This window comes from Podarcis cretensis (assembly GCF_951804945.1).
Source record: "Podarcis cretensis genome assembly, chromosome: 7".
NCBI lineage: Eukaryota > Metazoa > Chordata > Lepidosauria > Squamata > Lacertidae > Podarcis > Podarcis cretensis.
This window is the reverse complement of record NC_137176.1, coordinates 47,230,151-47,374,329: the sequence shown is the minus strand read 5'-3', so window position 1 is coordinate 47,374,329 and position 144,179 is coordinate 47,230,151. Positions and strand designations below refer to the sequence as shown.

The window sequence follows — 144,179 nt, the reverse complement described above, 5'->3', positions numbered from 1 at the left end:
CCCTTTTTCCTTCACACGGTCCAAGCCTACCTTTCCTCCGATTGCTGCAACTGAATCCCACTGGTTTTGACTCACGTGACTTCTTTAATATGATTAATGCCATAGCAGCCCCATGGACATTCCTCACTTTTAGAGCCCTTGAAACAACAGTGGAGACAAAGAACAGGTTAAGTCCTAACAGATCTCTCATTTGCAAGGAATTACCTAAGAATGCTTCTAGAGCTATTGCTTGCGTTCTCATTTATTATGCAGTCTTTCCCCCTATTATCATTACCAACCGGGTGCTTTGATGTTTCATTCTATCGCTGTGAGAAATGTACCTTGTAAGTGATCTCAAAATAATGCATATAGCTGGTGGTGTCATGGAGCAGAAACACAGGGAGAGCGCCACTTCTGGTCTTTTTTCTGGAGCTTGAGTGATGCTGTCATTTGCTGGGGCAGCATCTTCCAGGGTTTTAAGTTTGGAAGTTTAGAGGACAGATCTGGCCTCATTATCTCTTTGTTAGGCATGGTAGACAGTGATGGGCCCAAGGTGAGCTTTATGGCTAAATCTCAGGGGTGTGGATTCAAGTGTACCCACTCAAAGTCTGACCCTTGCACTCTCCATTGCCTGCCACTGTTCCATGATTGCCAATTGATACTAATAAAGTGGGTATTATGTGATGTACTCCTGCTCTTTGGGATATGGATCAACACAGCTGCCTTCATTTTGGGGCTCTCATTGAGAGCATGGCTGTGGGGTCTTTTTGGAGGCAGGGCTATGGGAACTGTCACAATGAGCTCCTGCACATCAAAATTTGCTGCTACATTGCTGTAGGAAGTGCATGCATAGCTGCCATATAGAGAGTACAAAAACACACAGGGCACAATTCTCTGGCAAGCTCCATAAAAGGAGTACCTGTTCCTCTGAATATGCAGGTAAAAAAAATGGCTCCAAATTGCATCCTTCTGCCTCAATAGACCCTTAACCTCATCAGCAGAGGGAAAAAGTGAAATTTGTAAGTAATGATATACAGTATGCTGTGTGGACATGATAGTTAACTTGTAATGATGGATTGGATTCAGACTAAGGTGGTAACAGTTCTCATTGAAATCAGTGGGACTTAAATCTTCATTCATTTGTCTCATGAATTTCCATGAAACCAATGTTCAACTAATACACAATGCAATCCTGTGTGTGTCTACTTAGAAGGCTCATTGAGTTCCCAGGTAAGTATGCATAGAATTACACCTTTAATCTAGATCCAATCACATTTTTTACAAAATGTTCAGTGTAAAACAGATCAACAGCTGTAACACAAAAACAGGGAAGGGGGAATCCATGGCTTTCCAGATGTTGTAGACTATAGGGCCCATTATCCCTAAACTCAGCTAGCAGAGCCAAGCTTGGTGATCTAATGCCAGTGCAAGCCCTGAAAAAGGGGTGATCCATAGGCATGGTGGGGTTGGACCAGAGAGGGGAGGCATAGGCTGGATCCTAAGAATGTTCATTTCAGGACTTGGCTACACTGGCAAAGAAAAAGCATTTTATATGTGTTGTACATGCATTATAACACTGTGACACCAGATGGCGCTGTAGAGTTCCGTTTTTGACAATCCGATTTCTCATACAAAATTTACAATGCGTTTAACTGAAAGGCTTCTTGGATGTATCTAGATCCAGCTTCAGTCACATAGCTTGGCAGCCCAGCATTAAGCTGGCAAAATGGGTGGTATACTTCAAACAAAATTGTAAAGCCTTTTTTTCTTTCTGCCAGGCTTGTGCTGGCTCAGCAAACAGCAGCCCTGCTGCTGAATAGAATTTGGATCTGGCATAACTTTACATCAGCTTGCTTTATGCCTGCTTCTTGTGTATAGGATTGCTCCCCTAGAAACATGCATGCATTCCAATCAATAGCATATCATATCAGCTAGTGTGTCAGTGCAAACATGCAGAAATTTGCTTCTCATTGTGGATGCAAATGAGTGTGCCTGTGTAGTTGCCCAGAATCAGGAAAGAAAATAATAGGAGTAAGTTTTTTTTTAGAGGATTACCAAGTACAGTATTATTATTATTATTATTATTATTATTAATAATAATAATAATAATAGTAATAATGATAAATTAACTAATTAGATTTATATACCACCCATCCAAAGATCTCAGGGCAGTTTACAAGCTAAAAATACAGGATAAAAGCACAAAATAAATAGTTAAAACAAAAACAAAACAAAAAAAGCACCCTTCTCCCACATATATTGCCTCCTTTCAGCTTCAATTTGATAACATTAAAAGATCAGAGTAAAGTGCACCTGCAAGTTCTCCACAAGTTTCCAAAATCTGAGCTGTGCTATTCAGTTTAAGAATTCTGGGCATGCACGGTATTGGATTAATCATATATAGCATAAAATCCATCTAGCAAGATCTGTCTCTGTATACTCCCATGTTGCATCAGTCACTTATATCTAAAGAATTCCCAAAACAAATATATAGAAATAAACACAAGAAAACCCCCGCTTGATTATGAGATGATTCTGTGTTTCCTCTTACACATTGACAATCTTTTGACTATGGCCTGCTTCTCATATTACATCTCATATGTGTCCTCTGGAGTCAGCTGCACATTTATTCATGTAGGAGAGAAGATGAGTAGACTCCAAGGCCCTTTGCACTACATGCATGTGCCGTACCAACAGCACAGGCTGTCAGGAGTGCCTACCTATTTTTCTGATGCAACAAGACTAATGGTGTAATTACATAATAAATATTGTGTGACTCAGCTGAGTGTTGGTTCCATATTCTGGTCCATAGAAATAACATTGCCTGAAATCTGCTTGCACTGTTTCCCTGCCCATCATATGCAGATGCCACCATGCCACAAGTCAAGTCCTTTTTGTATACCGCCACATCCCTGCTAAATATGGGCTTATTAACTTCCTTGCTAAAACCACCATCCATTTGTGGCGTATGCTGTTTGTATCACTGGCTTGCTATGGGCAAGAAGGCAAAATAAGCAGTGATTTCACACATATTTCCAGTAGATAATAAAGCGATACTAAGAAAACAAAAACAAAAAACCCCTGCTGATATGCTACATCGTTCCTTGAAGCACTTTCACATGCCGGAAATCAGCCCAGATCACCCTAATGAAAGTGGTATCGTAAAATATCATTTCATGTAACTCAGCAACAGCAAACATATGGCATGGGATATGGATGGACCTAAATGATGATCCTAGATTTGTGCATCATAAATGGACTTGACCGAATCCTGGACCATGCTGGATGGTTTGAAAGTACCCTTGGTGCAAATCGTACAGTTCCTACTGAGACCAGACATGATAGAAGTTTATAAAATGATGTGTGGCATAGAGAAAGTGGATAGAGAAAAGTTTTTCTCTCTCTCTCATAACACCAGAATGCATGGACCTCCAATGAAGCTGAAGTTTGGAAGATGCAAGGCAGGTAAAAGGAAGTAATTCTTCACACAGCACAGAAGACAGTGCTGGCCACAAACCTGGATGGCTTTTTAAGAAGAGCCTGCTGGATTAGGCCTTAACCAATGAGGAAAAAACAATTAATAGAGTAGAGGATTGATTCCTAATGCCTTCCATGATAGATAATCTTCCATGTGTCACAAATTTAGAAATGTAGTTATTGACAGAGCTCACCAAAAAGTGTTTGACTTCACCCAGGAAAACAGACTCCGAAATGTCTAGGTCAGATTAAATATCATTTAATTGCTTTAGAGTAGCCAGTCGTTTTAATGATTGTTTTGATTTGCTTTGAAATGTTTTTATGTAGTTGTACACTGACCTGAAGTTTTGCAAGTGGGCAGTATATAAATGCTTTCATAAATATAAATTTTAAAATACATTAAACATTTTCTTTGTTGATAGAATTTTATTACTCCCTTCTGTCTTTTCCTCCTACACTAAGGCTGCACTGTTATGCACATTACATAGCCTTGTTGAATACAATGGGACTAAATATGCTATCAGATTGCAATGCAGAACTCACAAAGTAGGAAACTTTGTTCTGTGTGATAATCCTGCCTTGACTCACTGGGATTCTGCTACTGCAGAAATTAAGCAAGAGAATACAAATGTGCTTCTATGTTTGAAAAGACAAGGTAGCTCCAAACATTATTCGCTAGAGTAAGTCACAAATCATGCTTTGTTCATGCTTCTATGGAATACTGTACCGGTTTACCATAGCATTATCCATTCTATCTGTTGACTCTTCTCCACTCATTCTAGAATATCAGCAGTCGTTTTTAAAATGTAAATGTTTGATTTACTGTTTGATTTTTTATAGATTTTTTTCCAAGAAAGTATATAGGATTAGTGCTCAAATGCTCAGAGTAATAGTATCATTACAAAATGTTCTTACTCTGGAAGCAAAGCATTATTTTGAGTTAAATGCAATGTTTTCCCTTCAATTTCTTAGTGTTGCCATTTTTCCTCCGACTATAAACTTGCAGCTGTTTCTCTATTGTCAGTTGCTTTTATTAGTGCCCATCTCAGTCCCACCCTTCCTCTCAGGAGCTCTTAGCAGCCTCTTTGCTTTATGGAGAAGTGGGGGCTTGAACCTGGCATACCACAAAACCCAAGACTCTAGCCATTGGCACCATGCTGGCTTTGCTGTGAACAGCCCTAGTAGATAATAAATTCTGGCAGAACTTATGGCAAATCAAGTTGATGGACTATGCCAAAATGGCAAAACAAACTGGGAAGTTCAGGAATCAAGAAGACAAGAAATTTAATATATATATATATAATGTATATACAGAATCATTGTAAACTGATCAAAACATTAGCAGGATTTTCAATATACTTGTAATGCAACAGAATGTATAGATAACTTAGGAACGTATAGATAACTTAGGAAGATGAAAAATTGGAGAAGTATTGAAAATAGAATCAAAAGGACCCAATGAAGGGATGGGGGGAAGTCAGGAGATTCAGAGTAATCTTGATATTTGGATTTTGTACTGTTTTATCTTTTTGAAAATCAAATAAAAAAAATTATAAAAAAGTTCTGCCATGCATATGAGCTCACTTTCTTTCTTTTTTTTTTTTTGACATGTGGTCCTAGCATTGTGTTGAAATGTGACTCTGAAACTTAACCTTGGAGTTAGCCCAAAGAAACAGCATTGGCTTTCAGATGAACTTCCCATGCCAGAATGGATACACCATGGAAGACAACCTCAGCTTCCACCATCTCCATCAGGCCCCCAGAGCATTTGCTGATCTTGTGGTCTCAAATTTCCGTGGTGCCCTTTGCGATACCAACATTCTGCAGCCCTCTGCCTCTCACGCTCCATTGTAAATCATAATTATAGTGTCCCTGGCAGCACTCCTGAGGCTGCATGCCCAGTGTGATCAAATCAGTTACGCTCCCCTAAATCCACCTCTGTCCAAAGTTCCCCTCCATTTGGTCTGGTGCACACATGTGGCATGGCTGGAGGCTGGGCCTTGCTGTGGCGAGAGTCCTCAGCAAGAACACCTTGTGGACACCTTAAACTGTTGAGACGACAGTTTAAACCAGCAAAGCTGAGCTGGTTAAACCAACAGAGGCTATTAGTGGCTGCACATTTCTGGGCAATACCCACAGGAGTTGTCCATAGCACCATTAATCCGGCATATGTATGAGCCGTCTCCCACTCGCCTCCTTAGATGTCATTAATACAAAGCACTAACTGGACTCCTTAATCAGAGCAAGGCAAAGTTGGGGAGCTGCAAGCAAATGCCCGTTTTGGCTGTCACAGTAATAACGGCAGAATAAAAATGAGTCATGGTGGTGTGGGGCTCTGTATCTCATTTCCAGGGCCTGCCAGTTTCCCCCTTTCCTTCTCACTGTCCCTAGGGATGAGCGTGCAGTGAGGCTAGGCAAAGAGAGCGCTGTGGTTGACGGCATAGCCAGCAGTGTTGTCTGCTGGGGCTCAGAGAGTGAGGCCGCTCGGCTCCTTGGCGATGTTTGTTGTTGTTCGTATGGTGCAGGAACTTGGCAGGAGCGGAGCAGCCAGTTTCCCACTTTCAGTCCCACAGTCAGGAAAGTCTCACAGCCTGTGGAGGAGACAGGCTGACTGAAAGAGCCAGCCAGCTCCACTGTAGATAAGTTAATGTACACAGAGTGGACGTAAATTACCACGACCCTCAGCAGCAGGACATTGGCCAGGGCCTGTCAGAGAGAGGACAAACGTCGGCAAGCTGTGCGTCTCCCTGACATTTACCTCTAGATAGAGCAGCCTGCTGCCCTACAAGGAAGGACCTCTTGGAGCCAGAGTTTCCTTGAAAACAGCTGCGTGTCCCTGACACCTACAAGCTAATGCAGTTTTAATCAGGGGAATTAGCTGAGGGCGGCTGACTGTTTTCCCAAGCTATTTACATGGAGGCAGCATGTATGTTCTCCCTACTTTGTGACTTTATTGACAATTCCATTATGTTTCTTTATCTGTGTGACATTTTCCCTCCTCCTCTCCAGAGAGCAACATTTCTTTTCATCTCCACCCACAAACCCTACGCCATGCTCTTTGTTTACACAGTGACATCAGAAATGAGGTCTCCTCAAGACCTAGAAATTAATGAAATTATAAATAAAATCAGAGAATGATCTTGGCGCATGCCTAGTTAATGGTTTCCTGTGTGTTCTGAAGCGTATTTCTTGATTAAGAGCCACAGAGACAATGTATAATGCTGTGTTTGCTCCAATGAATCCGCCTAGATTTTTATTTTATGTTGTAGCCAGTACATCCAGTTGAGATGTATTTATTTCAGATAGGATATTAAAGGGAAAGAATATTTGACTGAGAAATAGTATAAATCATGGTTTGTACTTGATGTGTTGGATTGCTCAGCACTACTGATACTTTTTGGACCGTCAACACAACTGTAAAGCAACTCACAAACATCTGTGACCCTAAAAGCAGAATGCTTTATCCTAAAAAAAATTACTTGAAAATAAGTTCTATTAACTATAGTGAACCTTCCACTAATCCTGAAAGTGCTGCACTGGCTGCTAGTGAACTACCAAGCTGGATTCAAGTACCAGCATACAAAGCCCTAAATGGCTTTGGACCAAACAACCTAAAGGAACACCCCCCTCCATCTTGATGGGCAGGGGAAGCTCTGTTGGTGCTGCTGCTTCTGGTTGATGCCCAGTTGGCATTAACCCATGACAGGAACATCTAGGTCAGCGGTTCTCAACCTGTGGGTCCCCAGATGTTGTCGGACTACAACTCCCATCATCCCTGAGCTCTGGCCTAGAGACCCACAGGTTGAGAACTGCTGATCTAGTTGGTTCTTCTCTGTTTGTGGAATGCCCTCCCTAGTGAGGTGGTGCACATGTTTCCCTCACCATTGTATATCAGCATACTATTAAAAACATCCCCATTTACCCAGGCATTTGATGGCTGGTAGATACTGGCCATCAAATGGTGACTATGAAATTATTCACTGAGGGAATGTGAATGCTTTTGAATGTTTTTAGATGTTTCAATTGTTCTTAAAATGGTTTTTAAATGTTTAAATGAATTTGTATTGTATTTTAAACTGTACTCCTTTAACACTTTGATGTTTGCCTCCCAGAGCTCCGGTTGAAGAAAGGGCAGGATGCAAATTTCACACATAATGTAAGTAACAAAATAAGCAAATCAAATGTTCTTCGGGCCCCTGATGTACACTCAGAACTTACTGTAGGGGTGGGGCATCTGTTGTTGGACTACAACTCTCATCATCCCTGGCCATTGCCCATGCTGGGTGGGACAGATGGGAGTTGAAGTCCAAAAAAGAGCCACCCTCACTTACTGATTGCTGTGTTTCCATTTTGGTTGAGTGGAAGCACCTTAGTAAGAACATGACACCATGGACTCCACATGCTCTAGAGGTGTCTATGTAACAGCGACTAACAGTTCTATCCCTTGAGAAATGAGATTCATAGGGGGCAGGCGGTTGTGAACATAACTATTACAATCTGATTCCTAGTGACAAGTTGGTTTCAAAAACCTTTTATAAAATTAATGTCCCAGTGGTCTGTGTTTGAACAGGTTTTCTCCCCGAGTTAATCATTAGCCCATTGCAAAGTTATTATTATCAAATACATCACTGAAGGTCACAGAAAGAATAAAACTCATATCTGAAACGTAATAAATAACACAACCATAACTTAGCTGAACGAGACTGTTACACCCTGACACCTTTTCAAGATTTCTTTGCTTTCTGGCAATGTAAGCAAATGGTGCAAAGCTCTGCTTTCGGAGGCATGTGGTGAAATGCAAGAAAGAAAGTGAACCAGAAATGACCCATTGTGTTGCTTATGCACTCTGACTGCATTAGGAAAGCCTTTTGTTCTGATGTTTGGACTATGACCGGAAACAAACAGAAAAGCTTATCATACAGAAGAACAAATCCACACTTTGGCAAAACTGGGTGGACTTTTTAGTCACTGGAATTTTTTCTTCATGGAATAGTTTATGAACAAGATAGTTCCTGAATCTAAATGTAACTAATTATTATTATTTTAATGGCAGTGTGTGGGAACTTTGTCTCCCCAGGTCCCATGCATATGCCTATAGATTCCTGCGAATAAACACATACCAGAGCTTAGTTTAAGTGGACTGCAACAGGGCTTGCTTTCAGTGCCAAGGCTGATGAATAAAGTATGTAAGAGGACCCGCAACAGAGTGTTGCAGTTTGGGAGTGCTTCTGTTTGGGATTCCAGCCAGCCATGTACGTTTCTGGGACACTCCGTCAGAAAACATAAGCTAGTTCAATGAAGTCCTGACAAACACCACAATGTGCATAGATCCTCACCAGCTGATCAGATAAATAAGCCTGGTTTTATATACAGATTTCCTTAGCTAAATTGGGACAAGGAAGCAGTTTGGATAATTTTTTTTATGTTGTTCCTATGGTATTTGCAGACACTTAAGGTTTTCTAGGAACTTGGAGCCATCACTAATCCACCTAGATAAACAATAACTCCAAAGCTTCTGTTGCAGCAGAATCACAGCTTCTTAGCATGCAGATCAGGAAATTGCTAGTGCAATTATAGGGTGGCCTCATAGGATGCAGGCATTCACCAAAGGCTGCTACTGCAAGGCCAAACAACAGACCCCACCAACTTATTAACTTTGTATCTTCTAAAATTCCGAATGAGCATATAATAATTTTCTCTTTGCCTTCTAAGCAGTCGCTTTGGTTTTTCCTATAAAAGCTAATTGTCTATTTAGCTGTAGCTCATAATAAAACAGAGCGTTGAAATATATAGGTAGGTATAGAAGGCTCAAATCCAGAAACAATTGAGAGTAGTTTATTTTATTTTATTTTTTTAAAAAGTTAATTCATGGGAAATTGGGTAACACAGAGGACTTCTAGATGACCTGTTTATTGTGCATTTATATTTGCTTGTAGGCAGTGCTTTTTTTTCTTAAAAAATGTTTAGGGGTAGTCTCATTTTGACTCAAGAAAATCACCATTTTACAGTTCAAATAGGGAAAAATAAATACAATAAATGGACAAAAGTACAAAGAACATGCATTACTTCATATTACTTCATATTATCACACATCCACATTCCACACTGCTTCACACATTAAACGCTTGCTTCCGTCTGAGACTCAGGAAACACCGTGACAGGAAATGAGGCCACCATCGGGGGTAGCAATGGAACTGATGATTCACCGTGCTAGAGAAGAAACTTTTTTAAAAAAAATAGTTTCTTCACCTGTTAGATTCACAAAATGTTTAGGGGTATGCATACCTCTGCGCCCCCCCCCCAAGCACTGCTTGTAGGGAAATTAGATGGCAATGTCCATTTAATGAGCAATGCACCAAAGAATCTTGGGAAGTGAACTTTGCTAAAGGCGCTGAGAGTTAAACCACTCTAAAAATTGTAGCTTTGGGGATCTCTTAACAATGCTCAGCACCCTTAACAAAGTACATTTTCCAGGACTCATTGGGGGAAGCCATTACTGTTTACAGTAGTATGATACTGCTTTCAGTGTATAGTGCAGATGGAGCCTGAATTTGCTGGTATGTGGCTGAATCTAGTCCCCAAATAGTGGCAATCTTGAAGTGCCTTAGGAATCCAAAAAGAGGTTCTAGTAATGCAACATCAGTTGCATTAGTTTATGGGGAAAGCCTTCAGGATTGGGGAAAGGAGGATCACCCAATCCTGGAAGATGCCATACCAGTCATAGAAGCTATAATAGGCAGGATTTTTGAAACGCCTATCCGGGAAGGTTATTCAAAGACAAAGTTTCTGCCCTACAAGTTAATGTAAGCTGATTCAAATTAAGCACTATAAACCACAAGTAGTAAGCCACAGAACAGAGCTTGGGTGCAGCTTGTGGTTTGTCTAGCATGTGATAAAACACAAGCATGGTTTTGAATGTAACATGAAGCCTAATTATAGTTGATCTGAAAGCAGTGCAAAGGCACCAGTATGACCCGAAGAGGAGCAAGCCAGCCACGACCTTTGCACGCTAAAGCTCGGGTTTGGCTTAGCGTTTTGTTGGAACTGGGTCATTCTAAAGTGTGGTGAAAGAGTTTTGGACACACATTCACTGCAGTCTGAAGCATTTGTTTTCAGAACAGCAAAACATAGACATTCTTTGAAATTTGCACTTCTCCGAATTTTGCCATGCAAAATTGCATACAAAACTGTAGAAATTCACATTAAAATGCTGAGGAAATTTTACGGGGACTTTTTTATTATTATTGCCAGCTGATGTGGAGATGCGGTGAACTGAATATAGGGACGTAAAAATGAAAGACAGAGAGAAGCCAAAACTGATAGTTTTGATTATCCCTAGTTGTAAGCTACCCTGACTATGGAAGCGCGGGATATAATAAAATTTCTTAATGAATCATTCCTGTTTTTTTAAAACCCTCTGTACATATTCATGAGCTGTTTGTTTGTTTGCTGTTTCATTTCTTTTCTGTCCCATGAAACATCCCAAAGCAATTAATAAAAAACATAAAAACCCCTACAATCTACAATGCACAGGAAACTGTTAACTCTTCTTGCTCAGTTCCTGTGTGCAATGGGCTTGGCATCTCCTACACTAAACATGCCCCTTCAGACATGCCCACATTTTATCATATGCCAGGATTAGACACTCAGCCTCCCTTCCCTTCTGAACAGAGGAAAAGTGCTAGGGGCTCTTCATTGTGAGGAAGTTGTCATGGTAACTGATGTAGCTGTTTTCTTTCCTATTGATGGGAGTGGGGAAATTGATAGGAAGCTTTTTGTGGCCCTCTCTCTTTTTCTTCTCTCTCAGATACAGCAGCCATTTTGTGTTATGCCATTGCCCCTCTCCCCATGGCAGCCATTTATTTTTTTTACTGTTGCTGTGACACCCTGCCCACTGCCCCCAAATGGTTGATGACTCCTGGTTAAACTGATCAGTTAGATGATACTGTCTATAGTGGTAAGTCTGGACATGCTTAAATAAAAGTACTTTCCCAGGTTTTTAGGAAATACTTTGCTACATTACTTACTACTGAAATATCAGTTGTTTACTTTGCTTGTATGTGTCCAGCACCCTTAGACACCATTACAGAAAATGTAAATTTTGTAACGCCAAAGTATAATGTTCCCATCTGGTGATTGTAAGGGTACAGTGATAAAGCTGCATTCCTTGACAATGGGAGTGGTTTGGGAAGGGTGAGACAGTGAATATGTTTTACAGAGACAAATAATGCTACGATACAGTAATTGACTCTCATGGTTTGAAAAATGACATTTTGGATGTGATCCCACCTTCTGACTTTATGCTTGTCAGGAATAGGATCTATTAGTTCTTAACAGAAATAATAATAATAGCAAGCAGCCAAGGACAGCCGTGTGAATTGGCTTTAAATCAATGTTTCATGTCCCCCTCCTCCTTTGTGGGCTGTTCTTAATTCTCTGAAGTTAAGAGATGAGATTTTACAACCTCCAGCCCTTTTTGTCTTTTCTTTTTTTAAATATAGTGAGGTTACTAACCTCTTGCGGATTTTGTTTTCATTCTTTGATAGTGGTCTGAGTCCCCAAAACCAAGATCTCCTTTATTGCTCTTAGGTTAAAGAGAAATTAAACAAAAGAAGGAAAGAAACACTGGAAATGTTTTACATTTTGTCTCTCTTCAACAGTGTCATGTATGCTCTTTAAGCTGCTATAGGAAATTCTGCTTTCAGTTTATATCATTTATATTTTAGGTTATATTATTGCATATACTTTCCTGTTCCATTCAAACAAACACAGCAGTGACCAATAGGTGTTAATCCTTCACTGGTTTAAATGGCACTCACTATGAACAGTTATTACAGGAACCTCCCTGGATGAGAGCTCAGTGATCTTGGTATTAGCTAACGTTTTGTTCTCTTTGCTATAGTAATTTGGACTGCAATATTTATTTTGGCGTTCCGCTCTCCAGTGACTCGGCCTCAGAAAATGCTTTGATGATATTTACAAAAGGAAGATGAAACACAGGAGACAATTTCTTGCTTATTAGTATAACCTTACTTATGACATAATATTTATTAGCATACAACCTTACGGTTTCTATACAAGAAACTATATATTTAGTCTAATCAAAATTATTTTCTAGATTGGTGGAAATATTCCAGACTAGGGATGACCAAATTTCAGAAGTATATAGTTTGTGAATTGTGAATACACATGCTGGACCAGAAGAACATTTGGCCTAATTTGGTAATCATCATCTTCTTTGCAAAATTCTGAACCAGAGACTTCCTAGTTCACATTCACAACCAGTACATTAATCCAAGTCTTCACAGCCTGGTCTGATGACCACAGATTAACTCATTTTATTTGTTTCCCTGAAGCCCACTGGAGCTGCCACTATTGTTGCTTGCAGAATTATTAAGGTTGCTTCAAGCTCAAGATGACCATTTTTCTGTATAATCCCCACCAATTATGTCGCTGCTTTCTGCTGGTTGTTTGCCACATGCAATCCAAATGGAGTGTGTCTGTGTCCTTCTCTCTATGCTATATGGAAAGAGCATAGCTTGGTGCTAGAACATCTGCTTCGCATGCACTTCCAGGTAGTTCTGGGAATGTCCACCATCTGAAACTGGTGCTGCCAGTCAGTGTACAGAATATGGAACTAGGTGGACCAATGGTTTGACTGGGTATGAGGCAGCTTGTTCCTAAGATCACTGCTGATCCAAATGGATTGACAATACCAGCATGAGTTGTACAGTAACAGCAAGGATTGCACCAGTCCCTCCTCCCTGTAAAAGGTGGTACATTTTCTCCTTGTGGGGTGCTATCTGAAAGTAGCCTAAATGTACTGAGGAATTTATCTTAGAAACATTTTGAACTCCGTGATACACAAGTTAATGGTAAGGATAGTCAACATATGGTGAATACCCGGGCATAATGTGAACATTTAGGGGCTGTACTCTTCTAAGTAGCATATTTCTCAAGTTATCTTCAGTAAGTAAATAAAGTAAATAAAGTAAGTAAGTAAGTAAAGACATAGAATCAAACCCTTTTTAAAAAAGAGTTCAAATTGCAATTGTTTTTCAAATCTATTGATTGTGACACTAGTGTACTCTTCGTCTGATTTTTTGCAGAGTATAATTTATGCCTCCTCTTTTGGAGTGCTGTTTCATTTGGCCCATATTTGAATATACTGTCAAAAGAAAAGAATGCCCTTCTTGAAAACAGTATCAAATATTTTATACGCAGCGCGTTTTAAAGAGTCCCTGTGGCAAAGGCCTGTATTAAATTTCATGTTCACAGTTGTACTAAAGCAAGATCTTACCCTATCTTTTATATTCCTTTTGTACATATCATCAAAGCATTTCACTTCGGCCAAGGCACTGAAGAGCGGAAAGCCAAAATAAATATTGCTGTTTAAATTACTAGGGCAAAGGGACCACAATTTTATCCAACACCAAAATCATGAATCTCTGATCTAGGGAGGTAACTGTAGCAAGGTTTCTACATTTTATAGATTTGGCTAACATATCAGTTTTGATTATGCTGGTTATTTTTTCCTGATTACTAAAGACATTCTTCCATCTAAACAGTAATTTATCCTGACAGACTTTTGGACTGGGAACATTTATAGTAACTTAAAATTGCAGTTGCCCGTCAAATGAAGGTCCTTGTTCTTACATTCTTTAAATTTGCAACTAGGTCTCTTAAAGATAATGCATTTGAAGTCGTCTATTTCTTCTGGATCCTTGCTAGATATGGAGAACATAGGAAGTTTCTTGTTGTACCACATCTAGCTCAGGCCTGTCTGCACCACTGGTCTTCTGCTGTGGGTCAGGATCCAGTACTCTGTACCAACCCGATCTAAAGTATGTCATAACAGCACTGCCACCATCATACAAAAGCATGGTGAAAAATTAATGTGAGCCCACAAATGCATGTCTGGGCTAAAGGTGACATTTAGAATGTCTTAATAGGAAGAAGTCATGAGATCACACAGCACTGTGAGAACTGGTTGCAATGGAAATGCTAATCTGTTGTCGAGATCACATTTACACACATTCACGCAGCAATAACAATTGAGAAAATTACACTTCTCTGCAATCAAAATTCTAGACCACCAATAAAAGACATCTAGATCCATCCTCAATGGCTATGATAATTTAGAGATTATGGTCTGGATCCTACTACAGCTGCTGCATTAGGACCACACTGGGCCACAGCTCAGTGGCAAAGCATCTGCCTTGCATGCAGAAGACTTCAGGTTGTGTGAACAGCAATGTGGGATGTACATAACTTAAATGAATAAATAAGAACAGTCTAATTTACATTTGATTCCTGACCCTGGAATGGAAAAGAATTCACAAGGTGAAGTCTGGTACTCTATATACATCTCCCTTGCTGGATTGCGTTTTAAGGCTGTGTGATACATATCCCAGATACACTGTCCATATTTGTGAATTCTCCTCTTTCTGGCTTAAAATGGATCACGCTGTCTCGTTTTGTGACGAAAAGCACATGAAACCAAAAGGATTAATGCAATTTGTCCTAACCAAGACATTAGGGTTGTGTGCCCAGCCCAATAAAAGGAAATACATTGTTCATGATTTCATTTGCAGTGACAGAACAAGAGAAGGAAAGAGAGAGACAGAGAGTGAAAAAACAACAATACAATATACAGGAGCCTAAGCTGAAACCTCATTTGTCACGGGAAGGGGCTTTGGCACAATCCAGCCTGTTTGTAATGTAGTGTCTCCAGTCGGCTTGAGTAAAAGTTGGCTGCAGTTTCTTAGAACCTGCCTTTTGAGACTCAGTGGCTGCTTTTCTTCCCACAGATTTGATTACACTAATTGCACATTTTTTACAATTATAAAATCAAGGTCATGGGACAACATAAAATGCTAGAAATTGATGGCTTTTGTTTTTATGCTGCTTTTAGTGAGGTGTTTGTCCTTTCCCCCAGCTGCATTTTTAACTAGCCTATAAACATTGTAGGGACACGGGTGGCGCTGTGGGTAAAACCTCAGTGCCTAGGACTTGCTGATCACAAGGTCGGCGGTTCGAATCCCCGCGGTGGGGTGAGCTCCCATCGTTCGGTCCCAGCTCCTGCCCACCTAGCAGTTCGAAAGCACCCCTAAGTGCAAGTAGATAAATAGGTACCGCTTTATAGCGGGAAGGTAAACGGCGTTTCCGTGTGCAGTGCTGGTGCTGGCTCGCCAGATGCCGCTTAGTCACGCTGGCCACGTGACCCGGAAGTGTCTCCGGACAGCGCTGGCTCCCGGCCTCTTGAGCGAGATGAGCGCGCAACCCTAGAGTCGGACACGACTGGCCTGTATGGGCAGGGGTACCTTTACCTTTACCTTAAACATTGTAGATCTGTTGGACATAATATTTTATGGATTTCAGCTTCTTTTTAAAGGAAAAACATGTAGGAACAATGTGATATGACAGAAGGAATCTCTGTCAAAATCCTTCTGTGTGTTTTTTTAAGCTGTAGTCCTATAACAGTAAATCCTATACTTCTGAATAGACATGCATAGGATCGCACTGTCAGGGCTCACCCAACACTTTCGCTTGACCCATATTTTGATCGTATTGTGTGCCAGTTAATTTCCCCAGGTCTGAGAGCTTTTGCGGGCCCAGGCGCAGTGGAGCTAAGGGCAGAAGGGGTCTGAATACAACACAGGTGGCAATAAAACACGTGACAACCATATGGGATTAAACAGGCCACAACTTCTCTGAAAGGTAACTGAGGCCAAGGCACGGGTGTGGCTAGTTTATATTTCCTGAGAGGGGCCCAGAAGGATGACTGCGAGATGAAGTCTCCCCTCTGGTCTGTTCCCCAAGCCATGTCCATGAACTCCCCTGAGATTGGTTGCACTGTCCATGAGAGATTCTCTAGCAACCAGTGTGGTCCATAGGAGCCAACTCCTAGGAGATTGCGAAAACCCAATCTTATTTGCCGAATCAGATTTTATCAGATGCATGGGAAATCTGAAGAGAAATTTTGCTTAACTAAGCTTCAATTTGGTGAGTAAGATTGGATTTTTGCAAGGCTCAGCCACAGAACAATGAGAAAGCTCTCGGACCCGGGGTTCCATGCTGCTTCCACATCAGTCTGGTTTTTTATTTAATCCACATTCCAGTTTGAATTCAAAGTACCTATTTAAATGCATAATCTTAAATGCACTTTTAGACATATTTTTTCTCAAAACACACACACACACACATTGTATATTTTATATTTTTTAAAAAAATGTAATTAAAAAACTTATCCTAAAATATCCCAATTTAAAACGTAATTTTGAGATGAGAATGTCATTGCAAAATGTGGAGAAGTGTGACATCTGAAGAATGGCCGTGTTCTGACCTGCACATTAGTCTAGCAGTCTGGAAAGTTCAGATTTGGGCAACTCATATCAGGGTTTAAAAATAATGAATTCTCCAAGCAGCCATAACATCGAGTTTGGGCCCGCTCTCCAGCTGCTAATGCACATGTAACCATATTCCTGTTGGCCCTGTCAAAGGCTTGATGTCCAGTTTTATAGACCACCATAACCCCGTTAAATTGCCTCAGTCTGCTTTGCAGATGGGGGGGGGGAGGGAAATAAGGAGAGGCCTGCATTTCTACATTTCTACATTTGTGAGAAAAGTGCATAAAAGACAAGGAATGAATCAACCAACCCAGAAAGCGGAGGTGGACGAGGACTGTGGTTTAAGTGGGGATTTCCATCGAACCAACAGTAGGTGACAACTCATGTGGAATGAATACATACCAGACAAGGCATGCAATCCCTAATATTGACCTAAGAGCCCAAAGAACTGGGTGTGAAGGTTGGGAGGAAAGCAGTGGCAGATGTGTTTCTTACGCAATGTAAGTAATTGTCAAAATGGACGGCACAGAGAAAGGGTTTTCATTTATTATTTCAGTATGTATAGCCCAATTTTCCACCATGAAGGATCTGCAAAAGCCCGGAATTATTTGGGTGGGTGGTGAAATATGCTTCAGATGTGCTTTAAAGGTATAGCACAGGGGTCAGAAACCTTTTTCAGCTGTGGGCCAGTCCACCATCCCTCAGACCATGTGGTGGGCTGGACTATATTTTGAAAAAAAATATATGAATGAATTCCTGAGCCCCACAAATAACCCAGAGGTGCATTTTAAATAAAAGGACACATTCTACTCATGTAAAAACACACTGATTCCCGGACCGTCCACGGACTGGATTGAGAAGGTGATTGGGCCGCATCCAGTCCACGGGCCTTAGGTTGCCTACCCCTGGTATAGCAGGTACTGAGCTTAATGCTCCTTTAAGAATTGGGTTGGAAAGACAAAGGAGTGTGTGTGTGTGTGTGTGTGTGTGTGTGTGTGGCCAGAGCAGAAAGAGAAGCAGCAGAAGCCGGAAGGCTGATCACGGTGAAGGTCTTTTATGTTAAAACTACATATTTGTCGTTCATTTCTAGCTTTCTTCATTAATAGAAGGAACAACACAAAGCCCACTTTGTCACCTGCATGAAATGAAATCTTATTCAGCAAGTATGTAAAGGAAACAATTGCACAGAAGGAATAGCACCGAGAGGCAACAATTACAGTGATAATTAAATCTTACTGTTCTTAATTCTCCCCCAGTTCCCCTTTCCCTTGCCTCTCTCTGTGAAATTTCGAAATTAAAAATTAATTAAAAAGAACAAGCTTAAATGTATGTTAAATAGACACACCTCTGATTTGTAATTGCAGCAATTATTATATTAACACCCAGAGAGGTAGGGAACAATTAACAAGAAGAAACAACCATGTATAGTACCTGAGGGTGTCCTGTTCCAGGTGACTCTACCTTCAGAAAGTAGGTGAGGGGAATTGGTGGCAGGGCCTTATTGGTTGTGGTGACTTATCTAAGGAATGTCTTCCTCAGATGCATTTAGCCGCCCCCCGCATTACTGTATTTAAGATGCGTGTTGCTTTTAGTGACCCCTGATTTTGGATCTGCATGTTCTTTATGCCCCATCTTCTGATATTGTTCTTAGATTGGCTTAATTGCTGGGTTAGTTGCTTTTAGTTAATCATTTTTAAATTGTTAATTTGTTTGAGTTTGAGTTATTCTTTTATAAACTCCCTGTGGCCTTGTGCAGAAAGGCAGGAGAGAATTTATTTAAATACACATTCATGCCACATGTTGATAATATTAATATGGGATAGGACACAGAAGACAAAAGCAATGCACATTTGACAGTATCACACTCTGATTACAGATTGATTTCCATTTACCATTACTAAATAATATTGTATGCTTTCTGGATTAGGCAAGTGAGCCATCTTCTTCTACCCAGAAGGTTTTATGGACATTATTACAGGTGAAGATGCCTCGCTTATAAACACAGGTACAGAATTCGCTGAAGCAGTAGTCACTTCATCCAAGATTTGATTGCCATAAAACGATCTTGTGGACATGCTGTTAGACTACTTCTTTGACATCACAATAATTGTTGGTGTGCCAAAGGCTACTGGAGACCCCAATAACTGGATCTTTGGTGGCTGTACCTAATCAATGGGGTGGTGGGGGTGGCTGCTTTTCCATTTGGCGTTTGTGTAATTTAAGTTGCATTTCCCTCCAACATATGAGGAAAATTTATTATGATGCTTGTGATATTTCTTAATGTAACATTAGATATCCTACACTGGGAGGGCTGAATTTGTAAAGTCTGTAAAAAAACAAACAAAAAACCCCACAAAAAATCATACTGATATGAGTCCTTCATCACCCTTAGAGTATCACAGTGTTGTGGTGGTGCCGAGACTTTGCTTCTGTAATACTTCAGCAAACAGAATCCTTGGGCTATTTCTCTTCATTAGCCTCACGCAGCAGTAAAAATGTGTGCCAACGTTGGCCTCATGCAGAGGAACAATCAGAGGAAGTAGTTCAAAGAGGTCATTCCTCCCCTTTCCCAGTGACCTGTGCTTCCCTCCTCCCTTAAATCAGCAGCGGCAAAGATCAAGAAGCGTCAAAAGATTAAGATTTTCCACTTCGGAGCATTGTGTGCACATTAGCAGCATTACACTACATTGCCCATGATTCGTTTTTAATTTCAAGATAGATAGATATGACAGGCAGAGGAAGAACCGCAGAATGGGATGTAGGAGAGAAACCGTGGGAGAGGAAGGGTGTTGGTTAAAAAGCTGTGGGAGATTAAGGCAAATACCGCTTTTCAAATAGATCTTTGTATTTTGCACAAGTTCCTTATGTGGAGAGAGAACAAAAATGATAATAAAAAAAAATCAAGCTCCACGTGTCTTTGAAACTCCTGTGTTTCCTAAAAGGGCTTGCAGTTATGGTTGCCAGCTGTTTATTATTTTACTTGTCCATCCACATAAACTCATAAACCTGGCAGGTGGCCAGGACTGAAGACTGAAAAGCCCGTGAACTTCGGAGTCAAACTAGCTCTTAAAAAATAAAATAAGATCATGTTGGCCCTATTTTTCTGCTTTGTCTTCACAGTTGCTTTCCAGATACTGCTTTTAACCATTATAGTTCTGACACCCCAGCCCTGCCCAGCAAGGTGATGGGAACTGCTTCTGTATCTCCTTGGATTGCACTTATGTTTATATAGGGAACAAATCGAGAAAGAAATGTTGTGGTTATGAATAGGATGTATCAGAATCATGTGGGTGTTGCTTGGGGAAAAAATCCATCCAGACATCCTTTTTGTAGTGCCTTTATGATGAGCTGTGTCTGAAAAAGTTTTGGGAAGGCCACACTTCTTCATTTCCAATTGGTACATATCCTATAATGTCCTGCTGAAACCCCATAAGATTTAATACTACAAATGTTCTGGGTTATTTTTGTCTCTCCTTGGTTGTACAAGTGCCTAAAGCCCTTTAAATACTACAGCTGCTGTGTAGAATGGCAAACAAGTGAGTTCTTTTTGGTGGTGTGGCCATGTTGGGATCCTCACATTTGAAGAGGTCTTTTAAGAGTAAAGGTAAAGGTAAAGGGACCCCTGACCATTAGGTCCAGTCGTGACCGACTCTGGGGTTGCAGCGCTCATCTCACTTTATTGGCTGAGGGAGCCGGCATACAGCTTCCGGGTCATGTGGCCAGCATGACCCGAAGGTAAACGCCGTTTACCTTCCCGCTGAAGCGGTACCTATTTATCTACTTGCACTTTGACGTGCTTTCGAACTGCTAGGTTGGCAGGAGCAGGGACCGAGCAACGGGAGCTCACCCCGTCGTGGGGATTCAAACTGCCGACCTTCTGATCGCCAAGTCCTGGGGTCAGTGGTTTAACCCACAGCGCCACCCGCATCCCATCCTTTTAAGAGTATTTCTACTTATAACTATTGGGGTCATATTCTCAGCAGGGGTAATAAAACTGGCCTTGGTGAAACCAACCAACCAATGAGGAAGTATCTGATGCTTGGACTTTAAACTGTGACAGCGGCTTATGAAGAAACACTGATTGTGACAATATGCCTGAGAAAGATTGTCTTTAAAAGTTCACAGGAAGCCTTTTCACCAGTGGGGTACAGATGTAAGAGATGGATTCATGGAGTCATTGTAAGAACATTAAAACATGCACCTGTGTGCACGTCCTTTCCTTTTTGAAACCCAATCTTGCCTGGATTTATAGCAATGGGGTTGAACAGAACAAGAAAATCAAAACAATCAGAGAATTCAGCCCTGTGCGGCATTGCATCCTAAGAATGAGAAATGAAGTCCTTTCTCCCTTTCCATTACAGAGTCTGTGTGTATTGTTCAGCCTTTAACAGTCTTTTAAAGAACTCTCTGTTTGGAGTTGGATCAGCAGACTATCATTAATTTTCATAGTTCTCCTTGGTATAATGTTGTTTCCTTATCTGTCCTCTCGTTTTTCCTTTGACTCAGCCTTTGAACGTTAATCTGCTCTTCAGTGATGACTGCATCCACCCTCATATCGGATCTATTTGTTTGCATTGCTTGAGCCTAAACTGGATTGCAAATTTCTTCTAAGAGGTGGTGATTTTGATAACCAGAACAACAAAAACAAAAAGCTTCACAGTGTTTCAAGAATGCTCAGATCTGGGACCCTTAAGTAAAACCAGGGAGCTGTGATCTGGGTTTGAATTTCTCCAGATTCAGTGTGTTCATGTGCAGAAATCTACACAGAGGGCATGATTCAGAGCCCTGCATGCAGTGGGGAAAAGGGGGGAAGCAGATTTAAGAGTTCATAGGAACGCATAACACTTATTTCAACATACAGGATCACCTATGGTGGTCTACTTATCCGGTGGATAAGACAATCTGGCACAAGTGGGGTGTGAAGACACTAGAACAAAGCAGATTATTTTCCCCAGTCTCTGCTTTAAACAGAAACACTCACATATGCTCTTCTCAAGTTCTGTGTTTAAGGCATGTCATGTGATGGGAGGTTTTGTTTTTTTTATCTCGGTGCTCCATCCTCCTCATTCCTCTGTGTGTTCTGGGAGACCAGGGGGAGTGGAGCTGGTCTCAGAAGGAGGGGGAGACTCCCTGGACTCTTCAGCAGACTGCTGATCGCTGCCTCTTGGTCCTCCCCTTCTCTCCATCCTCCGCTTCAGCCTTTGATTCTGAACTGCCTTCTGCCACAGCGTCTTCCTGCTCACTAAACCCTGTTGCTTCTTCAGCTTCTGACACCTCCAGTCTACTCCCTCTGACCTCTCACTGTCATCCCACCACCAATCCCCTGGCTCTGAGTCTTCTTCTCCTGGGGCTTTCCTTGGGGTTTCCCCAGCTGGTGCCTCCCACCACTCCTCTGCATCCAATCAGTCCATCACACACACACACACACACACCAGGATAATGGGAATTACTGTTTTGTTTTTGAAAGAACCCAGTTATTGTCTTATATTCTCCTTATAACAGGCAAACATTTCAAGGGACCCATGCAGCTTACCCTGGCCTACATTGTTAAGCTGCTAGTGACATGTCCTGGCTCATGATATCAGTATGGCAGAATCTTCTTCATGCGGTATCAATGACAGTAGCCCAAGCTCTGCAGTCAAACTGTCAAGCGCAGCCTTAGATGGTGCGAAATACTCTCACACTCCTCCTTGCTGTATTGTGACAGGACAATGTGTGATTGCACTAATAATGTGCAACGTCAACGTTATCTGTACAGGAAATAGTTGCCTGGCTGATGGTAGTGACAGCCTCTAGCTCAAAACCCAGAAGATTAAACCCAGCTGGTTGAGGGCGATCCCAGTCTAGTAAATTTCTCCATGTCATTGACTTGTATGGAACTAGGGGAAGCAGCTGCCTAGGAATTACAAAGCAGAACAAATAGGCCCCCATTGTGAGGTTTCCCCTTTTGCTTCATGCAGTCATCAAGTTACCCATACTAGATTGGGGCTAGTTTATGCCACAGTAGTGGCAAGGGGGAAACTGCTCCACAAAAATAACTTCCTGTATACAGAACGGTGTACATATCAGCCACTCTGTCAAGCCTGTCTTTACTCTCTGTGTGAGAATGTTGTTGTTGTTGTTGTTGTTGTTGTTGTTGTTGTTGTTGTTGTTGTATCCCACCCATCTGGCCCCAGCCACTCTGGGCAGCTTCCAACCCATATAAAACATAATCAAGCACTAAACATTAAAAAATCCTGATACAGGGCTCCTTCATTTTTTCTAAATAAATACTTTAGCAAGAAATCCTCCAGTATCAATGATCAATGGACCTTCTAATATATCGCGGAGGGAAATGTATAATAGTTGCTCAAGACTAGTAGTTCATTCTGAGTCAGACCTTTGGTCCATCAAGCCTTGAAGAGTCTACACTGACTGGTGGTGCTTTCTCCAGGGGTTCAGACAGGAGTCTTTCCCAGCCCTATCTGGAGAAGTCGGGGATTGAACCAGAGACATTTTCTGTGAAGCCAAATGCTCTACTGTTGAGTTAAATCCCTTCTTCCATCTTTTCCTCTCCATCCCATCAACTTCATGCTCAGCTCCTGGGTAAACCCAAGTTTCCTGATTATCTGGTTGTGTCTTGTCATTGCTGAAAAGTATATATTTTTCAGCGTTTAGAGGAGATTGTTCCTACTAGCAAAGCTGTAGAAGGAAATCACATCACCGGTGAAGGGACTGCTAGCCCCCTTGGCACTTCTTTTCTCATCCTGTTTTCGGAGCCCAGCGTCTGTCATCCATTCAATAAACAAGCAGCTTATCACACCATAAACATTTATTTAACCCCCCTCTTCACCTGGATCCTTACCAGCCAAGCAAAGGGCTTGATGGGGGTATTCCCTTCCTGTCTAATTACCACGGCAGAGAAAGACACACACACAAACTTTATTCTACTCTGCTCTGTTCTTCTGATACATCTGGAGAAGTTTGGAAGGAGACACTTCATTTCACATAGCTGATAAGTACCTTGTTTCACTGCCTTCCTCATAGCTCTTAGGGCACAGCCACCCTGCTTCCCTGAAGACATATCACTTATTCCATCCAACTGGAGTTAGCTCTAAATTCTGGAGATGGCAAGCACAGTTGTTTGCATTTCTCCTTTTAACAACTGACTGTGGTGGACCCAGATTGCAATTCCAAAGTGTGTCTGTGAGAGAGAGAGATATTTTATTATATATATCTCACCAGATATTCTTTGACTCTGACATCATCAGAAAATGGAATTGGTTAAGCATGTCCATTTCCTTAGCTCCCACAATATCCATTTTTCTCTCTGTGGACTTATTTTGTTTTTCTTTCATGGTGTTGCTCCCACACAATGGGGCCAATTTTTGCTCAAGACAAAGAAAACATAAACAGACATGTATTTGGAGTTAGCACAACGTCTAAGCTCAGATGACTCTCCCCCTCCTTGCCTGCCTTTCCTCCCCCCTTTTTCCCTTCCCTTTTTTTCCATTTTGCAGCATAGAAGAGACGCATTGGTCACTGCATGTTTTAACCATTAAACATCTGATTTACAGTAAGTGGGAACTGTGTGCCTCTTTTTGAGAGCTGCAGTCCTAATGTACATCAATCTAGGGAAAGTTAGCTAGATCAATGGAACTTAAACATTACTCATTTTATCTGGATCAGGGAAAGGTATTTATGATCAGGCTGTAAGGGTTGCAAAAACAGGAGCAGCAACTTCCAATTCCAGCAAGTGTTTTGTGCTGTAGAGTTAGAAGAAGCATTATACTCATCCCTCCGCTTGCTGCAGGTTAACGAACCTCAGTTTGGAAAATTGCCTGCACATTATGCTTCATAACTTTCTTTTTAGAAGGCCTAGACTTTTTTTAAAAAAAAATGAAATGAAAGCTCAGACATTGATGGCCCTGCTGTAAGTATTCCACTTGTACCATTATAAATCCAGTTATCTTAGGATGCCATGAATTTCTGTTGCTTGGTGTCTAAGCAATTCCCTTGTCAATTGCAGCTCTGCCTTCACTCATTAGCTAAAATAATGGGCAAATGGCAGCTGCAGCCAGGATAGTTCATTTAATAGAAATAGCTTAGAAATTGCACATGGTGCTTTAACTCTCTTTGTAGAAGGGCTAGAAGCATGCTTTTTATTTTATTTAAATGAAGTCTCAGAGTCTGGTGCACCTGTTTGGGGGTGCCAATGAAGAATTTCATGGGTGCTGGGTTGGCGAACCCCGCCCAAATGGGCTGGGCCTCCTTTAGCTTTAATTGGAGGCACAACACACTAAAATACTAGAATTCAACAGGGACACTTCATTGTAGTCATGTTTTCAAGTTATCGTCTCAGTTAACAGTGTTTACTTGGCCTACCAGCCGCAGGATACCCTAATTCTGCACATATTGTGCATACCTATAAACCTGTCGTTGATTATGGCACTCCTCAAATGCCTGAAGGGTGGTTGCCACAATGAAGAGGACAAAGGACATGTTCTCCACTGGCCCAGATGGCACAACTAGAGCTAATTGGTTTAAATTAGAAGACTGTAAATTTTGTCTGAAGCTTCTTAATAGCAGGAATAGATCAACAATGAAGTAAGTTACCTAGAAGTTGTGATGGGGAAGAAATTCAGTTCAGATTGCATTTAAAGCTGAATTTATCAAATTTGCACTTTCTGAAACAGCATAAGAACCGAAACACAGGCATTCTTGAAAATTGTCACTTATCTGAATTTTGTGATACAGCCAAACAATGTTTCAAAAATGCATATATTGGGGTGGTGGTATAAAAACGAACATATCTGTGAAGATAAGATACAATGCAGCATTATATTAAACAGAAGTTGCTTGCAAAAATGTGTACATTAGTGCAAACTGCAGACAAAAGTGTGTGTATACAGAGAAATTTGCACTATAATGCTGGAGAATTTTCATGAGTTTTTTTTTAATGCAAATCTCTGCAGAAATGTGGATAACTGAATTTAAAACTGGAACAATGAGAGAGAGAGACAGAGACAGAGACAGAGACAGAGACAGAGAGAGAGAGAGAGAGAGAGAGAGAGAGAATTGAAATTGACAGATCCTTTCACCCCTACCTAGAGGAGGGATAGTGGGCTCTCCTTTGTTGGAGGTCTTCAAGCAAGGGGTGGAGAGCCAGCTGGTGGAGATTCTTTGCTCTGGATTTTCTGCAGAGGGTTGGACGAGAAGACCTACAGATCCCCTTCCAACTCTGTGATTCTAGGTTTGGGTGGTTTGGGGCAGTGCTTTTATTAAAGTTCATGCTAATATAGAGGGTGAAAAGAAATGAGACAAAGAAACTGAAAGCTGCAGAATATGAAATAAACTTGTGAGTGTGTATGGAAGTAACCAGCACAATGCTAGTTTCTGAATACATTGGTTGAAGATTAGGAACAACTCCAGGAATTCACAACTCTTAAATCACGGGGGGAAGGATCCAGGTAATTAGAGTTCTGGAAACATCCCTAAGAGCTGATCGAATAGGCAAACAAGCATGAAAAGCAGTGCCAGTTTGAGGTGCTTATAAATATCCCACTGTAGACGCACACAGCAAAATGAAAGTGCCCATTAGCATCCAGTATACAGTTTTATCCCAGCAAGGGAATCCTCACACTGTAGCAGTCCCACTGGGAGAAGCAGTCGAAGGGCACAGCGTCCTGCTTATAAGGGCTGCCTGCCAACCTTTTGCAAGAATGTGTGTCTCCCTATTTTCCTCTACAATAAAATAATAATTTGGCAGAGCCGGGGAAGGAGATAGTAAATCAATACCAGATTGCAGATCTCGCTGGGAAACTCAGCCTATTTGTCAAAGCGTGTCAGCTTGCTATGTGAACTGAACCCGGTTCGAAGCTTCTGTACTTGCTATATGCTTGGCTTTAGGAAATGGAGAAAAAGCTCAGCTCCGTGTGGTGCTCACAACAGGGTTAGCAATCATGGTAATGTGCTTTTGAAAAGTATGGTAAATGCTGGTTGGGGTGCAGAGTTTGTTATCAAGATTTCAGCACATGGGTAGGGGAGACTTAGGGCTCCCTTCATTGATAGCAGTCTCTGTGAACTCCTCAACTCCTCCTTATTCCCTGTCCATGAGACAATTGGCATTAGGAGAAAGTTCCCATTGGCAGTAATCACAGAGATTGCATACATTGCCAACTTGATGGCAGTCCCCTTGCCTCATGCCATGTATTTAATGGATTAATTGCTAATCACACTCTTAATGGCACATGTAGTCAGGCTCCAAATTCATGGTGTTGAAGGAGGAACAACGTCATTATTTGTCCAAACGGGTGCCATCCCACTAGTCTTACACTCAGGAAGCAATGTGTGGTAGGAAGGAATCAGTGGCAAGTAGAGTAGAACCTGGGAAAGACTGGGTGAGTAAGCAGCCACAATGGTTATATGAGACTGTGGGGCATTGAGGCCCTTGCAGGTGGTGTTTCCCTGCCAGCAGGAAAAGGAGGAAGAGGAACAAATTGTTGACTCAGCAAAATAGAGTGGAATACTAAAGAAATGACTGGGTTCTATTTTCAGCCCTTATGTGATGAGCAGTTGATCATGTTACTTGTATGATGCCATGAACTTTTTTCTTCTTCCAAAAAATCCAAATCATTCAGAATGTCTCAGGAAACGCCTTTCTAGAAGTTTATCCATGAACACCCCATACAAATATGATCTAGCTGCAATCATGACTATAACCCCCTGATGATGCCACAATCTACTTAACAAAGTTTTTCCAGTTTGTCCCCACCCAGAGATACTTCAAACTGAAGCAATATGTGGTTTGTTTTGTTGAGAGTTTGTTTGGTCTTTGCTTTGTCTCATTTGTGGAGGTTGGGCCAGTTTTATTTCCCCAAACCAGCAACTAGGCTCACTGTGAGGAGGTTTGAGAACCCTGAGCATTAGAGAATGTTTTCAAACTCAGTTCCTCCAAGATGAAAAATGTAGGCTGTACAGGGCGACTGCGACAGACACATGCACTCTCAATCTCGCTTTTTCCCTCACAGCATTAAATTTCTCCTTATCTAAATGTTTTATAGCAAACATTACAAATACTACTTTACTTCCATTTTGCCCTGATGCCGTTTGGCTGCTCTTAGTGGAGTTGTTCGGCATTTGCCTCCTGGCGTCCAAGATCAGAAGCAGGGCTTGAGTCTGTTATTTATTGCCTGGCTTTTGCTTTCGATAAGAAATATTCTTTCACATGCCACTTTCCTTTTACAGAAGCGCCCTGTGTCTGGTGTTCAAATTATGCTTTCCAAGTTCAACTGTGCGTCTAATTGTTTCTGGCTTCTTGAAAAGTACTCTGGGGTAGTAGACAAGCCGTCAGCATGTGGGGAAAATGACCAGTGACTTAATATAAACCTCCTGCCTTTTATCAGCTAATGTCCTAACTTGGGTTCTGGCACAGACCTTTACCTTAAAGCCATCTAAATCTTGATGGAAAATAAAATAGAACTCCGCATACCTGTCCTGTGGATTGCCCTTATCAGAAAGGGTTAATTGGTTCAATTAGCCCCCTCCCCACGCTGTCTAGCTTTCAGCACTTTATGATGAAACAAGACATATTGACATTTTTCTTAAATGAAAGTATCTTGCAACTTTGGATATGAACTATCCCACTTGTTACACTTCTTCATATTTCCTTGGATCTCTTTCTTACCCTGGAAAGATAATGTTCCCTTGACAGAGCTAAAGGATGCTGTAGCAAAGACTCCGCTCAGAATTTCCATTCAGGACAGCCTTTGTGTCCAATACAAGTACCAATAAATTTACAGTTACAAATCTGTTCAGAGCAGGTCAACCCCGTGGGCACATAGGTGCTTCTGCATGCACCTATATGGATAAGTTTTGGGAAGGGAAAAGCTACTGAACTGTCAAGTCAAGATGGACCAGATCGAGCCTAAACTGTTTATTGCCTTTATCTGCATTGACAATATATGCTTTATTATTAAATCACTTTGGGTTGTTTTATGGGAAACAATTTCATAACTAAAGTAACAAAGTAAATAGAATATTGTTTTTCATTTCTCGTTTTTTGTTTTTTCCCCCCTGATTATTGCTCCAACTGTTTTACCATTTGGTTGTTTTACTGTTTTGTGCTTGTTTTATTGGCCTGTCAATGGCTGGCTGCTATTAGTGGTCACTTTGGGAGAGTTTAACAACAACAATTATAGTTGTTAACCACCCTGAGTGTCCTCATTTAGGGACGGGGAATGCAGGTTGTGAATATTTTAAATAAACAAATAAAACATGCCCTGTGTGTGGGTGGTGTAGCCTTTCTTTGTATTGGCTAATATAATTAGGGGGTGGACAACATCACAACACATAGATTTTTGTAGCCTATGTAGTTGATTCCAAATAGAGGCTTAATATGGCACAAAGATCTTGCAAATGGGGCCCTGGCAACAGGTTGCTGTTTTCTAGTTTATAGGACCCGCCCCCCCGAAAGGGTAAATCCAGATTAAATGGGGCAGGTGTATACAGGCTGCCATTTTGATGCCAATGACACCTATTCCACAACAGACACCCAGCTGGCCACACCCATATTGACAACTCTCATAGATAGCTTTGAATTCCATTGATTTCTCCTCATGCTCATGGGAATTATTATGTCTTGTGGGGAAGTATCTAGCTTCCACAGAGAAAATGGATGTTTTTGTTTTGTTTTTTGGGTTAATCACCATGTATAACTGCATGATAAAATTCAAAGTAAAAAACAAGACACAATTCTCCCTTCCCCAAAGATTTGGGAAGGTTGGCAGAAGAAGTACAATCTCAGAACGGACTGTTCTCTGGAATCTGGTCAGAGGAGCCACATGGCAGGTTTCCTTTGAAGGACAACAAAAGAGTTGTTGTTGTTGTTGTTGTTTTAAAAATCAGCTGAGAAACTCTTCTGCCCATGCTCAGCAAATGTCAATGGACGAACCGTTAAAGTTTATTGGAAGTTCCATTAAAAGAGGTTTGTTTTTGCTTTTCCATCTGAAAGTGACATCAAATAAACCAATATATACAAAGGTTGAAGTGTGGAAATGATGTGGAGATGTGGCATGTGAAATGTTGAAAACCATTATAAGATCATTATCTATCATCTATCTATCATCTATCTATCTATCTATCTATCTATCATCTATCTATCTATCTATCATCTATCATCTATCTATCTAATCTATCTATCTATCTATCATCTATCATCCATTTTTAATGAAATAAAAACTGTAAGGCTAGAATAAACCATTGAGACAATTCTCTTCATGCATACATGCCTAACCTATTACTGCAATATACTACAATATACGGACAGCATAATTACATCAGCCAAACGAGGGACAACATTTTAGCCATGTTTTTAGCCAGTGTCTATTCAATGTGTTAGTAAACAACTAACTGCAATGTAAGCAAGTTGACCTGAAGTGTGCTTTCAGACCACATTACCTCACTACCGAGCCATTGGACTGAAGCACGTTGGTTTATGTCCGGAATCAACAGACCCACCTCATTTTTTAAATGTCTGAAGTTCTTTATTCCCCAGGACAATTCTGAGAAGATAACACTCCAGAATTTTATTCCCCCAACTATTACCATGGTTAGCAAGCATGACCAGGCTTGATATGGCGCTGTGTGTGTGTGTGTGTGTGTGAGAGAGAGAGAGAGAGAGAGAGAGAGAGACATGAACAAATATTTTATTCCATCGTATTTTATCCTCTCAACTTGTTATTTTTATGACCACATGTTCATGGCCTATGTAGTACCTAAAGTATCCTGTTAACTCTAGGCATACAGGTTGTGAATGACTTCAGATAACCTGTGCTCCCTCTGCTGGTCCTAGAAATGTAGGAAATAAGCACACACACACTTTGAACAGAGAATATCAGTTATATCAGAAAATGCAACAGCAACACTTTTGATTTCAGGCAAGATATGTGGATATATTTGTGAAGTGGAATTTGTAGGAGCCAACCAATGTTGACTTTCAATCAATTTTTATGACTGCTGAATCTACCATAAAGGTCAGTCTCTCTCTTCCTTTCTCTCTCTTTCTCTCTCTGTTTTTTGCTGTAGTATAACAATTTGTAGCCTACTAAACCAGGTTGCGCAGGCGCACACACTCACACATCTATATGCAAACACATGACGGCACTACTTAATCTCTATTTTTTCAAGCCTCCACACATATGAAGCACATTGGAAAGAAATGGCTCTACATCCTGAAATACCCCACATGGATCTCAGTTGAGTATTTCCTTTTTATCTCCAGCCCTTGAAATAGTTATGACTGTGTGACAGTGCCAAAAACCCTATCTATACCTCTAACCCTGTAGCCTGACAGAGACCAGCCCACGTTTATATTTGGGTGCGCACGCGCTAGATTGCTAGCTGTAGCTTGCTTTCCCTCCTCTATCACACTCATAAGCTGATTTTGTGTGTGTGTGTGTGTGTGTGGTTTTTTTAATGAGTGTGATGACATAAGCGCTGTGACTTCCAGTGATGCTGTGTACCAACAATTCTGGCAGGAGTCAAGCATTCTTAGAAAACCAGGCCATTTTTATGTATGAGGTGCTTAAATGCAGTCCTGGGTGAAGTCAGTCAGCTTAAACACTTCAGCCAAACATCCCCCCACTCCCCAAGCATCTAAACTATTTCCACTTTCAAGTGGGCCACTTTCTCCTCGACACTTGAATCTTTTGGCAAAGAGCACCAGTGGCAAGAAAGTACATCTTCTCCAATCGGCTCCAAAAAAAAAAAAAAAAAAAAAAAAAAAGCCCAAAAGAGGTGGGTCAGCCTTCCCTTCCCCTTCCCCCTCTCTTCCAAGTATGCAGTGGGTGGGTGTTTTCAAGGAGTGTGTGTTTTGGATGAGGGAGAGCATCAGCTGCCTGGTATCAGTCCTCTGGCTCCGGCTGGGCGGGACGGAGTCTGAGCAGAGCCAGGCGCGGGAGGGTCAAGTACAGGTTGCTGAGCAGGAAAGAGGCAGGGGGAAGGGAGGCTTGGGTCACTCCTTTCTGTCTTTCATTTTTTCCCCCCTTCCCGTCTTGCACAGTGAAGGGAATGTTGGGTCTATTCCATCAGTGTGGTATGTCTGTATAAACATCATTAGCCCGTACCGAACTGACATGCTGTAGATTTTCATTTCTCCTTACAAATTGCTCCTCTCCACAATAAAAATACCAGTCGTATTAGATGGAATATGTTGAGGCAGGGAGGGGAGAAAAGAGATGGAGATGTTTATTCTTGCTCCCTTTGATCTGGTGGAGAGCCGGGAGCAGGCTGCAGGCACGAGAGGCGACGGAGACAAAGGCAAAGACGTCACCCAAAGAGAGTTGGGTTCTTTTTCACGTTGGCGCACCAAACAGTGGGCCCTGTTTTGAAAACAGGTAGGAGGCTGGGAGGCTTGATTCATGGCAGGGCCCTTGGAATGATGTCATACATTCTTCAAGGGAACACTCCATGGCAGCAGAAAGCAGAGTTGGCCCCAATTTTGCCTTGTTTCATCCTCCCCCAGATCCTTCTTCAGGCAAGAAATTTAACTGATGGGTCCAACTTCTTCAGCAATTATATTCAGTGGGGATGGGTGACTCTGCTCATTGCAGTTTTTCTCGGTTTCTCTTTTTTCCCTGTCTTAAGTTCAGTATTCCACATTTCCAGTCCAGTTTGCAATTTATTTATTTTATTAAAAAGTCCTTATGAAAATTCACTAGCATTTTAGCATGAATTTCTCATAAGAATGTAAGAAAAGATGTCTGGACAGGCCAGCGGTCCATCTTGACCACCATTCTGTTCTCACAATGGCCAGCTAGATGCCTGGGAGAAACCAGCAAGCAGGATCCAAGCTCAAGAGCACTCTTCCCTCCTGCAGTTTCCTGCAACTGGTATTCAGAAGCTTCACTGCCTCTGACCGGTGCAGACAGAGAATAGCCATCCTGGCTAGTAGCCATTGATAAGCTTATCCTCCATGAATTTCTCCAACTCTCTTTTAAAGCCATCTAAGTTGGTGGCCGTCACTCAGTGGCGTAGCGTGGGTTGTCAGCACCCGGGGCAAGGCAAGTAATTTGTGCCCCCTAACCCGGGGCAAGGCAAGTAATTTGCGCCCCCTAACCCATGGATTTGCGCCCCCTAACCTTAACCCCCAGATGTTGCGCCCGGTGCGGCTGGCCCCCCCTGCACCCCCCACGCTACGCCACTGCTGTCACTGCCTCCTGTGGGGAGTGAGTTCCATAGTTTAACTACTTGCTGTGTGAAGAAATACTTCTCCTAATACATGTTTGTATGCACTGTTGTCAAATGTACACATTTCTGCTAAACTATTCCATCGAAGTAATGCACTTTTATACGTCCATCTTCACTGAAACATTACTTTTTAATGGACACTTCACCCCAGTATATGTGTTTCTGTACACATTACATGACTGGAGAACTTAATTGCAAAATTTGGAGAAATGTGAATTTTGAAAGATGGCTTTGTTTCAGTCAGAATTTGGTTTTAAAAATGCCTTTAAACGTGAATGAAACTGAATTTTTCACCAGCCCTACTTTTCAGGCCTGAGTTTGGAATGGCTTTTGGGCCCAAGGGCAGAGGTTTTGACATTAGACATTTTCAAAATATTTTTGACAAATGTGGCTATGGGCTCATCTGGTTCTCTTGAACCCACAAACCCTGGCACCCACAAACTCATAACAGTATTAATAATTGTAGCAACCATGCAAGGGGGGAAATGACTGGTAGTCTGAAGGATCAGTAACAAAGTCCTATCAAAGCGTAGTCTTCCACCTGTTTTTATCAACAATTCCTATTTAGAAACTTATCAGCTTTTAAAAACCAAAACCAAAACCCTTAATTAAAATTTCCAGAGAAAAATAGCTTGGAGAAACACACCCACCAGTCTTCTTTCAGGAAGCCTGGAACACTGGTTGACCAGCTGAGTAGCAGCATCAGTCCTCCTACACATTATGGCTACTTATCACTGCAGGCACTCTCCTGAGATCTTTACTCAATGTCTGAAATGCCAGCGCTAGGATTACAGAATGAAAGGAAAGCGGAAGCTGCCTTTTTACACAGTCCTTTTTGATAGATTAGCAAAATGCTCTCTGTGACATCAGTAGGTCCGTGTGGAAGCAACTTGAGGAGCACTCTGCATGTGATGTTTTTCCTACATGGAAAGCATTAAATGTCTGAAATAGCATGCTGTCAAATGTCACATGTAACAATTTCAAACACCTGTATTTTTCTCTATGCGCAAAAGCAATTAGACCATCATTGACTACTGCTCCCCAGCATGTTTGTCAATGAGCAACATAAATGTACATCACATCTGAAGATCTGCACCCAGGTTTCACAGGACTGTATCCAGCATTAGTCATTTCAAGATGACCCCTTGAAATAATTGGGCATGACTAATACAGGACTATTCATTTTATTTTTCTTTTGAAAAAATTAAATACCATTAAAAAAGATATATGAATAAATATATTGTACAGGTTTCTCACTATTCATCTCTCCCACCTGCCTTTCCTTGACTTTGGAATGGCTTTGCCCTGCCAGATCTGCAAATTTATTATGAGGCAGCCTGTTTGTGCTGGTTAAGAGAATGGATTACATTGGATAATGCAGACATCCTGGACATAGAGGGTCACGATTTAAAATTCAGCTGGCATGCATGTCTTTGGTATGGGAAGGCGAAAATTTATAAAAGTTTTATGAACTATATTTTAAGGAAGAATTTGTATAGAGTTTGGGAGAAATATAAAAATTTGTTGGAAAGGAAAACACCTCTATGTCTATCTCCCATTGAGGCTATTACAATAAAGTGAGTTAATATGGATAGACAATGGGCAACTTATAGGGAATAGCCTCACTTTAGGGGGAACCTTAATTGAAATCAATAGAAAATGTAAGGAGCCATGTTACAGACTGGCTACAATATCATCAGTTATATGAGATGTTTAAAATAGACAGGAAAAATGGTTTTCTGGACTAAAGCTCACGATTTGAAAAAGAACTCTTACAAAACAAAGAAAAACTATGATCTAAAATGTACAATTCTGTTGTTAGATTGGGAAACGAACTTGTTAAAGTTTCTATGACACACTGGATACACTTTTCCATTTAGAGATATCCAGTGCTTTTTTTCGGGGGGGGGGGGCGCAGGAGTACGCCTACCCCTAAACATTTTGTAAATCTTTGTACATTTGTAAATTTACTGCAGGGGTCAGCAAACTTTTTTAGCAGGGGGCCGGTCCACTGTCCCTCAGACCTTGTGGGGGGCTAGACTATATTTTTTGGCGGGAAATGAATGAATTCCTATGCCCCACAAATAACCCAGAGAGTGCATTTTAAATAAAAGCACACATTCTACTTATGTAAAAACACCAGGCAGGCCCCACAAATAACCCAGAGATGCATTTTAAATAAAAGGGCACATTATACTCATGTAAAAACATGCTGATTCCTGGACCACCCATGGGCCGGATTTAGAAGGCGATTGGGCCTGATCCAGCCCCAGGCCTTAGTTTGCCTACCCATGATTTACTGTATTTATTTCCCCTGATTTGAACAATAAAATTGTGATTTTCTTGAGTCAAAATGAGAGTACCCCTTAAAAAAGAAAAAAGAAAAAAAGCACTGGAGATATCAACAATTAACATCAACAGTCCCTAATGGCTTGGGGCCAGTTTACGTCTTACAAGATTGCCTTTACATGTGCCCACTTGATCACTTCAGTCTGTGGAACTGGAACTGTTACAGGTGCCACATAATTCTCATTCCACAGTTGTGATAAACTGGTCTTTTAGTGTGGCAGCACCACACTGCCTATTGGAGTTAGGCAGACAGCTCTGCTGTACCCTTTTTGTCGCCCGTTTAAAACATTTTTGTTTGGGCAAGCGGCAAGCCTATCCAGATGCATAGATACTGATGTCTTTTAATCTTTTTTACTGTGGACTTTAATTATTTTAACATGATTTTTATTGTTTGTAACTGTTTCTATTGGCAATGTTAATATTGCTTGCAAACTGCTTAGAGGCTTTACTGAAAATCAGTGTTGTTGGGCAGGTCTGGAGTCCCTTCCATTGCTGGCACCACCTACGTCTGTTTTTATCTGTTTTCAAATGGGGTAATGCAGAATCACTCTGCAATGAGAGTTTAATTTTGGAATGAAACCAGCTTCTCAAGAAGTGCTTTCCAGGGTAAAAAATATTCCATATATCTAGACTGGCTGTAGACTACGTAAAAAAACAAGTACTTAGTCTCTATTGGTTCTGGAATAAAATGTCATGTTTACACCCCCTCATCCCCCCCCCCAAACTTATCATTCCGTCTGCCTTTTCTCACTCTAATTAAATTTGTCAACTTGGCCATACAGGTAATTTCCTACTCCTTAGAAAGCCAAGTGACTAGAGTAGGTGGTTTGGGATTTTCCTGGTTTTGGCAAATGGAGGTTTTTGCTGCCTTTAATAAGTTTTACTCAGAGTAGACCCATTGAAATTAATGGCCTCTCATTACATAGGACCATCAAGCTCAATGGGTCCAGTCTGAGTGGAACTTAGTTGGATGCAACCCATAATATTTCCATGCAGGGAAGCTGGTCTGAGAGGAATGTTAGTGGGAAACCAGGTCCACACCAAAGGATTCTCAATCTGGAGGTGCAATCTATCAATCATAGCAACACACTTCCCAATAAAGTAAAAGGCTCAGTGGCTTTTCCTGCTAGCGTCACTTGATGAAATGTTTAGCTTTGTAAAGCCTGTGAAACGTTATCTGCACTGTATTGCTTGCACCTAGTTAAACTTTGTATCTCCAGTTTTCTTTTCTACACACATGGGTTTGTAATTCTTGTGCAATCATCTGAAGTTATCTTTATGGTTTTCAATTTATAAATGTATTTTGCTCAGTCTTTCCCCAGGATGCATTGGTCTGGAGAATGCAAGGGAAACTAGTCAGGCAGCTGTTAACATGATTAGCAATGTGAGCTCTCCCCACCACCCTAAAAGCAAATAGGAGGGCCAAGGTGGGTGAACTGGATCAAGACTACAGTAAGGGGGGTGGAGAGAAAATTCCCCTCAATGCCTCCTGGACCCCATTCCAAAATATCCCCTACAGTTTCCTTGTAAAAAGCCATTGATGCCATTGCTAATGGCATCCTAGTCTTGAGTCATATGAACTAGGCTCTGAATGGGTACAGCCATTGCTTCTCAGTTTCAGGTCACAATTGCTTCCTCTGAACTAACTTATAGTTCCTATGAAATCCAGGTTCATATGAAACATTCTCTGAATGAACATATGCTTTGGGAAAGTTGAAGGGTGTCATATGTCAAAGCTGGCAGGGCTGTCTTAAGCATATGTGGCGCTGGGGTACAAATATCTGCCCAGAGGGCCCCCCCCCCGGTTGCCAGGTACGCAGGAGGGCAGAGCCAGCCGGCTGCCTCAGTGTTTCGCTGGCTCGGTCACACCTGGACTTGCTGTGCAGAGCCACCCGCCCCAGAAGAGCCCGCCGCGGCGCTCCGACCGACGGGCAGGCTCTTCCCCACACTCAACTCTCGGGCACTGGACTCTCGGCTTGGCGCCCCTGAGAGCCCAGTGCCCGGGTGCCCCACACCCCTAGTGCCTATGGGTAAGACGGCCCTGATAGTTGGAATGCCTGGCTCCTCCTCTTCTGCCCTTGTTGTCAAAGGGAATAGCCAAGCACAAAACCCAGAACACCTTGAGGCAGACTTGGCGATATGTGGCTCTCCAGGTGTCAGTGAAGCACAACTCCATCACCCGTTCATGTTGGCTGGGGCTGATGGGAACTGGAAGACAGCAACATCTGGAGAACCACAACTATGCCATTCCTGCCCTGTGGGGGGGGGAGTGAGTAAGGGACATGGAGACAGACAATGCACCACTCGAGGGCCATTAGTGTTGGAGGAGGCAGAAGCAGCCCCAATGTTATTGTGCTGTGTTGTATTTTTGTGTAAGCTGCATTGTGGTCCCTTCAGAATAGACAGGCAGGATAGAAATTAGGGTTACCATATGTCCGGAATTTTCCAGACATATCAGGAATACTGCAGTTGTCAGCAGCATCCGGGCAGAATGTTTGGCAAAAGCCAGGTGTATGGCAGCCCATGTTGGCAGTGCCAATTTTGCCGATTTCCCCTTAAAATAGCTCCCTATGGAAACCAATCCATCAAATAAACGAAGTAGAAACAAAGTTAACTCCCCCCTAAAGATTTTTTTTTTAAGAGTTTAAAAAGTATGTCTAGTTATAAAACAAAATCTAAATAGATATATTTTGGATCTTGAATATTGTTGTTGTTGTTGCTGCTGCTTCATATACATTATAGAGCACATATTATGGGGAAAGAGCCTTGCAAGGCTGTACTTCTACATATGCTTACTTGGGGGAAAGCCTCAGAGAACATTGTGGGACTTAAGATTGTGCATATGATTGCACAATAAATTGGCCACCCGCAGTCCAGTCAGATGAGAAAGCACTAGCCACTCACTGGAGCAGTACTCCGCTCAAGCAGCTCCCCCCTTTAATAAGCTACTATAGCTGACAGTGATGATCATTTTGATGGGGCAGCAAGAGTGGGGGAGGCTGCAGTTATGCAGCAGAGTGGTTGCTGCTGAGGTACAATTCAGTGGTTTTTTGGGGGTGGCAGCATTGTTTTCCTTCTATGTTCTGCTGAGTTTTATTTGCGATGCAGTTAGACTACAATGATAAGCCCAAAATTACGGTAAAAAGGAAACTTAAAAGTTCACTATATATTTTTCCTTCTCAAACTCAATTCTGTAGAGGTGATAAAATGCAAGCTCCATGTGAAAATAGAGGAGGGTCTTATTCTAAGCTCTTTCCTGGTCTGTCTTCATTTATGTCTTAACCTTTTCACACCATGAAGGAGCAGTAGTGAGAAGTTAAAGAACCAATTTGTGTAAATGGAAGCTTCGCTTCCCATGCAAACTGCAGGTGTGGGTACCCATTTCCCATTATGACTACAGTAGGGGGCAAAGAGTTAAAGCCCCCTAGCCCTTCCACCAGGGTCCCAATCCAGATCTCCCCTGCTCACATGCCTACTATTTACATTTTTTAAATTTCCATATTTACTAATTGTGTGTATGGTATGGCATCCCTCACACATATGTGTGTATGGTATGGCATCCCTCACACTTTTGATTGTTCTGGCCTAACATGTACAAGGGAATGTAACACTCCCACTGTGTGAGTTTTTCTTGCATGTCTCTGAAAGGGACATGTGTGCATTTCCTCTGTGCGCATTACAATGGAAGCGCAAGAAACAGACGCATGATTCACTCGTGCTTCCTCTTCCCATTTCCTTAATGTGCAAAGCCATCATTAGCCTTGACTTTCCCTTCCACTTTCTCTTACTTCAGAAGCTCAGTTATAACATAATTTGTTGACATTATGTATTTGCCAAGTTTGGGCTGTTCAGTGTCCATAGAATTTCATTCAGTCCTCCCCCCCTGTTCTTTATGCCTTTTATCTTTGCTCTTATTAATGTGGTTATCCGTTGACAGTGTTTGCTGGAACAAGTACAGGAACGCTGGAACAAGCAACACTTTCCTGTTGTTGCAAAGTGCTTGTTTCGAAATGAGCACAGTTCAGCAGGATATATCATGTTACATATTGGAGGGGGTGGGGGTGTATCTGTGTGTAGATATGTATTAAGTATATGTGTGAAGTATGACACAATGCAAGTTAATTGTGCTGATCACTACAGATGAATATATTTAGGTCTTCAGGAGGGAAAGAAAGTGGAGCATCTCCAGAAATCCTTTTTATTGCACATTCATCAGTGGTGACCGATGCCGTTTTGACTAGGTAGGGCTGCAGTTTTTCACCTTGCAGTTTCCCTCACAATAAGACTCATACAGCAATTGTTTAGAAAAGTGAGCCATTACATATGTGCAGAGTGAAATTGTCTCCCCATTGAAAAATATAAATTATACTCTGCGCATCTATGGGAAAGAGCTTCCATGTAAGAGTCTCCAAGTATGATTTTCAGACAAGATTGTTGTTGTTGTTGTTGTTGTTGTTGTTGTTGTTATGAGTTTGGGTTGGCCTGTATGGTGCCTGAGTCCCTTCTAATTCCTGGAGTCCTGTATCCAGCAAGGGTTAACATCTAATGGAGGATTCTGATGCTAAAGTAGCCAGGCCAGCTTCTTGGTAATGGGCCTAAGCATTGTCCATAGTCTGACCAAGGAGGTTGCTCTGACCCAGAGGCCAAATGTGTGGGCCCCCTCCCTCACTTGGTTGGTAGTGAGAAGAACAATACAGTGGTACCTCTGGTTACAGACACTTCAGGTTACAGACACTTCAGGATACAGACTTCGCTAACCCAGAAATAGTACCTTGGGTTAAGAACTTTGCTTCAGGATGAGAACAGGAATCGCGCAGTGGTGGCAGTGAGAGGCACCATTAGCTAAAGTGGTGTCTCAGGTTAAGAACAGTTTCAGGTTAAGAACGGACTTCCAGAACGAATTAAGTTCTTAACTCAAGGTACCACTGTAGCTAGTATGAGAGAGAGCTGGGCTAAAAGCAGGCAGAAGCCAAAGTGTGAGAGCCATGCTTAATTTCTGCTTGAATCCAAGACTGTGGCTATGGGAGAAGAAAGGCCTCTTGGGGTGTTAATGCTGTGAGCCCCTCCATCATAGGATCAGGTTGTATATATGTTGTAATAATAATAATAATAATAATAATAATAATAATAAAAAATGCTGCCCATCTGACTGGGTTTCCCCACCCACTCTGGGCAGCTTCCTACAAATTATAACACCACAGTAAAACATCAAACAAAACTTCCCCATACAGGGCTGCCTTCAGATGTCTTCTAAAAGTCAGATTGTTGTTTATTTCCTTGACATCTGGTGGGAGGGCATTCCACAGGGTGGGCGCCACTACTGAGAAGGCTCTCTGCCTGGTTCCCTGTAACCTCACTTCTTGCAATGAGAGAACCACCAGAAGGCCTTTAGAGCTGGACCTCAGTGTCCAGGCTGAATGATGGGGGCGGAGAGGTTCTCCCAGGTAAACAGAGCTGAAGCCATTTAGGGCTTTAAAGGTCAACGCCAATTATGCTTGGAAACATACCACAGAGAACCACAGTCTCTGCTGTCCCTTGTTCCAGAGACTGGGGTGCCATGCAACATTATTATTAATGACTCACCCTTCACTCCAAGGTCCCAAGACTGACTCAACATCTCTTAGAAAATAAGCCATGACACTTGACAGAAATGTGTGAAATCATTAATTGTTTACAGGATCACATAGTTATTCAAAAGTTTTAAAATGTGGGGAACAGTTGCTTCTAGTTGCATGCAGCTTTCCTTCCCCACAAAATCAATTTGACTTTTCAATATCCAAAACTTTTATTTCTCTAAATTAAAAGATAAAATATTCCAACCAATAAACAAAACATCATTTGTGCACATTGTGCACACTGTTCAGGGCGTCATACCCTGCTAGCAAAACCTTGAGCCAGGCCACATCAAAACAAATTTGCAGTGCATAACTCAGTCCTGAATATGTGAAATAATAATATCTTCTGTGCAGAGTACATCACACCAATTAGTAATCATAATCAGCATGCTATTTATGAGATTAGGGAAAGTATCTTCCAAGTCTGAAGAAGGATGAGGAGTTAGTCAATGTGATATCCAGACAGGCTTAGCACTTTTCATTTTCGAAATTCACTGACAAACTCACCAAAAATTTACTAAGTCATAGTCAGAAACAAATGGATTTAATTGTCCTCTGCCTCACAATAATGATATTATTCTAAAATACTCTAAGTCAGTACAAACTGTTATCTCCCTACGCAAAACACTCAGACTCATTTAAATGACATAGTCCAACTAAAGGCATGAGCCTTTGTTTTGAAGAGTTTTTGTCTTTGGCAAAGTTCCCAACTTGGCAATTGTCCTGTTTTTAGCCGTGTAGGACCATTCTGTCATCCGCCAGCCTTGCCAATTCCTCCCTTCAGTCAAGCCATTTAGAAACAATAGCAGCAAACCTTTCAAAATTCAAAATGTTCTCAACTCAAGCTAGGAGACGGGGCGGGGGCGGGGGGCGGGGCGGGTGTGTTCCAACTTTGGAAGGCTAATCAGTCCCTGTATTTACCATACTTATCTACACAATCAGTGTTGTGTTGTACCTAACAAGACTCCCAAAGTGACACTGGTGGGTGATTGCAGAGGCCTGGGTCAGACTGGTTCTGCCATGACCAAAAACATAAGAAGATCAAGCCAATCACCCATCTAGTCTGCCATCCTCTTCACTCAGTGACCAACCAGATGCCAGCAAGACCTGAGCACATGAGGACTCTCCCCTCCTGTGGTTTCCAGAAACTGGTATTCAGAATCATTGCTAGTACCTATTGATAATCCTTACCATGCATGAATTTTCTAATCCTCTTTTGAAGCCATCCTGATTGGTGGCCATCACTGGCTCCTGGGGGAGCGGATTCCATAGTTTAACTACGCTCTGTGTTTCCTTTTATATGTCCTGAACAGCAGGATGGAGAGCACGGCCTTTGCTTAAGATACTTGGCTGTTGAGGAGTACACCTATTAATAATGGAGACAAAGGAACTTAATTAGTGGGCCATCTGGCTCCCAGAACTGTTTGACTGGCCAGTTACATAAATTGGGCAGAGTTTCACAGAAATCAAACATGGAGTCTGCAGGTGTGAGCCTTGGCCCTGGAAAGTAAGGGGCTTTATTTTAAAAGGGACTATTTTGGATGCTGGGAACAAAAAGCAGATGGAGAACTGTAAGCTTGCTGGAAACTAGAGATCTGTAATGATTCTGCCTAGAGGTAGTGCACTGCTCTCTCTCTCTCTCTCTCTCTCTCTCTCTCTCTCTCTGTCTCTTCTCAAGCAAAGATATGAATGAATAAATTTCCCTAGACATCATATTACTCCAATGCTTTTTTCCTGGTGGAAAGTGAACTGGAAAGATTTCTTTGAACTGTTTACCCGCAAAGAGGGGTCAAAACAAAGGCATAATATTCATTTTACCTGCCCTATTGGCAATCACCTATAAATACTGAGTTAGTATCCAACATGCTAACATAAATTAGACATTTGTATGCACTTTAAACATAAGCTATGCATGCACTCAAATGTGTCAGCCTATGCCTTTGTCGTATTTCAAATGTTACAAAAATTTATGATATTCTGAACTTGTGGAGAAATCCCCTCTGCTTCAAGAATATCTATCCCCAGCTTTGCACTCTGGTGAGTGCATTCTGGTACAGAACTTTGGGGAAATTAATCATTACCGTGTGAATACTCACAGTACACATTAATCAGTAGTGCCTGTAGTTTATATATGTATTGAGTTTCAGTGGCTTGATTTAAACAGATCCTCCGCAACTTAGAACATAAATATATCTGACATGCTGACTCAGGCTATTCCCTTTTCCATGAGCTGGTTTCCTTTCCAAACTCATTTCCTTCATCTTAGGCCTCTCTGCAAACCTGGGCTGCAGTCCGAAGCACACTTACTAAAAAGTAAGTGCCATCAAGTTCTATGGGAGTTGCTTCTGTGTAAACATGCATAGCATTTTGATAGAAGACAGCAACATTGTGAAATAGGTCCACCACCACAGTGCCTAGAATGCAACATTTTTAAGATTAGCTATGGTCATATTAGATATTCTCAGTTTAAGTTCCTGAATTGCAAACAAGAGTAATAGTAGACATTGACAAAGCTACTTTATTCGGAGGTAGATCATTGGTCAATCTAGTACAGTGTTATCTACTCCAGGGGTAGACAACATGGTGCCTTTGAGATGTGGTTGGAGAACTCCCATCATCCCTGACATTAGCCATGTTGGCTGGGCTGATAGAAATTGTGCATCTGGAGGACACCAGATGTGGGCCCTGGCTTACTCTGACTGACAGTGGATTTCCCAAAGACTCATGCTGAAGCCTTTCACATCTCTATTATCTATTTAACTGGAGATGCCACAAACTGAACCTAAGAAAGGAGTGTAGTTCCTTGGTAGATCATCTCCTTTGCATGCAAAAGATGCAGGCCCAATCCCTTGCATCTTTAGATAGGGCTGGGAATGTCCCCTGCCTAAAACCCTGGACAGCCACTGCAAGTCAATGTAGACAATGCAGTACTGAGCTAGGTAGACCAATGGTCTGACTCCTAAGTTCCTTAGGTGGCTTCCTAAATTCCTATGACTTTATGTATGCAAAGCCAATGCTCTACCACTGAGCTATGGCTCCTATCTATTTTTTTAAAAGACTCCACGGCACATTTCCCAGCCCTTTAATCTGTACTTGTCCCTAAGAATCTTGCTAAAATTTTGCCTAACTCATGTTATGAGGAATGCTCCTTTGATAAACCAGCATTGTAATCGTTTTCAGGCAGCGATTTCACTAAGCCTGCAGCTTTTAAAGTAAAGTTTCTTGTAGCTGAAAAGAGAAGACAGCCAATTCTGGTGCTACATTTAATAATTCATAAATCAAATGAAGTTCATGAGGGTTCAGAGTTTAAAAGTTTAAAAGTTTTGCTTAAGCTGCCAAAGTTTTTAAACAACAACAGAAAAAAAAACACACCCAACAAAACTTTTCCGTCCTGGAGTGCTACACTCAAATACATTCATTTTTATTTACTTAGAAGTTCCACGGACTTACTTACAGGTAAGTGAGGGGGGGGGGGACTAGGCTTCCAATACATGTAAAATACCTACCTCTATTTTTATCTTTTTAAAAAATCTTCCATGAATGTCCAGGTGACATGATTTCCTTCTGTAAATGGTACCTAAATAAGATCACAGCTAGCATGAATGATACATCAGTTGCTGCTGGTATGGTTTTCCCTGCGATTACTGAAATTCTGTTTTTAATTGGTCTTAATATTACTGTTTTTATGTTGGTCTCTCCTATTTCTCCTATCCTACTTTATTGCTTTTATGTTAGATTTTCATATACCACTTAGAGATTTTAAACTATTAAGCCATTTAGAAACCTTTGTAAATAAATAATAAAGTCAATCAATTGTAATAATAATAATAATAATAATAATAATAATAATAATTTATTTATACGCCACCCATCTGGCTAGGTATGCAACACAGCCTCCAATTGCACATTGTTCATAGTTGCAAGGGGGGAGAGGCTACCCCCTTAAATCAAATAAATAAATAAATAAATAAATAAATAAATAAATATACATATATAACTAACTGACTGACCAATTGCATCACAGATAGCTCAGTTCTCTCCCCCCTAACATTAAGCCAGTAAGCTACTGAAATCTCACTTGCAGGAGTATTGTGGAGGAGTGGCTGACATCCATTTCAAGCATGCATAAGTGATTCTGCGAAAAGGCCCTTATAAATCACTGTCATTTAAATTCAACACAGGAATGTGGAGAATTAGGATTATTTGGAACAAGTGGATATGCGGGGGGGGGGGGGGAAATACTTCTCCACAATTTGGACCTAAGTGCACAGTCATATAATAATAATAATAATAATAAATTTTATTTAAATCCCGCCCTCCCCAGCTGAAGCCGGGCTCAGGGCGGCTAACAATAATCAAATAATCAAACAATCAAATAATCACACATTCTAAAAATATTTCATTATAAAAATTAATTAAAATCAAATTAATGGCAACCGATTAAGCAAAATTCTGTGCAGGTTGCCAGAGGAGGGAGTCAGGCTGCGCCCTGACCAAAGGCCTGGTGGAACAACTCTGTCTTGCAGGCCCTGCGGAAAGATGTCAGGTCCCGCAGGGCCCTAGTCTCTTGTGACAGAGCGTTCCACCAGATTGGAGCCGCAGCCGACAAGGCCCTGGCTCTAGTTGAGGCCAGCCTAACCTCTCTGAGGCCTGGGACCTTGAGGATGTTATTATTTGCAGACCGTAGGTTTCTCTGTGGGGCATACCAGGAGAGGCGGTCCCGTAGGTACGAGGGTCCTAGGCCATATAGGGCTTTAAAGGTTAAAACCAGCACCTTAAACCTGATCCTGTACTCCACCGGGAGCCAGTGCAGCTGGTATAGTACCGGATGAATGTGATCTCTAAGCGAAGACCCCATAAGGAGTCTTGCCGCGGCATTCTGCACCCACTGGAGTTTCTGGGTCAGTCTCAAGGGCAGCCCCACGTAGAGCGAGTTACAATAATCCAGTCTGGAGGTGACCGCCGCATGGATCACAGTGGCTAGGTCAGGGCGGGAGAGATAAGGGGCCAACTGCTTAGCTTGGCAGAGATGAAAAAATGCCGCCTTTGTTATAGCTGTAATCTGCGCCTCCATAGAAAGGGAGGTATCGAAGATTGCACCCAAACTCTTAACGGACGGTGCTGGCACTAAATGCACCCCCGCAAGAGATGGGAGTTGCCCCCTCAATCCCATATCGTCCCGCCCCAGCCAGAGGACCTCTGTCTTCGAAGGATTTAACTTCAACCGGCTCCCGCGTAACCATCCAGCCACAGCTTCCAGACATCTCGCCAGTGTGTCTGGGGCCGAGTCAGGATGGCCATCCATCAACAGATAGAGTTGGGTGTCATCAGCATACTGATGGCAACCCAGCCCAAAACTCCGGACAAGCTGGGCGAGGGGGCGCATAAAGATGTTAAAAAGCATCGGGGAGAGAATCGCACCCTGAGGCACTCCACACACCAAGGAGTGGCGCGATGACAATTCCCCCCCAAGCGCCACCCTCTGTCCCCGACCAGAGAGAAACGAGCGCAGCCATTGAAGGACTGTGCTTGCCTTAACTTTCTGATTCGCTATGGTGGAGTCCAATGTTTTACAAGTGTTTCCATTGCTTTGCCACTCCAGAGCAGAAGGGAATGAAGTAGTAGTCCTGTTGGACAAAGGGAGTCCATTCCATTCCTACATAGATATCACTGGACACAGCCCCTTGTGTCTGTGAGTCAGATAATCTTCCCTGTTTTGTGGAATCGCACAAAAAAGATGGGTCACTCTGACTGTACTTTGAAGCTTGTGGGTGGAATTCGTACTTCTTCTGACTACCCACAATCAAAATGTTGTCCTTGATTCTTCTTTTGCCTAAGTAATATTTATTGTAACTTCCTATGAAAAACTAGACTTGCACACAGCCATCCATGCATCTGTCTCCATCTCTCTCTCTCCCCCCCATTTGCAATAGCATGGTAAACATAAATCTATAAAACTGTTCTTTGATTTAAAACGGTTTGGCCCTGCTCTCAGTCCATTCACTGTTGTTAAGCAGTAATTCTGGATAAATTCTATGTCATATCGGTGGGTTTAAGTGCATCTAATTGTATTGTATTGTTTCCGCTAGGTTTGTGGAATTCCAAATTTCAGCCAGCACAGCCAGCAAAGAGATTTCATAGGTCCATCTCTTGAATATATTCAAGATTAAACCACCAGAAAGCATGGGAAGCGAGAGCACTTGTTAAGGTTACTTTTTAAAATGGCCCTTCCAATAACTAAAGCAGCGTTATCAGCTCAGGTCAAACAATCCCCCCCTTACTTTGAACAAACAGATTTGGAACTTTGGCATGTATGTCTCATATATAGGTCCATTTAATGGATCATTTAATAATCAGCAAGAGTTTGGAATCAATAAGTTGGCAAAATATCAAGGTGTTGCTCCATAATAATTACATGTGATCTAACATCCTGGAGGAGGGAAATTTCCCTAAATGGTGCCCAGTATCCCAGTACAAAGAACATTTTTGACTTTATACTTCCATAGGAAAGGCATGATCCAGCAATAATGCTAGGCTTCTGTTTCATATTTGGATATGTGCTAGAAATGTAAAAGAGCTAGGTTAGCAATTTTCATAGGTGGTGGACTTGCTCAATGGCAAATACATTTTTGGATAAGATTAAAGAGGCCATTGAGAGAATAAAGCTGCAACAACTAATTACCATTCAGTTTAGAGTAACTTCTGAGCAAACATGCTTTAAGTTTGCAAGGTAATTTGTTAAAGCTTTGCTTGGCAGATCCACTGTTTTACCAGTTAATTGTACACATGATATTCTAACTTGTCATTGTGAACTAATCACTTTCATGACATTAACTCCCAGGATAAGTATGCAAAACACTGTAGAGTCATGTCCATTCCACCAGCTGTAGAACAGGAACTGCTATAAACTATATTAAGGTGAAAGTAGTTAGAAACTCACACCTCCTATTTACTCCTGGCAAAATAAGACACATGTGTTGACAAGCCTGATTTAATTTACTGCAGTGCCGCTCATTTATATGCACACTATAAAGTATTCAAGATCTGTATGTTTTATATAAAAATAATAACAATAAAAGGAGAAATAAGTTTAAATGAAAAATCATTCTGAATTTGGGTACTAGAACTAGGGCCTGAAATTATTTTCTCCTCCTCTCTCCCAAGCCCTTTTCTTTTGTGCCATGCCTTTTGGAGATTGTAAGGGCAGGTGTGAAGTGAAGTGAAAGCTGAACCATAAAGAAGGCTGATCGCCAAAGAATTGATGCTTTTGAATTATGGTGCTGGAGGAGACTCCTGAGAGTCCCATGGACTGCAAGAAGATCAAACCTATCCATTCTTAAGGAAATCAGCCCTGAGTGCTCACTGGAAGGACAGATCGTGAAGCTGAGGCTCCAATACTTTGGCCACCTCATGAGAAGAGAAGACTCCCTGGAAAAGACCCTGATGTTGGGAAAGATGGGGGGCACAAGGAGAAGGGGACGACAGAGGATGAGATGGTTGGATAGTGTTTTCGAAGCTACCAGCATGTGTTTGACCAAACTGCGGGAGGCAGTGGAAGACAGAAGTGCCTGGCGTGCTCTGGTCCATGGGGTCACGAAGAGTCGGACACGACTAAATGACTAAACAACAACAACAACAAAGGGCAGGTGTGAGGAATGTTTGGCTCAAATGTTGCTGAACTACAACTCCCAACAGCTCCAGCAAGCATGTCCATTGCTAAAGACCCAAGTCTGATCTTATCACTGGCATTTGGAAGCCAAAGCATTTTTTTAAAAAAATTATTTAATAATAATAATAATAATAATAATAATAATAATAATAATTTATTTGTACCCCGCCCATCTGGCTGGGTCTCCCCAGCCACTCTGGGCGGCTTCCATAAAAACCAAAAATACACTAAAATATCACAGATTAAAAACTTCCCTGAACAGGGCTGCCTTAAGATGTCTTCTGAATGTCAGGTAGTTATTTATTGCTTTGACATCTGCTGGAAGGGCATTCCACAGGGCGGGCGCCACTACCGAGAAGGCCCTCTGCCTGGTTCCCTGTAGCTTTGCTTCTCGCAATGAAGGAACCGCCAGAAGGCCCTCGGTGCTGGACCTCAGCGTCCGGGCAGAACGATGGGGGTGGAGACGCTCCTTCAGGTATACTGGACCGAGGCCGTTTAGGGCTTTAAAGGTCAGCACCAACACTTTGAATTGTGCTCGGAAACGTACTGGGAGCCAATGTAGGTCTTTCAAGACCGGTGTTATGTGGTCTCGGCGGCCGCCCCCAGTCACCAGTCTAGCTGCCGCATTCTGGATTAGTTGTAGTTTCCGAGTCACCTTCAAAGGTAGCCCCACGTAGAGCGCATTGCAGTAGTCCAAGCGGGAGATAACCAGAGCATGCACCACTCTGGCGAGACAGTCCGCAGGCAGGTAGGGTCTCAGCCTGCGTACCAGGTGGAGTTGGTAGACAGCTGCCCTGGATACAGAATTGACCTGCGCCTCCATGGACAGCTGTGAGTCCAAAATGACTCCCAGGCTGCACACTTGGTCCTTCAGGGGCACAGTTACCCCATTCAGGACCAGGGAGTCCTCCACACCTGCCCGCCCCCTGTCCCCCAAAAACAGTACTTCTGTCTTGTCAGGATTCAACCTCAATCCATTAGCCGCCATCCATCCTCCAACCACCTCCAGGCACTCACACAGGACCTTCACCGCCTTCACTGGTTCTGATTTAATCATTTTTTCAATACAAACAACAACCACAAAAAACACATTCAACAAAAACCACACTAACACTAATAACACAATTTAACAAAACAGATTTGAGTACTGATATACCTATGACTACACCTTTTTAGCAATATTTCCCCACCTTTCATCCCCCTACTTCCCACCACTTTCCCCCTTATCGCTTAAATATTCCCTCCAGATTTCTTCATATTTATCCATTCTTAAATTGAGTCAACATGGCAATTCGTTCGTATGTGGCTAGTCTGTCCATATTGTCAATCCATGCGCTCAATGGAATCTTTTTGCGGCTCTTCCAATTCATCAGAACAAGTTTTTTTTTGCTTCTAATATGGCACGCATGTTTACACTGGCGGAGGAAGGGGGTGCGGGGGTGTGGTCCACGCAGGGAGTCATCCCTGGGGTGTGTGTGACATTGCTGCCCCGCCCCCTGGGACATTTGCCGCAGGCACCGCCCCTGTGGGAAGCTCGCCGTGGCTGGCGCCGCCCCCGTGCTCACTGTGCTGCCCCCAAGGGACGCTCGTCGCGCCCGTTCTGTGGGCAGCTCACCCCACCCCCATGTGCAGCTTGCTCCGCCCCCGGATGCACAGCCTGTGCGCTGCTCTGGGTGCTGGAGCAGTTAGCTCCGTCTCTGCATGTTTACCCAGAAGTTACTATAAATTCAAGAAAAGACTAGTGACTCTATAAAGCAAAGGTTTGAACATTTTTTTTTTGCTGAAGAGCAGGATAAAAGGTTAAATAAGTAAAAGAAGAAGCAGCTAAAGTTCCATGGGGTCAAGAGCAGTAATCCATTTAATAAATGACAAAAAAAGGCCCTTGTGATGAATGGGGAGCTGAGATGGCAAGGAATATTGCTCAAGGAGTTTGAATAAATGTTCTTTTAGTTGTTGTACTAGTAGCATTTGGCCTTAATAATAATAATAATAATAATAATAATAATAATAATAAATTATTTATACCCTGCCCATCTGGCTGGGTTTCCCCAGCCACTCTGGGCGGCTTCCAACAGAACACTAAAATACAGTAACCTATTAAACATTAAAAGCTTCCCTAAACAGGGCTGTCTTCAGATGTCTTCTAAAAGTTTGGTAGTTATTTTTCTCTTTGACATCTGGTGGGAGGGCGTTCCGCAGGGCGGGTGCTGCTACCGAGAAGGCCCTCTGCCTGGTTCCCTGTAACTTGGCTTCTCGCAGCGAGGGAACCGCCAGAAGGCCCTCAGCGCTGGACCTCAGTGTCTGGGCAGAACGATGGAGGTAGAGACGCTCCTTCAGGTATACTGGACCGGGGCCGTTTAACTAGATCCTGGATCTAGTTCCTCTTGGCTGATTTGAAATGAGAGTTCTAGCAGCCTTGTGGCACATCTTATTTATTTCTATAGGGTTCATTCATCATCAATAGTTATAGAATTCCTTAGTGACAGCGTCCTTTTGCCTATCAGCCTAATTTTCATCCTGAACATCAGACACTAGTGGCTGAGCATTATTCCATCAAGTATTTCTGATGTGATTGTGAGCCTTCTGCACTGAAAAGTTATTTGCGTTGTGGTGCATGCCCACAGCTTCACAAACCTTGAAGATGTGTGGCTGTAAAACTAGTGTCCAGCTGTGTTAGCGCCAAATCAGTAAGCATTTAGCCACCAGGTGGAGCTCTAGTTAGCTAATACAGTATGAGCACACTCCAGCTGAAGTTGGTCACAGCCCATTGATATTGATGGCAGATTTAAGCAATCACTTTACTTTGTCTCGTTCAAATCAACAAGGCCTAAAAGTGGTTAACTCAGCTGGGTCACACCCTGTATGTTTTACCACAGACTTGGCTGCTCTCAGTTAATTGAAGTCATTCCTGATAGAGGCAATAACCAACTGTGGGTTTGGGAGGGATTTTATTTGTGGGGGTTTTCTGCAGATCTCTGGAACTTAGGAAGCTGCTAAGTCAGACCATTGGTCCATCTATCTCAATAATGTCTACACTGAGTGGCAGCTGCTCTCCAGGATTTCACACAGGGGACATTTCCAGCTCTGCTTGGACATGCCAGGGACTGAATATGGGACCTTCTGCCTGCAAAACAGGTATGATGTCCGTTCATGATGTCCCTAGCTGCTTTCTGTGCAGGTCATTCTGTAGCTGCCACCAATCCCATTGGCTCTAGAAAGTCTCCTTCCAACCCATTTTAGCACCCATGGACATTCAATCAGCTGTGCCAAATATTCAACCCATCCTCCAGGTACTTAACTGTCAAGGAACTTTCAGTACTGAATTCAGCACAATTTTATTTTATTTCATTTTCAAATAAACAGAAACAACAAAGATTAAGTGAGATATTGTAACATGCAAAGGAATTAGGGGTGGCTGGCTGGGAGAGAAGATATGGAGGGGGGAAGGGAGGGGTATAGCAAGGCCCCAGTACAATATTCACTTGTTTTTCAACTTCAGCACAAATTTTTGACCTGGTTGTGGAACCAGGTAGAACAAGAGTAATATGTCTGATCTATGTTGCTCTAGTTTATATCACTACACGGCATGCAAGAAAGTCTGAAATCAGGATCACAGTCATTTGTTACTAGAAATAAATGCCAGGCTTGTATTTGATACGGAAGGAAGGGGGGGCACCTTTCCTCACCTCCTCCTCTTTGAAAGGGGGCCCGAGGCGATGACCTCGACGACGCCCAGCTCCTGAAACCTCACACTGCTGCACAAGCACCACACTATACCCCTTAACTTTATAAAATTATATTCTTCCCTCCGGACTCCATGATGCTACCCTCAGCGCCATAATCCTCGAACCGACAGGTCACGTACACAGGAAAATCTTAATCCTGTCAGATGGTCCAGTCAAGCCCTTCCTCCGGGCAATGCTAAGTAACGGGCGATGCATATCTGTGCCATTGTCTTGCCATCACCTGTACTCGGGAAACGTTTATGCATATCTCTTTACTCTATGCAACCCCTACCTTACTGAAGTGCTGATCTATACAACCCCTACCTTACCTACCTTACTGAAGTGCTGATCTATACAACCCCTACCTTACCTACCTTACTGAAGTGCTGATCTGAGCGACCCCTATCTTACTGAAGTGATGATCTGTGTAAACCCCCACCCACTTTCCTGAAGTGCTGATCTGTGTAATCCCACCTCTTGTGGTGTATTCGTGACGTTTTCTGCACTGTATTCTGGGACTTGGAGGGAACTTTTAAAAGTTTATGTCGCCCCATTCTCACTGTTCAATCTCGCCTTGAACCTGTTGTGCAATAAACTTGGATCTTCTGCTGTTTGCTCCTGTCTCCGGCTGAGCTCATTTTCCTCTGCAGGGACCCACAGACTTAGTCCGATGAGCTGGGTGGCAGAGCAGCCTCGCACCCAGATTTTGCCGTAACAATTGAAAAAAACATTCCATGGACTATATTAGACAATGCTGTACTGCTTTTTTCCCCAGAGCACTATAGTAACCTAGCCGTCTGTAGCCACAAGTGCCTTTAAGATGAATCATGCATGAAAGCATCACATGGTTTGCTCTGAAACTGCCTGTAAAATGCTGTGAATCAGGGAAGGAACTGTCTCCTTTCATTCAAATCCAGTGCATTTCATTATATCATAGAGTTGGAAAGGGCCCCCAGGATCATCTAGTCCAACCCACTGCAAAGCAGGAATCAAAATTAAAGCATCCATAACAGATGGCCGTCCAACCTCTCCTTTAAAATATCCAAGGAAGGAGAGTCTGCAGCCTCCCAAGGAAGAGTGCTCCACTGTCAAACAGCTCACCGCCAGATGTTTCGTCGGAATCTCCTTCCTTGTAACTTGAAGCCATTGGTATTAGTCCTACCCTCCAGAGCAGGAGAAAACAAGCTTGCTCCCTCTTTCATGTGACAGACCGCATTTGAAGATGGCTATCATAGCTCAGTGTGTTGCCACTGTCACATGCTGACAACTTCTAGGAGCCACAGGTGAGAGCTGAGTGCAGGGTGAAGCTGAGAGCTGAGCCACAGGTGAGAGCTGAGTGCACCAAAGGTGAAGAAGAGGAGTTTGGATTTGATATCCCGCTTTATCACTACCCGAAGGAGTCTCAAAGTGGCTAACATTCTCCTTTCCCTTCCCCTACAACAAACACTCTGTGAGGTGAGAGGCTGAGAGACTTCAAAGAAGAGTGACTAGCCCAAGGTCACCCAGCAGCTGCATGTGGAGGAGCGGAGACGCGAACCCGGTTCACCAGATTACGAGTCCACCGCTCTTAACCACTACACCACACTGGCTGGACAAACTACCCCCATAAGGAGCACAAGGTGTTCCCCACCAGAGCTACTACCCCTCCAGGGGACACGAATGGCGCTGTGGTCTAAACCACTGAGCCTGTTGGGCTTGCTTATTGTAAGGTCGGCAGTTTGAATCCGTGCAACAGAGGGAGCTCCCGTTGCTTTGTCCCAGCTCCTGCCAACGTAGCAGTTCAAAAGCATACCAACGGAAGTAAACAGGTAGCACTGTGGTGGGAAGGTAAACGGCATCTGTGTGTGCTCTGGCACTCATCACGGTGTTCCATGTACCAAAAGCGGTTTAGTCATGCTAGCTGCATGACCTGGAAAAGCTGTCTGTGGACAAATGTCGGCTCTCTCGACCTGAAAGCGGAGATTTGTGCCACACCCCATAGTCGAATTTGACTGGACTTAACTGTCCAGTGGTTCTTTACCGTCACCATATTTTTTTTAGCTTACTACCCCTCCCCTAACACCCCATGTTTTGCATGTATGCTGAATATATAAGGTAGCAATAGACAATGCAAGAGGATAGTGTTAGCATGTCACTTCAGTAATATTCCAAAGGCGTCATAAGAAGACACACTGACCCACATTGTGAACACACGGACATTGTGACTGAGTGCAAATATTGCGTCAGACATTGCATTTTCACAGTCTCCCCTTTGTTTGTTTGTTTGCTTGTTTCTGTTGTTGTTGTCACACTTAACAAGCAGACACAAGGAAGGAAATGCTTAGGATCAGGGTACCAGTCAAACTGAGGACCTTTGGAACTCATTTGGAAAACTAATGGTAGACATGTAACTTTAAAATATGGCTTAAACAACACTTTCAATGTTGCAATAACATGATTAAAGGGATAAACGGGAGTGTTAAGCAGGAGGTGGAACGATGTGCACACCAGAAAATGAGAACACCGTAATAAATTAAGGGATTTTAATCTCCTAATAAATATTTTATCTCTGTTTCCTTTCACTATGACAGCTATATTAAAGAACCTCGCCCTTTTAAAGGACTAACATAGTTTTTTAAAAGACGCAATTTAAAAGACGCTACCAGAATTCAATCATTTCTGGTTGCGGAGGGCAGGAGCTCAGCACAGTGCATTTATACTACTTAGTTGCTACACCAGTCTAGATAAGGCTGTATTCTTATTCTGAATTTCTCCCACATTACCACTGCAAGAAGTTTTAGCTAGGAAAACAAAATTTAACCTCTCATCCCTTTGCTGAGGCAAATGCTTTCGTCGTGATCCTTGTGGTTGCATGATTGTCACTAGCATTTATTGGACAGCACTGTAACATCACTAGGAACAAATGGCATAATTCCTTCCATTAGACGCCTCTGCTTTTCTGTACTTTGTTCATTATTGTTATATATTTACTTTTAATTAGAGACTGCCATGGTTGGCCTCCACCCTGAACATCATAGGTTGATTGTTCCTTTGTGTGCAGAGCCTACATGTAAACTAAGTTGTACATGCACAAACTTTATGCACAAAGGAACCATCAGTGTGTGAAAGGCAGGGCCTGCCCCAGCAACCCTGATCCTATCAGACTGAGGTGGTCAACCACAAGAACATTAGCACAGCCCTGTTGGATCAGGCCAAAGGTCCATCACTGTCCAGCATCAAGTTCTTATCATGATGTCGATGACAATCTGCAAGAAGGAACTAGGTGCAATAGCGGTCCCCCTCCAGTTGTGATCCCCAGCTACTGGAATTCAGAGGGATGCAGCCATTTTTGCATTAGACTGATGCAAGCGGGAAGTTGTAGAAAAAAGTTGTGCTTTATGCTCAGACATATGGTCTTGTATATGCTTCCAAATATTTTGCTAGAATGGGATCGTTTACTCATCACTGAGGAAACATGCTCCAACTAGTTCATAATGTTGCCACTTGTCTCCTGATGGATATCAGGAGACAGGGAGACATTCAGTCAATTCTGCGATGGCTTTGTTGGCTGTCAGTCAGTTTCAAGGCCCAACCTGAGGTGCTGATGCTTACCTTTCAAGCTCTCCTGGGAACCACATGCCTCAGAACCTGCCTGTCCCTCTATCAATCCCACCTCTTTACATTCTCCAGGTTGGGTCCTGTTCTGCGTACCTCCACAGCTGCGGGGCCTTTCATTTCCCCTGAGAGCCTATCCCTGAGGTGGAGAGATGGCCCCTCTGATGTGGCTTGGAGACACCCTTCCCATTTGACCTCTCAAAATGGTCTGAACCTCAAGTAGCAAAAGGGATCCAACAGTTATAAAAAACATAGCAAAAAATACAGTACATTCTGAGATAGATGTTAAGATTATCTTTAAATGCCCTACAGTGTTCAAGCATTCATCTTTCTCTGTTTGAATCAGTGACTAGTTCTGTTACTTGCTTGAGCAGCTGAACTGCTTCAATCTGGTAGGAATTTGAATATATATATATATATATATATATATATGGGGTTTGCCGAAAATTGTTCACCCACCTGACCTATGATGCCACTCACACGTGTCGCAACATCAACCTATCATCTGTCCCCTCACCCAAAACGCACGCCCAATTCCCGCAGCAACAGCCAATCAATGACTGCCTTTGCCGCAGCCATCAATAACACATCCAATAGCCACTGACAATCTCTGGCTCGCGGCAGCAACCAATCCCATGTCCCCCCAATGCACTATCCGTGTATATGACGAGCCCACACTTTTAAACATAATTTTATAATAAAAAACCTCGTCTTATACACGGAAAAGTACGGTATATATCCAGAACATTTTTATCCTGCTCTTCAGCAGAAAAAGGCTCCCAGGGCATCTTGTACTAATCAGTGATAAACCCCTATCTTAAAATCTAAAAGATATAGCACAAAAGGAAAACTGACTGGGTGGGAGGAAGGGAAGAAAAGCAAACTTGGGCACTAGTTCTTAGAGTTCTTATAATGACCAGTTTGAATGGAAAGATTTCTAGGAGAGGAGTGAATTTTTTCTGGCAACAGAAAAGCTTTCCAGTCCCATCTCTCCTTCAGCAGCCTGATGGAATGGCTGCTGTTAGTTGAGTCGAATAAGGTTGAGGGAAGAGCCTAATGGAGCATGTCACCCTATCCTGCAGGCATATGGAATAGATAGGACAGGTATAACAAGAATTGCAGTGGCAGATATAGTGACATGCATTACCACACCTATCATGGCAGGATGGTAAGACCAGGTTGCGGGGGGGGGGGGGGCGGAATAAAAAGTAAGATCATGGGAGAAGTAATTAATCATAAATAGATGTTTTTTTAAAGAATGCTTCTGAAAAGTGAAGGGGCATAATTGCAATTCCCTATCCCCATCATGAATAGCATTCAACTGGTTACCTGCACAGGGAATAATACAAGTGAAAGGAGATGCATGTTTTTTGAATTGAGTAAGGCTAAAGAAAGGTTTGGGGCCAAACTCTATATTAGTAACTTCCTTCCTCTTATGGTTGGAACCCAGTACTGTATATGGAGGTTTGTTGAAAGAATCTACTTGTGATCTCACAGTGGTGAAGGACAAAGGAAGGAAAGGACAGCAAAGAGTTATTTTGTACACAATCGGGGGCGGGCGGGGCGGGCGGGGGAGAATGGCCCTGTATGCATGGGAAGACTGAAGACTGAAAACTCCACTTCTGCATGGGTTCCTTGAGGCAAGGTTCTCACAGCTCAGTTAATTTGCATAACTGCAAAATTCTTTTGGAGCCTCTGTGGCCTACAGAATGCTCAGAGGGTTGCCAGATTGCAGCCAGGACATTGACTTGATACCTTGAAAGTTCCCAGTGACAAAGCAGGTGTGGTTTGTTCTGTCATTTCCCCATCCATTGTATAATCCACCTGAACCTGCCCTGCTGTTATTGCAATGAACAAGTCTCCAGGTGTGTTGCGCAGCAGGTGAGAGAGGATACAAAGGGTCTAGGGGAATGGCTTGGAGAAATTGTTTCTGTTGGAGCTCCTGCTGGATCAATAAACCTAAGTGTAGATCTCTGGATGCCATGTGGCAACTCCAAGTTGCCTTCTTTGTAGAGAGGCTTCCTGCTGGCTTCACTATGGCTCTGCCTCAGTTAAACCTGAGCTGCTCCCTATTTGCTGTTCTTAGGGAATTAGGGGAATGGCCGCAGGGAAGGGGATGTGGTGGCGGCTGCATGGCTGCTCAACTCTTGGAGAGGTTCGGGAAAGCAGGAAAGCTGAATGGTTTTGTAATTATAGCTACTTCCCTCACAGGGTTGTGAGGATAAAATGGGATGGGGAGAAGGGTATGCGTTGCCCTGAGCCCCTTGGAAGGAATAGTGGGATATAAATGTAACAACTGAAAAAACGAATCCCTGCCACACTCCACATCCTGTAACTCCCAAAGTCACCAGACTGCTGGGGCCATGGTTAGCTTGAAGCTGGATTCTGTTTGCACATGATCCTAGTAAAATATTCTGAGAACAACTGGGTTAAACTACAGGTCAGAAGATTTCATCACAGGTATTTAATGTTAATGTTATGTTGTCTGCAAAAAAAAAAAAAAAAAAAAAAAGGAAGACAGCTATGACACATTGACCAATTCTCTTGTAACTCTTTTTTGCTCATGGAACATAAAGGGTAAAGGGACCCCTGACCATTAGGTCCAGTCGTGGCCGACTCTGGGGTTGCGGCACTCATCTCACTTTATTGGCCGAGGGAGCCGGCGTACAGGTCAAGTGGCCAGCATGACTAAGCCACTTCTGGCAAACCAGAGCAGCGCATGGAAACGCTGTTTACCTTCCCGCCAGAGCGGTACCTATTTATTTACTTGCACTTTGACGTGCTTTCGAACTGCTAGGTTGGCAGGAGCAGGGACCGAACAACAGGAGCTCACCCCGTCAGGCGGATTCGATCTGCCGACCTTCTGATCGGCAAGTCCTAGGCTCTGTGGTTTAACCCACAGTGCCACCCGTGTCCCTACATGGAACATAAATGTGGGGAAACCTGTGACCCTCCAGATGTTCTTAGACCCCAGGTCGCCACAACTCATAAGCCAGCGTGTCAAATAGTCATGGGTTTAAGGAACCGTCATCCCTCAACTCTTTCTGGAGTGCCATAGGTTGCTCATCCCTGCTTTTGATCCATATGTTTATATTCCGTTTTGATATAACTGTTCTTATATGCATGTATCCCACGAGCAACTTTTAAAAGCCAGCCCATCACCACAAATGAATCAAAATGGATCCTGGACAGCTAGTGGCTTCAGAGTACTTCCATATGTTACTCCCAGCAGCAGAAGATATGCCAAACCTGACATGAGGTGGGGTTGGAAGAGGTGTGAGTAGCATCTTACAGTATCTCCAGGGAAGACCTATTAACTAGGGTAGGAAAGAGGTGTTAACTACCATCCCTGTTTTGAAGCAGCTGTTGCTGTGCCATCCACACTGGTGTGCCAGTCGTAGGCACTGAGCATGGAGATTGGCACAGTCCCATGTGGAATGCAAATGTTCAACAAATCAGCATACTGATCTTTTGGGAAATAGCTTCAGGGCCTAAGCATACTTCACAGTGGATGGATGTTTTCATGGGTGAAGCTCCCTTACCTTTATCTTCTCATCCCCAGATTATCGAGATATGGATCTATGAGAAGAGACGTAACAGGAATACTGAAGACTGCAAGAGTCTGGCAATGTGAGACTTTATGTCTGGCACGGCTTGAGAAGAAGGAAGTCTGGCTTCCTTTCTTAATTACGAGAAAGCGTACATGTACAACCAAAGAAAGCATTTGTCAGTTACAAGCACCTACTGCCTTTCTTTTAAGCCTACAAGCAGTAAATAGTTTCAAAACATGAAGAACGGAATTGTAATTTGAGTGTCCAAAAAATAAAAGGAAGAGAAAACATTTTTTAAAAAACACTGGTTTTGTTAAATTTAACTCCAAAAACATATTTCAAACTCTTCTGAAAAAACAGAATATGTCAAGACAACAGTTTTAATCCTCATTTGTGGGATAAACGAAGGGCATGTTCACATCATTCCACCACTCACTTCCTAGAATATATCCCAGAAACATCTGGCCCATTTGGTGCCACATCCGGAGCTGATTCAATCCCCCACTTGTAGACTAGGTTGTGGGACAGTGTGTTTCTGGTTGGAAAGAAACTCATTTCCTTGCAGTGAATTCCTGAACAGGCATTATGCTAAGCATTGCTTGCTTCCTTAGTTGTAGACATAATTAAGAGCTGCTCTTGCTGTGTATTCCCTACTGGCATGGAAAGGCTCTAAGCAACAATTTAAGTGGCAGAGTCCAGCCTTCTGCTCCACCCACCCCACCCTCTCCAGCAGATCCATTCCAGGGACTGGGAGAACCTGCCATTTCCACTCCCATAATTAATTATGTTTCCAGATTAACGGATATTTCTTGCTGTGCAGCCTAGCAAGCTTGCCTGAACGTTGAACAATCACAAAAAGTAAACACAAAATGTAAACCGGGGCCCTAAAGGTTACCTTAAGCAATTGCAACTGGAAATTGGAAAAATCAAGACCAATATGGTTTACAGGTTTAATTACAATGAACTATAACAAGTTACCAAGTTATAAAATTATGTATGGCATGGAGAAAGGGGATAGAGAAAAGATTTTCTCCGTCTTTCATGACACTAGAACTTGCAGGCATCCAATGACGCTGAAGGTTGGAAGATTAAGGACAGATAAAAGACAGGACAGCACCTAGTTAAACTATGGAACTCGTTCCCCCAGGACACAGTTACGGCCACCAACTCTGATTGTTTTAAAATAGGATTAGACAAATTCATGGATGTGTGGGCCTATCAGTGGCTACTAGGCATGATAGGTATGTTCTACCTCCACAGTTGGGGGCAGCAATGCTTCTGAATATCAGTTGCTGGAAACCACAGGAAGAAAGAGGGCTCTTGTCCTCATGTTGTGCTCCCTGGTTTCCCATGGTCATTTGGTTGGCCATTGTGAGAACAGGATACTGGACTAGACAGGCCATTGGTTTGATCCAGTTTCTTTGTATGTTCTCATCAAAGGCACTATGAAACAAACTGAAAAATATGGTCAAAGGCTGCAAAAGTCACAACAGTATTTGACAATGGGAAGGATCTTACAGAGCAGTCTATACTGAGCTTAAGGTAGGCGGACACGATTCTTCCCCCCCCCCTCCTGATTTAAACCCCACAATAATTCTGTGAGGTAGATTAGGCTAAGAGGCAGTGACTGGCCAAATATCAGCCAGTGAGGAAACTTCCGGAGGCGGCGCGAACGGTAATGGCGGCCCCTTTACTTCTGTGAAGGGGAAGCTCCGTGGAAACTGGGTCGTCCGCTACGGCGAAGCGGAGACCCACATCGGAAACCCACAGGCAGCAAGAGCCTGTGGTCTTGAGACTCGGCAGGCGCCAGAAGTGGCTCCCGAAACGCTGAAGGAACCCCGTAAAGGGCTCCGGAACGTGGAGGGGGTAGCGGCGCTGTGAGTCGTTTCGCAATCTATGGAGTGAAGCCGCGCTGCTGCTGCCGGTGAGCGCTGACCTTTTTTCCTGGAAATTTTGGACTCGGGAAAGCAACAACCCGTGAGTAAAGAAGGACTTTAAATAATTTGAGACTAAATTATTGAATTTGGCTGAAAGCGGAGCGACACAAAAACAGGAAGTCCGTCTTCCGCTGTCACTGAACTTCAAAGCAAAGAGCTGGAGGAGTGGAGGCTTAAAAAGAATCTTTAGCCTAATTGATTTGAGCACCCAGTGAACTTTTTCTTAAACAAAATAAGGACTTTAAGTATTTGATTATCTGATTTTTACTTGTACTGTGATACCTTTCTTCTATTGGAATTACAATTTGGATGAGAAACCCAGGTGCTGGAGCTGCCTGAGCAACTTGAGCTGTCAGTTCTGCGGATCTGGCTATTGTGTATTAGAACTTGCAACAATCTGAGGGGGTTTGGACTTGCTACTTTGAAACATCAATTGAAGTACCAGTATGCACTGTCTGATACAATGTGGCTGTTAATACCAACTCTGCTTAAAATCTGCTATTGAAGGTCCTTGGACATTAAATTTGATTCTAGTAAATTTATTAGAATTGGATTCTTCCCTTGAGACATTTCAAGCTCCCCCTAGAGGATTTGGGATTTACAGCAGTGACATTACTTTACTTTCCTTTTCCCCGACCTCCTGTTTGACTGTTTTCCTCTGGGCCGCTGCTTTCTCATGGGAACAACTCAGCTTGACCTTGACTTTTAGATAACTTTGGAATGAGTGGCGCAAGAAGGAGGGGAAGAACTAGACAAACAATCTTGACAACTCTAACCTCAGTCTCGCAGGCACGTAGATCATCTGTACCCACTTTGCCTTTAGAGGAAGAAGCTGCTGCTCTGCCAAGGGCAGGAGAGGGAGAAACTGAACAGTTACAATTGGAAGTTATGGCCTCAGGAGCAACTGCTTCTATTCTAGAGAAAATCTATGAAAAATTGGAATCTCTGGACAAGAGAGGGGAATCTCTGGACAAGAAAGTTGATGAACAATCAGCCAAAATTGATCAAAATACAGAAAGTCTAAATAGATTAACTGGACAAGTATCACAGAACGCACAGGCAATTGGGCAGTTGACGGAGGCCACGAAAGAAAATCGGAAACTGGCTGAGGACACTAGTAAAAAATTAGAAAATTTTGAACAAGAGGTAAGACCACTCTGCAAACAAGTAGGTGAACATCAGACTTATCTATCTATGATAGAACTGCGGAACCAGGAGAGTAATTTAAGGATAAGGTCAATACCAGAAGTGGAAGAAGGCAATCTAGCTGAGTTTCTGACTAAAGAATTTTCCAAGTTCTGGAATTTAGAGGAAAAGGACTTTAAAATTGTGTCTGCTTTCAGGCTTGGAAGACTTGTAAAGAAAGAAAAGCCCAGAGACTGTTTGATAATATTGAGATCAAAGGAGGAAAGGGATAAGATTTTGGGCTTACATTACGGAAAGTCACTGGACATTTTGGATAGAAGAATTGAGTTTTATAAAGATATCCCTAAACAACTGTTGGACCTTAGATCTGCCTACCTTGAATTGGTTAAATTGCTTAGGAGCAACTCAATTATCTTTAGGTGGGAATTCCCCCAAGGATTATCTTTTACCTTCAGAGGGAAGAAGGTTAAAATTAGAACACTGGAAGATAGAGACAAATTTCTGACCACATACGGAGAGGACCTTCAAAAAGGAATTGAACTACCTTTTGGGCCTGGAGCACCGGCGGTACGGCACCCTTGGAACCTGAAGACTTAGCGAACAAGATACCACCCCTGGAAAAATAACTAGATTATTTCAGGATGTCTCTGCAACTTCTGAGCTGGAATATAAATGGCTGTAATATTCCGGGAAAAAGGAGGAAAATATTTCATATATTAAAAAAAGAACAATTGGACATCATTTGCCTGCAAGAAACACATGTGACTAGGCTCCATAGAAAAGTGCTAATAAACAAAAGACTGGGCCAGGAATTTATATCTTCGGACAGAGTAAAGAAGAGAGGTGTGGTCATCTATGCAAAAGAGAGCCTGTCACCCAAATTCCTATTTAAAGATGAACATGGAAGAATTTTGGCAATTGAGATACAACATCAAGGAGAGAAACTTTTGATATTAGGAATCTATGCGCCAAATGAGGGGAAATCGGAATTTTATAAGAAGTTGCTGGACTATCTGGACTATAACAACATCATTTTGATGGGAGATCATCATTTTGACGGGGTCGTATCAACCAACATGGATAAGTCACAAAGCCAAAATGTTACAAAAGATGGCAGACTACCAAAGACCTTTTTCGAAATGACAGACAATATGGATTTGATTGATATCTGGAGGATAAAGAACCCCTTGGGAAGAGAGGGAACATTTTTCTCTGAGGCCCAACTGACCTGGACAAGAATCGACCAAATATGGATATCTAGAGGTCTGGCATCCAAGGTTAAAAAGGTGGAAATCTGCTCAAAGACCTGCTCCGACCATAATGCAGTAAAGTTGGACATGACACTAATACCAACCGGCTCCTTTAGATGGAAGATGAATGACAATCTGTTTAGAGATCAGGAGGTTATCAAGAAGGCCCAAAAAGCTCTAAAGGATTATTTTGAGATAAACATGAACACTACGGTGGAAAAAAGAACTATCTGGGATGCAAGCAAGGCAGTGATGAGGGGGTTCTTGATACAACAGAATGCTGTAAAGAAAAGGACACAAAATGAGAGGAAAGATAAAATCTTGGAGAAAATTAAAGAATTAGAAAAGAAGCTAAGATTAAATCCGAAGTCACAGCCAATGTTGAGAGAAATTAAACTTCATCAAGCACAATATTCTAAATTGATAAACCAGGAAATAGAGTGGAAGATTAAATTAATGAAACAAAAAACTTTTGAATCGGCGAATAAATGTGGAAAACTGCTAGCTTGGCAGTTGAAGAGGAGACCAAAATTAAATACAGTTACAAATTTAGAGATTGAAGGAAGAAACATTCAGAACCCTGTGGATATTAGAAAGTGCTTCCAGAGATACTTCAAAAAATTATATACCCAAGGGCCGCAAGATGAGATTGAAATTAAACAATTTTTGGAAAAAAATGGATTATCAAAATTGTCACAAGAAAATAGATCAATCCTGAACTGCAAAATAACACGACAAGAGATTGAACAAGCCATTCAGAATATGAAACTGGGCAAATCTCCAGGACCAGATGGGCTGACCTCCAAGTATTATAAGACATTAAAAGACTATCTGATACAACCATTGATGGAGGTTAGCAATGAAATTATGGAGGGAAGGAGGGCGCCAGAATCGTGGAAAGAAGCCTTCATCACATTGATACCAAAATCGGAAGCTGAAAAGACACAACTTAAGAACTATCGTCCCATCTCTCTTTTAAATGTGGATTACAAAATATTTGCAGATATTCTGGCAAGTAGACTTAAAAAAGTTTTAAACGAAGTAATTCATAAGGACCAGGCGGGCTTTCTCCCAGGTAGACACTTGTTTGCTAACACAAGGAACATTATTGACATTTTGGAACTTTTGCAAACAGACATAAATACAAAAGCAGTGTTAATCTTTATAGACACGGAGAAGGCCTTTGACAATATCTCCTGGAAATTTATGAAGGGAAATTTAAAAGAAATGGGAGTGGGACGGGGTTTTGAGAATGGGATTGATGCAATATATTCAGAACAAAAGGCTAAATTGATAGTTAACAATGTGGTCACAGAAGAGTTTAAAATTGAAAAGGGAACACAACAAGGCTGTCCTATTTCCCCTTTGCTATTTATTTTGGTTCTGGAAGTGCTCCTGAATATGATTAGAGGGGACCGGCTGGTGGAAGGAATTCAGGTCGGAGCGAAACAATATAAACTCAAAGTTTTTGCAGATGACCTAGTTTTGACCCTGCAGGAGCCAGAATCTAGTACGAAAAGAGTACTACAATTAATCCAAGACTTTGGTCGGGTGGCGGGATTTAAACTAAATAAACAGAAAACCAAGGTATTGGGAAAAAATTTGTCAGATACAGAGTCAGAACGGTTTCAGAGAGAGACAGAATTAAATATGGTTAAAAAAGTAAAGTACCTAGGGGTAAATATAACAGCAAAAAATCTGAGTCTATTTAAGGATAATTATGAAAAATGTTGGTCAGAAATTAAGAGAGACTTAGACAGTTGGACAAAATTGAAACTTTCTTTGTTAGGCCGAATTGCTACTATCAAGATGAATGTATTGCCAAAAATGTTGTTTTTGTTCCAAACACTACAGATTGTGGACAAGACAGAGTGCTTCCGGAAGTGGCAGAGAGATATATCTAAGTTTGTCTGGCAGGGCAAAAAGCCCAGAATTAAGTTTAAGATACTAACTGATGCGAAAGAAAGAGGGGGCTTTGCCCTGCCGGACTTAAAGTTGTACTATGAGGCCGCAGCTTTCTGCTGGCTAAAAGACTGGCTACTTCTAGAAGAAACTGACGTACTGGATCTGGAAGGTTTCAACAATGCTTTTGGTTGGCATGCATACTTATGGTATGACAAGGTTAAGATCAATAAGGCCTTTAAGAACCATATTGTCAGAAAAGCAGTGTTTAATGTCTGGACAAAATATAAAGACTTATTGGAAAATAAAACTCCAAGGTGGCTATCACCTCTGGAAGCTAAGGCCCGAAAAAGACCCAATATGGAGGCCAAATGGCCAAAATATGGGGAAATACTAGAAAAAGATGGAGACAATTGGAAATTGCAGAGTTTGGAGAAAATGAAGGATAAAGTGCGAGACTGGCTACACTACGCTCAGATTAAAGAAGTCTTTAAAAATGACAAAAAGTTAGGGTTCCAGGTGGAGAAATCTAAATTGGAAACAGAATTGTTAGAACCTAAGACCAAGGTACTTTCAAGAATGTATAACTTGCTGTTAAAATGGAACACACAAGATGAAATGGTTAAATCGGCTATGATAAAGTGGGCACAGGATATTGGGTATAACATTATGTTTGAGGACTGGGAAAGGTTGTGGACCACTGGGTTGAACTTCACTGCATGTAATGCTTTGAAGGAAAATGTAATGAAAATGATATATAGATGGTACATGACCCCAGTTAAACTTGCCAAAATATACCATTTGTCTGATAACAAATGCTGGAAATGTAAAGGAAATGAAGGAACATTCTTTCACCTCTGGTGGACGTGCCCTAGAGTGAAGGCCTTCTGGGAAATGATATATAATGAGTTGAAAAAGGTATTTAAGTATACTTTCCCTAAGAAACCAGAGGCCTTCCTCTTGGGTATTGTCGGCCAGAGGGTGATAAAGAAGGACAGAACTTTTTTCCTGTATGCAACAACGGCAGCAAGGATACTCATCGCTAAGCACTGGAAAACCCAAGATTTACCCACGCTGGAAGAATGGCAGATGCAACTGATAGACTATATGGAATTGGCTGAGATGACCGGCAGAATCCGAGACCTGGGAGAGGAGAGGGTTGAAGAAGACTGGAAGAAATTTAGGATTTATTTACAAAAACACTGTAATTTGGTTGAATGTTAAGAAGGATGCCAGATCATAAAGAATTGAGCACCACTAAACTAGATGTAATCTGGATGATAAATGAGATTGAGGAAAATATAAATTTTTTGGAGAATTATTAGACTAAATTAAATGAATGAGACTCAAGAATGTAAACAAGTTGATAAATTGCTGGAAAAAGTTTTATAATGATGCAAGTGGGAGCGAGAGACGTGAGGGAGTCCAAAGAATCTTTGAAAAGATGTTATGATACATGTTATATTGCTTATTATTTTTGCATTTTTGTATTTAAAAAATCTCAATAAATATTTATATATATAAAAAAACAAATATTAGCCAGTGAGGATTTGAACCCAAGTCCTAGTCCACTACACCACACTGGCTCTAGAGACAGCTTTGCTTATAGAAGTACCATCTGCTTCAGAATTTTAACATGGTATATAAGTAAATCCATCTTTCATCTGATAATTTTGGGTACAGCGATGGGAGAATTGTTTCACTTTTATGAGAAACAAATTTTGCATGGTTTTAGCAGAGAACACAACATTCTTTAACTATAAAGCTCACCCTGTCATTCTGTAATTATAGTTTCATGCTCTCCCACCACTCCCTGCTAGCCCCCTTAGTTTCTGCGTTGTAGTACAGTGTCCCACCATAAAGCCCAAACTCCATACCAAATCAGGCCAATAAATCAGAAATCCTAATAAAAGGGAGGAGGACTTTAAATGTAGCGCGTGGGTCTGACTTGCGCTTTGGTCAATCCTGGGCAAAGTACACTTTTATTGGGCCAACATTGTGCAATAAACACGGCTCCAGAGACCTTTGCCCTGCTGCTTCCCAACAGAATTTATGTTTTGTTTGCATTTGGGGGTGGAGGGCAAGTGGAAAAGGTAAGGGTTGTTGTTTTAAAGTCCTTATATCACACCACTTATGCTATCTCAGAGCAACGCTAAGAAAGACTGCTTTGCATTATTTTCAGAAGGACTGGTAAGAGAAAAATCAGCTGAAAATGTTGAGAGTATTATTCACTAGAATTGTATCATGTTGGCTGCAACCTAATGAGCGAGTGGAATTGCTGAGGGTTTTGTTGCTCTTTTAGGGTACGATTTTCCAGTTTCTGAGCCTATGGCTTTCTTCACACATTAGGTTACTTCAGATTTGAGTTTGCTTTCTTGAAACCTAGCAGTAAGCACATGATAGGACTCATCAGCATATCTCATCCATATCTCATCCGTTTCACCATTTTCTCAACAAAAAAACTTGATAAGAACTAGCCGCATCTCATCTCCCCCTAGCTAACTGTGATGAAAGAGATTCCATTGACAAACTTTGTATGTTCACCAACCTAGAATTCCATAGGTCAGGCATGGCCAAACTTGGCCCTCCATCTGTTTTGGGACTACAGTTCCCATCATCCCTGACCGCTGGTCCTGTTAGCTAGGGATGACGGGAGTTGTAGTCCCAAAACAGCTGGAAGGCCAAGTTTGGCCATGCCTGCTTGGATAAAGGACAGCCTAGAAATGTCAATAGTAAAAGCTGCATCCAAGTTTCTTCACAAATGTAGATAACTTTGCCCTTATTTCATTTCCACTTTCTGAGATAATTAATTCATTAGGTTGAATCCCAGCAATCATTGCATGGAAAAAATGACTTCTGTTCATGCAACAAAACCTCTCCTCCCCATGTCCCCAACCCCACTCCAAATCTGCTCCTGAGGATTGGGGGAACCTGCAGAGCAAGTAGATGGGATGAGGGTGTCCAGGGGGCAAGCAGGAGAAGACAGAGAGGAACCTCCTCTGCAAAGTCACTCCTGCAATGACTTTGTTGGGGAAAAGACCATTATACATAACTTTTTTTATTATTCTTTACATTCCTGATACCTCTTCATTTGGTGACCATCTACAGTTTTGATCAACACACTCCTAGTTGCCTTTCCCAACTCACAAAAAATAAATTTTACTTTTAGCAAACTTTTTTTACCCAATTCGTACATACATCAAAGGCACCACCAAATTCTTTCTCATTCTTATAGTTCAATGTTGTGACCCAACATGTTCATATCTGTTCAGGATTCCAGTAATCCTGTGAGATTCCTAGCAAGTTTCTTTTGAGCTATTGAGTTGGGGAGACATGCAAGTGGTTACTCTGAATTCAACTGGAAGCTGCTGCATGTCATCAATTAAAGAAACTAGATCTGAAATAGTATTCCGCTTGACTCATTTGGAAGAAAATAAATTTGACCAAACTGTTAAAAATAAGCCTGCTTATTTCACTGATCTTCTGAGTATCACTGATCTTCTGCCACATATCTAATAGTTAAAGGTAAAGGACCTATGGATGGTTAAGTCCAGTCAAAGGTGACTGTGGGGTGCAGCACTCATCTTGCTTCAGGCCAAAGGAGCTGGCATTTGTCCACAGACAACTTTCTGGGTCATGTGGCCAGCATGACTAAACCGCTTTTGGAATACAGTGACAGAAGCCAGAGCTCACAGAAACGCCATTTACCTTCCCGTTGCAGCGGTACCTATTTATCTACTTGCAGTAGTGTGCTTTCGAACTGCTAGGTTGGCATAAGCTGGGACAGAGAAATGGGAGTGGGAGTAGGCCCCACCACACCCCCTCTCATTGCTTCTTATTATCATGTCCCGTTCATTCTGTCTTGAATGGTACCATAGCCTAGAATCAAAGAGAGACTCCAATTTCCCTTGTACTGATACACTGGCAGATTGAAGAAAGGTGGTATGTCAAGAAATTGCTTCCACTCATGTTCATGCTGTTTTGGTAGGGCTGTTAAGACAACACTGTCCAGAAGGAAAGTACCGCATGCATGTGGATGAAAAATGTAAAATAAATAAATCAACCCAGCTTCTACAAGTTGAAAAAGAGGGAAGAGAATCATGACAGATGTCCACCCCCGACCCCCGTTTCAGCCAAAGCACTTTGAAGGCTTATCGCTTTTGCTTTTTGCCTCTGTAATACTTCTGAAATGTATAACAAAACAAGTTTTTGCAAAGAGACCATCAATCTTCAAAAGAAACTGGTTTTGTAGAGCATGTTACTAGATCTGCTAGTGTGTCTGTACACACATGCATATGAACCCATATCTTACATGCACGTACACGGACAGGGCTCACACTACTACACCTGGGACCTTTACCATTATGTGCTGCAGATAGGATTGAACTGGCTGTGACAACCTTGCTCACTCTGGAAAATTAGGCAGTCATCAATAAGAACCAAATATGAGTGTGCTTCTTCCAAACAGCTGGCAGTAACTACACCAGAGTTGCAATTGCGGCATTTATGGAAGATTAAAATGGTTTAAGGGTAGAGTGGCTTTTGCAGCTTGAAATTCCATTACAGAAATATTAAGAGAGTGTTAATAATGATACATTACATGGACTACCCAACCCGTGTGGCCTGAGATACTATTGCAAAGGTAAGAGAGAAATGGCTCAAGGTGAACAGTTGTCTAATATGGAAGTGGGTGGATGAACCCAGTTTTGCTAGGAAGCAAGAAAGATTCAGACAGGGGGAAGGCCATATATAATGGACTAGCTTTTTCCAGTCTCTTTCTGTCAAATGCAAATTTGCATTGTATTTTGCTGGTGCCACACAATCAGGAGCCACGCAAAAATATTAAGATGCCTGACAGAAGGAAGACATGTTTGGGTTTCCACCTGAACACACAACAGTTTAAAAGCAGGAAGAGAGGCACTAGTGTGCACACTCCCCACCTCAATGTTCCTGTGGTCACTCAGTCCCAACCCTATGCCTAGTGTGAGAGATCTGCAGGGAGCTTTTGCATATAGAAATGTCGCCATCTGAACTTTGGTTACTTACTAGGCAAGTTGGACCAATGGCCTGACTCCATAGAAGAAATGTCCACATGTTAATACATTGTTGACAGGTCATCTGACAAATGGTAAATTGCCAAGAACAGACTAGGTGACTACAAGTCACTAACAATCTCAGATGAACAGGTCAATGGACTCTATCTCAAAAGCATTTCAGAGATGTTAAGGACAATGCTATACATGTATGAAATATTGTTTTCCACAGAGTCAGCAAAAGAGAGTGGCAAGGAGAAAATATTCCATAATTGCATCAGCCCCTTTTTTATTACAGGTCATTTCATTACTCCCTGTTATTACCCATATTTGCCCTTTGATACAGATCAAAAAGTGCATCTGTTAAGGAAATTAATGAGTCAATCAGCTGCTTTACTGAGACTCCAGCCCCAGAATTCAGCTTCTACGCATGGTGACACTGAAGAAATAGAAACACAAAGACCTAGATTTTGTGTAGAAAGCAATGCTCCCCCCCTCAAAAGATTTCCCCCTTTCTTGACATATTCCAAAGGCTAACATAGATGATTAGTGGGGTTGGGTGCATTCTGACAATCCATGCAGACTTTCTCCCTGTTTAGATTGTGTAGGTAGTTCAACACATTGTCTACATAACCTTCCATCAAGCTGGGTGTTGATTTTTCTCATCATGGGCATTCAGGCAATTTTGTGCTCATGGCAACCCTATGCACATGGCAACCAGTTCACCATGCACACATTTTAGTTGTGGAAATCCCCTCCTCCCGCAACCATACATAGGCATTAAGGCTGAAAAGCAAGCAAGACATTTCAGATAGCCATATTTAGAGTCATGTCAAGAAGGGTCATTTATGTACAGCATCAGAATCCCCATTATTGCTCATCCTTTTGGCTAGGATCTATGCACCACAGATCACCACATCAGGTTGGCAACTTACCTCCTTGCATCCAGTATGTGGGGTTGTAGACATGGCACTTCTGTCTTAAGTACTGAATAGATGGCTGGTGTGCTATCTAATGTTTTGATTGATCCCTTGTGTGACCAGTGGGAGTACTAGAGGTCATGTCATTTTATTTGTGCTTGATTTTGAAATCCAAAATGGAAGTTTGAGTAGTCACCGCTTACTGGTGAGTACAGCTAATCCACAATTTCAAAATCATGAGCTTTAAGATCAGGTTAACTGTGAAGTTACTTCTATTACTACTTTGGCTTTTCAGTCTGCCTTCATGATCAAAAGTGCCATGTTGTACATTATGTGTAAAATTATGATAATTAGAAATGTGCTATAAAAAGTGATGGGGGTGAGATAAAAATGCTGTGAATCTAAAGATTAGAACAAGCTTTTTAAAAGCCCCTGAAGACTTTTGTCCTGCCAACAGGCTGGATATTACATTCACTGAACATGTCAATGAGAAAAAAGGTGTTTGACCCTACCCAAGTTTCATTATTTTCAGCGGGGTTTTGTATTGCAGTCTAGAATAAGCAGGTTTCCTTGCATCCTTTCAGACAGCAATGAGGAACCATCAGCCACTGCAGATGCTGCTGGACTGCAATTCCCATTATCCCTGGCCATTGGTCACACTGGTTGCAGCTGATGGGAGATGGGAGTCCAAAACCATCAGCTCCAAAAACATCCATGCAAGGGAAGTTGACAAAACAGGTATTCTGGGTCAAAAGGTGAAACCTGCCCTTCAAAACCAAAGTATGACCTGGGATATCTCAGCTGGTAGGTGCCATTGACTGGCTCCCTGAGTGTAGGGCATGAGACTCAATCTTAGGGTTGTGGGTTCGAGGCTCACATTGGGCAAAAGATTCCTGCAAAACAGAGGGTTGGACTTAGATGATTAGTTGTGGTCCTTTACAGGTCTACAATTCTATGATTCTGCGAGAACCTGTGGCCCTCCAGATCTCTTTTTGGCCCTCCAATTCTCATCATTCCCAGCAAATGCATTGGTCACTGATGACTAGAGCAATGTGTGGAGTGCTGCAGGTTTGCAGCCTCTGGTATAGCTTATACTGGTTCAAAAACCATCCTAACATTGGCATTGCTGGCTAGGGATAAATGAGATGAGATAGGATTATTTGTATGCCTGAATGGTGGAAGTAAGAATACTCTTTTGATTCCTTTCTAAACTTGTATGTAGCTGCTCCTTGAATATACTGTATGATACACTTAAGAGAAATCACATTGTACAAAGAGAGAAAAACACATAACCTTTTTATTATTAAACCTCTGGTGAAAACTTTTCACATGACATCCCTTTTAAAAAAAATGTAAACCAACCTAGCTATGGGTCAGGTACATTATACAGATTGCATCCAGTATTTTAAAGATGCCTAAATATCTTGTTGGAGTATTTACATACTTTATCCATTAGGTAGTAAAGTTTCACTGCAACTGATAATTCTTCTAGCACATAGTTTATTCCGTGGCAAGATAGTGGGGATGACTGTGTATATAAAAGCTCATGTCCAGATAGACAGGTAGGGTCAATTTCTTTTCCTGAGAAAACATTTGTTCTTGAAACTTGTACTTTATAAATCAGAAACACAGAAGAATGTTTTCTGTTACAGTAAAAAAAAACAAAAAACTTGCAACAAAAGGATGCCTAGTTAACTTTTTTCTTTTAAATTATTTACGTACCATTAAGTTAAAATGTTTACATTCATTCCATTCATTCATATAAAAACTGTTGTTAAATCTTATGCTGATGATTTAACACTGATTGCTGCAAGACAAATTGCACTTTTTATATAAAAAACAAAATTATTGTATATATGGAAGGGGGAGAAAAAAATCTGAATGCTACCCTGTTTACAAAGTCTGACTGACTACATACAGTTCAGCCACAACATAGACGCTCTGTCCTCCTCCATCACAGTATATGTTAAAAACAACAATGCAAATGTTAGAAACGAAAGTTCTCAATAGCCAGTTCTAATGGGAGAAGGGGGGGTACCAAAATGCGTTTCTTTCCTTCATTAGGCTGTATTGGAAGTCTGCTTCGGAAAAGCTGCTCAGAAATGGGGGCGTGTCGTGAGTGGAAGGCACTAGCTGAAACACTGACCTGCAAGAGGAGATTGCCTCAAACTATCAAGTTCAATATATGCTCACTTGTTGCTTAGCTCTTCTGTATTACTCTATAATGCAAGCTTTGCCTACTTTGTCTTACAATAATATCAACACCAATCAGATCTTGGATGTTGGTCGAGTGGGAATGGGGGAAAAAAATACAGAATCCACAAATACACGAGGGGGCTCTGGTGGCTGTGGTGAAGATGTAGCAACAGTGCAGATGGGCACTCTTTGTTGAGCTAAGAGAAGTGGTTTGGACTCCTTTGGTTGTCTTGCATAGCTGAGGACCTGGGCAATCAAGCAGAGACCATGAGAAGGAAAAAAACACCCCCCCTTCTCACACACACACACACGCTAGAATCAAGGCACAAAAATGACTGGCAAGGAATGTCCTTGTCATCATAGTCACCGCTTCTTGGGACAAAAAACAAACGAAAACAAAAAACACAAGTGTTGCTGGCTGGCTGATGCCCAGTGCATGGATCCAGCACCACTGACTCATCGCCACTTCATGCTAGAGCCAAGGCACACCAGGAGGAATCCTGTCTCACAGAGGCCGTGACTTCTGCAGTGGAGGTCAAGCTGACGCCTGGATACAGCCCTTCCTGGCCGGAATATTTGAGTGTGCTAGTCTCGGGACTGCTGGCATTCTCTCCCCGGCCGGACATCACTGAAGAAACCGCCTGCAGCAGAAGGAAAGCAAGCAAAAGCTGTAAAGTAGCACATATTTATCAAGGAAAAGCAAATTTGCCTGGCCAGGCTGGGGGACTGCTGACACAAACACAGGAATTACTACCCATCCACCCATTCGGCTGAGAAGTGATGAGAACATCATTCAGTTTGAAGAAGTGGTGTGAAACATGCATGAAGTGAATCAGTTCAGTGTCTTTGGGTTAGATCTGGACACAGAAGGCCCCAAAGCCCCCCCCCCATAACACCAGTACAATAAAATAGCAGTAAGCCGCACAAAACCAAACCATAGCTTAGCAGGACTGTATAAGTATTCCTGGAGAGGAACTCACAACCGCTTTGCTCCCCCTGGTATTTTTCATTGACATGATGTGGTGAACTAAACCAAAGTATTGTCTGAAATAGGGCTCATAGTTAAGCTCCCTCCTCACTAAAGGTGAGCTATAACCAAGGTTTCTTCGGCTAAGCAATAGTTTAGCTTAGCATAATATGCAAACCAGGCAAAAAACATAACTCAAAATAGTCAGTAAAGCTGGCATGAAGGATATATGTATGAAGCTTTTCACCAACTAGTGAAGCAACAGCAGCATATGTGCCTGGAATATTTCTAAAGGAAGCTCATTTCACAGTTGTGGGGGGCTACCACAGAAAAAGCCCTTCTTCGAGCGGCCATTAGATGTATCTCCACTAGGAACAGTGTAACTAGATGGGGCCAATGAGGACAATCTCAGTTAATGGGATGTTCTATAAAGGAGGAGCCACTCTCTTAGATAGCCTGGTCCTAAGCCATATGGGGTCTTATCAGTAGACAAGAAATCCTTAAACTTGGCTTGGTAGTGAATAGGCAGGCAGTGCAATTCCTTCAGCACTGGTGTACCTTATGTACACAGTCAAGCACAGTACTCTGCAGGAAAAGGTGCCCTGTAGATACCATTTCAACAGGAAGTCTGTTCCCTATGATGTAGGAATCAGACTTCTAATGTGGTGGCACCTAATCTTCAGAATCCCCCTCCTTCTCCCATCCCATTATAGATCAGACAGACACAATCGTTCCTCTCTTTACGGCACCTATTGAATATGTTTACTCTCAAAAAGCCTGTTTAAGTGGTGAATTTTATACCAGTTGTTATTTGTAAGGGCCTTAAATTGTATTTATATCTGTTCTATTGTTAATGTGAACGTTGTTAATTAACTAAACAGACTAACAAACAAAATGTTCAGTCAGATGCTCCAATGAGCATTCTAACAACAACAACAACAACAACAACAACAACAACTGGTACCCTGCCCATTTGACTGGGTTGTCCCAGCCACTCCAGGGGGCACTTTGCACTAGCTGCAGCTTCTGCATTGATCCCCAGGGGTAGTCGCTAAAAAAAGAATCCCTAAAAAGCTGCAGTCATCCCAATCTTTTTGATTTTCTTTTCACAATAACGAATTATAGCAAGGTGTTCCAAATTGCTAAGATCTGTTTTATAACCATACTGCATGAGCCTCGAGCTTCCTTCCTTCCTTCCTTCCTTCCTCCCTCCCTCCCACTTTTTTTAAAAGCACAATTCTACATCAAACCCTATTTTAGGCCCAAGAAAACATGTGAGTGGTTTTATCACTGGCGCAGTGCATAGCTCAGAGTGTGGTTGTGCGTGACAGAAAATGAGTCTGGGCTACATAACAACTGGCGGTGGGTATTCAAAACATAATATCAGTGTGAATTCCAGAAGCTGGCCTTGGGACAAGAGATAAGAAACGGGAGTGGGAAAGGAGAGGCAGGCTGTTGTAATGAATTATGCACCTAGTGTGGCCTTACGCAGCCTGGCGCTCTGTAGCCTACATCTCCCATGGCTGCTGTGAGTTGTAGTTCAAAACACCTAGAGGGCACCAGGTTAGGGAGACGTGAGTGGCAATGACGGTGGTTCAAAACAAAGTTTAACTACAGCAAGAAGGGAGTTTGGAAAGGCTCTGTTGTGTTAACCTTTTGGTATTTGCTTCTGTGTTGTACCCATAGCTGCTATTTCTTCTCAAAGACATGTCATAGAAGCGTTTCAGTTAAACGTGTTGCAAACTTTGTATGAGAAATTGGGTAAGCAAAAACGGAACTCCACAGCACCATCTGGTGTCACAGTGTTAGAATGCATAAACAACGCATGTAAAGCGTTTTTCTTTGCCAATGTAGCTGAGTCCCTTGTTAACACTGGTTTGTTTTTTTGAAAACAAGTGGGGAACAAGCAGAGGCACAGTCGCATATTATTCTATATACACAATAATACATGGATTTATTTGTATTCATATTTTAAATTCATTACTAGGTTCAGATGTGTTCTAATTTTTGTGGTATAAATATAAATGGGAGAAGAGAGCTGGAGGCAGGTGAGATATGCTATCTAATATGGACGTTATAGTGATTTTAATTTTTTAGATTCATTTCCCTTTTCCAATATGCACTTTTTTTACTCTTCTTTACACACCTTCTCTCTCTCTCCCTCCCACCTTTTTTTTGGGGGGGGGATGACCTTTCAAGTTTTTACAGATGTGATGTGTCAGTTTACACAAATTATATGTTTAATATGTTTGCTTGGTATGGTTTTCTTTTATAGATATCTATATTATAAGGATATTGTGGTTCCTAGCATTGTACTTCCAATGCCTGGAATGTGCTCTAATAACAAAGCCACCAATATATTGCCTTTTCATTTATGAGTAATATGGATTTTAGTAGTTGTATTATATGCCTGGGCATTAGGAGATTTTGAGATGGAGAATACAGTGGTGCCTCGCAAGACGAAAAGAATCCGTTCCGCGAGTCTCTTCGTCTAGCGGTTTTTTCGTCTTGCGAAGCAAGCCCATTGACGGCTTAGCGGATTAGCGCTATTAGCGGCTTAGCGGATAAGCGGCTTAGAAAAAGGGGGGGGAAGGAAAAAAACCCCACAGGAACTCGCAAGACATTTGCGAAGCAAGCCCAAAGGAAATTCGTTTTGCGAAGCACCTCCAAAACGGAAAACTCTTTCGTCTAGCGAGTTTTCCGTCTTGCGGGGCATTCGTCTTGCGGGGCACCACTGTAGTAATGTGTCCTATCCTTATGGATAACATATATATTATACTTACTTTAATAGATTTATTATGACTTTAAAATTTGTTGCATGGTGTGTTAAGAGCTTAGGTTCTTCTAGCAAAGGAAAAGGGTACTCTATAAAATAAAATAAAAACTTAAAAGCTGATGTGGCATTATTACAAGAGACATATCTTTTGGTGGAAGATAAATATAGATTTAAGAAAATGGAGAAAGATCCATTTGTGTATAAGACGCTCCCAAATTTTGGACATTATTTTTTAGGAAAAAAGCCTAGTCTTATACACGGGAAAATATGGTACATGCTAGTAATCATTCTAAGCATTCTAAGGGTGTGGCTATATTGAACCTCATAGAAAATATCTGCTGGGGTTTGAGAAGGTGGTTGCAGCATGCAAACCCAAGAATATTACTGAACTGGAAGCAGTTGCTCATGAGAAATGGGCCAAGATTCCTCAGGAATTCTGCTGGAAGTTGCTGTCTGGTTATGCATCTCTTTTGCAGGAGGTCATAGCAGCAAAAGATTGTTCTACTAAGTTCTAAATATGCTTGCCATGAAGGGGTTAAATAATAGTGAGTCTGGAGAAGCCAGTATAAGTTGCAATTTCAGCTGAATTTGGGGAAACCACTTGTGTCGAGCTATTTTAATTGCTTTCGTTTGATTTGCTCATTGCAAACAGCTGAAAGCCTGTAAATTTTGATAATAAACCTGGCTTCCTCAACCTCAGCCCTCCAGGTGTTTTTGGCCTACAACTCCCATAATCCCTAGCTAGCAGGACCAGTGGTCAGGGATGATGGGAATTGTAGTCTCAAAACATCTGGAGGGCCAGGGTTGAGGAAGCCTAGTACAGAATGTGTTTAAAATGTGGCTTTGGGGGACAGCGAAAGTGGCTTAGACAGGAGTGCTTATAGTCCAACATCCACATATGATCACATATGGAAATGACTGGAGCCCAGTGAACATGGGGCAAAACTACAAATGACAAAGAGTGTATTGTCAGGTGTTGTCAACGAGGAAACAAAAGGCCAACTAACCTGCCTCTTGGATACATAGGGAAGGAAGTGGGTTGCAGCCCTGAAATTTCTACTTTCCAAGGGAATTAAAATGAATCCGGGCTAAAAACTATTGCTGACAACATGAATTATACCAAATCTCTACATTGCTTGGAATCATTTGGCACCGTTGTCTAGAAAAGGCAAATGAATCATTCCTGCACAAGCAAAGGAATGTGTTTTCTCTAATTGATTAATTCCCTTTTTGTGAACTGAAAAGTCTTCTAAAAAGTCTTCATATTCTTTTGTGCCAATTTGGAATTTTCTATGCTGCCAGAGATAAGAAGTATGGAAAGTTGCAGAAATGAAATATTACTGCAATCACTTAACTAGCAAGTGTATTCGGAGAATCGTGAGTGAAGTACTAGTATTGTGGCTTTGTGGTGGGTTATCATCTGCAGCATTTTTAACGTGACACCCTTCTTATCTATCCCTACATCCATCCTGTGGAGGATATTGGGATGAGAGACAGGCACACTAGTTGAATGTCTCCCATCCCCACTGCCTCAATGTCCTTAGCTCAGGTGTGAGGAATGAAGTGCGGCCTTGGTTCCTGCCAACATCAGTGCACCAAACCAGCTCTCTCACCTTCTGACCTCCATTCAGTAAAGATTTGAAGAGAGAGGCAGTGGTACTCACATAGACTTTTCCCTACAATGAGCAGCCCTGATCGCCCAAGGCTCCTTCAGGAAGTCCCCCATTCAGAACTTATGGAACATATGGAACATATGGAAGTCAAGGCAACAGATCTGGCCAGGTGCACAGACATCAGAGGTGGAGTTAGGCAGGAGGAGCAAGTCCAGGATGTGTAACTAACTCCATCTTCCATGTGTGACCAACATCTACAATCACAAAACAGCCTTACCATGAGGCAATATGAACCAGTCACTATAGCAAGCCATTTACGGGTGTTAACTATGAACCCTGGGAAAGCAATAATTCAAGCACGCACACATTTCTATGAAACGGGTCCCTTCCGTTTCTACAGTCCAATCAGGGGCATGATAGGTAGGACTGCATCATCTCATTTTCACGTGGTTTGTATTAGCAAATACTGGGGGTTAGGTCAATAAGCTACAGGTTAATGATTGCTGTGGGAAATCCTAGTGCTACATACAGTAGGGTTTCTTGAAGCAGATGAGTAAAAGTGCAAAAGCAATAGTCATATGTACATGCGCCTTTAAACAATGTGTACATGTATCTGGGAAATCTAGACAAATCAGATTTTCCAACAGGAGCGTCTGGATGTTTAAAGTTGTGCCCACACATCTCTTACCATCCCACTTCTGTGTGTTTCCTGCAGAAATCAAAGCAGGTAGCAATGGCTTTAGTCCCAGAAACAAGCAAGCAAGCAAACAAACAAACAAACAAACAAACAACTTTACAGCTGTGTTTCTTACTGCTCTGACAAACATTTCTCATGCTTTTCATCCTGGTCACTATTCTTATCTTCATCTACCACTAACACACACACACACACACACACACACACACACACACACCCCTATCATCTATCTATCTATCTATCTATCTATCTATCTATCTATCATCATCTATCCATCTATCTCTATCTATTATCATCTATCATCTGTTTATCATCTATCTATATCTATCTATCTATCTCTATCTATCTGCCATTGTAAAAGCCATTCACCAGCATTGACGATAATTCGTTCTTTCCATTATTTTCCAGGACCTTGACAGCTCCACCACCACCTCCAATCCTCAGCAAGTGTTTCACAACTCCACAAATGTGTTTCAGTGCAGCTGTGGTTTTTTTGTAATTCGGCAAAGTTAAGTCTTTCTAGGGGGCCTGAACTGCTGGTGGATGTATTTGTTATGTTGTTGGTGTATTGTAAACCACAAGCTTGCCCTAAATGTTCAAAAATAGCATGCTTTGCACTTTGACTGCATGCACAGCATACATTTAAAACACATTTAAAGCCCATGGCTTCCCCAAAAGAATCCCAGGAGCTGTAGTTTAAACCCCGCCCCCAAAAGAACTGCAATTGCCAATAGCTAACAAACTACAGTTCTTAGGATTCCTTGGGGAAAGTCAGTTGTATGGTGTGCATGCAGCCCTAGAATTAAACAGCTGGAAGGGACTTAAAAGGTCATCAAATCCAAACCCCTATTGATGCTGGGAATGCCCAAACAAGGCAATCTGCTTGATGCACAACTAAGGACATATCTATGTTTGGTTGGTATTTGGTGTGATAAATATGAAGGACGTAATCTAGTCCTCAGGAACATGTGGTGACCACATACTCGAATGTTGTGAATATCCATGTCTCCCTAGTACATGTTTGGAGATATGCACCTCTCCTCTATACATCATGTGTTTTCTCCAGCAAATTCCAGTTGGACACTAGTATTCCTGTGCTGAATAAAGGACCAAAAGCCTCTAAGTAAGTCAGGGCTCACCTCCTAGTCAATGTGATTAGGAGTAAACTCATTGGAACTCAGTGCAACATAATTCCAAGTTAGCACACATTGGCTTGTCCTGTTATGGATTTGTGTGTGTGGGGGGGGGAAACACCTCTTATGCTGCCCTGCTTTTTTAGAAGCGTAACTAGAAGGCCAACTAGTTCAAGGCCAAGCTAGCAGCAGTGTAGTAAATGTCCACCCATACATAAGAACAGTTGCAGGAGGATATGTTTTCTTTTTCACAATGCAACTGCATATTTGAGCAGTGAAGCAAATAAAAGGAATTGGGTCAGAGAACAAGAGACACTGAAACCAAGGATCATAAGACAAATAGCTATGGAGCTTATTTAACTAAAAGGAAGCCATAATGAAGCAATTTCCAAGTAGAGGACATGGCTGGAAGACATATACAGCTGAATGTGCAATGGATATACATCTAATGCACACTGCCCAACATCTCCTCTCAGAGTCGCGCTTCTGTTATGGGTATAGAGCCCAAATTCCAGCACACGAACAGCAATACTTCGTACTTAGGAAATGTGCCCTTTTCCCCCTAGATCAAGGGTGATGAACCCCTGGGCCGGATATGGCCCACAGCTGGATTTCATCTGGCTCCTTGGGTTCTCCTCCTGCCCATCAGCAGGAAAAAGCTGAGAGGGAAAAGAGTTCTGATGTTCTGCAGAATGGTCAATTGCAACTGTGCTTTCTGAAGGAAAATCAAAGCCAATGGGGAAATGTCCCAACAGAGGTAGACTTGAGTTATTTGCAAATTTGCTCCAAATGTCCATGCATTCTGCAGTTGGATGTGTGTAGTTTTTTTTTTTGGGGGGGGGTGCAACTGCATTTTGAAGTTTGAGGCTCTGAATAGCTGTAAAGCAAGGCTTGCAGTTCAGCTGTGCATCCAACTGAGTCTTGACATTATTTGCATTCTTCTGCTGGGATTACAGAGTTCTTTTTGCATTTTGCACAGCCAGTACAGATAAAGGAGGTTGGAGAGCTTTATAAACAAACTTTGTTGGGCTTTTTTTTCTTTTTTCTTTTTTAAAAGTCTATGGAGAAAATGGAAGGGTAAAGCGAGTGGCACTGCTAAGAAAATATTTCTCATTTTCCATAGGAAACGGCTGCTTGTGCCTCAACCCCCTTTTGGGTCTGGCCCAGTGTAGGTGTTGAATGGTTTCTTTAAATGTAAAGGTTCATCATTGTTCCACCTAATGTGCATGTCTTTAAGGGGCCAGAGCAAGGGCCAGAGCAAGATAACGAGACCCAGCTTTACAGCTGTGAAACATAGCAGGTGCTGCCGAGTTGCATTGATTAAGGTGTGTCAGCATTTGCATGTAGTATATAAGGAGCAGCACCTAGCTCTCCCATTACCCTGGGGGTTGGGTTGGTGGTTGGGTCTGGTTTGTTGTTAATGTATTTAATGTATAAGGAGTTTTTGTTTTTTTGTAATTAAAACCTTGCTTAAGTTATTTTTGAGTCCCTTTCTTTCTAATGCATGGTCACCCCAGCAAGCTCTCTGCAGCGCTACCATACTGCAAAAAGCCAACAGTAGGTACTACACAGCTTCTGGCTGGAAATTGCTTAAATCATCAGCTAGCTAAACTGTTGCTCAGAGAGCCTATATTTTTCCCGTTCACTATGGCTTATTATGACATGCAATCTGGAGCAATGTTTCAAAAAGCCATACATATTGAGATGTCAGCGATATGCAACTGTATCAAAATGTAAAATCAAGTTGGTGCATGTCTACTCAGAAGTAAGCAGGACTTACTTCCAAGTAACATGCATAGAATAACAACCTAATTGGCTACTCAGTGGAAAAGGAAGATGTTCAACCAGTCACCCAATTCTAATTTAAATGCTTGACAGCCCTGACATAGCACTTGTATAAAGTGAGTTGTGCATTAATGGCTCTCCATCATTATCTCACAAAGGGGGATTATATTCACTTAATTAACCTTATCAACAAGGTATTTACAGTACTCAATGCTGAAATAAAATATACATTGGAAGTAAAAGTACCTATCTTCCGCCCATTTACCTTCCTACCAAATACACCACCATCAGAAAAGGTAGCATTTCCTAGACTGGACCTGTTAGCGGGGAGATGGTCTACAAGTAGAGCTTCAGTACTGTGCTTTCTGCTAACATCTGTGTATCCGACCCAACTCCCTGCTATGACTGCCGATCATGAAGGATTTTAGAATATACAGCTTATAAAAAGCGGAAACTTGTTTTAGCCCATGGATCACCCCAGCCTGGATCAGGGCCAACGCCTATTGTACAACACGGTACAATATAAGATAGGATACAACACAGTATAAATAAGAGATAAATCTTTTAACTTAATAAAGATGTTTGTGAAGTACTTTAGTTTTACATTGTGTTTGCGTTTATAGGTAATTTCCTCAGATATTCCCCGTCCAGTATCAGCTCCCTAACTGAAAAGTTTATTTAGATTACTGTTCTACTAGATAAGATAAAAATGGAGATAACATGTGCCACAGAAATCTACTCGCTTGCAAGCATGGATATTATTTTGTCACTTACCCCTGAGGCTGTGGTTTGTGTGCTAGGGGAAGCATTTTTTCGGCAGTCATCTGAGTTCGTAGAAGACGTGGAAGTTGGAGTCATAGGAACGGCATTATTGCTATTATTACCTGCAACAGGAGCACCCAAGTTAGAACTCTGCGTTCTCCAGATGGACAAATCTCTGCCCCTCCACAAACTCTTTCATTATATTTACCCGAGCATGACTTTGTCTTAGCCAAGTTCTTTGGTTTTCGTTTCCTGGTTTGAATTCCCTCTTTCTTCATAGCAAGGGGTCGGGGCACCTAAAATGCAATACCCACAAAATTTTAAAAAAATCTGAAATTTGTTTTCTCTTTGGATACATTAGAGACATCCTACTATAAGCAAAATTACAGTGAAAATAATGGCATTAGGTCATGATGTTTGATTCATTATGTCACCACTATTCATGTAAAATTTAACTATTTTTCTTTCTCCAGTTCTACACCCCATAGGTACACAGAGGAGCGGTCATAGGATATGGTTTTTGGGTTTTTTTATTTGGCTGGCAAACAGTGACACTCGATTCTGTAATGGACATTGTACTCTGTGCAGATATAGCACTGCATCGTGCATATATGTGTGGGATCTTTTAGGCCTATAAACCTTATCCATATTCAGCATCCTTAAGAAGATGGTAGAATGGGAACAGTGCTAGACTCAGTCAAACCATTTCTCATCCATCTACTAAATAGGTGGGCCTTTCCCATCAAACGTGCAGCCTCTCTTATCAAAAGCCTTTCCCTGCAAACTTGCATTCATTTCTCTCTATTGTCTGCACTATTGAAGAACTTCTATGTGGCTAGAACGTTTTACATGTGGAGTAAACCAGTGGTTCCCAATTGGCTACGTTCTGCAGAGCCCCTGTTTTTCAAAAGCCCCGCAATGGAACCCCTACTTTTGAAAACTTTGATATCTCTATCATAGTTTTTGTTATGTGAATGGTGCCACAGACACTCTGAGTGGGTTATGCGGACCCCCTAGGGCAGACGGACCACTCATTGGGAACCACTGGAGCAAACTATTCCCTCAAAGTGAAGACTGTTCCCTTTCTCCGAAACAGAATTTGCACTTTTACAAGTGCCACATAATGTCTGTTCCACATTTGCAAAGAAGTTGATATTTTAATGCGGCAGAACCTGTGCTTTGGAATTCCTGGCTCTTGACAATAGGCAGGAATCCTCGCTATCTTGTTTTAGATGCCTAATGAAAACTTTTTTTTTGTTTTGGCAAACCTATCCCAACACATAATTTCCTTGGCTATATTTGTTTTAAATGTGTAACTGATGTTAACTTTGTTTTAATTGTTTTATGTATATTTGTGTTTTCTAATTGTTCTGTGGATTTTTAGTTGTGCTTCATCTACAATTATATCTGTACACTACTGAAACCACTCTTCGATTAAGCGGTTCATAAATCTCCCAACTACTAAACCAATAAATAATACCCAAGACCTGTCAGAAGCAGCAATCAGTGACTTCTGTTTTCTGTTTAAATTACTATTTACTGGAACATTAAATGATGGACTGCGACATGACGTGGGGCCGTGGATTTCTCTATTGACATCCCCTATCGTTTAGTGGCTAAGCACAATTGCATACATGCAAAATAAAAATAAAAATGGGAGGGATAAGAGACGCTCTCCCCACCCCAATCCCCTTTCACCCTCCTAGCAGAGTTGGACTTGGGTCTCCTGTGAAACTTCATGCGTGTTCCATCTCAGGAATGGTGTGCTTGGATGGCCATTAAGCATGCATCAAGCAAGGACTGAAATAGCTCATGATAATACGAAGTAGCTGCTCACCCCATGAAGTTTCATGTACAGGCCACAGGCATTGCATACGGGCTCTCCTTCTGCATTCCTGCGCCAGAGGGTGGTGGTCGTAGTGTGACAGTTGGCGCAAGACAAACCCATTCTTCTCGAAGAAGGCTAAGAGGCAAGCACAAGGAAATGCCAAATCAATACAAAGACATGTGGAGAGAGCTCTTCTGCACATAAGCAGTAGCAGGATTGTATATAGACCACAAAACTGGCTTCAAAATAAATAGAGAGAAAGAGAAACAGACAGACAGACAGACAAACAAACAAACCATTAAGCCGCATTAAGCAGTTGGTCCCTTACCTTTCCTGCCCCGATCTGGCCACACTGGTCCAAACGCCGGTCACCTCCTGGCTTGACAATTGTATGTTCTTGAAACTGCCCTTGAAACTGCCCCGGACACTCCAGTGGGTGCAGAATGCTGCAGCGAGGCTCCTCACAGGGTCCCTGCCATGGGAGCATATTCAGCCAGTGCTTTAACAGTTGTACTGGCTCCCGGTGGAGTATCGGGTCAGGTTTAAGGTGCTGGTTTTGACCTTTAAAGCCCTTTGTGGCTTAGGGCCCTCGTATTTACGGGACCGCCTCTCCTGGTATGCCCCGCAGAGGACCTTAAGGTCCATGAATAATCAGTTTGGAGGTCCTAGGCCCTAAGGAAGTCAGATTATCCTCCACCAAGGCCAGGGCCTTCTCAGTGATGGCTCCAACCTGGTGGAATGCTCTGTCCCATGAGACCAGGGCCCTGCAGGATTTAACTTCCTTCCACAGGGCCTGTAAGACAGAACTATTTTGCCTGGCTTTCAATTTGAACTTACCCTGATCTTTTATTCCCCTTCCTTCTGTGAGCTGCCCTCCCTGTCCCAAAGAGAGGTGCCTTCTCACACTGCCCCACAGGGGCCTAGGAAGCACCCCCTGGCCAGCCCCAGAGGCACCATTCGCCTGGGGAGCTTGTAGCAAGCGCTACTGCAACAAACAGCTGTGCAAGCCTTGGGGAGGCAGAGACGCAAGAGGGCATCAGCGGAGGGAGGGAGGAAAGAGGGACAAAGACCAGTGTTGCCCACAGCACCACTGACCATCACTCAAGGCACCCCAAGGTGCTACAGCACCCTGGTTGAAAAGCACTGTTTTAGGCAATTTTCCTGTACGCTTTTCAAACTCCCATCTCTCCCCTCAGCTCTCCAGTAAATTGGCTAGCCACTTACTTTTATGTCTCTGTTCCCACCAAGGAACAAAACTAAAACGTCTTGCTCCCCCTCCTCCTGAACCATTATAGTTTCAGTTTCTGCCACTTCTTCCAGCTCCCCCTCCCCCCACAAAAACAAGTGTTTGGGGAGCATCTGAATATATTAATCATCTTCCAGTAATTCATGCAAAGAGCTATGTGGAAGAATTAACATTCCAAAATACTTTGCAGAAGTGGGCTTTAATTGTTGTTTTTTGGAAGGGGGTGTCAGTAAACTCAAGTATAGCAGAACAGCCTATATTATAAACAAGTCATTTATGGCACTGTTCAGTGGAGTTTGGAGCCAAGATGAAGCAACTCTACATCAGAAATAATCGCACAACAAAGAGCTTTACAACCACAGACCATAGATCATAAGTAAAGCTGCTCCCATAAACATGTGAAATGAAGGTGAAGGGGTTATAAAATTTCCTGTAACAAGTGATCTCTTTTCCATTAATCATGGGCAAGAATTTCAGCTACATCATAAATCTGCTGTTTTGCACAAGTACTCAAACATTACAAAAACACAGACTTACTGACTATAGATTTACAAACTAACGCATTTGCAGGGGGTGGGGGAAGAATCCATTACAGAAATATGTATTTTTCTCATCCAAGATTGTAAATGATGACACCCTGGGAAAAATGAATTTGTTCAGGTTCCACCCTCCCTTCTTTCTGCAAAATTTGCCATAGTTTGCTAGGAATTTTTTTCACCATTGGCTCTACTGAGACAACTGACACATAAAAAAACAAATAACCATGGTCAAAATCTGTTTAGAATATTACTGTTTCTTTATCTTTTGTCACTTGTATATGAAAATGCATTCTTAAGCAACTTTTAACAGACAGAAAAAACAGTAGGGGGGACCACAGAAGATTTTGATTATTACATAAAATGATTTTATTACTAATTGTGTTATTCTAATGATAATATTAGATTCTCAGCACTCATTCTGGAAAATGTATATTTCTAGTTTTTATGGTTCCAGGATTCTCATTTGTTCCAATGGCTCAGGAGCAAATTGACCAATGTTTCTCAACAATGATCATTATTTAGAGGTGGCAGTTGTAGGGCACATCATTAAAGTTCATATAAATTAGATAATATTGGAAGCTATTAAAAGAAATGTACAAATTATTTCCATGAAATGGGCTACAGTATAGTCATGTTTTCTTAATATATATATATATAGGTATTTTTTATTCTGTAATGTGGGCATTAGGGAGGCACAGGAAGACTTTCTTCCTCCTAATTAGATTATGCGCTACTTGATGAAATTAGGCAGATAACCAGTTACAAAACTCCTCCCGTTACTAACTTTGAAAATCCCTTTGTCCATGAGGGCACCATTGAGTAGATGGTAATCAGGTGAGGAAAGTGTGACTTTTAAAAGCTCATTGTCTACCTTGGCAGGTTTTGTTTGTTTGCCTTTGAAAAGATTGTGTCATCTTAACGCAGCCTAAATAAGATTAGCATTGATTAAATTTATGGTAATCAGGATTACAACATAAACGAAATGCAGTTCAAAATCTGTAATGGTTGGCTGAGATGACATAGCCTAAGTAAGAAGAGTATTGATTAAGTAAAATGCAAAAGTAAAAAAGCAAAAATCTCTAATAGCACATTATTTCATATGGGAGGAGAATGAATATATTCTAGTTGCAAGGGAGGAAAATTTGAAAAGTCTTTCTGTTAGTTATTAGTTAGCTATAATTTTTTTTAATCTTGCCTTCCAAATGTATTTTTCTGGACTATTTACATAACATTTATGTAAAATAACATGAAAATACAAAAACTAGCTGGAAATAATAATAGGTAAAAGGTAAAGGTACCCCTGCCCATACAGGCCAGTCGTGTCCGACTCTAGGGTTGTGCACCCATCTCACTTAAGAGGCTGTCTGCAGACACTTCCGGGTCATGTGGCCAGCGTGACGAAGCTGCTCTGGCGAGCCAGCACCAGCGCAGCACACGGAAACACCGTTTACCTTCCCACTAGAAAGCGGTACCTATTTATCTACTTGCACTTAAGGGTGCTTTCGAACTGCTGGGGGGGCAGGAGTTGGGACCGAAAGACGGGAGCTCACCCCGCCGCGGGGATTCGAACCGCCGACCATACGATCGGCAAGCCCTAGGCGCTGAGGTTTTACCCACAGCGCCACCCGCGTAGTGGGTAACAGTCAGTTTTTTGTAGTGTAATACAGTCATTGGCTAAATGAGGTTTCAAATTATGGGGATTTTTTAAAAAATGTTCTTTACCTGATTGTAGATGCCAGGTAAACTTCCATGGGGAAAGCATCTAACAGGTAAGAGAATACCAATACTGTACCCCAAAGATCTCTCTCTGGTTACCTAGTGGTAGTTGAGTGGTAGGTGGAGTGGAGTGGAGTGGAAGTTGGTGAAGCAATGGCAGCGTCTACAATCCAGGGTAACTGAATAACCCTTAAAAGCCATCTGAGAAAGAGGGAAATCCTCAGTGTATTTCTATTTAAAAGTCAAAGGCTGCTTCTGTTGACGCTTACTGGGTTTTACTTCCAGGTCATTAGGCGTCAGACTAAAGGGTTTGTGTGAACCCAAATCACCTCACTCCCAGCCAAATGCCAACATCCTAACTACAATACCCTCTCATGAGTTCACTGTTCTCAGATTCTAATTAACTGGTTATTGTGCTATGCACTACTACTCTCTGGGAAGCATGAGTACATTTATATCTTTTTAGTGTAACATTGAATTTTTGGACTACACCCTTGCTAGCCCCCTCCCCCCATCTCATCTTACTCTGTTGGAGGCGTCTAGGGAAAAAGTCTGACCGTGACATGGGATTTTTCACACCCTCTTTAAATATCAGCTTGGCTATAAGCAGAGCCAGGGCATGCATTTTGCTGTTTGAGACAACAAGATGGAGCTCCCTCAGCTCCATACACAAAGGCCAAGGGGACTGACGGGAGAATCTTACTTCAACATGAAGCAAGGATAGTGTACATGAGGGCAGCTGCCTTGCTTGGGGAGGACAGGACAGGCTGTGCTGTGTACACACACTTCCCTCCCTCACGAAAGGCTGGCTCCAAATGAGCCATGTCTGGTCCTTAAACACTTTGGAACTCCCTTCCTACGGACCTCAGGCAGGGGCCCTCCTTAAACTCTTTACAGTGCCTGCTTAAAACATTTTTGTTTAGGCAAGTCTACCAGGAAATGTAGAAAATGAAATTAAAACATATGTCTTTGAGGCTTATTGTTGATTTTAACTATCTTTTGAATGTGTTTAAATATGTGCCGTGAACAGGATTTTACTGATCACAGCAACATTTTGTTTTGTAACCTACTCTAGCATTTTATTACAATCAAGCAGTATAAAACTTCTGCTAATTCAATCAATCAATCAATCAATCAATCAATCAATCAATCCCTTCAGTCATTTGATTCACTCAATTTATTGGCTTTTATTTACCAGGGAGAGAGATTGAGGGGTGGTAAGGGAGTGTGTGTATAAATTAGACACTGAGAGCCCCAAAGAGGAAAGAGGGCAGAGTCAGAACCTTCAGCCTTTCAAGAAAAATTCTGGCAGGGTTTGTGCTTGGAAATGACCCCCCCCCCCAGCCTTCAGATTTGTCTCTGGCCATAACTGACACATGCATACTTCCTTCTGACACCAAGAAACACCCCCCCCCCCCCAGCAGCAGAAACTAGCCCTGAACTAGGAAAGGTGAGGGGGAAAGGTGGAAAGTGGCCTCTTAGCCCAAAGCCTTCCCTAAAATGGTCACATCAAAGAGTGAGTGAGGCTTTAGTGTACTAGTCCCTCTGCCCAGAGGTCAATTCTGGGCCAAGTCTCACCCTCGTGGGTGAGAGAAATTTTGTGGGATGGAGTAGCAGGATGAACTCTCAGGTAGAAGGCAGTTAAAGGAGTTTTCCCATTAATTCACCCACACACACATACTTCCACGGAGGAAAGTGACAAATTGAATGATTGATTGATTTTGATTGATTGAAAGCAACAGAAAATTCTAGACTCCCTTACTTCCCAACACCTCAGCTCATTAACCTTACAGTGATTATTATTTACCAGCCATTCTCATGGAGTGAAAAATCACTCCTGCAGACTATCTTACTCCTGAATTGCTTTTATTTTGCTATAATATCTCTATGAAGAATGGCAGCATTTGGGATATATTTGTTTCCTGGGTCAAACTTAAATGATGACAAAGTAGAAACTTGTCAGGAATGTTTGAGGAACATATTTTATGAATTGCTTAATTCTGGAGAATTAGTGGTTTCTACTCCTAGTGCGCACTGACATACTTTGAATTCCTGAAAATCCAGTCCTAAAAATCTCAAGGCTTATTAGACAGTGGTGAGGATCACAATTTTGTTTCTGAAACACAGGACCTGCTCATAGTCCTTATGATCTGGCAAAAAATGCTTAAGGTAGCCAGGGGGGTTCCTTTTACCAGAACCAAACAGATAACAACTGTCTATATACCAAAACTACAATTAGACTATTTCCCATCCTCAGTTAGGATAATAATAAAATCCTGAGAAATGAAGATTGGATTCAAGCAGCTCCATTAATTTCCTAGCACTGGCAATATTTAATTGCATCCCAGTCTTAATCTCACTATATGGTTAGTGAGGATTCCTTCATTTTTTCGTTAAACAACTGGCCTCAGTTGCACGGTAATGTTGAGAAAAACATGTCTAAAGGCTTTTGGAACTTGCCCCATGCGTTTAAGATTTGTAGTACATCTTACTGCATATATCTTCCCCAGAAATAAAACTCACTGAGTTAAAATTTAAAAGAATGTATGTGTGATTGCACCCCTTGCTAAATCCAAGTTCAAGTTGGCCCAAGTTGGCTACTTCTATAAAACAGCCTAATTTAGGTCATGTTTCAATGAATGGCAGAACCGGACGGAAATCCAAAACCCAAGCCTTTGATTTTAGTAAGACGTTTGTTTGCAGTGCAAAAGTTTAAAGTATAACTTCTTTCGGAACCTTTTTAACTGTGTAACTGCTTTTAGATTTTTCAGATTTTAATTGCCATCTGTTTGTCAGTGCAAACCTTCCACATAGCAAGTAGCTCTTAAAATGAAGCAAGAAGTTGTGGTTCTGATTTCAAGCAGCTTGTTTTGCGATAGAAAAATATTGAAACGCAATGTTTAAGCAGGAGGGGGAGAAGGTAAATGAATTCATGGATCTGGGTGGAGACAGGAAAAAGACCCTTCAGTCTTTCACCCACCTCACTGATACTCACCACTCTCTTATGAGGTTTGATGAGAGGCCTGCTAAGTCCATTCATTTTGGTGTACAGCCCACAAGCATTGCAGAGATAGTTACCAGTCCCATCCCTTCTCCACAGGGGGGTCTGGTAGGAGCCACAGTTGACACATTCCCGGCTCTCAGAGAGATCCTCCAGAAGCTCTGTAGGGAGAGGGGCAAAGAGGATGGGTTAGCTGGGAAGTCATGCAGAGGCTCAGCTGACTGCTCTGGAGTTATCTTGCCCCTCTCCACCCTCAAAAAAAAAAAAAAAAAAAAAAGGTGGATTGCTCTCCCTCTCCAAAGTCCCATCACATCCAGTGGCCAAGGAGTGCACCCCATGGATTAGCACCACAGTCAAAACAGCGAAGTGAAAAAAGCCACACTAAAATTTCCAAGTGGGGCCCTGCAGCCCCCCAATCAATCCATATCTTCACAGAAGGATTCAAAGTGCACATTAGATATATTTAGAAGCTGCAGTGGTCCTATCCAAGTTTACTTGGGAGTTAGCACCAATGAACATAGCAGGACTTACTTAAAAGTAAACACACATATGCTGTCTGGCTGCAAGCTCGCTGAACTAAGAGAATAAAATCAACTTCTGAGTAAAGTGGTTAGGATCAGATTCTGCTCAGAGGCCTAAAACCAGTGGAACTCGCCCCCCCCCCGAATGAAGTTCAGCAAATTAAATGTCTTTAATAATATTTATAACTGCTTTTCTCCAAGGTGCAACGTGTAGATAACTATTCTCCCTGCTCATTTTACAATCACAACAACCCTGTGAAGTAGGGTAAGAGGTAGTGAATGGTTCAAGATAAATCAAATAAAGCTTCATGGGAGGGCATTTGAACCCAGATCTCTCCCCCCCCCATCTAAGTATGACACTAAAACCCCAAGGCTGCACACTTTCCGAAGTAGTTCCCAGAGTCATCTGTGACAGCAAAAACAGAGACTTCCTGCGGCATCTTAAAAACTAGCAATTTTATAGTGGCACAAACTTAAATGGATGTGAATCTTTTTCATATCTATGTACAGTATTATAATTCTCAGTTGCAGGTATATTTATATATACACACAAACACAGGTTACACACACACACACACACACCATTCTTCTTCCATTATAGAACCCAAAGTGGTGTACATACAGTTCCCATGCAGCCACACAAACCCCTTAGCTGGGATGCATGCAGAATAAGCTCAGCGAATAAGCTCAGCAACCCTTTAAAAACTTAGCACCAAGCGTTGAAGAAACAATTGGGTTTTTCTGGTTTTAGCTGTTCTCATTTTTATATATAAGCCATCTTGAGTCTCCTGTCAGGGAAAAGGGGGCGGGGGTAATAAATAAGAAGCAGAAATAATCAAATGCTGGTGATTTTAAAGGGAGGCTCCAGGTTGAAACTGAATTGCAAGTCCTCAAGGAGTCCAAATGTGATCATTTGGGACTTGATCAGACCCAAAGGAGCAGAGCTGAACTTAAGGTGTGAATCACGTTTCCCTACGGGGCCTCCCTTTGACGTTCCTTTACAGCCACCTTAATATCAGTGGCAAGAGAGTCCCAGCAGACCAAAATGTTCTCTTCTTGGTTTACCATTGCTGGTGTCAAATTTGTATCTCCCTATTCCTTCACACAGAGACTGGCCTGTTTGCCTTAGATGGAAGTGGGGGGGGGGGGAGAGATGGTGGTGTATATCACTATGCAAGATGAGCAGAGATCAATGAACCCCTGATGTTGTGTTGCCAGAGTAGGCACGGGGAGAGAGTGGCCCTCTATCTGGCCTTGTTGTTGGATCTGGTTCCTGCGCCTGGAACTACTGAGAGGCTGTTTTAGGTTGGGGACATAAGAGGTCTGTCTGCAAGAGAACAGTTCTGACAGCCTAGATGTAACCGGCTCCCATTTCTTCCCATTCCCATCAATCATCTACTTGGACACTAAATTTGCAGAGTATTCTCCCATCTTGATCTAGCCTGCCCTTGGTACTGTTCAATAATGAAAGTAATAAATGGATCCTACCGCCCTACTTCTCCGGCTTGCATTCAGAAACAATAAGCCTGCCTTTACTTCGCAGCAAATTGTAAAAACATGATCCTTTCAATTGGGGCTTAAAAAAAAAAATCCAATTTAGAGAGGATTGCAGTCATGAGTGTCACCACAGCAGCCGGAGGGAAGGTCAGGTATCTCTTTCGCAATGCTGCAATCCCCTTCCTCCTTCTCTCCCACCCAAGTCAGGCGCTCTGGTCAAGAAATGGGAAGCAAATTCAGCATTTGCTGAACCTGGGTGTTCCCTGGAAAACTCGAGCCAGCAGCCTTGGAGGCGAGGAGAACCGCAGGCAGGAAGGCGGTCGTGCCCTCTCCTCCCCCCAGTCCTTTGCGGTTCTTCCCCAGCTACTATCTCGTCTTCCGACGTGACTGCTTTGAATGGCTCGCATGTCTCCCTTCCCCTTGCGGGGATCGGCTCGCGGCAGCGGGCAAAGGAAAGAGATCACCCGAAGCAAGCTTTTTAAAATCCAGCAAAATTAGTTTCTGCCTTTGCTTTCTGGCTTCAGCAACTTTTTGCACTGTTCTCACAGCAAACGCTGCGCAAAATGCTAAGTAAGCCTTGGCGATTTCAGATAGGCTTCCTTCCGAGTAAGGATGGAGACCCAAATGGGAAAACAACAGGACTCGCCCAGGAACACGGTGCATTTGCGGTGCAATGCTTACGAGTGGTGCCTTGACTCAGAAGTAAATCTGCACTTGCTCCATGGAGCTAAGTCTAGAATAAGTGCGTTTAGGATTGCCGCCTTAAGCATCTGTTATTTTAATTTGTCCCTGTCCCTTCTCCTCTCTGAAGAGATTTAAATCGGAGTCACTTCGCAATTCGCGCGCGCTCCTTGGTTTATCCCTCTTATCTAGAGGGTCCCTTGCTGGGATCGCGACCTGGGACATTAATAACTCAATTTCTGCGATCGCTCCGGATTTCCTTGAAATCCAAGCCAAAAAATGGCGTGGTTTATAACGGAGGACAACGTGTTACCGACCATAAGTCGAGGGCTGGGAATTCCCTGTCGCGATTTTAAAAGTCGCAATTTCCCCAGCGCATTTCTCTGTAGATCTATAGATACAAGGGTTTTTGTTTTTCATTTCCAAGGATCCGCATGCAGTCCGATCGTGTGCAAACTTACTTGCACAAAGTCAGTCCCTCCGAGTTTAGTGGTTCTTAATGCCGCGTACGTGAGCCTCAGGCAGAATACACGCACTTAATGGGGAGTTCGCCCCCTTGAAGGCGCTGGAATTTATTGTCAAAATTGGGTACGTATTTGGAGTAATTTGCACGGGAGTGCAGCTTCCCCCTCAAGGAGAGCGTGCCTTTATTGATGGATTAACAGAAACCTTTATAGACCGCCTCGTGAAATATCAAGGCGGTGTCCAACATAAATGTGCAAGTGCAATAAAACATAACATGAATTTTTTATATAAAAATGCGGGTTATTGATTCTAATAAAATGATATTGAAATCGGTGATTTAATTATGCTTGGGATCAGGCTGCTCCAGGCTCCCTTGAAATTCCCCACTATTTGCCTTTGGGGCCGAGTTGCAAGGAGCTTTAGCCCCCCCCCCAAGCAGTTTCTTTGGAAGGGGGGAGGAAACTCCATTTAAATCAATGGGCGGGGCGACGATTAAGTCGCTGCGAAAGCCTAATGCCCCCCTCCCCCAAAAATCCATGTACTTCGTTGGAGAACGGAACGTGCCTCGACTTCGAGAGGACCTTGAAGGTTTCTGGCAAATCCAGGGGCTGTTCTCCCCCCCCCCCCAAAAAAAAAAAACCCTAAAACCTGCGGAACTGAAATAAAAGGGGGCTGTGGAAAAGCGCAGGCAGCCTGCATACTGAGAAAGCTTCTGCAAAAGATCGGAGGTTTTGCCTCTGTGCAAAGGTCGGCCCGCTTCCGACTATTTTTCTGACCAGAGGACAGAGCTAGGACAGAACTGGACTTAAGCTGCGAGTTGAGAGGTATTGATGGGATCGAAGTGGATGCGAATTGCGAGCGGGAGTTGCCGCGTTCCTTTGCTACCGGAAAAATCAAATCAAATAAAAAATAAAATGCTAAAACCAATCTGCCAGCCGGAGGTCATAATCACAGAAGTCCATGCCATTAAAAAACACACCAAAACACCTCTTAGGTTACAATCAAATATCCGTTTTCCTGGGAGTTAGCCCCATTTAATTAAATGGGACTCCCTTGTGAATAGATATGCATAGGAATACACTGTCCCTTTTAAAATGCCACCAGATTTTTTTTGTGGGGGAGGGGTAATTTCAAGTAAATTGATGGCACCTTTGGGGGAAAGCAAGCAAGCCGTCCTCTGAGTGTCCCTAGGCACCCGCCAAGTATGTCTGCTGCTGATCACAGCCTGATTTTATCACAAAAGTTCAGTCACTGCAAGATAAGTCCATATCTAGAGAATATATGATCCCTCTCCCTTCCACCCCACAAGAAACAATATCCCAGTTTTTCAGTCTTTCTGGGAATCCATGGTTAATTCTCAAAAGGGTTTCCAGAAAGCAGAACCGGGCCTCCCACATATCAAATCTCCCTGCTCCCGAGAGGAACTAGAGAAATGCTGTTCCTGCTTTTTCCTACATTGAAATAATTGATTACTGTTGAAAGTCACCGGATCATTGCCTTAGGAGAAGCCGCTGGAAAATGGGCACGACCGCAAGCTTGGAAGTAACTTTCCCCCCATTGAGCTCCCTGCGCAAATAGCTTGAAACAGTTTCAACTGCCTCTCTTGTCCTTTACCTGCTTTGCAGCCCCAGGTTTCTGCTCTTGGGCACGCAAGAAAGTGAAAGGGACCTCGTAAATGTCAAAGGAGTCTTTGCGATTCGTGTTTAACGACAAGAATGGGGGAGTCGAAATCCTGGCGGGGCAAGAGACACCAGCCCCCTCCCCCCCTTTCCCCAAAGATCTTGTCTTTTGGAAAGGAGCAGAAATGGAACAGGCAAAATCGCAGCAGGCCAGGAGTCATTCCTGGTGCAACGTCAGCCTGTAGTTTTTGAATAGCTCCTGAAAAAATCTATTCCTCTCTGCACTACAAGACTCACGTGCCACGGCTTCAAAGACGCTGGAGTCAAACAGTGAGATCACTCCCCATGCAAAAAACAACACACACACGCTGTGTCTTATCCTGAAGAAAACGAGTTTACACGAGACAATAAGACGTCCCTCTCCTCTTTTATAATAAAAAAGGTTTTATAAATAACAAATTATTTTTAAAAATTATAAATGCTTCAGATCTTTATCTGGTTGTCCTCACAACAAATTTGTCAGGTAGACCACTCAATTTACACAGACATGGGAGATTTTAGGACATTTCAGTAGTCTGCTGCAGTTAAGTATGGTTCCAAGTTCCACCCATAATATTCAACGCCCTAGGTTACGTTTATCCATTAAAATTGATGTTTTAAATAGTGAGAAACTGCTGTCAAAAATAAATGTATAGTTTATTTGGAAACAAGCCTAATGGTTTTTAGTGAGGTCTGCTTCCATGTATCTTGCTTAGCAACACAAAAATAATTTAGCCATTTATAAAATTTAAATTAATGCACTCTTTACTTTATTCCCATTAAAAAACCAGATTAATTTTGTGCTCATTTGTTTTCTTAAAACGTACGTTAGAATTCTGGATTTCATAAACCAGCAATGATTTAGCATAATGATTAAAATCCAGATCAAAAATCTACTCTGTGGACAGATTTCGGGTAACAATTTATGCATCTCTCGTGGTTGCACTTAATTTAATATTAATTATTTGAGCTAATTAGTTGTGAGATCCTCATTCTTTCAACGCCCCCCAAGCTGGAATCTATATTAATATGCATTATGTTTGTAGCTGTCATTGCAAGGTGAAGTACTGTTTATTGTGTTCACTTGCTCGATAGATGGCTTAAAAATCAAGGCTGGTATGTCCCATCTAAGCAGGCTAACGTAGTGTTTAGCATGCAAGCAGGTATGCATATGGACATAACCTAGATTCCAAAAAGAGCTGTGCTTATTTAGCACTAACAGTCAATAAACTATATTAAACTATTTCAATCTATTTTTCAGAACAGTGTCTTTGTAGACATAGCTGAAGTTTTAAAAATATTGATCTAAAATTAATTTTATTGCAAGAATAATTTACAGAATGCAGACTTGCATGAGAAATGTGTGTATACACAAAAGTTTAACACAACAACACAATCCCCCAACACCCGCCAAACAAAATTCTGGCCCTTGTCCTGCACAATTTAGTAACAGAGAAATCTGCCAGGCACTGAGTTGGCCCATTTAGTCTATCTTAGTCACTCAAGTGTTTGCTACATTGACTGGAAGCTGTTCTAAAACTGGGAGGAGGAGGAGACAGGAGCCTTTCAGTTCATATAGAACTTTCTACCCTATTAAAGAACTTTCATCAGAAATTTAGGAAGTAAATGTTTTTTTAAATGTTACAGGAAATTTACTGTAAAACATATAGGAAATCTACATAAACATATTGATCCAGCAAGGTGTGTGGAAGCAAATTTCTTTGCACAGAGCTTATGCAGGTTAAAAGCACTGACATGTGCATTGCAATATAAATTTGGTCTGCATCAGCTGTATGCCTAGGCTGGATGGCAATACGGTCCCCCAATTCACTCTCCTTGAGAAGTGAGTGGACGAGGTTCAGACTTACGTTCTGTTTTATTCAGTTTTACTTTACACAAAGAATTTCCCAGTGTACTTGTTTATTAGTGACAGTTACCAAAATAAACTGTGCGCAGGAAAAGCAAAGTACATCTTATTCCCAGACTCTGCAAGGATAGTGACGGTGGTAGAAATTGTTGTGATTTAGTGTCCCTCCAATGGAGTTCTGAGTACTCTATATAGAAGTATTTCAATGAATGAACGATCCTATACAGCAGTTCTCCTTGAAACCACTTGAAGGTAAGTGTGTGCAGGATTGCAGCCGTGCGCTGCAATCTTATGCATGTTTCTACGTAAGTGAGGTTGCAACCGTATACTCCAGGGGACCAAATGTGTAGAAAGTAACAAAGGTCACAACTACAGCCATTACTCTACCTGCTTTTGCCTCTGGTCCCAACCACCAATGGCATCGGGGCCCCAGAAGCAAATCTGTCCCTTGCATCCCTCCACGTCCCCAATTACTTTATATTGTCCTGCTGAACTCTGTGGGGCTGAGCATACAAGTATAGGATTGCATTATAAGTACCATTTAGATTAATGGGCCTTAGCTTTAGTCAATGTACATAGGATGCATGTATTGGCTGTGATCCAAAGGCTCCCCTCCTACAGTGTTTTACACACAAACAATGAGGACTCCCTCAATCTGCATCAGAGGGTGGCTATCAAATCCCCCCCCCCAAGCATCAAAATGTAACTTGTCCAACAGAACTTGGGACAATCTTTATTTTTTACCATCAATACTGGCCAAGCAACATTTACACATTTCCCCAAGGATCTTCACTTAGACCTGAGTTAGGTAGGTTAGGACTGTGTCAATATTACTGACCAAGGAGTAGAAGAGGTTAAGTGAGAGACATAATTAGTGCAAGACCACCCAGTGACTCCATGGCTCAGTTAAGATTAGATCCAGGGACGCTTACTGATAATATCTTGCCTACAACTATTGTTCTGCACCAGTTACAAAGGTAGCATATGGAGAGCCCAATACTTGGCCTTGGTATTGGAATCATTGTAGGAAGGAACAGAATGTAACTGCTTGCAGTGAGTCTTCTAAGGCAACAGCCTACTTCCTCAAATGTTCTGAGAACAGTTACACAGTAACTCCGCAGTAAGGTTCCCCCCTGTTGAATTCATTTCTAAATACATTAAGTCTATTTAGAACTGGAACAAAGGCTTTTAGGGACTCTAAAGAGAACTCTGATTTTTTGAAAAAGCAACATCTTTCTAGATATCACATCATGGATACAGTAAAGTCCCACACAGTTAAGACTGAGTTGGGTATAGACAGGTGGGAGGTATTTTTACTGTGAGGCAATGGACTAGTTTTAATTTAGAGTAGTAAAAAGCTTTGTGTCACTAAAATAAACAATAAGTATGGTATACTTGGTTTTTTAAAAAATCAACTCCCTTTAAATATTTGTTTCATTCAAAAAAAGGAGTGAAACAAATATTTAAAGTTTTTTTATATAAAAAATGAGTATACCCTGCTTTCAATTTAGTGACACAAATGAGTTGTGGGGGTTTCTTCTGAAATGATTCAGCACCAATGGTTAATATATTAATCTTTAAACACTTATTTTCAACACAGAGCTTTCCATTCTGATTTTATCATAGTATTGAATTCAGCGAATTTAGATAAATTATTTTTCAAAAATGCAATATTTGATTCTTCCGCATTATTTAGCAAAAAAAAAAAAAGATGCTTAATTTCATTCAGAGTTCTCCTAATTGATTTTGGAAAATCATCCTGGATGACTTTTTTTTTTTTTTAACAACAATGCGGTATTGAGAAACTAATGTTTGTTTTAAAAGGTTACCCAATCAATCAATGGGCTAAAAAGCACTCACTGAACTTTAACCAGCTAGCAGCCTGAGTTTTTGTATTTTGCAGAGACACGTCCCCTAGATGCAGATGAACTAATTTAAGACACACAGTCCTCTCTTCTTCCCCTCCCACTCCCCCCCCCATTTTTTGCCAAGTCAAATAAAACCGGTTCCTAGTCAAATCCAAGGGATAATAGAGCAACAGCCTTTGGGGCGCCCAACCTTGAAACTGATTCAATCATTCCCAGCCGTTTGAAGGCACAATCGCAGGCCCTTGATTAGGTTAACTTCCTCGATTTGGGTTTTGCAAAGAAATGCCCGGGGAGACGATCCCGGGTTTTTTGTCTGCAGGAGAAAAAAAAAATCAACGGCAGCAATTGCGCAGCCTATTGTGGTTTAATACAATGAGCACATTTTCTCTCCCTCAAGAGCAAGGGGAGGGTGGAGAAATTGGTGGCGGACAGATATCTCCGTCTCTCCCTTTAAGCTATTTTTTCACACCTCGCCCGGAGAACATCGATGCTAAGCGTTGAGAAAAACTATAATAAAGCCAGTTTTCAAAGGTTTCTATCTTATCAGGGCGCTTTGGGCTTGCTCCATTGTTCTCAACAGGGGGCAGGGGCGGGGGCGGCGTTCTAGGGTTGCATGTGAAAAGAACCCGAGCGATTCGGTTTTAGATTTAATTTTATTTTTTTAAAGGTGTCCCGCCCCTTTATTTAAATTCCGGCCGGGGTTATTACGAGATTTAAAAGAAAGCCATTACTTGGCAATCAAGGCAGGTATATTATACCAGCTGTTGGGAATCGCAGCTGTTGCAAGCGAGCTCAGGTCATTCTACTGGGCTTCCCAGAACCATTGGGTTGGCTTCCAACCCAGTTCCAGGATTGCTGGACCGGATGGGTCTTCGGCCTGATCCAGCAGCCAGTACTTTGTAGAAGTTAAAATATTGGACCCTTTAAAGAAAAACCGGTCGCCCAGCCCTGCACATTTATCCTTGCCTTGCTTCATGCCTGGCGCTATGTGACAGCCATCTCTCTCCTCCACCCTCACCCAATAAAGGTCCATTTGACAAAATCCATTTCGAGGAGCCTGGTGTGACATGGTGGAAGGCAGTTGCCAAGTGTTTGGCAGCTCCGCAAGGGTCCCAGCTGTTTGTGACTTGTCTTTTGGCACATATGTCAGCATGTATGTGGCATTTGAGATACAGGCAGCCATCTTTTCCCCCCTTTTCTTTTTACAGTAGGTCTTGCTAACTACAGTTTAAAGGTGGGGGAATAAATGCTATCTCTTTAAGAAAGAAAGTAAAATACATCACTATGAGAAGCAAAAAACGGGTCCAGTTCCTTAGAGATCTCAACTGGTCCAAAATATATTTGCCATTAAATGAAATTACGATTATAGAAATGGCCAGTTAAGGTCCAAAATATCTTCCAACACATTGCTTAATATTAGTTTAATTAAATTATCAATCATTTCCCACAACACAAGGTCCCCAAGCTATATTAAAATGAAACACCTAACTTCCAACTAAATGGATATATGGGATGGCTTTGCGGCTCCTAACATCTTTTTTTTTTTTTTTAAGTAGATTTATCTGAAAAGGTATAATGAAGTGATACCTTCTCTTTCAACCATCCCATTAAAGTTCTGTTCAACCCAGGGACTTGCTATATTCTTATGCAGTGTCCTCTTTTTTTGTGGCTAAACCCAAAAGGAATTATATTATTAGCCACTATACTAGACACATTTTACCTTCTATTTACCCTGGGCTAACCAAGTCAGGGTGGGAGGCCTTGTGCTAATTCTCCCACTAGGAAACGCAAACGGTGAGGCTTTCACACAGGTGAAGCAGGTAGGTAGGTGATGGTAAATGTTGTGGACTAAATGCCCATGTTTTGTATGAAATTGGAAGACCTTTTTTAAAAGTAGATTACTAGAACGAAATCCAAAATATCCTGTCCAAAAGTTTTTTTGGTTTAAAAATATATCTGACACCCAGACATTTCTCCCCAGGGTCTTTCCCCAACCATTTAATCAAAGGATTAAGACAAATCAATTTTAAAGGAACCTACGTGGAATGATATTACTGACTGCTTCCAAATGTTGAAAGAGGGAATCTTAATTGCTGGAATTCTAATTGCTTTATTCTTTTTAAAGGAAATAAATATGACAACCAGATATTTATTTATGCCATTATTTTATTTAGGGAGATCAGTAGGAGAGGAGTTAAATTTTTTGAATAATAACCACCACAGAGTAAAGCAGTGCTTTTTTTTTACTCCTTAGGTGGGTCTGATTTTCATATATAGAAATGAAACCAGGAAGAGGACCCCAGAAACCTCTTTGCAATGCTCACTAACGAATTGTGGCCACTAGTAGCCGGATCTTAAAAAGCAGCTGAAATTCTACATTTGCCCCACCAATTTGGGATAAACAACATTTCACTTAAAAGTTATCCAATTGCTATTTATCCTGTATATTCACTGAATTTATGCTGAACATTCAACCCTGAACAGGCACGTTAGGACTAAGCAAACTTAAATGCCTGATTCTAATAAATAAGTTTTAGCGGGCAATTATTTTAACACCCACACATTCACACATTTTAATATGTTTTATGGCCTTTAAAGATCTTCGACGGAAAGCCAAAGGATTCTAAAGGCACGTTTAATGAGGCTGCCTGCTTCCCTCCCCGGAAAAGCCCTATAGCATTTTAATGCCACCCCTTCTCAGGCCAACTCCCCGGGGCGCCTCTGTTCACAGGTATCTTTACAGCTGCGGGCGAGAAAAGGGAGGCCATCTTTCCCAGCGCCACCCTTAGATTCCAGCCCCGAGGAAGGAAATCTCTTTCCCTTTCCAAACTTCTCAACCCAGCACCCAGCACGACAAAACGGCGCTCACAAGGTGAGGTCACGCTGCTCAAAGCCTCAGTTTCCTACCATCTCCTTAGCCCCAAACTGCAGGTTAGGTCGGCGCTAGGGCGCGTGATGGTAGCCTGAAGGCTCCTTCGGGGAAGGGGGGCATTTAACCCTTTCCCTGCCTGCCATTGCAGCTCTCCAAATCTCCTCGCCCAAGACCTTCCCTCCACCGGGGTTTCCTAATGAGCGTTTCCCATCAGCTACACAAATAACAACCGTAATATTTAAATCCTGAATTTGTCTTGGACTGTCTGCTTTCAAAGAGATGTCATCCCTATAGTTTCGATGGCGAAGGGGAAGGTACACTCATTTATTCAGAGTTCCTGAATCTGGACACACGCGCGCGCGTACAACCCCTTTTCCATCATCCATTTCCTACTCAATGGATAAACAGGGCCACCATCCAACCACGTTCATTGGGGCAATGGGGAAGGGTGGGGAACCAGGCATTTACACGGAAACCTCTACATCCATCAGCCTCTATCTGTGTATATCTATCTCTATGTCCAATACGAACTACAACTATGTCTAGCTTTAACTCATTTTGTCTTTCTGTATTGGGTCTCCTGTACATCGCTAAGAGGCAGACTATGATTAATATCTGAATGGGAATGGATGCGCCCTCTTTATTTCCCGAGTAGGAACCGGTCCTTCCAAGCCTCCGGGTCAGGAGCAGCTGAAAGCCTGACCGTTGCCTCCCAACAAATCCTTCCCGAGTCCTGGCCAAGCCAGAATCCCAGCAACAGTGAAGGGGACACTTGGAGAGGGTTACGGGGAGAGAAGATAAAGCGCCGGGCTTTCTGCCTTGTGCTGGCCGCGCGCAACTGCCACGGCCGACGGGTCCAGCTTTTGATCCCCGTTTCTCCTCTTCTGCAGTTTCGGGGTCCTTTCCCGCATCATGCGCAAAGGAGCGCAGTGGACCCAAGACAGTGCAGAAGTGATTAGGAACTGGGTTCTTGTGGCGATTTCTGGGTAGAAAATGTGCCTCTCATTTGTCAAGCCAAGAACACTAGAAACCTCCGTTCATGTTCATATTAAAAGCCTAAATCATCAGCATCACATTTTAAAACACAGCAGCACCTTTTAGAGCTAAGAGTCTACCCAGGCCTTTCCCGTGTCCTGCCCTCCCCACCCGTCTGCGTTCCCTGTCCTGCATCTCCCCCCCAATTTTGGACTGCCACCCCCTGGTTCCCCGCCTTACCTGCGCTGGAAGGCCGCATGGCGAGGGGCCCGGCCCGGTTGGGCAGGCAGTGCAGCATGGAGTTGTCGAAGGGGCTTCCCCAGCCCGGGCTGGTGAACTGGGAGCCCACGTAGGGCGCGTAATAGGATCCGTTCAAGGACCGGAACTGCTCGCGGGGGCTGTAGGCGGCCGACTCCCGGGCGGCGCCGTTGCTCGCCGGCGAGCTGCTGGCCGGGTAGCTGAAGCGGCCCGACGCCGGGTGGGCGCACCCGCCCCCGGTGGCGCCGTAGGGCGCGGAGGGGCTTTCTGGGCCCGCTTGCGGGGGCCACGCCGCCGGCCCACCGGCCTGCCCGGGCCCCGGGGTGCTGGGCAGGTAAGGCAGCATGGAGCTCACGCGGGTGGTAGGCACGTAGACGGGCGATCCTGCCGAGGAAGGCACGAAGCCGCCGCCTGCGCCGCCTGTGCCCGGGGACGAGCCGTCGTAGGGGCCCGGCTGCAGGCCCTGGTGATGCGGATGGTGATGCGCGTGCGGGTGGTGGTACATATCCTCGACGGGCGGCGGCTGCTGCTGCGGTAGCGGCTGCGAGGGATCCGGGCTCAGCTTGGCCGACGTGCGGCTGGACCAGATGAGCTTGTTGGCCTGATCCAGGTCCGCGAAAAGCAGCACGTCCTCCCAGCTGGAAAGGCCGGACGGCGCCGCGGCCAAGGAGACGAAGGGGCCCAGAAAGGGCCGGCCGTCGGGGAGGCCCAGCGGCTGCGAGGTCTGCAGCGCTCCGCCCGGCTCCTGCTTGAAGGTCCGGCCGCCGCCGCCGCCGCCGCTACCGCTGCCGCCAGGGGAGCAGCCCGAGGACGAGGAGGGCGACGGCGAAGGGCAGGGCAGCTCCCGCGGTGCCAACGAGTAGGGCAAGTCGTCGGGGCCGCAGCGCTTCAGCAGGCACCAGCCACTCTCAGCCAGGGCCATCCAACCCCGAGGCGCTCAGCAATTCTCCCTCGGCCTCGCGGAGGCGGCGGCAGCTCCTGCTTCGAAGCTAGGGAGGAAGAGAAGAGGGGGAAAGCCCGTTAGCAAAAGCCAGAGGTAGACGGGGCTCTCCCCACCCGGCCACCCACCTGCCCAACCACCCGAGTTCAGTCTTGCAACTTAAGAAGCACGTTGTTGGCGAAGAGTGCCTCTGGGTACGTGCAGAGTGCTAGCCACTCACTACTAAGGAACCGCGACCCTCACAACCGAAGCTACAGGAAAGGGTTTTTAAACCGCCCGTCGTAGCTAGCCGCTGACCCCAAAGAAAACGAGGCCTGTCGAGAGTGCGCGGCTCTCCGCTCCCACACCGGCTGCCACGCAGTCCTCCTGTCCGGATCTTTCGCGGACAAGAAGCACAAGAAGCGAGGCATTTCCTCCTCCTTGGGTTCCCCCAATCCCATCCCTGCCACGACCCCGCTGGACAATCCGGCCCTCTTTCCTCCTTCCCAGCCTCGGCTTTCCCACCTGCAAAACGGAGCCGAGCCAGAGGAGTCAGCCGCGCGGGCAGCGCAACGCAGCTCTTGGAGCTCCGCGGGGACGCAGCAGGAAAGCGCAGCGCCTGCGCCGCCTCGAAAGGAAAGCAAAGCAAGCAAGCAAGCGGGCCTGGGCTGGGTGGGAAGATCTCCGCAGGCGACTCCTCGCTTGGTCCCACCTCAGCGTCTTCCAGGATCAGTAGTCCCTCCGGCGTAGCGCCTGCCCCCAGAACAGCAACCGCCGCGCTTAGCCTGCCCGCTCGCTCCGCCCGGGCCGCCTTGTGCTTACAGGCAGAGCGAGCGACAAAAGCCAGAGGGGGCGGGGGCTGGGGGCCGCCTCAGCAAGGACCAGCCACCCCCGCCCACCCCCACACCTTGGTTTCAGCCAATGAGTCACTGGAGAGGCTCCAGAATGAAAACAATTCGCAATGCAATCGAACGGGGGCGGCGGAGAAAAGGTGCCCAAGGGCGCAAGGGCAGGAAAGTCAGGGGGTGGTCAGTGACACCCTTCCTTCTTGGGGGTCCCAAGGCAGGCAGGGTCGGGGTTGGCTGTGTGGGTTGCCCCCCACCCTCGAGGATCAAAACTGCCAAGGGAGGAGGAGGAGGAGGAGGTTGGTGCCAGTCTAAGCCACGGCTCCTGCGCCTCCTCTCCGACTCGCCGCGGCCTGCCGAGGGGCACCCGCCGGCGCATCTTGGGAAGGGGGCCTCGTCCGCCGGCCAGTGGAAGCCCCGAGCCCTGCTTGCCGTCTCGGCCTTATTCCAGCCCTCCCCACCATCCAGGCTCCGGACTCTTGATCCGGGGAGCGTCCCAGTGCCGCCGCAGTCGCGCGCCCAGAGCATGCAAAGCCTCGCCCGCCCTCCGGCCCCAGAGGCAAGAGGTGCCCAAATTCTCCCGCGAAAGGGGGGCGGTTCTCAGGGTAGGGGCAGCCGAGATGCCAGCGATCAGAGGCCGACGGGGCAGATTAAGGAGACCCCGAGAAGAGGATGCTGACTGCCCGGGCTGGGGGCCTCGCCGGGCCCCGGAGAAGTCCAGGGACCCCCCTCCCGCTCCAAGTTCCCCAGTCGCACCTTTGTGGCGGCGGCGGCGGCGGCGGCGGCTCTGCGACGGTCCTTGTCGGGTGTGTCTCTGCAGGCGGCAAAGCTGCCAAGGCGGAGAGGCGAGGCGAGCGGGGGCTGCTGCTGCTGCTGCTGCACGTATAAAGAGCCGAGCGAAAGGAGGCGCCTCTCTCCGCGCCGCTGGAAAAGTGCAGCCAGCAAGTCCTGATTGGAGTCCGGGAGCTCTGAGCAAACAGCGAGGAGAGAGAGAGTGGGGGCAGGGAAAGAGGGACGGTGGGGGTGGCTAGCTGATTGGGTGGGAGTGGCTAGCTGATTGGGTGGGGGTGGCTTGGCGGGGGTGCCCGTCCCAGCGCCAGCCAGCCCCCCCCCCCGCGCGCCCAGGAAGACAAGCCGGCGCAGGGGAGGGGAGGCCAAGCCAGCCCTCCCCTCCCTCCCTCCCTCCCTCCCTCCCTCCCCTTGTAAGCCAATGAGGTGCTAGGGAAGGAGGCGAGGCGAGGCTGGGACAGGATCGGGAAAAGCCGAGCGCAGGCAAAATCCCTCCGGCAAAACGCGCGGCTCCCAAAATTGCCTCGGGAATTCACGTGCAATGTCATCCCTTCCATCTTTCCCCTTTATGTTTCCTCTTATTCTATGGCTTCAGGGTATCACATCCTTTTCCTAGTAAATAAATGAATGAATAAATAAATACACAAACCATTTTCCTCCTCTGATTTTAAATTGAGTCATGGGTAAGGTTTATATTTCTTCCTTTATTTTGTTTCTTCGTTTTTCTCCTCGCTCCTCCAGTTCTGCGAAGATTCCTGTGAAGGAATCAGTACAGAAAATGTGTTTTCTTTTATTTTGAAGTTAAAGCGGCCTCCCCCCCCCCCCGCTTTTTTCCGCTTCTGATCCCTCCCAGGCAGCTAAACCCAGGTCTCTTTGCCCAGGACCAAATCTGCGGAGATCCGGGGTCTCCCGTCTGGACCTCGGTTCTTTCCTTCGGCCTTCCCTGCCCGCCGCTCTCTGCCTTTCCTCTCCTCCTCTCGCTCCCTCTCCTGGGCCTTTGGCTCTCTTATCTTAACTGCACACACCGATATGGTACTTAACAGGAAAGTGACTGGAAATTAAAATAACTTCTTCCCTCGGAGGTTATCAACTAGGTATCTGTCATCATCAGTCGGTCCAGAAACCGAGGCATCTGCGCCCAGGAGCGGGCTCGGCTCTCTCTCAGTGGGTTTTTGAATTGTATCTGTCGGAAAACAATTTCGTGGCCTCGGCGAAGCGGGCTGCGTTTCCCGGCGCCCCTCCTGGGCGCAGATGCCTCAATTTCTCATCGGGGGACAGGTTTGTGTGTGCGTTGGTGTTGTTGGTGTTATTGTTGTCTTTTCTAGACAAGGAAAGAGGGAGACCCCGCCACTACCTATTTAGATTGCTATGAATGTTTTTTTATTTAATAATCTTTGAGTGTGCTGGTCAGAATACACTGTGTACTGTATGGATCCATATATATACATTTATTTATTGTTTACGCGTGTGCTCATTACACACACACAAGTCATTTTATGTATGTGCCTCGGTGTTCGCGTCTGACTCCTGCAGTGCGTGTGAGAGAGCGAGAGAGCAAATGTGTCGCTTAACACATTTTCTTGAAAACAGCCTTAGTTTATTTCGGTTAAACTTCTAATTGCAACGGAGTGAGTGGGTGAAGAAAAAAAGAAAAAGAAAATATAGCCGTTTCCTGCAGGAGATGACAGAAGAAAATGACACTTAATGACTTAGACGTAGAAACAGATAAAACAGGTGATTCGACTTCACAGCCTCCCTGGAAGGGAAGCGGGAGTTGAGATACCTGAAATGAAAAATGGATCGAATCTGTTTTTGCCATCTTCGTGCATACATGCATGAAGAAGGTTGTGTTTGTTGACAACCGAGTTTCAAGATGATCCAAAAGCACGCATTTCTGTGCACGGCTGTGCAGAGATCCACAGGCGCTGGGATCCGAAAAGCGTTGCTCAGGGAAGGCTGGCTTTCGCCCTTCGTCTAGTTTTGCGCAAAGCAAGCCTCGGGGACAGGTCGGCTGCAAAACACGCTCACAGCCCCACAGCTCTGTGCTCTGCCAAAGCCCCCGTGATCCAACTTCCTAGGCGAAGCTACGCTTTGCGTGGCGAGTTCCCGCCCCCACCAGGATAAATAAAGACACAAGACACCGTATGTAAGGTTAATTGGGCGAATTAGGCCACAACTTTATTGAATTCAGGAATGAGAGGCATTGGCATAGGCATTGGTCCTAACGGCTATCCGGCTCCAGCCCATTTGCTGGAGACACGGGGAAGGGTTAACCTTATATCGGGGGAGACTCCCGCGAGGCACGTCGACTAGGAGCTCCCCCGGGTCACCGCTCTGGGGCGTGCCTTTGGCCCACACCTCCATAGGCTTCGGACAGGGCCACGCCCCCCGGGGTCCTTTAACGGACCACCCTTCGCTCGCTGGGGGGAGGTGATGGCGTTCCTCCACCCCCACACATCGTCTTAACCCCTTCTTACCAATGCCTACCGCCAATGCCGAGAAGTTGTGACGAGTTGCTACGAGGTAGGCGAAAAACCAAAAGGCCCGAAGTTGCCAATTGGGAAAAATTCCTACCCTGCCCCTTGCGGCGACAGACCGAAGTCCATAGCAATGTCAAGACCTGCCTGAGCCTAAACCCGAATAAAGGGAGGGAGGGTGGGAAAAACGTGGGGGCGAGCCAGCGAAAAGAGGGCGAGCCCCCTCCGCGCTGGCCCTAAATAGTGGAAGCCGCGCCCCCCAGCCGACCAGCTGATTGGCTGGCTGGGGGGGCCGGCCCGAAGAGGATTCCCCTGGTCTCGCGGGGGCTGGCGCCAGCCCCCGCTCACGTGGGGTGGGCGTGACGCCCGCAACCCCACCTCCTGGGCAGGCCCGGAAGTGGCTTTGCGTGGCGAGTTCCCGCCCCCACCAGGATAAATAAAGACACAAGACACCGTATGTAAGGTTAATTGGGCGAATTAGGCCACAACTTTATTGAATTCAGGAATGAGAGGCATTGGCATAGGCATTGGTCCTAACGGCTATCCGGCTCCAGCCCATTTGCTGGAGACACGGGGAAGGGTTAACCTTATATCGGGGGAGACTCCCGCGAGGCACGTCGACTAGGAGCTCCCCCGGGTCACCGCTCTGGGGCGTGCCTTTGGCCCACACCTCCATAGGCTTCGGACAGGGCCACGCCCCCCGGGGTCCTTTAACGGACCACCCTTCGCTCGCTGGGGGGAGGTGATGGCGTTCCTCCACCCCCACACATCGTCTTAACCCCTTCTTACCAATGCCTACCGCCACACGAGCAAACGCTCGCCGCCAATCCTCTCATGCCTGAAACCAATCCCTTATCCCCTTAGCTATGTCCTCCAGCCATCTATCATTTCCTGCATCAGACAGATGCACGCCATCAAACCGGTAGAGGGCCTCACAATTGAAACGAATGCCCGGGTGTCGTATGACCTTTCCCCCCAGGGCTGCCACTCTACGCACCACCGCCCGATCCACGGCTTTCCTCGCCCTATTTATGGCCATCGGGCACCTGCAATCCCTCCAAACCCGCCTCTCCATCAAGGAGGCCCAAATGATTGTGAGGTTTGGGTAAGCGGCCTTAAGCTCCTCCAAGTCACCAAATATGTGCCACTGCAGATCGGCCGCCTTCCTATAGGCTAGGTCGTTTTCACCCAATTGTATAAGTAAAGCATCCGGGGGGCCCTCTCTCGCGACTCTGATCTTAAATGCGGGCAACATCTCAGCCCAACGCATTCCCCTCCGTGAGACCCAAGATATCGTGATGCCCTCAGGCAAGCCCAGTCGCGGCCCCAGACCGGAATTGATGGCGCGGACCCTGGCCCAATGCACGATGCTGTGCCCGATTATCCAGACGCGCACCCCCATAACTCCTGCAAGAAATCAAAAGACAGGCATGGTCAGTAATTCCTTGGCTGGGATGTCATGAATTATTTCTCAGGTAGCGCTTGTATGCGTCCGATTTCCAGCGGCCTAGATCCTTAATCCTCTCGGCCGAAAGGCCCAGGTGCATTGCCGTGGTGGCCGCTCCAATCCTAAAGGAGTGTGCCGCGAAAACTGCTGGTGGGAGGCCACAAGCTTTAAGTGTTAAGCGCATGACCCTGGTGAATTGGTGCCGTGTCAGGGGTACGCCGTCCGCATGGATCAATAAAGGCCCTGCCATGTTAGGTCTCATAGACAAGAAGCGTCTGGTGTCTTTCACCGGACATGGGCCATGTTCCCCTGTTGCCAGTAGCCGGACCAGAGCCCCCTTTCTGAACTGGTCTGTCTTGGAACTACGAATCCGCACGACCAAATCGTCCTGTGAAAGCGCAATGTCACTCAACAGTAAGCCCCGGGAGGAGCCGTGCAGCCCTTCCTCAAAAACCACCTCACCCACACGCATTGCCCCGAAAAAGGCAATGGAGTATGCCGCTGAAAACAAGCGCGCCTCATATTTTGACCAACAGACCGTTCTCAACCTTTTGTGGATCTGGGAAAGTATGTCAAAAGATATAGGCCTCCTTGCATCCTGGGCTGGGGGCTGCAGTCTACGCCAGCCTTCGAGGGTCTTACGTATGACAAACTCAGCGCATGGGTCTGACGAAAATAACGCTTTGCAAAAGAAAGAAATCGCTGCGGCCTGTAGGTTGAGGGTTTTTGGGGCACGTCCCAGGCGCTTCAAGTGCACTAAATAAGACAAGACCTCAGACCTAACAGGAGGGGCTTTGCTCCTGGCGGCGTTGGATTTCTCACGGAACTTTAAGAAATCTGACCACGCCTTCTTATAAGATCTCAATGTGGAGGGCGCCAATGATGCTAATACTCCCTGAATCACTTCTGGTTCCCAGTACTCTGGTCCCCAAGTCTCCACAGCTGTTCCGGGAAGGGCTGAGGTAGTAACTGAGCATCCGGTGCTAACGAGCGGAAGCGGTCCATCTGAAAACGAGATAGGGCGTCCGCGATATCATTGTTAACACCAGGCACAAATTTGGCAGAGAAGTGGATATTAAGTTCTAAACAGCGGAGAACAAAGGAACGCAGGAGGGCACCAACTCTAGGGGAATGCGCGGCCTGCCTGGTGATGACTGCAACTACCGCCTGGTTGTCGGTGTGGAAGCAAACCCTATGGTTGCTAAAGACCTCTGACCATAAGTGGGTTGCCACTACAATCGGGAAGAATTCTAGGAAGGTTAGGTCTCTGGTAATGGGCCCTCCCTTCCAGGCTTCCGGCCAACGCTGGGCACACCATTGCCCCTTAAAGTATACGCCAAACCCGAGGGAGCCTGAAGCATCCGAATGCACTTGAAAGTCCACCTGCAGTGATAAGTTCTCCTGCCATAGAGAAATACCGTTGTAGTTCTCGAGGAACTTCAACCAAACTTGTAGGTCAGATTTTACTTCCCTAGAAAGCTACGCTTTATGGAAAGCGCACATGACGACCCCCCTCCGCCCGCAAACCGCCCTCCCCGCAGGCTGTGTGAGTTGCTGGACTGTTGCTTGCGAAAAACAAATGAAAACTCTATGACGATGAACCCGTTCTTCTTCACCACTCTCGGAAGCTAGGCAAGGAGCCTTTGCACCCAAAAGTGCGAGCTTCAGGCTTTTGTGTGTGTGATTGTGGAGACTTGAATGAAGGATCCACTCCAGGAGCTGGGAGCTATTCCAAAGAGCGCCTGGGCGATTTGGGGACACCCCCGTCCCCGCCGTGCCAGGGCTAGGAGCGCCGGCTCCGCAGAGCTCTGATTTCTCCAGAGGCTCAAAGGTGACCTGACTTGTGAGCCGCTAGTCTCCCAAACCTTTTCCCTCGCCGCTGAGCTGCGCCCCGCCCCCTCTTTCTCCAAAGGGCTCCGAGATAAGCAACTTTGGCCTGTGGAAGAGGGGGCCTTATGCGGGGCTCCCCCCCATCTCTGCCTCCCTCTGGACTGAGGCGGCTCCTCCTGCCTGCAGCCTCGCTCAGCTGAAAGACAATGGGAGAAACTGGCAGGGCCCGCCTTTGCCCTCGGTATGTTCTCGGCTCTCGGGAGAAGTAAGCAAGCCCGGAGGTGGAATCCAGAAGGCGGAATAGTATAAAGAAGGCAAGGGGGAAAAGAGAAAGAGAGAGATGACGGGGAGAGAGAAGTCTTTTGGTTCGGGGGCAGATCTGAGAGAGGAGGAAGGTGATGTTAAACACGATTTGTGTTCTTAGTTCCAGTGGGGGGGGGGATTGTTAATTTTTTAATATACCTCTTAATGTCGGAATAGCCTTCTAAGCGATTTGCAAAGCGCAAAAACCAGCCAGGCAATGAAACATACTAGTTTATTCTAAGGGGTGTCTGCAGGATGGGACTGTGTACCGTTAAGATTGCAAATTACAACGACCCTAAACACACACACGTGTACACCCTTGTGCACTTGTCTACCATAGAATCATAGAATTGTACCACGAGGGTCATTGAGTCGGACCCTGAAATGCAATGATCTTTTGCCCCACGTGGGGCTAGAACCCAGGAGTGATGATGCAGTTATGATGAATAGAGCAAAAAAAACCAACCCCCAAACAACTGGTTCTCCAGTCGACGCTCTTTAAAGGTGGTGGAAGGGCTGTCGCCGTTATCAATCTTGGCTGCGGTGCGGGCCAGCTTCCCGGTTTCACAGCACTCTTCGCCTACCTGATGAAGAGCCCTGAGAAATCAGACTCGCATACTTGTTGCACTATCCAGCAGAGCCAAGCGGGGCGGTCCTGTCTCTCCTTCCAGACCCAAAGGGAAAGCCTCCGTAGGCTACAGTCACTGCCCCTAAACTCAACCTACCTCACAGGGTTGTTGTGGGGGTTAAAGGAGGAAGGGGGGAAACCATTGGTACGCCCTGGAGGAAAGGGTGGGATTTGAATGCAATAAACAAATAAGTAAATATGCAGAGGCTGGCATATAGCAGGAAAGAGAGAACGCCTGGCAGATGTCTCTGGACGGGAATGAGAAGCAAAGACCAAATCAAGTAATTAATAAAAATGCTTAACTGACCAATTGCGTTGCGGATAACTCGGTTCTGCCCCCCCAACATAAAGCCTCCTCCCCTAAAACAAATCCTGGCTATGCCCATGCCTCTCTCTATAGAAACTAACTCTTAGGGGCCGTGGGGGCTTCGGGGGGCGCCCACAAAAAATATTTGAACCCCCCCAAAGTTGATGGACATTCCTATTCAAATGGTGTGTGTGTGTGTGTGTGTGTGTGTGTGTGCACTGTGTCATGTGATCGATTACGCGGAACGGGGCTTACCTTGGCCCCCACAATATTTTATTCAAGTTGGCACCCCTGCCTGCCTCCCTCCCTTTACCGAACTAGTTAGTTGGGGCTAGGACTCCAAAAGCCGCCCTCCCCACGTGCCTCATCTGCTAGCAGGGAATGGCCCCTGCACCACGGGCCAACTGACAGTCATGCTTGGGCCAGATGTAGCTCGGGGGCTGCCAGTTGCCTATCAGGGCTCCAGCGGCGCTCCTCTTGCTTCTCCAGGCGATGTCATGCCGTCGCCCCGTCGAGCAGGCAGGGAGGAGGGGAGTCTCTTCCTTCGGTTGCTCGTCAGTGGCGCTTTCTACGGGGGTTTATTTTGGCTAAGGCGCGCAGGCTGGCAGGCAGGCACCCCCCCCCCCCAAGTCTGCGTTTGAAACCGTCATTCGCAGCAAAGACTTCGAGGGGGAGGACGGAGGAGTCGTCCTTGCACCGCAGCCTTGTTTGCTTTTCAGGTCTAGAAGTGGCGTCGCAAGTACGTGAAAAGCGGGACCAAGGGCAGAACGGAACAACCGCATGTTTTTCGGATGGGTAGACGCGTCACTTAGGACAAGCGCGCAGCTTATTCGAGGGAGCCTTAAAGACTGTCCGATTTATTCTGCCGCAAAGCTCCGTAGGCTAAAGCTGACTTTCTCATTTGTCACAAGAAATCTGTGGAATCTTCAAAGGGCACGAGACTCGTAATATTTCATGACACCTTTAGCTCCCTTATCCTTGCCAACGACACCCCTCTCTCTCTACCTTTCTCGCTTAAAGAGACGAGCGAAGGTGCCAGGCATCAGATTGCTCACAGGGACAGGTTTTATTTTATTCATTTTATTTAAAATGGCTTAGCCCTACCGAAATGGAAGCGGGTTCAGTTTACACGTCGCATGCATAGTCTCAATGTGACAGGACGTTTAGGATTTTCACAATAGTACTGATTTTGTACACACACACGCCACAAACAGATCTGGAAAACATTTAATCCACTTTCATCACAGTGACGTTTTTACTATTCGAAAAATCCACAATACCGCTGCTTTGTGCAAATAGCAATGAGAAGCTCAAATGAGCTTTTCAGTGGTTTGTGTGAAAACGTTTTTTTAATAACATTTCTGGAGGAATATGGTCGATCATACAGCCCTTGTTTGTCTATATAACTTAGTACGGTACGCTGGGATTCAGACTTAGATGTGCTTTTTTCCTGGAAAGCGAAAACTTGCAAATTGGACCCTGACAAAGGACACCCCACTCCCCCGTGTGCGCGTGTTCTGGGGCTCGATATTATGGGTCAAAAAAGGGAGAGAGGATGCAAATGAGTTTACGTACTTTGTACATGCCCAGAACTACTCATTTCAAGCCGGAAATCTCTGTCCATGGTACCTCCGCCCCGATAACGGGCGTTTGGGAATTGATAGTTATCCACTGTTCAGTAAAAAGCACTTTTCTTATGTTCAGGGACACTCTTGCTTATGATTAGAATTGAGGACAGCGCCCTGGCACAAAGGAAACTCTGATGCTACCTGCATTGGTTGGGTTGGTCCAGTCTAAGGTCAAAACATACTTAATAGAACCTAAGTGCAGATAAGTAACTTAGATGTTTACTCTGTGAGTTATTGACACTTTCAGATCCCAGTGAATTGAACCTGAAGTTAATCATGATGACTAATGTAAGGTTTTTGTTTTGTTTTTTTTTACTTCAAAGTGGAACCAAATGCAAGTAATTTCTGTTGTACTCCTTTGCACGCTCACCTGGGAGTAAACAGCACACAGCTCAGTAGACATGCACAGGATTGTGGTGTTATTCTGGATCCAATTGTTGACTGATGTTGGTTTTTTTTCTGGGGAGGGGGACCGCGGAACAGAATAGCTGTAGCCGGGATCCCTCATGTGACTTCAGAGAAACAAGAAGAGCTGGATTTTACCCATCACTGTCCTGAGCAAGTTGAGCCCGGAAGAGGAACATAAAGTTTCTCTGAAGATTACAATCAGGATTGTCTCGGTCACGAATTTAAAAGCCTCAGGCGAGGCGAGGCCAGGCGTGAATTTATCACGGCTATGTATCGGCCTGCGGCGTTAAGTTCCATGGAGTTCAGAGGAGCTTACTTCCAAGTAAAGGAGCAAAGAATGGCAGCCTTTGGCTAGGCTAGAAGAGAGAAGAGAGTTAGCTGTGTTTTTCAGCAGAAACAAAAAGACGAGACGTCGTCTTTTTGCTTTTAGAATAAATAAATTTGTAGCTTTCATTTGCTGGATTCCAGTTGCACAACTCCACCAGATAAGGCTAACTACAGCATATTAAGCTGTTATTCGATCCAGTACTGAAAACACTGTTCTGTTCTTTTCTGTTTAAAATAAGCATTTCTCTTACTTTAGCTTGCCACACAACTTTACACACAGCTTGGGAGTAAGATCCGCTGAATGCTTTGTCCAGGGACCCAAATCTGCCTGGGATCCGACGGCACATAAATGGTAAAGTAGAGCTGGGGGATCCGCTGTCCTCACATATCCTTGCACATCTTATCCCTAAATCTCCTTTGATCGCTGGTACCGATTCATTCAGGAGAGTTTAGGTGACCGTTTGTTCACACACTGGATTTCTCTCCTGGGCGGCAACCAGCTCCACACAACATTGTCCTTGGTCAAATGGGGACCCGCCCCAAGTTAAATCTGCGCGCAGACTTCACAGCTCGAGGCTAAGCGTGTTTCCTGGGATTCGCTAAATTTAATGGCTCTCTCCTTCTCTCTAAAAATAAATAAATACAGGTTGCAGACTTATTTTAGCAGCATACGTATCAAGAATGTCTGGTAGTTCTAGCGAGAAGATAGTTTTAACGTTTGTTTTTTGGTGTAATCCGGTTTGGGGATCCGCTTGTACATTTACAATGCGAAAGCCCCATATTGTTTTATTCTACACTGGAGAGCTCCCATAGAGGTCCCATAGTTCGTCCGTCTGCCGAGTGTCAGGAGCCCCCGTGAGCTGCATGGGTCCCAGTGCACCCCCGCCCCACTGGGCAAATCCCATCTAATTCAACAGCGTTTACTTTCCAAGAGGTGTTCGTGGGTTGGGATCACGGTCAAGAAAAGGCGACTGACATTTCCGTAGGCTGCTAAATTCCTACGACTGAACTATGGGATAAATTCAGGGTGGGGGTGGGGCTTCTATAATGCATCTGAGATGTTGCACCGTGTCAGCCTCCTATTGCTTTTATCAACACATTATTGCTGTTACTGTAATAACTAAACCATTATTATATTTATAAATTACCTATTTTCACAATAACCATCTTTATTTTTATGCATTTATATCCCGCCTTTCTCTCAAGTTGGGATTCTAGTCGGTTTACAACATTTTAAAATATCATTATATAATACAGAGTAATAAAAACTCGTTAAAACGATAATTGAGACACCTTAAAATTTATCATCCTCATCTTCACCTTACTTTTATTGCTGGGGTCCTCAATACAGAATTTATTTAAAAAAAAGAAAAAGAAAGAAATCGAACAAATTATTGGAAATGCACAAACGAGCTAAAATTCTAACTCCCTGTAATTTTAGTAATGTTTAAATATGTGTAACCCTTTTGCGCTGGAGAGGAGTCGTGTGTGTGCCTCGGGTGATACCCGGCCTTGGATTGCTCTGCGCTGCGCATCTCTCTATCCTCGGAAGCCCGTGAGACTGAAATGCGCCCCAGGAACCTGGGACGTGGCGGCGGCGTTTAGGATCAGGGCGCGGTGCCAAGTCCCTGGGATCCGTGGGCAACGTGTCTCCAGGCTGGGCCTATGCATTAAGTAGAGAACGAAAGGTCACTTTGGTAGCTATCAAAGGGGAGACGCGCATTCTTTTCAAGCTATGTTTATGTAACACGCTGTGCTTAATAAATTGCTGCTCAGCTCCGAGCAGGCTGATAAGAGCGGACCTGACGGAGAGAGCCAGGCTCTGGGCTGGGCTTCCCCTCCCCCTCCTCTTATCCGCACTCCTTGCCAAGGCAGGGTTATCAAGGCCACCCAATGGATGCGAGGAGTCCCACTCTCCCCCAGACATCAAATCAAGAAATGCATTCAAAGGAAAAAGATACATTCGGAAAATATTTTGTCTAGGCTACCTTCATTTTAAAAAACCTGTCCTTTAAACTCTGGGAAGTAAATCCACACACACACACACACAGAGAGAGAGAGAGAGAGGGAGGGAGGGAGGGAGGGAGGGAACTGGAAAGTCCTCTCAAATTGTTGCTTTACTGCTGAGTGTATATTCCAAGACAAGAGCTTCAGCTTCTTCTTTTTGGTGATCACTCAAGTAAGAGAGTCTTCCATGAACACAGTTTTAACAGTGAGTCCATAAGTGACTTTGGAGGCCAATTCTGGATCCGCACATCCTTCCACAGTGGAGACATAGGTTTCTGGGTGGGAGTTGATCATGGTGAGGGTTTGTCAAATGTGCCTTCCTCTTAGCACATTTCTCCCTTTCGTCCTGAGTTTGAGTTTTTTCAAAGCCCATGACACCTTTGGTAAAGGCTGTTCTCCAATTGGAGCACTCGCAGGCCAGTGTTTCCCAGTTGTCAGTGTTTATTCTACATTGTTTTAGATTTGCTTTGAGAGAGTCTTTAAACTCTTTTGTTGACCACCAGCATTACGCTTTCCATTTTTAAGTATGGAATAGAGTAGTTGCTTTGGAAAATGACAATCAGGCATCCACACAACATGACCAGTCCAACCAAGTTGCTGCTGTTGAAGAATCATTGCTTTGACACTGGTGATCTTTGCTTTTTCCAGTACACTGGCATTAGTTTGCCTGTCTTCCCAAAGTGATGTGTAAAATTTTTCAGAGACACCATTGATGGAATCTTTCAAGGAGTTGGAGATGGCGTTTATAAGTGGTCCATGTTTCACAAGCATATAGTAAGGTTGGTAGTACGATGGCTTTGTAAACAAGCATTTTGGTTTCCCTGCAAATGTAAAGGTAAAGGTAAAGGACCCCTGACCATTTGGTCCAGTCATGACCGACTCTGGGGTTGCGGCGCTCATCTCACTTTATTGGCCGAGGGAGCAGGTGTACAGCTTCTGGGTCATGTGGCCAGCATAACTAAGCCGCTTCTGGCGAGCCAGAGCAGCGCACAGAAATGCCGTTTACCTTCCCGCTGGAGCGGTACCTATTTATCTACTTGCACTCTGACGTGCTTTCGAACTGCTAGGTTGGCAGGAGCTGGGACTGAGCAACGGGAGCTCACTCCATCATGGGGATTCGAACCACCAACCTTGCGATTGGCAGGTCCTAGGCTCTGTAGTTTAACCTACAGCGCCACCCGCATCCCACCCCTGCAAATGTACCGGTCCTCAAATACTCTGCACTTCAATTGGTAGAAAGCTGCAATGCAAGAGCAGCAATGCATTGATCACACAGAAATAAAGATAGGTTCTTAGGTCTTCTGAATCCAAACCCTACATTAGAACTTAGCCCATCTAGTCCAGCACCCTGTTATCACAATGGCAGTTCATAAACTCAACAGTACTCTCCTCACCAGGGGTGCCAACTTGAATAAAATATTGGGGATGGGGCAGATAAGCCCTGGCCCGTATAATCAACCACATGATGTGGGGCACACACAGCATTTGAATGGTGATGTCTATCAACTTTGGGGGGGGGGGTTCCTGACCCATTCAAATATTTATTGGGGAGAGGGTGAAGGGACCGCAGCCCCTAGGAGTTGGCTCCTGTGCTCTCCATTTGTGCTCCTGAACAACTAGTATTCAGAAACACACTGCCTCTGATATTACAGGCAATACACCTAATAAGTAGTCATCTTAATGATTGATCCTTTCTGGGTGTTTTATTAATATTATTGAATTTATATACCGCCCTATACCCGGAGGTCTCAGGGCAGTTCACAGAATAAAATCAAAACATAAAACCTTCAGACATGACATGGTTTCCTACACGCAGACTGTCATTCCCAACGACCTGACTTGCAGTTGAAAGCTCCCACTCCTGCTCCTCTTCATGTGTTTCCACACTACAACATGTCTGTACAATATGTGACCCATCAAGCTAAATGCAACCTAGCAGCCACCCTGAAAGAAAGAAAAAGTGCCATAGCTGTATATGGCACAGTGTTTCGCTTGGTGGGGCACACACTGTGCTTTCTTGCATTATAATTGTCTCACTTCTGAAGTGACACAGAAGATGTGTGGCATGATGTATTCTGATTAGGGAGTCAGCTTGGAACTGGGGAGCTCTGCATTAAAAAATCCCTATTTGGCCACATAGTTGGGGACCTTGTCGTGCAACCTACCTCACAGGACTGTTGTGAAGATAGAATGAGTTGGGAAGCAAAGGACCATGGGTACCAACCGCAAGCTCTTTGGGTGGGGCATCTATGCAGGAAATAAATATAAAATGCATAGCTCTGGCCTCCTGCATCAGTGCACAGTAGTAAGCTTATAGGAAGAGACTGGAGAGAGGGGAAGTGCCTGCCAGCTTGCCCTGTGGGCACTGCAGCAACTTTGATGTGGCTCTGGAACATGTAGAACAACAGTAATGTGCCTATTCCTTGGGTGAGACATCTTTCCAGTTGACCGGAACCGCAGATGGAGAAAGGAAAGCTTCTGAACACCAGTTGCCGGAAAACACAAGAGGAAACCTGCTTGCAGGTTTGCCAAAGACATCTGGTTGGCCACTGTGAGAATATAGATGGGACATTGGCCTGATCCAGCACAATCTTCTTGCGCTCTTATGTCATTTCAGTGGCATGTCTTTCCAAGCAAGCCAGTCCAAGTTCCTTGTCAGGGCTGTGTGAGAGAGGAGCGCAGACTGGCCTGGGCACTCCATCCCACAACGTGCCGCAAGCTCAGAGCAGTTGGTGATTTTAATCATTGAACTTTATAGGTTTGAAATGGCTGTAATGTTAGCTTTTCTTATCTTATCCGCAGTGCAGGGCATTATTCCAGCCTTGTTTTCATTTTTAGTTCAAATTTCAACCTGCGATTAGTAAACCTTTTCCCACACTCCTCAACACAGCCTGAAAATGGATCTGGCTGCGTGATGGAGCAACCAGCTGACCACTTAGAGCATAGCAGCAGTGCAGCCAAGCCTGATTTTCTGCACCACAGTATACAATTATTGAAGGGACCAAATTACCAATGAAGCCTAGCCTGTTGGACAGTGCAGCACCACCATCAAAACAGTACTATCTAGCCCAATGTCATGTCCATTATCCAGAGATGGTTTTTGTATACATTAAAATGCATGTATAACATGCCAATTGTGCTCAAAACCATGGTGTTATTTGTCTTGATAGCTTCAAAAAGTGACATCTGTAAATGGTTAAAAACAGAGGTGTGTGAGTGAAAACACATACAGCAGAATCCTAAGTACGGTAAGTTTATGCAGAGCTAAGTACCACCGTAGCCGTGTCCAGTCGATTAGCTGCCACAGAAATGAAGGAACTGCTCTGCTAAGCCTTGCCCTCTAGATGCCAGCAAATCTACTGGCCATGCCACAGCTCATGTGCAGTTCAGCATCAGTCTGAAGGGGACCTATATACAGATGGCAATGCAAACCCTGATCTCCCAGGGTTTTCATTCCTGAAGAGGAAGCCCAGAATGCATGCAACTAATCCAGAATGTGGCAGATAAGACTGGTGACTGGGAGTGGCTGCCAGGACGATATAACACTGGTCCTAAAGGATATACACTGGCTCCCAGTATGTTTCCAAGCACAATTCAAGGTGTTGGTGTTGACCCTGGCTCAATTGCTATTTCTTGGCCTAACCTATCTCACATGGTTGCTGCCAGGCTAAAAAAAAAAAGGGGGGGAGCCATTTACACCACTCACGTCACTTTGGAGGAACTGTGACACCTCAAGTGACACACAGTGATGCCAGTGTGATTCCACACACTGTGACATATTACGGCAGCATCACAGCCAGTGCAGTCTCTCCTCACTGCTGCAGTCTGGTGGCTCCAAGATCAGCACCCATGGCACTAAGCAACTTGGCTCCAAACCTTTTGGTTTCTATTGTCCTTTTCCCACCCCCAAACGCAGCACGTGACAAAATGGAGACTGCATGTGATGCAGTCTGCATGTGACTGACTGGGGAAGTTTTGTTATCATCTCTAGCTGTGAATCAGCCCTTTTGAGGTCAATGGGCTACTGGTTTTGATAAACAGATGTAACATTATGAGTCTCATTTCCCACAGGTTAGCCTCCCTGGCTCCTGATGCAACTTGCTATTCTGGTTATCTACCCAGAGGGGACATCTTACTCCCGGCATGCTTTGAGTCCCCCCCCCCTCCCCTCAACGAGAGAAGCTGGTGTTGTTATTTGGAATCTGTGGTGAATCACATTTTAGGAACAATGCTGCTGATGTCATCTTTATCTTTACTGCTGAATTTGGCAGTCTTGTGGGCATGACTGCCACCATGATGTAATTGCCTGCCAATAAATACATGGGGATTTGGCTCTTGACTTCCGTGAGATGCATTTCTTGTTTAGCTACTCCACGCTGGACCATATTTTGACAATAGCTGTCATGAATGGAATGGCAAAATATTAGCATTCTCATCCAGAATGTCACTCACTGCAGCAGCGATAACTAATGGAAAGAGCTGCTGTAAAGTGTGGCATATCATTTTGACATGACGTTGTTATACGAAGAATCATAGAAGCATAGAATTGTAGAGTTGGAATGGACCTCATCTAGCCCAACCCCTGCAATGCAGGAACGTCTCTCTTCCATGTGCCACCCAGAGGTATACATTTTGGTGACCTGCCAAAGTGCTCCTTTTCACCTAGTTTTGTGGAATGTCTTAATGTGAGTTTTTCATTCTGTATCCAATGTTGTTTTACTTTGGATTGGTGTTCTATGCTCCCCCCTCCTTTTCATTTTAGATGTCGTATTTTTTTTTATTCGTATTGTTCTTTTGGGGGGACTGTCTTGGAGGAAATTTCATCCAGTTTGCTTGATCCTCTCTACTTGAGGATCCCAATAAACGTGTGAGGTTCCACAAGGTTCCATGGAACAATTTGAAAATCACTGCTCTGAAAGAGAATCACCAGTGGTGGTGCTGGGTTGTTGTTGTTGTTGTTGTTTTGGTAGAATGTTAATGTACAATATTTCTCTCCAAAAAATAAATAAAGCCTAGGCTAAACAGGGAGCACTTCAGACAGAGGAGGCTAGGGAATATATTTTTCCTTTTCCCAATCTCAACATGGGCAACTTTATGCAACTTTAATGAATGAATGAATTGATCAAACTACTCATGCTCTACAGTTAAACAAGGTTTCTTTAAGTGGGTGGCAACAACAAAAATTAGTAGATTGTGGTGGGTAAGCTATTTTGCTGGCTCTCTGGAAGCAGCTCAGGAGATGGGTGGTTGGAATATTGTTTTGTTCAATCATAGTATGGCTCAGTCTTGCAGTTTTATTTGATGAGTGGGTTAACCCCAGAAACCACATGATATCTCATCCTTGTAAAGGAAACGCCAACCCTCTGTGCTTTTGGGTGATTTCCACACATATTTGGAAGGTTGGAGGGAGTGCTCTATGAAAGATCAAATAATGTGTAATAGAAAACAAACATAACATTTTATTATCTTATAGACATATGCTGCCTTAACGTAAATACACTTATTTCAAGGATTCCCCAGGGAGAGGGGGTGGAATTGAGAAGTCAGTTAGAGCTTTAGTTCTGTGTTAAAGATTAGCAAAGACATTTTGGAAGGTGATGGCTTGAAAGTACCTTACAGACCCACTCTCCATACAGTATGTAAGGAGCTCTGAGCTGGTTGCTCCAGCTGCATGGTTATAACCATGGCTTTAATCAGCTATTTTTGTTTCAGACCTGGATGGTCTCTGAAACCAACACTTTTCTCTACCAATAGTTTAGAAACCTTTATCTTTTGTTACAAAGGAATGTTTTAACTGCCTGTGCATCTTTTCTGGCTGCTATATGGAAAAGCACATGAATCTGACCTTTGAAGAGTTTTTATGCTTTGTCAAAGAAGCCACAATGCAAACTCAGATGTGGTGGCCATCCAGCCTCATCAAGACCAGTCCTTCCAGACCATCTATTTTGTAGAAGAGCATTCTAGATATGAAGTCTCAGCTCCAAAAATATGCTCTTGAGATCAATAAACCTTTTACTCTTCATTATAATCCCTTTACCTGCAATGTTGAGGTTCTTGACTCACCACAGAAAGTGAAAGAAATTGTCACTCACTTGAAAGAACAGAAAACCCTCTGCTATGCCTTCGAAAAGCTTTCTTAAAACAGCTGGCCTAAGCTATCCCAGTTATAAGATACTTCAGTATACCTGAAGGAGCGTCTCCACCCCCATCGTTCAGCCAGGACACGGAGGTCCAGCTCCGAGGGCCTACTGGTGGTTCCCTCACTGCGAGGAGTGAGGTTACAGGGAACCAGGCAGAGGGGTTTCGCAGTAGTGGCATCCACACCCTCCCATCAGATGTCAAGGAAATAAACAACTATCTGACTTTTAGAAGACATCTGAAGGCAGCCCTGTTTAGGGAAGTTTTTAATGTTTGCTGTTTTAGCGTTTTTTAAATATTCTGTTGGAAGCCGCCCAGAGTGGCTTGGGAGGCCCAGCTAGATGGATGGGGTATAAGTAGTAAATTTATTATTATTATTATTTAGAGAAATGTGGTTTACAGTGCATTTGTGGTCATAGATGTTTCTTCGGTCAAAGAGAAAATGTATTGGTTAGTATTCTTAGTGGTCAATCTTTAATAAAACATAGCTTGTGGAAATGACAATCAGGGGTGGGGAGAGTCCCCTGAATATTAAGACTGCCAATTCCATCAGAGGGAGAGTGTGCTTGTATAAGTACATTTGTTTCTAAACACAGCTTTGACTCATTCATATGTTACAGTTTTAGAGGTAGCCCCCCAAAACAAAACCAATACAGGAGCATAAGTTTATTTTTTATTTTATTAAAAAAGCACCTTATAGATACCATCATCACAAAAGGGGCATGTTGATTTAAGCTCACATCTCATGGTTCCTGCCCATGCATCACTCCTGCAAAAGCTACTGGCATTTTTAAATCTCTGTAGAGAGAAAAAAACAATGGAGGAAAATAAATCTGTTCTCTGAAGGAACTTAATGTAAGTTGCTGACACAGTTAAAATGTTCTCCTGCCAGGTCCCCTTGAAGTTTGTTTCCTCTCAGACATAGATTTTTCTTCGTCTTTAAAAACAAGACCAGTATTTAAACAGCATTCTCATTCTAAACCTCTTCTCAAAACGATGAGGTTAAATTAGATACTATAATCTCATGCTCACTAGGATCCATGAAATAATTGTTGCATTGTTGCTTTGGTGAGTAAAACATTTAGACCAGCATTCTGTAGAGCAATTTCTCAGTTCAGCTATGAAGAAAGGGAAACAATGGACTAAAGGGCACAATTTAAAGCCTGGATATATCCAAGCATGTATCAACAGTGGCTTAAATCAGTTCAATGACACCTTTTCCTGTACTCAGGTATTATTTTGGTCTGATCATATTGTCTTGTTCTTGGTAAGCACCAGAATGGGAATAGTTGTAAAAGTTCTAGTTGTAAAGGTTTTATCATATAATGATTAGGTTGCACACTTAGTAAGCCCCATTGCAAATAGTTTGAGTAAATATGCATAAATTTTAAATCAACAGAAGTTGTTTTGTTGTTGTTGATCGAGCAGTATATACACCTTCCTAAATAAAAAACAAATGAAGGCATTTTAATATGGCAGTTTATTGTGGCCTCAGAGTTGCTCTTACATGTAAGTGTTGATGTCCGTATGACATCATCCTCATCAAAATGTTATCCCATATCCCCCACCTTCCATTAACCCAGTTTCATAGTTTCTGCAGTCAAAGAAAAGAAAACTTACCAGATTTTCTGTGGAAACAGACTTCCTTAAATGGGAATAATATGGGATGGCAACTTGATGAGAATGCTGCTGTATGGATGCTGTGCAAAACTTGCATACATGAGTAGTACCAAGTCCTGCTATGTGGAAACACCCTTGGTGCATGAGTAGAGCGATATAGCCAATATTTCCCCTTCTGGCAACTCTCCTTGTGGCTCAGTGGTAGAACATCTGCCTTGAATGCAGAGGATCCCAGATTTAATCCCTGGTAAGGTAAAGGGACCCCTGACCATTAGGTCCAGTCGTGACTGACTCGGTTGCGGCGCTCATCTCACTTTATTGGCCGAGGGAGCCGGTGTACAGCTTCTGGGTCATGTGGCCAGCATGACTAAGCCGCTTCTGGCAAACCAGAGCAGTGCATGGAAACGCCGTTTACCTTCCCGCCGGAGTGGTACCTATTTATCTATTTGCACTTTGATGTGCTTTCGAACTGCTAGGTTGGCAGGAGCAGGGACCGAGCAACGGGAGCTCACCCCGTCGCGGGGATTCGAACTGCCGACCTTCTGATCGGCAAGTCCTAGGCTCTGTGGTTTAACCCACAGCACCACCTACGTCCTATTAATCCCTGATATCGCCAGGTAAAATTGATAATGTGCCCTGCCTGAAAACCTTCATCTGTGAAGGCTATCAGAAAGCAAGGCGCCATTTTTTCTCTAGGATGTAGGGGGGAAAGCCCTCCAAATTTCAGAGTACATCCCCCTCTTCTTTTCTCTTCCCTTCTCTTCTCTTTCTCTCTCTTATTAATAATGGCTCCTGCATTGAGCTTTCCCCCCCTGCTTTTGCCTTTGACAAAGTCCTGCCTTTGACAGCGCTGATCTCCTCCTGGCTTGATTTACAGAGTGCTGTCACTTCTCTGCTCTTTACTTTCACAATCGCACATTCAAACCTGATAAAGTTCAAGACCCCAAATGCTTCCAGCTCTCTGAGATTTACAGGGTCTCCGTGTGGATGCCTCCTGAGCAGCATCAAGGCTGATGGAATCCTCCCAGGAGGAGCTGGTGGAGATAAACTCAAAGCCCTGGGAAGGGGGGAAACCGAGAAGGTAGGTAGGTAGGTAGTTTCCATCCACTCCGTTATCATCTGCATCAGCCAAGACATCTATTCAAAGTTCATCTTCTAAAAGTTCCTGTGATTGCCAGAGACATATTTATTCCAATTCATGAAGAAAGCAATATATTCAAAGGTATGAATGAATGCGATGCCTTTGGCAGAGCTAGTTGCTGCTGCGTTGGGAAATCTCTGCAGCTGCAAGGAGGTTTGGTGGGAATGGAGCCTATTTCTTGAATTTGGTGTCAAACAGTTATTCCCAGCTGCTTTGAACCGTCAGTGGAGCCCAAGCGACTTCATGGGTGGATCATCCATCTGTAAATAATAGATAGCAGAGAGGCTATAGCATAGAAAAGAAGGATACTAGGCTATAAGTGCCTATTAGCAGAGACCCATGGGGCTGAAAGTACAGCCAGGTGATCTAGGAAGCCTCCCAGGAAGAACTTTGTGGCAATAGAGAGACCAACCTGACCCCATCCATTGACCGGTGAAGGTCAAGCTGTTCCAATCAGTGCCGGATTTATGTATAAGCTAAACAAGCTATAGCTTAGGGCCCCACTCTCTTGGGGCCCCCCAAAAAATTCTGAATTGTATTTCACTAGTAATATACTTCTTCTTAATTGTTTTTCCGTTCAACAGTTTTGTTGTTGTTGTTTAGTCGTTTAGTCGTGTCCAACTCTTCATGACCCCATGGACCAGAGCACGCCAGGCACTCCTGTCTTCCACTGCTTCCCACAGTTAGTAATATACTTCTTAATTGTATTTCCGTTCAACAGTTACTTGGATAAAATACATATTTTGTTATGTGCAAACGGCTTTAGATACCTATTAGGTCCATAAGTTACCTATTAGTACCATATAGCATATATTCAACACAAAAAACCGTGACAATTTGTTGTTGACAAAGGACAGCTGAACATATAAAAGGCCCCATTACCTTCAGTAGTATAGGGTCTCAACAAACCTAAATCCTGCTCTGGTTCCAATGCTTGCTTCCCTCTTTCATCTCCATTTCTTTCCCCCTTTTGTGTTGTGCCTGTTAGACTGTGAGTCTACAGGCTAGCAAGGCTTCAAAACTATGACCAAAAAAACCCCGTGCATGCTAATTCCTAAATAAATATTGCAAGTAACAATCTGCTTCATGAAATTGAATCATGGTATAACTCATTCTGGGGGTGATTTCTGTTTCGGTTTTTAGCCGCTGTAGAACAACAGTCATAGTGAATAAAGATTTGTTGCATCTATACTGCTACTAGCTTATACGGCTTAGAGGAAGGGTTGATGGTGTGGGAAATGTCAGAAATATATTTAAAATTATTTAAACAGGGCCTTCAATGTACATTGTATAGGATGCTCATAGACTTAGGGTAACCAAAAAGACAGGTTCCTGGCTCAATAATATTGCAATGCAAAGGTAGCTCGAGAACAGATGAGATGTGCAGGATCCATGACTGGCTCTCCTGACAACTCTAAACAGGCACGAAGGTCATAACAACATTGGAATCTGCCTTATATTGAGGTGGCTTACAATGTAGTGGTTAAGAGCGGTCGACTCGTAATCTGGTGAACCGGGTTCATGTCCCCGCTCCTCCACATGCAGCTGCTGAGTGACCTTGGGCTAATCACACTTCTTTGAAGTCTCTCAGCCTCACTCACCTCACAGAGTGTTTGTTGTGGGGGAGGAAGGGAAAGGAGATTGTTAGCTGCTTTGAGACTCCTTAAGGGGAATGAAAGGCGGGATATCAAATCCAAACTTCGTTGTTGTTGTTGTTGTTGTTGATATCAAGTGCAAACTACTTCTTCTTCTTCTTCTTCTTCTTCTTCTTCTTCTTCTTCTTCTTATCTTCACAATATCCTGATGAAGTATGCTAGGCTGCGACATTTTAACTGGCCCAGTGTCAATTGTGGAATTCATCAGCAAGTGGAGATGAGATCTTATGTCTCTTTGGTCTTAATTTAACACTCTTACCAATATAGGCCATGCCCTAAATCCTTGTATAAACCATAGACAAAGATCTGCCTACAAGACACAGGAAAACATTGATTGTATCTGTCAGTCTCTGACTGCTTTGGTCATTATGGACAGCAGCTGCTATTGTTGCCTTTTTCTTTATGTAATCTAAGACAATAAAATAAAACAATTATATGCACAGTGCCCGGCGTGCTCTGGTCCATGGGGTCACAAAGAGTCGGACATGACTAAACAAAAACAACAAAGATAATGAAATAAAATAATTATATGCACAACCAATAGAATATCACAGTAGGGATGGAAAGTCATCAAATTTCGTATAAATACAACAGAAGGTTTTCAAGAGAAAGGGATGCTGCATTTTCAGGCAAAGGACAACCAATGTAAACTAATGGCTGAATCCCAAATGACACAATATAAACACAAGCTCACAAAGATAACCAAAGAATTAAAAAATAGATATACTGGTAGGAAATGGTTAATCGTGGAAATAAATTCTGTATCTGAGTGCAAAGTGCCTACTGTGTTTAAAAAGGAAAATCACTTAATTACTTCTGTTGATGTCGGTTATTCATTTGGGGCCATCAAGCAATAAGCGAGCGTAACTTATGGACTGCAATATAAATTGGATCTGTGCCCACATTATTCAACAAAAACAGGGTTACTGCAAAAACAATACAAAGATGAGGTCAATTGCACAGAGTTCATGAGACAGTTATATCATCTAATTATGGCATGAAATTCACTGGGTGTGCCAGATGCAACCGTTAAACAATGAGGAACCCAACAGACAGTTCTGGAGCAATTTATCTTGGCCTAGCACCTCTTTACCCTGGCCTTTGACACCTGAGATGCACCGTATTTTTCCATGTATAAGACTAGGTTTCCCCCCCCCGAAAAATAATGTCCAAAATTTGGTGGCGTCTTATACACGGATAGATTTCCCCCCATTTTCTTAAATCGGAGTCCCCAAAAACAGGGGGCATCTTATACACGGGAGTGTCTTATAGACAGAAAAATACAGTATTTTTTTCAGAGCTCACCTATTTTTGGTCATTGCATTTTTTAATTGTAAGTTTTTAGAATGCTTTAAGCTGTATTTTAAATAGTTGTAACATGTCCTGGAACCTTAGTGTGAAGGCCCGGTTAATAATAATAATAATAATAATAATAATAATAATAATAATGTAATAATAATAATAGCACCTTGGCTGGTTTACATGAGTGTGAGAGCTCCAAAATGTATGTCTCAACTTCCCCACTATGCAAGAGTACCATTGTTCATATCACTGGAGGAGAGGCTCTGTTCATACAAAGGGATGTGTGTGGTACTACCCCTTCCATTGAAGTGAATGGGAAGTCTGCTTTTATTGGAGCAAATCAGTAGAGCTTGTGTTGTTCACATCACGGTGTGATTAGAGCTCTGGAGTGAGGGCGGGAGGTGCTTATTTTGAAGCAGCCATCCAGAACCAGATGCTTTCAAGGTAGTTTGGACTACATTTTCCATGAGTTCTGACTGTTAGCCATGGCAAAGGAATAACAAATAAACAAATAATATAATAATAATTATTTATTTATACCCCCACCTATCTGGCTGGGTTTCCCAATGTTAACCAACAACCACCATCTAATGTTAACCTACAGTGGTAGGAGGTTCTTTGCATCAGAAGAAGGTAGAGAAAGGAGGCACATAACCCCTACATTTCTCCTCACTTCTCCCCTAAAACTACACCAACACTCCTTTTACTCTACCAGTGTTCCAGACTTGTGTTCATCTTGAAAACCTAGGTTTTTTATCCACTCCCAAGAACCCTTTGCAATAGAGTAGCCATCAGCCCAATATTAGCTGATTTAACATCTACAGATCAATAAACTACCTACCAATTCCGTACAAAGAACCACCTCGCACATTTGAGAATTCACTAACAAGCTGAAGCTCATGAGCCAAAGGTTCTGTGTTTTTTATAATGTTCATCCATAAAGAAGTGTCATGCATTCCTCAATTCCACTATCACACCCCGAAAGTATGGAAGTTGGAATTGGGTGCATAACAGAGCGTTTGGAAATATCAGCCTTCATTTTAATTACTTAATCCTTTATAAGTAAACTTTAAGCCAACTGGAGTCTACTTTGGGTAGTTTGAAAAGTGCCAGCTTTTTCCAAGGAAGTTTGCTAATCCTTTCGTGCTTAGTTTCTCTCAGAGCAAGGGTGTCATGAATGAAGAGCTTAGCAATGAACATGAATTTCAGGGGTGAATGTTTTGCTAAAGAAAGTTTTGGAGAAGTCCTGCAAGCTCATCTTGTCTTTTCTAGAGTGATTCATGGCTTTGAAGACTTGGCAAAGACAGCAAGCAAGAATAATAATTTGAATTATTTTCGTAACTTGAGACCATCTTTCTGTGAGCCCTTAAAGACCGGCTTGCTGCCTTGTACGCCTTTTTCAACTGGCCTGGGAGGGTGAAGTCCTGACTGACTCCAGCTACAAAAGCTGAGGCTGCTGAGTAGACTCTTGGGCTGGGGTAGGGCTTTTCGTTAATATCCATTTGATATTAATCTTTTGCATCTTTATTTTAGTTCTTATTATGATTTATTCAGAAATTGTTTAATTTGGATGTGTACTTTTTGATGTGTTTTATTTATTGGTATGACAACTTTTGCTTATAATGTCATATGTGCTATAATGTGTTTTTGAGACCTGTCTGTTATTTGTTTACAGTCGTACCATGGTTCTCAAACAGAATCCATTCCAGGAGTCCATTCGACTCCCGGAACTGTTCGAAAACCAAGGTGTGGCTTCCGATTTGCTGCAGAAGCATCCTGCAGCCAATCAGAAGCCACAGAAGCCACACTAGACATTCGGTTTCCAAAAATTGTTTGAAAACCAGAACACTCACTTCCAGGTTTCGAGCGTTCGGGGGTCAATTTGTTCGGGGGCCAAGGCGTTTGAGATCCAAGGTACAACTGAATTTGTTTTTGGCTGTATTCTATATCTGGCTGACCAATAGGATCTGAAGATGATGATGACTTTCGGTTATGTTTGTAAATATGCAAGTTTTATCACGACATAAACCACCCTGAGCATGGTTTGAACTATGGAAAGGTAGCAATAGAGTCCCTGGATCTGTAATGCAAATGTGTCATTGCTGGTTACAACTGCAGAAGTAACTTGATCTCTCCTCACCTAGCTTTAGAAATCCATTTTATTGGAAGCTAATGAAAGCTAATGATTTATTGCCCTGTCTATTTCCTCTCTCTAAAGACACCTATATACGCAATCAGAAGAAATGGGAATTCCACCCCCTTTGACTCTAAAGCTTGTAAAAGCAGTCAATATACTTGGGCAATGTAAAGACCACACAGCTACTGTGTTTTTAATAAGGCATGTAGCAATATCAGTCCTTGCATCTCGCAGGAGGTGCAAACTCTTAAATGAGTGGGTAACTGTAGTCTCCTGTGGTGATATCACAGAGTGAAGCCACAGTACACTATTGCTCACTGACGCGAGAACAGTGGGCATGGAGGGCAGAGGCAATAACTCTCGCTAGGCTTCGCCAATAACCTCCATGGAAATAAATCATTTTAAAACTGAAAGCTCTGTTTAAGCTTGACTGCTTAACTGAAATAAATGTTTCTATAAAACATGCTTACAATGAATTATGGAGTTAAAAGTGGGAGAGCACATTCCAAAGTGTTGGTGCACAGGTGAGTAATGGAGGGGCACGCCATTCAATATAGGTTGAAGCAAAGGCAAAGGGTGCAGAAGGAAGGTGAGGGCAGAAGAAGGGCCGAGTCGATGTGCTTTCCAAGCTCACAAAGAACTTCAACCTTGGCACTGAGTATCGCAGAGACCTTGCAAGTGATTGAAATAACCATTGTTTGAGGTTCAATGTGAAAAACGAATCTAGTGACATAGCACGTTGGGTTGTTTTGAAGATTTTCACAATCCTAAATATTCAAATAGCTTTTCAAACAATATGTCATGCAATGTAATTGCATGTTTGTTTACCATCAAGGGTTGCATGCAGCCATAGGCCTTTATGTATTTATTTATTTATTTATTTATTTATTTATTTGGAAGTCTGGGATAGCTCACTCAGTAGAGCATGAGACTCTAAATCTCAGTCATGGTTTTGAGCCCCACATTGGGAAAAGGATTCCTGTACTGCAAGGGGTTTGGACTAGATGACTCTTGCGGTTCCTTACAATTCTCTGATTCTATTATTTATTTGCTACTTTTTTCTTGCAAGGAGCTCAAGGGTTTGCATCCTGGTGCTGGGTGCAGAAGAGCTGTGCAGAGCAGTGGCTGTGAGACCAATGGCCACTATCCAATCCCTGTGCCCTTCTGCTACCACTCACTCTGCCCTCCTTGACTCAGCAGAGCCTGGGAAAGACAGAGGCAGCTATGGCTGAAGCGCACACACGCGCATGCATGCTCACACACATTGCAATCGCTCCTGCAGTAGCGTGTGAAATAATGAGCTAGGTCGAGCTCTTTGAACCATTTGCATGGGTTTATGGTTCAAGCATGCGCATGTGAAAATGGCCATTACTCAAAACACTATTGTGCAAACTAGTCAGGTAAATATTGTTCTTGCCCAATACTTCCGTTGTTTTTTAAAGCCCAAATGGCAATGGGCATTGTACACCCACCATAAAACGGAAAAAGCACAAAGCTCACACTCCACACATTGTGAAACATGCTAACTAAGGCAGGTAACATTTGTTCTTGGAGTCTTGAATACTTTCTGGGATTTTTAAAGGTGAGGACAATGTTCAGAATGTAAATAGGCAGTGGTGGATGTGGAAGAGGGATAAAGTTCCACCCACTGGTATGGAGAGAAAAACATGACAGTTTGGAAGCTAATGCGGCAAATAAAAAATCAGATCTGAATTGCCCATTGAAGATTAATGTATTAATGGAATCATGATTAATGTATTAGCAAGTTTCAATGAGAGGCGATTGGCCTTTAAATATGCTGGACACACAAAACTAGCTTAAAATGCAGCTAGGTCATTCCTTTTCTCAGTTCACATTGAAGCTGGCTTGGAGGAAAATATATCAAAACATAGCACTTCATAAGATACGATTAGATAGACATAGGAAAGATATGGATTGCAGCTACTGTCATGTGTACACCACTTCTCAAACCAGCAGTGGGAAAGCACTGCATGAAAAGTAGATGTAAGTTGAAGCATCCACAGCCTTAGTTTCTCTTCCCCTTCTCAGACTTTCTGATGATTTTCAGGCAACAAGTAAAAAAATCTGCTTGCCCATTTAATGGCGCTTGACACCGGATTTCTCAACTGCTTCTAATCTGCCCATTATGTTTTGATGACTTCTGCACTGTAGTTACGTATTTTTAAAATATTAGGTACCTTTGGTGTGAAAGGGCCTTCTCCCTGTTTTTGTTATTGTACATGTACCACTTTGAACACTCAGAAACCAAGAGGCCAAGAAACGATGGTATTTGACAACAATAACATGAACAGCAATGGTATTAACTTGGATTGGCTTCCTTGAGCTGCCCACACTTGAACTGCTTCAGACTCCCAGAAATGAACAATCTCCAAAAGAGAACGTCCACTATACATAGCCCAGCTAATGAACTGCCAAAATAGGAAATGTCTGGACCAGGAGCTACCTACTGTGGAATCTATGAATAGGCTGACCTTTTTGCCATTGTTTTTCCACTTTCCATGTGGAAAACAAGACAGGTTGTAACAATATTATTTAAAGGCTTGAGCTGGTACCTAATTACTGCCCCTGAAACGTTATGTATTTAGAGCTCTGGCACTCTGGCAACACAAGTCCCACATAGGGATTACGTGCCTGGATTCAAAGGCGGACTGGATTCTAAGTGAGTCAAAAAGTCCTGGGCTAAAAAGAGCATTTGGAGGACTGTATGCTTCAAAGTAGGGAATTTTCTACAGTATGCAGCTCTTCACTGTGGCATAAGAAGCTAAACAACACGCTCTTTCCCCCCCCTTTCTATGCATCATGGTACAGAAGCCCCCTAAGGATGTGGGGTACATCCATAGCTTTAACCACTATGTAAAATGAGAATTATGTGCATTGTAAAACCATCATTGAAATGAGCTCCGGGGGAAGCGTCACTTGTTCCTAGAGGGAGGAAAGCAATGAGAGATTTTGTCCTCTAGGGAGCTATTGACTGATTCCAGCAATTTTAGTTGAGGATCGGAAAGAATGCCTACTCAGTCATGCCTACTCAGGTGATCTGCACATCTCACCTGAAGAAGCAGGACTTTAAACTAAAATGGAGGGCAGGGCCTTCTTAAGCATATCTGGCGCCATGGTGCAAAGATCCCTCCAGCACCCACCCACCCCCCATTTCCCAGAGTTGTCGGCCTTTTGGGGGGGACCCCCAAAGTTGTTGGTTGTTGACCTTTTTTAGGAAAGGTTCCCCAGATTTGCTGACCTTTTTTTTAGGGAGCTGACACCACACTTACACATTATCTCTTACAAGCCCTTAGAACAAAATAAAATGAAAAGGCAGAAGAAAATCCTCAATGAAGTCCTCAATTCCAAAGCAAGACTCATTCAAGTACTCAGCAGTTCTTCTAATTCATCCTCATGATTCAAGTCACCACATATCAAAAAGCTGAAGGAATCACCAGTTTGTTGTTCTTTAAATAAATAGATAAAGGCACAGAGAATGAAGTTCCTGGTCAATTTGTATTTAAGTACAAAGCTGATGTTTTCAAATATTGTGGCGGGTGGTAGAATTCGAGACCTGGGAGAAGAGAGGGTTGAAGAAGACTGGAAGAAATTCAAGATTTATTTACAAAAGTATTGTAACTTGGCAGAAGACTAAGAAGGATGCTAGATCATAAATAATTGCCTACCATTGAACTAGATTTGAATTTGAAGATAAGTGAGATTGAGGGAAAAAATTAAATTTTTGGAGAATTATTAGATTAAATTAATTGAACGAGATTTAAGAATGTAAATAAGATGATAAATTGCTGGAAAAAGGTTATAATGATGTAAGTGGGAGCGGGAGACGTGAGGGAGTCCAAAGAAGTTTGGAAAAAATGTGTCATGATCCATGTTATATTGTTTATCATTTTTGCATTTTGTATTTATTCAAAAAAACCTCAATAAATATTTATATATATAAAAAAAAAAATATTGTGGGGGGTGGGGTGGGGGTGGGTGTAAAGCAGTGACATCCTGAACCTGAAAAGGATCCAAAACCTGGGTCACAACTGCACTTACCTGAGAGTAAGCCCTGCTGAATCTAATAGGACCTTAAAACCCGCCCCCGTCCTTAAAGTATTTTTGTTGGTGTTTGTTTGTTCGTTTTTAACCACCAATTGCATGGAGAGCCGGGAGGCTTGCTGCTCAGAACAGGATTTCTACAGATCAGGAGTGCACACACAGGCTGACGGGGGTGTGCAAGCTGCCAGGCGGGTGAGCGCCACAGTGGGGATTTTGACACCAACCCTAAGGGATGACACCAGGGCCGACCCACCTTGCCCCTGTCTCTTAATACATTTAAAGGTAAAGGTAAAGGTACCCCTGCCCGTACGGGCCAGTCTTGACAGACTCTGGGGTTGTGTGCCCATCTCACTTAAGAGGCCAGGGGCCAGCGCTGTCCGGAGACACTTCCGGGTCACGTGGCCAGCGTGACATCGCTGCTCTGGCCAAGCCAGAGCCAGAGCCGCACACGGAAACGCCGTTTACCTTCCCGCTGGTAAGCGGTCCCTATTTATCTACTTGCACCCGGAGGTGCTTTCGAACTGCTAGGTTGGCAGGCGCTGGGACCGAGCAGCGGGAGCGCACCCCGCCGCAGGGATTCGAACCGCCGACCTTTCGATCGGCAAGTCCTAGGCGCTGAGGCTTTAACCCACAGCGCCACCTGGTAATACATTTACCATTGCTCTAAGGAGCTCAGGGTGGCATGCATAGTTTACCCCTTCCCTATTTATCCTCACAACAACACTGTGAGGTAGGTTAGGCTTGCAGTGAGTGGCCCAATGTCACCCAACGGGCTTCCCAAATTGCACTTGGATAGAACGGCCTTACAAACAGTGGACACCTCCAAATGGAGCAGAGGAGGGCAAAACAGAACAGACACACACAACTCGCCTGCCAAAACGGGTTTGGGTGGGTAAACCTAACACGGGTCACACCAGGGCAAAAGCAGTGTTTTTTTTTGGATTTAGCACTTTGTATTGAAAGTTATGGATTCGTCGGGTCCTGCGCCTCCTCATATGCATAGCCAAGATCCCCATTGCACGCTTTGCTGCGCCTCCCTTGAGCTTGCGCGCTGGGTTCGGCCGGCGGGCTGCATGGGGGGCGGGGCGCACTGGGGGTGGGGGCAGCCGCAATGGCACCCTTTCCCAAAATGCTGCCCGGGGCGCTGTATCCCCATTGCACCCCCGTTGTTACGCCCCTGGGTACCGGACTCCCGCTGCTGGGCGCCCCTGATGGGCGCGCGCCCTAATGTGTAAGACGCCCCTGCTGGAGGGAACTTTACAAGGGCAAAGAAACCCCCCTCTCTCGGACACACATGCACACATACACACTCACACTCACACTCACACAGAGAGAGTAATGACTTCTTCAAGTACATTGTTCACTTCTAATAATTTGATCAGCATTACTCGTAATCTATTGCTATTTAATGAGAGTAGTACTGTAGTAGTATATACAGTAGTTTAGTCAATATAGACCTAGAAGTAAAGCAGTCACTTCAAACTGATTAACACCTTTGTATTTATGATGGAACAGTTTTTGACCTAGCCACAGGTTTTAATTTCAAATATTTTACAACTAGGTGAATTATGTGTTGGCAATGTTTTTAGGACATTAAACAATGGGCATTTGCTCTAAATAATTAGCCAGGTAATTATGAGTGCAGCTATTTTTTAAAACAGAAAGTGCTTTTGCAGGTCTTTCCCTTACATTTAATTAAGAAAGCACATACCGTAGGGTACACATCATGGAAATAAGAGGTAGTGGAATGCCTGTTAAACCACATTATGGTTATTTTCTCTGAAGAACGCTTTAATAATGCTAATCTCATCTCCATGCTTTGACAGAAGTTGTAGTTTCCTTCCTTTTCTGTTTCCTAAAGCTGAATTCTTTAATGGGGTTTGTTTTATAGGGGGCATTATTATTTTACTTAATTACCTCATCTTCTGAGAACCAATATGTTATTGAACTAAGAAGAGTAAATGGTATGAAATGGTATGAAGAAAAAGAAAAGAAAGAAAGAAAAAAAAAGTTCTATATTTTAGGAATTGGCTCATTTCGTAAATCTTTGTTGCTCCATTTTCATAGTGATGGACCATAATACTTGTGTTAGAAGATTCTTGTTTTGAGCTACTGTGGGTGGATAGTCAGGAAATACAGTGTGGGAGTTCCTCTTAGTCTGGCCACAGGACACTGGGATAGGAATATGGGGGAGTGTCTTCTGCATTAACTGGACCTAAATTGATATAAAGTGCTGCTTAATCTGGAAAGCTTAACATATGAAGTGCAGTAATAAATATTAACTGACACTGTGGAAGATTCCCAAGTGATAAGTGAAAATGCTTTAAAATGCACATGTGATTTTTGCCCTAAATACACTGACAAGGAAATAAATGGCACTGAATTGATGGAATTTACCTCTGAGTAAATATGGATAGGGTTTCACAAGAGTTGAAAATAATAAAAGCATAGACCCCTTTTCCATATATATATATATAATCTCACATATCACTGTGTCCTGTCAATCATCAGCATAAATTGGAAATTGAGTAACTGTTTTGCTCCAGTCTCCCAGTCTCCACAGTAACATAGCTGAGTGGGGATGGGAATCTCAGATCTCCAAACCAAATACCTGGTCCTCTGACCACACCAGCAATTATATAAATGAAAGCTGAGTATGTTGGGACATCTTAACGTTCTTGCAAAAAACACCCCTGGACCACACAAGAGTTTTCTGTTCAGCAGCTTCTTTAATGCCAGGTATACAGAATAAACATGTTCAGTTGGGCCTTCATGTTTAAAACTTCCAAATCATAAATATAAGAAAAGCCACCAAGTGAATGTGCCTTCCTTTTAACTAAATGATAGGTGTATGAACTAATTAAAACAACTGATGTAAGTCGGGTGGGGTGGGGTGGGGCGGGGCGGGTAGGAGAACCAACTCAGATGCAGATGCCCTGATCCAGATAACTCATTGCATCGTCTTTTTTTCCACTGGCAGTTTTAAAAGCAACTTGTGACCCAGGGTGGAGCCAAGCTTGTTAATGATTGTCTGAATGGCAGAGGGGTGGAACTAGACAATGGAAGTGCAGGGAGACAGGATAGCAATCCTATCAAGTCAAAGTGCTGCAAGGTAAAATGTACATAACACAGGCATTTGGAGACACCATGTATAGGTATGCTAATGCTAGAAGCCTGGGAACCAAAAGGGTGAGCTGGAGTACTCTGATTTTAAAAGAAATCATAGGTAGAATGGTGAGAACTAGCAAGGCATGGTTAACTCAGGATACAAATTCTATAGCAAGCTTTGTCAACTTGGTGCTCCCCAGATGTTTTGGACCCCAGCCAGGTCCCCTTGTGTAATTTCTCTAGTACTGGGGAAAGTTCCCTATTGTCATTAGACAACAACATTATTGTGCGTTGGTGTGATTCCAGTATTTTGTGATCTCCATAATCAGGACCAGTAAGTCATAGTTGACTTCCCATGTTAGGTATGAGGTTTGGGGGGCAAAGAAGCAGCAGCAACTGTATACTTCTTCTTCTTTGGTTTATTGTCTTCCATAAACACGGCTTTAACAGTGAGTCCGTAAGTGATTGTGGAGGCCAATTCTGGAACCGCACATCCTTCCACAGTGGGGACATAGGTTTCTGGGCGGGAGTTGATCATGGTGAGGGTTTGCCAAGCATGCCATCTTCTTAGCACATTTCTCCCTTTTGTCCTGATTATTGTACACACTCTCATTTTGTGCACAGTGGTTATTTTGTGACCCTTGGCAATGTCTTAATTTTTTATCATTAAAAATTCAGGTAAAGAAGGACATTTCTAAAACTTCACACACACACACACACACACACACACACACTATTTTTATGTCTACTTTTATGTTGAAAGTTCACTACAAATAGAGGGGGGAACAGTACAGGAAGGAGGAGGAGCAAGAGAGGCATTTTGCAATTTTTCAATGTATGAATACCAGCACCACAATTTGTTACAAGCATTGAGGAGTAAGGATGTGGCAGGCTTTTCTCACAAATTCTAACCTGTTTCTTGCATAATTTGGGCGTGTAGAAGAAGCATGGGTTGTTGTTGTTTTTTTTAAAAAAGAAATAGACCCTGAAGGGATTGCCTAATCATTCCAACTGATTCTGAGTTAAATGGATTAGCTGGCAAACCAAATATTCCAGCTACTGACTAGTCAGGCTCCTAAACAAATGTTGCCAGAAATCCTGTCTTCTTGAAGCAGCCTCTTTAATCTGAAACTACAAGCACACAGAAAGGACACGATAGACTGATGACAGATATGAAGAAATGTAAATAATCTATTAAAGCAAGGCGGCTGCCTTCCATGTTTTCTGTGATTAGCAGTATACAGAGGATATTTGCACGCGCTCAGGAATCTGTTTTCCTGGTGATAGAGCCTGGTTGTATCAGCTATCATCTTTTTATTGTTTCAGTTTGGCACTAGCTTCCTTTCTGTTTCTTTACATGCATTTATTAGAAATGATAATATCAATCTGAATACATGCGAAGTAGGTCATTGCAAAGGAGAACAAGAGGAAGTTTTGGGGAAGCATCAAACTTTAGGAATGGGAGGGAAAATTATCACTGCGGCTTTAACTTTCCTTTCAGAGGTTTGAAATGATAGCTCTTAGATAGTTACACACCACTTCCTAATACAAGGATATAGTTATATATCAAGAAACATACACTCAAACGTATACATTGTTTACATTGTTGGGGTTTATAAAAGCAAAGCAAAACTGAAAGTCTGGTGTAGCATTTATGTAGCACTTTGAAAGCTAACATGTTTTAGATATTCCAAAATCCAGATTAGGTCAATACAACTTTTATTAGGCCAATTTTTGTAAGATGTACACTATGGCTTTACCAGCAGCCAATTGCTCCACTTGTTTTCTTTACCATGTAGCCTGATAAGCCCGGAGAAGTTTAAAACTTACATACTATTTTGTGAAATTTGGGTTGGCCTTATAAAAGTATTGTCCTAAAGAAGCTTTATTTTTCTTATGGACCAACACAGCTTCCTTTACTTGTTATCTATTATCAAGCTAACCTTACAACAACTCTGTTAGGTATAACAACAACAACAACAACAACTTGCAGGTACTGAAGGGAGGCTGAGCAAAAACTGTCTTGCCTCAGAACATAGGCAAACTCAGCCCTCCAGATGTTTTGGGACTACAGCACCCATCATCCCTAGCTAACAGGCCCAGTGGTCAGGGATGATGGGAATTGTAGTCTCAAAACAGCTGGAGGGCCGAGTTTACCTATGCCAGATGTAGGCAGTTAATGACATAGGTGAGATCTGAACTGGGAAATTCTGAGTGCCACTTTGCCACTACACTTCATCAGTTCACGGCACAACTAAGAATGACTACACTTCATTTAAGTCTATGGCATTTGAGTGCATTTAACTGGGTGCTGGACTGTACATATTCATGTATCGTGATACTGTTTAAAGTGGCTAGAATATCTGCCTTAATAAATGACTCTTGCTGTCTGTTTAACTGGGAATCAGTTATCCTTCCATTCTGCTTGATGAACAGATATAGGCAACCTGAAAATGCATATGTACATTACCTAGGACACCATATAACTCATTCAGAAACCAGTAGGGCAACATTTTAATCTTCTTGGGAACTGAAAGCTGCAGTAAGAATTTCAAAGGGATTCCAGAGTGAGACAGCTGAACTGAAACTAATACACAATGAAGTTTGATTTTATTTGTCTGGGCCCAAATGGTGACAATGTCTTCCAATTCAAATGTTAATTTCCTGAGAGATATATCTAAATTTGTCTGGCAGGGCAAAAAGCCCAGAATTAAGTTTAAGATACTAACTGATGTGAAAGAAAGAGGGGGCTTTGCCCTGCCAGACTTAAAGCTGTACTATGAAGCCGCAGCTTTCTGCTGGCTAAAAGACTGGCTACTTCTCGAAGACACTGATGTACTGGACCTGGAAGGTTTTAACCACGCTTTTGGTTGGCATGCATACTTATGGTATGATAAGGTTAAGATCAATAAGGTCTTTAAGAACCATATTGTCAGGAAAGCAGTATTTAATGTCTGGACAAAATACAAAGACTTATTGGAAAACAAAACTCCGAGGTGGCTTTCACCTCTGGAAGCTAAGGCCCGAAAAAGACCCAATATGGAGGCCAAATGGCCAAAATATTGGGAAATATTAGAAAAAGATGGAGACAATTGGAAATTGCAGAGTTTGGAGAAAATGAAGGATAAAGTGCGAGACTGGTTACATTACGCTCAGATTAAAGAAGTCTTTAAAAATGATAAAAAGGTAGGGTTCCAGGTGGAGAAATCGAAGTTGGAAACAGAATTGTTAGAACCAAAGACTAAGGTATTATCAAGAATGTATAACTTGCTGTTAAAATGGAATACACAAGACGAAATGGTTAAATCGGTTATGATAAAGTGGGCTCAGGACATTGGGTATAATATTATGTTTGAGGACTGGGAAAGGTTGTGGACCACTGGGCTGAACTTCACTGCATGTAATGCTCTGAAGGAAAATGTAATGAAAATGATATATAGATGGTACATGACCCCAGTTAAACTTGCCAAAATATACCATTTGTCTGATAATAAATGTTGGAAATGTAAAGAACATGAAGGAACATTCTTTCACCTCTGGTGGACCTGCCCTAAAGTGAAGGCCTTCTGGGAAATGATATATAATGAGTTGAAAAAGGTATTTAAGTATACCTTCACTAAGAAACCAGAGGCCTTCCTTCTGGGTATTGTCGGCCAGAAGGTGCTAAAGAAGGACCGAACATTTTTATGTATGCAACAACGGCAGCAAGGATACTCATCGCTAAGAGCTGGAAAACTCAAGATCTACCCACACTGGAAGAGTGGCAGATGCAGCTGATGGACTATATGCAACTGGCCGAGATGACTGGTAGAATCCGAGACCTGGGAGAGGAGAGGGTTGAGGAAGACTGGAGGAAATTTAAGATTTATTTACAAAAATATTGTAATTTGGTTGAATGTTAAGAAGGATGCTAGATCATAAATAATTGCCCACCACTGAATTAGATCTGAATTTGACGATAAGTGAGATTAAGGAAAATATAAACTTTTTGGAGAATTGCTAGATTTAATTTAAATGAGCGGAGATAAGATTGCAAACAAGTGGGTAATTTGCTTGGAAAAATATTTTGTAACGATGTAAGTGCGAGCGGGAGACGTGAGGGAGTCCAAAGAAGTGACGAAATTATGTTATGATATAAGTAATGTTGTTTATTATTTATGCATTTGTATTCAAAAAACTTTAATAAATATGTATATAAAAAAACAAAAACAAATGTTAATTTCCTCAGCTGTTCTAAGATGCTATCAGCAATGACTATTTAAATGGTCACAGAACATTCGCATACATTTAAGCTTTGATTAAATTGTCAGACACTATACTTTTTGCATTTCATGGCACTTTGTGTTACTATTTTAAATTTTACACGCCCACCCCACCCATTGCTTTGGCAGAAAGGGAAGCTCACAGAAAGGCTACATTTTATCATTGTCCCCTTGTATCATGTGAATGTATACTGG

General features: G+C 43.3%; 1 protein-coding gene and 1 long non-coding RNA gene across 5 annotated transcripts; one reads left to right on the top strand and one right to left on the bottom strand.

Moving 5' to 3' along the window:
* The first annotated feature begins 59,543 nt into the window (after nt 1-59,543).
* LOC307219508 lies at nt 59,544-70,010 on the top strand. The gene is made up of 2 exons (XR_013840454.1): nt 59,544-59,614; nt 69,759-70,010. It is a non-coding gene; the product is annotated as an uncharacterized lncRNA (long non-coding RNA).
* A 2,992-nt stretch (nt 70,011-73,002) lies between these two features.
* On the bottom strand, nt 73,003-108,080 carry GATA6 (GATA binding protein 6). Of its 4 annotated transcripts, XM_079982719.1 has the most exons (9): nt 107,847-108,080; nt 107,165-107,376; nt 104,627-105,633; nt 91,977-92,143; nt 85,809-85,952; nt 85,490-85,615; nt 83,861-83,948; nt 83,665-83,774; nt 73,003-74,560 (listed from the first exon to the last, which is right to left on the bottom strand). In XM_079982719.1, the coding sequence occupies exons 3-9, from the start codon at nt 105,564-105,566 to the stop codon at nt 74,387-74,389; spliced, it is 1,749 nt and encodes a 582-aa protein (XP_079838845.1). In that variant the 5' UTR covers nt 105,567-105,633; nt 107,165-107,376; nt 107,847-108,080; the 3' UTR covers nt 73,003-74,386. The 4 variants fall into 4 exon arrangements, with proteins under 4 accessions (XP_079838845.1, XP_079838848.1, XP_079838846.1 ...); XM_079982722.1 differs by lacking the exon at nt 85,809-85,952 and having other exon boundaries at nt 107,847-108,058; XM_079982720.1 differs by lacking the exons at nt 107,165-107,376; nt 107,847-108,080 and adding an exon at nt 106,276-106,360.
* Between the last annotated feature and the right edge of the window lie 36,099 nt (nt 108,081-144,179).

Excerpts from the sequence above, each read along its gene's own strand:
- GATA6 (XM_079982719.1), bottom strand. The coding sequence starts at position 105,566 with ATGGCCCTGGCTGAGAGTGGCTGGTGCCTGCTGAAGCGCTGCGGCCCC. Across the intron at positions 83,949-85,489 it reads TGTACATGAAACTTCATGGG|GTGCCCCGACCCCTTGCTAT; the intron begins GTGAGCAGCTAC and ends ATTGCATTTTAG. Across the intron at positions 74,561-83,664 it reads CACAAACCACAGCCTCAGGG|GCGGTTTCTTCAGTGATGTC; the intron begins GTAAGTGACAAA and ends CTTCTGCTGCAG.